The 132,445-nt window shown below is 59.7% G+C and overlaps 12 protein-coding genes and 3 long non-coding RNA genes across 19 annotated transcripts; 7 read left to right on the forward strand and 8 right to left on the reverse strand.

Annotated features, from left to right (window-relative positions):
• Positions 1-11,929: 11,929 nt before the first annotated feature.
• Positions 11,930-14,279, reverse strand: LOC122463734. Its single transcript, XR_006287338.1, has 2 exons — positions 13,553-14,279; positions 11,930-13,384 (listed from the first exon to the last, which is right to left on the reverse strand). It is a non-coding gene; the product is annotated as an uncharacterized LOC122463734 (long non-coding RNA).
• Positions 14,280-14,394: 115 nt separating this feature from the next.
• On the forward strand, positions 14,395-35,928 carry USF2 (upstream transcription factor 2, c-fos interacting). Its single transcript, XM_037882962.2, has 10 exons — positions 14,395-15,274; positions 22,046-22,092; positions 22,400-22,515; positions 22,848-22,967; positions 25,682-25,835; positions 27,188-27,275; positions 28,032-28,090; positions 29,570-29,664; positions 32,592-32,720; positions 34,000-35,928. Exons 1-10 carry the CDS (start codon positions 15,222-15,224, stop codon positions 34,087-34,089), a joined length of 951 nt encoding a protein of 316 aa, XP_037738890.1. The 5' UTR covers positions 14,395-15,221; the 3' UTR covers positions 34,090-35,928.
• Positions 35,929-48,224: 12,296 nt separating this feature from the next.
• LOC122463735 lies at positions 48,225-51,906 on the reverse strand. Its single transcript, XR_006287341.1, has 2 exons — positions 51,809-51,906; positions 48,225-49,655 (listed from the first exon to the last, which is right to left on the reverse strand). It is a non-coding gene; the product is annotated as an uncharacterized LOC122463735 (long non-coding RNA).
• LOC119564264 (hepcidin) lies at positions 49,563-51,993 on the forward strand. Its single transcript, XM_037883609.2, has 3 exons — positions 49,563-49,799; positions 50,833-50,898; positions 51,826-51,993. Exons 1-3 carry the CDS (start codon positions 49,722-49,724, stop codon positions 51,928-51,930), a joined length of 249 nt encoding a protein of 82 aa, XP_037739537.1. The 5' UTR covers positions 49,563-49,721; the 3' UTR covers positions 51,931-51,993.
• A 7,332-nt stretch (positions 51,994-59,325) lies between these two features.
• LOC122463737 lies at positions 59,326-62,968 on the reverse strand. The gene is made up of 3 exons (XR_006287343.1): positions 62,897-62,968; positions 60,729-60,838; positions 59,326-60,122 (listed from the first exon to the last, which is right to left on the reverse strand). It is a non-coding gene; the product is annotated as an uncharacterized LOC122463737 (long non-coding RNA).
• LOC119564125 (hepcidin-like) lies at positions 60,629-63,018 on the forward strand. Its single transcript, XM_037882960.2, has 3 exons — positions 60,629-60,982; positions 62,049-62,114; positions 62,914-63,018. The coding sequence occupies exons 1-3, from the start codon at positions 60,902-60,904 to the stop codon at positions 63,016-63,018; spliced, it is 252 nt and encodes an 83-aa protein (XP_037738888.1). The 5' UTR covers positions 60,629-60,901.
• Positions 63,019-64,148: 1,130 nt separating this feature from the next.
• LOC122463794 (sialic acid-binding Ig-like lectin 13) lies at positions 64,149-69,355 on the reverse strand. Its single transcript, XM_043535597.1, has 7 exons — positions 69,232-69,355; positions 68,734-68,737; positions 66,339-66,708; positions 65,843-66,143; positions 65,318-65,603; positions 64,953-65,066; positions 64,149-64,497 (listed from the first exon to the last, which is right to left on the reverse strand). Exons 1-7 carry the CDS (start codon positions 69,353-69,355, stop codon positions 64,149-64,151), a joined length of 1,548 nt encoding a protein of 515 aa, XP_043391532.1.
• LOC102945691 (protein NKG7) lies at positions 69,263-76,624 on the reverse strand. Of its 4 annotated transcripts, XM_037883007.2 has the most exons (7): positions 76,506-76,624; positions 73,396-73,448; positions 72,499-72,707; positions 72,161-72,307; positions 71,819-71,953; positions 70,337-70,473; positions 69,263-69,394 (listed from the first exon to the last, which is right to left on the reverse strand). In XM_037883007.2, the coding sequence occupies exons 3-6, from the start codon at positions 72,671-72,673 to the stop codon at positions 70,352-70,354; spliced, it is 579 nt and encodes a 192-aa protein (XP_037738935.1). In that variant the 5' UTR covers positions 72,674-72,707; positions 73,396-73,448; positions 76,506-76,624; the 3' UTR covers positions 69,263-69,394; positions 70,337-70,351. The 4 variants fall into 4 exon arrangements, with proteins under 4 accessions (XP_037738935.1, XP_037738936.1, XP_043391122.1 ...); XM_037883008.2 differs by lacking the exon at positions 73,396-73,448 and having other exon boundaries at positions 76,506-76,600; XM_043535187.1 differs by lacking the exon at positions 76,506-76,624 and having other exon boundaries at positions 73,396-73,604.
• Positions 76,625-79,906: 3,282 nt separating this feature from the next.
• LOC102944799 (lens fiber membrane intrinsic protein) lies at positions 79,907-82,408 on the reverse strand. The gene is made up of 4 exons (XM_007072469.3): positions 82,192-82,408; positions 81,438-81,587; positions 80,922-81,056; positions 79,907-80,609 (listed from the first exon to the last, which is right to left on the reverse strand). The coding sequence occupies exons 1-4, from the start codon at positions 82,364-82,366 to the stop codon at positions 80,548-80,550; spliced, it is 522 nt and encodes a 173-aa protein (XP_007072531.2). The 5' UTR covers positions 82,367-82,408; the 3' UTR covers positions 79,907-80,547.
• A 1,261-nt stretch (positions 82,409-83,669) lies between these two features.
• C24H19orf84 (chromosome 24 C19orf84 homolog) lies at positions 83,670-89,045 on the reverse strand. 2 transcript variants are annotated; one of them, XR_006287327.1, is made up of 3 exons: positions 88,948-89,045; positions 86,137-87,475; positions 83,670-85,469 (listed from the first exon to the last, which is right to left on the reverse strand). XR_006287327.1 is itself a non-coding variant. In XM_043535176.1 (2 exons), the coding sequence occupies exons 1-2, from the start codon at positions 88,980-88,982 to the stop codon at positions 86,278-86,280; spliced, it is 1,233 nt and encodes a 410-aa protein (XP_043391111.1). In that variant the 5' UTR covers positions 88,983-89,045; the 3' UTR covers positions 83,672-86,277. The 2 variants fall into 2 exon arrangements, 1 of the variants encoding a protein (XP_043391111.1); XM_043535176.1 differs by having other exon boundaries at positions 83,672-87,475.
• A 1,180-nt stretch (positions 89,046-90,225) lies between these two features.
• Positions 90,226-100,104, reverse strand: LOC122463795 (NLR family CARD domain-containing protein 3-like). The gene is made up of 8 exons (XM_043535598.1): positions 100,014-100,104; positions 98,690-99,020; positions 95,635-95,727; positions 95,291-95,347; positions 93,094-94,852; positions 92,536-92,622; positions 91,977-92,144; positions 90,226-91,287 (listed from the first exon to the last, which is right to left on the reverse strand). The coding sequence occupies exons 2-8, from the start codon at positions 99,015-99,017 to the stop codon at positions 90,981-90,983; spliced, it is 2,799 nt and encodes a 932-aa protein (XP_043391533.1). The 5' UTR covers positions 99,018-99,020; positions 100,014-100,104; the 3' UTR covers positions 90,226-90,980.
• LOC119564222 (sialic acid-binding Ig-like lectin 10) lies at positions 97,467-113,186 on the forward strand. Its single transcript, XM_043535175.1, has 9 exons — positions 97,467-97,964; positions 104,759-104,916; positions 105,076-105,456; positions 106,152-106,445; positions 107,313-107,585; positions 108,282-108,578; positions 110,544-110,643; positions 111,251-111,392; positions 112,030-113,186. Exons 2-9 carry the CDS (start codon positions 104,844-104,846, stop codon positions 112,168-112,170), a joined length of 1,701 nt encoding a protein of 566 aa, XP_043391110.1. The 5' UTR covers positions 97,467-97,964; positions 104,759-104,843; the 3' UTR covers positions 112,171-113,186.
• Positions 113,187-116,450: 3,264 nt separating this feature from the next.
• Positions 116,451-117,725, forward strand: LOC119564223 (protein NKG7-like). Its single transcript, XM_037883502.2, has 4 exons — positions 116,451-116,625; positions 117,025-117,171; positions 117,376-117,510; positions 117,691-117,725. The coding sequence occupies exons 1-4, from the start codon at positions 116,451-116,453 to the stop codon at positions 117,723-117,725; spliced, it is 492 nt and encodes a 163-aa protein (XP_037739430.2).
• A 4,207-nt stretch (positions 117,726-121,932) lies between these two features.
• On the forward strand, positions 121,933-124,974 carry LOC122463796 (protein NKG7-like). The gene is made up of 4 exons (XM_043535599.1): positions 121,933-122,107; positions 122,804-122,950; positions 123,968-124,102; positions 124,934-124,974. The coding sequence occupies exons 1-4, from the start codon at positions 121,933-121,935 to the stop codon at positions 124,972-124,974; spliced, it is 498 nt and encodes a 165-aa protein (XP_043391534.1).
• A 3,016-nt stretch (positions 124,975-127,990) lies between these two features.
• On the forward strand, positions 127,991-129,869 carry LOC122463733 (protein NKG7-like). Its single transcript, XM_043535191.1, has 4 exons — positions 127,991-128,165; positions 128,737-128,883; positions 129,020-129,154; positions 129,829-129,869. Exons 1-4 carry the CDS (start codon positions 127,991-127,993, stop codon positions 129,867-129,869), a joined length of 498 nt encoding a protein of 165 aa, XP_043391126.1.
• Positions 129,870-132,445: the final 2,576 nt, after the last annotated feature.

Raw genomic sequence — 132,445 nt, forward strand, 5'->3', positions numbered from 1 at the left:
TCCCACCGGGGTTTATCTGAGCGACCCATTCTAGTCCCTTGCCAGGAGCCTGTCGGACCCAGCCCGTCCAGGAGCTGCTGAAGGTGAACCCGGAGGCTTTGCAGGAGAGGTGGAGAGAGTCTCTGGGCTTTTTCACACACCCCTCCGGACTCCACCAGCTGGACCTGGGACCGGACTCCTGAGAATAAGTCACATCCCTGGAGATGTAAGGGCTGAACTACTGTCTGTTGAAGGGAATGTAAAGACCCACTCTTGGCTTTAGCGGACTGTGGGTCAGGCCGTTAGACAGAAGAGTAGCCGGCTAGTGACCAGGGCACCATCATGGGAAAATCTGTGTTTGTATGGATGGCAGAGGTGTCTGGGACCTGGTGTCTCCTTTCAAGAGAACGTTAGAACTATTGTTAAAAGAAAAGGAGTACTTGTGGCAGCTTAGAGACTAACCAATTTATTTGAGCATAAGTTTTCGTGAGCTACAGCTCACTTCGTCGGATGCTGTAGCTCACGAAAGCTTATGCTCAAATAAATTGGTTAGTCTCTCAGGTGCCACAAGTCCTCCTTTTCTTTTTGCGAATACAGACTAACACGGCTGTTACTCTGAAACCTGTCAGAACTATCGTTGCATTTTGTTATTTTTCAAAGGAAGCTGAGAGCATTTGTACCTATTTCCCAACAAACTGCAATAGGATTTTAGGCACCTTTGAAATCCAAGTCCTAGTTATGACGCCTTGAACAATCGATTCCCCAAATATTCCTCTTCTGCAGTGTGCATTTTTATTCTACTGACAGATAGGTTCCACATTCAAATATGTGAATATTCAAGACTCCCCAGTTTTTATGGACACATGATCGTAGACGGAGAGACAGATCTGATATCCGATGACAGATATTTTTGCCCTGTCTCTAGATCCTGTTCTGGTGCCTTGTGCTGGATTGTTTGGGGGAGTGCTTCCCCCAAGCGGCGCACAAGAGAAGCACAATTCTGCAGCTTGCGGTTTTGTATTAGCAGTATCTGCATTCCCCTTACTATGGGCCCATGTGACGAAGTGGGACTGTTCTTAATGTTTCCTCTGAATAGTGTAGGGGTGCCTCAGTTTCCCCTATGCAGTTCTTAAATATCTAGGTGGTGGGATAAGGGTGTATGATCATTGCAGAGCCCTAGAGGGCAGGTGTGTGCAGGGGTCTGGACACAGACAGTGGCCGACACCCTGTTTCCTGGCAACTGATGGCCTGGGCCCTTCCCCCCTGCGAGGTGAGAGTTAAAAGGTTGGAGAACAAAGGAATCCGGTGACCTCCTGGCCCGGGAAAGGGACAAAGCCCAGACGAGGAGGGGCTGGAGGGAGTTTCAGTTTGGGGCTGGCTGGAGACATGGAGTGAAGGGCAGACGTGGTTGTCTGGCTCACTGCCCCCCAAAATGGACGCAGCTGAGGGGTCCTGTTCTCTGCACCTACAAGCTCTGTTTTAGACCATGTCCCTGTCGTCTAATAAAGCTCTGTTTTCCTGGCTGGCTGAGAGTCCCGTCTGACTGCGGAGTTGGGGGGCAGGACCCTCTGGCTTCCCCAGGAGCCCCGCCTGAGCGGACTCGCTGTGGGAAGCGCACGGAGGGGCAGAGGAGGCTGAATGCTCCGAGGTCAGACCCAGGAAGGTGGAAGCCGGGTGAGCTGTGTGTCCTGAAGACAGGCTGCTCACAGGAAGGCGACTGCCCCAGAGTCCTGACCGGCTTCATGGGAAGCAGTTCCAGAGCATCGCCCAGGGACTCCGTTACAACTGGTGGGAGCGGTGGGATGTACTGCACCCCGTGGATGGCACTTCCTGCAGTAAGTGACTGGGGAGCAGTAAAACAAAGGGGGACTGAGGAGGACCAGGCGTGCTGAAGGCTCAGAGAGGAGCGGTTTCGGGGGGCGGTTAACCCCTGGGAGTGTGTGACCAGCAAGAAGGACTGTGCAGTAATGGGGTCCCCCTGGGGACTGTGGTGAGCAGTTTCAGGGGCGGAGGAGCCTGCGGCTTGGCCCTGGGAGAGAGAAGGACTTTTGCAGTAACAGGGTCCCCCGGGGGATTGCAGCGAGCAGTCCTGGGGGGAGGAGTCTGCAGCTCGACCCTGGCAAAGAGGTGGTGACCTCGAGAAGGGCTGGCACACTAGGGGTTCTCCCTGGAAACTGTGGGAAGCTGAGAGCACACAGGCCTGTGAGAGTCCACAACAACTTGGGAAGAGCGGAGTGATGGCCTGTCACCGTCTCCTTAAGAAGGACATTGTAACCCTGTGCAGAAAGAGAGGGTTGAGCATTGGAAAGTTCACCAAGGCACCGTTCATCATGCAGCTGGAGGATGACGGCTCTAAGAAACAGATTCCTGACCCCAAATGGGGCTATAGCAGGATCTGGGAGCAGCTGGAGTAGTAGCCAGGCATCCCCAAGACTTCTGTCCCCGACCAGACGAGGGTCTTGACGATCGGGTTCCCCATCCGGGGATCGGAGATGGATGGGACTGGAGCTGAGTCCGAGAGAGCAAGAGGACGGTGAGAGACAGCGAGAGCCCGAGAAAGAGCTGCAGCAGCAGCATGAACTGGCGATGGTGGGGCGGAGAGGCCTAGGGGACCTCCCAGGGGTGAGCGGGGATAGACCCCGGGGGGCCAGTTCCGCAGGGAACCTCGAGACTAAATTGCTGCCCCTGGTTAAGGAGGGGGGGATGTGGATGCCACCTCACTGCCTTTGAGCAGGCTGGCGATTTGAACCAGGGGGACCCTGCGGAAAAGCCCCGAAGTCTAGCTCCCTTGCTGGGTCCCAAGGCCATAGACTCCGTCAGCCAGATGGGTGGGGAGGTGGACAGGCTCCCACTCCTGACCCCAACCTATCTGTCTGTGTGGAGTTTCCTGGGGCCAGGCCCCTCGGACCCCCAGTGGGAGCGGAAGGTGATGGTCAATGGGGAGACATTCCTGGGGTGGCGAGATCCTGGGACAGAGAGAACTGTTGTCAGGCCCTGGGTGGTGCAGCCTGAGATGCTGAGGGGCTGTGTGAGCTGGGTGAGGGTCCCAGGGACGAAGCCCCTCGCCCTGCCTATGGCCCAGATCCCTGTGCAGACCCAGGACGGGTGGGGCTGGCTGGTCATTGGGGTCTCCAGGATACCGGCTGCGAGACCCTGTTGTGGGGTGACTGTGTCTCTTTGGGGCAGGATCCAGACCATGCTCCTGTAACGGCCGAGGGTTTGAATTTGAATCCAGGGAACCAATCGGCGGAGAGGGAAATGGTCAGTGAAAAGGCAGATGACCTGGCTGGCAGCAGGGAGGAGCGGCTAGGCTCAGGCTACCTGCCTGCCTGTAAGCAGAGCCCTGGGGTTGGGTGGGACAGAGAGATGCTCCCTGCCCCTTTGTACACTGGAGAGGGGGCTCAGGCTGGCTCTGATGCACTGAGGAAAGCAGCGAGCTCGCTGCCTGCCCCCACTGGGACAGCAAGGGCAGCGCTGAGCACTGGGGGAGCTGAGACCCCAGCTGCGTGGGGGGAGACACAGCCAGGGCAGGGGATCTGTGGGGAGTGGCAAGGTGCTTGGTAAGGAAAGTCTGGAAGAGCCTAGGCAGCCTTGTGAGCTGATGGCTGTGTCTAGTCAGCAGGGTGGGAAGGCGAGGAGAGTGGCAGATGAGTGTCCCTGGACCTTATCTGTTAGCTGGGTGGAGAATTGGGACAGTGAAGGAAACGTGCCTGTGTCTGTCAGGGGTATTGACTTGCCTATGGAGGGAGCTACCCTGATCTCCAAGCAGTTGTCTGTGACCAGCCTTGTGTGCTGGGACAAGGGGAATGAGATCCCAAGCTGGGTGTCTGGGAAAGGAGAAAGTGTGTCTGGCTCTTCTTTGTCTGTGGAGCAGACAGAAGGGGCCTTTCAGCCTGTGATGGTTGAGGGTCGTGCAGTTGTCTCAGAGTTTGTTCTGGATTCAACTAAAGCCCAGGAAGGGAATGGTCCTAAGTTTGGGTCTGCTCGGGAGAATGGCCCTGTAAATAGGTCGCATCCAGTTAGTGTCTATGTAAAATCCCAGAGAGCAGACAATTCTGGTGCTTGTATTTTGCCTGTTGCTAGTGTCTTGTTGGGAAAGGGTGGAGCAACTCTGTCTAATCAGGTTGAGATCCTAGCCAGGGCACAAGGAGAGCATGAAGGTGATGTGATTGTGTTACCTACTGAGGGTGTGGAAACCTGTAGCAAGAAGGAAAAGATTCCTGAACTTGTGGGTGGCAAAGGGAAGGAGAATGTTTCTGACCTTTTCTCTAGGAAGTCTGTGAGTTTGCCTGAAAGGGGATTGTGTAGGAATCCGCCGGATGGGCCAGAGGTAATTCTGGATGTAAGGGAGACCCAGAAAGAGTCTGTTGTTGCTCAGGAAAGTGTTCTTCTAGAGCAAGCCCTCGGTGAAGAGGGTAAGAGCAGAATTTCTGTGAGGGGTGAATTGTTGCCTAGAAAAGCCCTAGGGAAAGGAATCCTCATGGAGTCTTTGCAAGCAGTTTACTGCAACTGAAGGGTGTGAAAGTGATTTAATCAAGAAAGTTTCAGTTCCTAAGAGCCAGAAATTTTCTGTTGTGAATGGATCCACTGACTTTCCTGTTGAAAGATCCAGTGTGGAGAGCTTTGAGAAGGTCTCAGATGAAGTGAAAGCTGTTAAGAAAGTTAAACAGCCTGATAACCAAGTGGCTGTGTTTGGCCAGCTTGTTGGGGAGAAGACCCAATCCCAGTTTGACCCCCTGGGGTTTTGGGGTGGCCAAAGGGCACGGGCCGCATAAACCTTCCCACATGCGGCCTGCGAGTGCTATCGACCACCCCTGACCTAAGGGAAGGCGTGAAACTGGAAGGGCCTGGTGTAACTCCTACCAAGGAATGGGAGAGATGCTGGGGCATCCATGGGAATGTTGGTGGCTTCGAACTTCCCCAGGTCACCGGCTAAAGTGACCCCACTCAGTTCGATCTCGAAGGGGGGACAGATGTGACCAAGTGGGACTGTTCTTAATGTTTCCTCTGAATAGTGTGGGGGTGTCATGGAGTGTGGGGGAGTCCAGGCCCTGCACCCCTCGTCCTGGGATTCACTGAGACTCTCAGCCAGCCAGTAAAACAGAAGGTTTATTGGACAACAGGAACACAGTCCAAAACAGAGCTTGTGGGTACAACCAGGACCCCTCAGTCAAGTCCTTCTGGGGGAGCAGGGAGCTTAGGCCCCAGCCCTGGGGTTCCCTGCATTCCTCCACCCAGCCCCAAACTGAAAACTAAACCCCCCAAGCAGGTTCCCTTCTGCAGCCTCTGTCCACATTCCTGGGCAGAGGTGTTACCTCCCCCTCCCCCTCCTGGCTCAGGTGACAGGCTCTCAGGTCTCCCATCCCCAGGGCACATTCCCAGGTCAACACTCCCCCCTCCCTGCTGCGTCACATCGTCAGAGGGGGTGCCTCAGTTTCCCCTGTGCAGTTCTTAAGTATCTAGGGGGTGGGGTAAGGGTGTATGATCATTGCAGAGCGCTAGAGGGCAGGTGTGTGCAGGGGTCTGGACACAGACAGTGGCCGACATCCTGTTTCCTGGCCACTGATGGCCTGGGCCCTTTCCCCCTGCGAGGTGAGAGCTAAAGGGTTGGAGAACAAAGGAATCCGGTGACCTCCTGGCCCCGGGAAAGGGACAAAGCCCAGACGAGGAGGGGCTGGAGGGAGTTTCAGTTTGGGGCTGGCTGGAGACATGGAGTGAAGGGCAGACATGGTTGTCTGGCTCACTGCCCCCCAGAATGGACCCAGCTGAGGGGTCCTGTTCTCTGCCCCTACAAGCTCTGTTTTAGACCATGTTCCTGTCGTCTAATAAACCTTTGTTTTCCTGGCTGGCTGAGAGTCACGTCTGACTGCGGAGTTGGGGGGCAGGACCCTCTGGCTTCCCCAGGACCCCGCCTGGGCGGACTCGCTGTGGGAAGCACAGGGAGGGGCAGAGGAGGCTGAATGCTCCGAGGTCAGACCCAGGAAGGTGGAAGCCGGGTGAGCTGTGTGTCCTGCAGACAGGCTGCTCCCAGAGAGGAGGCTTCCCAGAGTCCTGCCTGGCTTCATGGGAAGCCGTTCCAGAGCATCGCCCGGGGACCCCGTGACACCCCGTCCTCACTGGCAATGTCTGCGCAGTAAGGCAGCTTTGAGCACTGTCGCTCCCGAGGTGCACACACGGCCAAGCCACTTCGTGCGCAGAACCTGCACCGTTGTAGTGCTTTAAAAAAGCCACCCTGACGAGAGGCGTCGAGCTTCCTGCGCCGGGGCTACAGCGCCGCGGTGCCAGCGTAGACACCCTGGTCGATGACAGCGCTGCGACTGGCCTCCGGGAGGCGTCCCACGATGCCTGTTCTCACCTCTCTGGGGTCAGCGGTTTGAAATCTACTGCCCTGCCCCCAGGTGACCAACCGTCAGCCCCAGCCCGTACGTTCCTTTGCAAATTCGAAAGTCCCCTTCCTATTGCTCGGTGACGCGTGCACTGGTCTCAGTGCATCTGTCCAGGTGGCCCTGCCTGCTCCAGGCACCAGGCGAGGCCCCGCTTGCAGCAATGCCGAGCTGCTGGACCTCGTCGGCATTTGGGGAGAGGAGGCTGTGCAGTCCCAGCTGCGCTCCAGCCGTAGGAGTTATGATACCCAGGGACAGATTTCACGCTGCATGAGAGAAAGGGGCCATGGCCGGGACACACTGCAGTGCAGGGTCACAGTGAAGGAGCTGCGGAACGCCCACCACAGGGCGCGGGAGACAAACCACCAGTCCGGTGCTGCGCCCACCAGCTGCCGGTTCTACAAAGAGCTGGACGCGATGCTTGGCGGCGACCCCACCTCCACTGCGAAGGCCCCTGTGGATACTTCGTTGGCTCACGTGCCAGTCGAGAGTGGACTGAGCCAGGAGGAGGAAATCTTGGACGAAGACGGGGAGAGAAGCAGGCAGTCAGGAGCTATTTTCTACCCCGGAGCAGCCTAGCCGGTCACAGCAGTCAGAGCTTGGCAAAGAGCAAACAGGAGAGGAGGCCTCTGGTAAGTGGACCTGATTTGGGGAATTGCTGAAGCGAGTTGCTGGGGCAGGAGGGTTGCAGAACGCAGGCTTGTCTCCCATTGCAGACGTGCACCACGATGTGATTCCACCACCCAGTGCTAGTTTCCCGAGCCCCACAGCGGCGTTCCACTGTGGTCAGCTCCTCCGTGAACGCCGCAAGCAATCTCCTGTCGTAGCTCCTACACGTGGCGAGATCCGTGTCGCACTCCTCTTGCCTTGGTAGTTTCAGGAATCACGCCACTGCCTCTCGTGACGCGTTGGTCAGTGTGAACAGCATTCTTGTCAGCAGCTCGGGATCCACGTCTGCAGCCCGAAGAGGCAGGGCGTGCAGTACACAAACTGGTGAAAATTGGCGCCAAATGCGGATGGAAGCACAGGGATTGCTGGGATGCGAAGCAATGCATCATGGGGCATTGGGACAGGGCCCAGGACGCGCCGGGACCCCTTCCGCCTTCCCACAAGTCTTAGCGGCAGAAGAGAAAGAGGTGCTCTGTGGGATAGCTGCCCAGAGTGCACCGCTCCGAATAGCGCCGCAAGCGTGAACACGCTATTGTGCAGGCAGCTGTCAGTGTGAACACACAACAGCGGCTTTCCTCTGAGCGGCACTGTAACTGTGGATGCTGTAACTTTGCCAGTGTAGACGTGCCCTTAGAAACTCTCGGAGTACAAGGTCAAGTAGGTTTAGCTTTTTGTAGCCTTGGGAGACCTGACAGTGACAATTGGCTGATCGCTAATGTAGGATGGGAGTGTCACACAAGACTTTGGGAAGTCCTGGGCCAAAGCTCATTCAGTCACAGCCACCAACTCCACCAGCCCTTTAGAGGCAACTTAAACGTGGCACGGAGAGTCTGTTTCCTACAGCTCAGTTTAGATCAATTCATAGACTCTTAAGGCCAGAAGGGACCATTGTGATCATCTCATCTGACCTCCTGGATCGCACAGGCCGGAGAACTGCCCCAAAACTGCCCCTAGTGGAGAGCTGTTGGAAAACCAACCAATCTGGATTTAAATATTGCCAGTGTGGGTAAACTGTCCCGATTACTCTCATGGTTCAAAATTACGCTCCATTTCCAGTCTGAGTTTGTTTAACTTCAACTTCCAGCCACTGGAGCTTGTTAGACCTTCCTGTGGTAGATCAAAGAGCCCACAATTAAATATTTTGTCTGCCATATAGGTACTTATAGATTAGGATTAAGTCACCCCTTAACCTTCTCTTAGTTAAGCTAAACAACCAAGCTTGAGCTCCTGGAGTCTCTCACTATAAGGCAGGTTTTCTAACTCTTTAATCATTCTTGTGGCTCTTCTCTGTCCCCTCTGCAATTTACCAACATCCTTCTTGAACTGTGGACACCAGAACTGGACACAGGATTTCAGCACGGGTCGCACCAGCGGCAAATAAAGAGGTAAAATAATCCGAAGAGCTCTGTGTAAGCTTGAAAGCTTGCCTCTCTCCCCAGCAGAAGTTAGTCCAGTAAAAGATACTGTGACGATGTGACGCAGCAGGGAGGGGGGAGTGTTGACCTGGGAATGTGCCCTGGGGATGGGAGACCTGAGAGCCTGTCACCTGAGCCAGGACGGGGAGGGGAGGTGACACCTCTGCCCAGGAATGTGAAGACAGGCTGCAGCAGGGAACCTGCTGGGTGGGTTTAGTTTCAGTTTGGGGCTGGGTGGAGGAATGCAGGGCTGGGGTCTAAGCTCCCTGCTCCCCCAGAAGGACTTGACTGAGGGGTCCTGGTTGTACCCACAAGCTCTGTTTTGTACTGTGTTCCTGTTGTCCAATAAACCTTCTGTTTTACTGGCTGGCTGAGAGTCTCAGTGAATCCCAGGAAAAGGGGTGCAGGGCCTGGACTCCCCCACACTCCGTAACAGATACTACCTCACCCGCCTTGTCATAGCTGGATGGATTCAGTTCAAGGGGAAGGAGCTTTTGTTTTAATAGGGCTGTGATTGCTGGGAGAACTGCCTGCTGCTCAGAATTTTCCCCAGGTGAAAAGTGGCGACCACACTTCTCAAAGAGAAAAGTGCTCCTGTCCCTCTCCAGGGCTTTGCATTCGAGCAAGGTGGAACACGCGTGTGTCCCCGTCCCGGCTGGATCCCTGCTCTGTGTCCCCCTGCATGCGTGTCCCTGCTGGAGGGGATGAGGCCTGCTCTGTCGGGGAGGCACTGCCCTCTGCTGCATGAAATATGTCCATGTCAGTTCACCGAATCAGACTTCATTGGAGCGACAAGTTCTGCGAGTGGTGCCACAGGGTAACAGATACACAGATCCTCAGGTCTCTGTGAGAGACAGGTGTGAGCCCAGGTGGGGCTACGCACTGGATCCTTGGATGCATTTATCAGCAGCATCTCTCCAAACCGCTGTGTGTATAAAACGTCTCACCAGCTCTGTGTGTGTGTGTGTGTGTGTGTGTGTGTGTGTGAGAATGCCCTCTGCTGAGTGGAACACGTCAGATCGGCTTTGTGTGCAAGCTTGCGTTTACTCGCACGCTTAGCAGTCAGAGTCCAGTGATCTGAGCACACAGACAGAAAGCTGAGCTGACAGTTTGGTTTCTTCATAGTTATTGCCTTGCACCGGACACACGGTCTCTGGTCAGGAACAGCCGTTTAGCAGCTGCACAGGGCTGATTCAGCCGATGCAGAAATGCCACCACTGCTCAGGTGGGGCCCAACTGGTGTTTGCCAGCTGTACATCGCTGGCGCGCAGGGCTCAGTCATCCAGTCCCGTGTAGGAATGCAGCTGCCTCTCGGGTGGGACATGGCTGCTATGTCACAGCTGCAGAGCAAAGCTTACCCCAGTGCTTACAAAAACACCGTGAGCTTTTCAGTGTGAACACAGAACAGAGGACTGGGTGGCTTTTTAAGGCCCCACATGGTACTCAGTCAAGTAAGTCCCCATTAAACCTTTCAATCCATTGTGATTTTTTATTCTCACTTCTACAATTTCTGTTGCATTTTTCCTACATTGAATCATTTTGTTCCTTCTATTTAAGCAAAGAAAATAATTCCAAGGAATATTTTTGTATTAAAGTAGCAACAGAGTCTGAGACCCCCTTGTGCCGGGTGCTGCCCCGACACAGCAAGAGACAGTCCCTGCGCCAGCGGGGATCAGGGCCCCATTGTGCTGTTTGCTGCACAACCAGTGTCAGTCTGCGTCCCATGTTAAAGATGGGAAACTGAGGCACCGAGCGATGCAGTGGCTTGCTGAGGGCAACACGGATTCTGTGGCACAGGAATGCCTTGAACTCAGCTCTTCTGAGTCCTCATTTAGGCACAGGCCAGCCTTGCTCTCCAGGTGACTGAATGGAACATCGATCTCCTCCGGGCCCTGCCCTAGTCTCCCCAAAACAGCTCTCTCTAGAAGCACCCCGCTCTGTCCTGGCCCCAGGCCAACACACTGGGCCGCTTTTGTTTTTTACACTCAGCTGTCTCGCCACCTAGTGGCAAAATGTAGGAAAAGCGAGAATTTTTTTTCAAAACAAATCTATTTTTTCTTTCAACTGCAATAGCAAGACCAGGCTTGGAAGCCAGGCCCCACTATGGGAGGAGACTGGGGCCTAGTGACTAGAGCATGGGAGGCTGCAGGTCAGGACGCCTGGGTTCAATTCCAGCTCTGGGAGGGGAGTAGGATCTGGCTGAGGGTTGGGAGTCAGGACTCCTGGGTTCTCTTCCCAGCTGTGGGAAGGGAGCAGAGTGTAGGGGGTTAGTGCAGCAAGACGATGTTACTGAGACCCAAGATTCCTGGGTTCTCGCCACCTCAGCGTGTACTTTAGCTTTTGCCTTCCCTCCGAGGCTGGTTGGGTCACTGATGCTCAGGGGCCAACCACACAAGCCCAGGCAGGAGGCAATTCCACCTCCAGCTAATGCCACAAACCCAGCACAAACCAGCAAATACAGAGGGATTTAGACAGCTTAACGAAAAACCTCTAATGCCAGGGCTGGAGGAGAGCAGATGGCTTGACAGCTCCGTGAGGAGGGGAGGGTCCACACCGGCAACCACCCCCACTGTCCTCCTTTGCCAGGATACCTTCAAAACCTTGCCATGCGTGGGCAGCTGAGACCACGGCTCGTCATGCCCATTGCTCCCATCCGTCCCCAGCGGTTGTCCTGGATTGGAAGCTTTTGCAGGCAGGGACTGCCTTTTGGGTGGTTATGTATCACTGTGCAATGGGGCTCGAGCCTGTGATCAGGACTTGTGTGGGTATGAGGGTCTCGTGGTTTGAGCAGCGGGGCGTGGAGTCAGGATTCCAGGTATCTAGTGGACAACATTGGGGGCTGCTGGAATCAGGACTCCTGGGTTCTCTTGGCAGCAGAGGGCGCTCCAGTGGTTACAATGGCAAGGCTGTGACAGAGTGGCACTGTTTGGGCTTTTTGAGTCGGTGGGTGCCCCCAGAGCTCCCCTTAAAAATGGATCCCTGGCACAGAAGCATGGTGTATAAGCTGAGCTGTTGGTCCGATCCAGGTTGGCAGGGAGGATACCAGGGCAGATGGGCCCATTGGTCTGATCTGATGCAGCAGGGAGCTGGGACACAGGCGCGAGGGGCTCATTGTTCTGATCCAGGCAGGCAGGAACTGGACTCGATGGGCCCATGGCTCTGATCTGATGTATGGGAAAGCAGGGCATGGCGCTAGACTGGCCCACTGTTCTGCAGCTAACTCCTGGGTAGGCAGGTGGGGAAACACCCCACTCCATGCTGATCCCCAGAGCGCCCTCTGCAGGGGGAACCGTGCCACTGATCTCTCAGTTCAAAGGGCCATGATAGTCTGACCTCCTGAAGGGCTGAGACCCAGATCCCCAGTGCCTTAGCCCCCTGCCCTCAGCCCCGGACCTGGCAGAGTTGTTGAAAAGCACATTGAGTACAGTGATCACCGCATTGCAGCACATCAAGTATAAATAGCCACGTTTATCACCCTGGGCGAACAGGAAACAATTGCTCCACAGAGATATTTTATTTCTTCTGTTTTCTTTTAAATGAGCAAATGTAGCGGCTGTTGGAAAGTATCAGTATGACATACTGCAAACAGGGAAATATACTAGTTGATCAGAAGTACTGGGGTTAAGAGCCCAGGACAGCATCTTTAACACAGGACCAGCACAGGACAAAACTGTTACTGTTTATATATTGCTGGAAACCCCAAGTCAGGATTCTGTTGTACCAGGCGCTGCCCAGACAGACAGAGACTGGCCCTGCCCCAGCTGCGATCGGGGCCCTGTTGTTCCAGGTGCTGCCCAGACACACAGTGAGAGACCATCTCCAAAGAACTTACCATCTGTCTAGACAAAGGCAAAATTATTCTCATTTTAGAGAAGGGGAAACTAAGGCACAAATGAGGTGACTTGCCAATGTCTCTAGCAGAGCTGGGAATCAAACCCAGAACGCCTAAGTCCCAGTCACATGGCCATCTTCCCCTGTAATTGCCTCATGCCTGACCTGGGATGAGACATGTCATCAGTCTCTGCCTCTTCAATCATTGGCCTCTCAGCTGAGCGTGATCACAAGGGGTCAGTGGGGAAAGCTGGCCTGGTGGCAGAAGTGGGGCTCAGGAGCTGTGGGTTCAATTCCTGGCTCTACGACTCCCTGGGTGAGCCTCTCTTTTTGCCTCCGTTTCCCCACCTATAAAAGTGGGCTAGTATTTCCCCACTTCAGAGGAGGCAGGATAAATTCAGGAAATGTTTCGATGATGCAGCCATGAAAATTGTGAATCACCTGCATTTTCAAAATTCAACTTCAGCCAGTCCAACGGCAGAAGGGACCATTACATCATTTAGTCTGACCTCCTTTGTAACCCAGAGCAGTGAGTTCACCCTGGTCCCCCTGCCCTGAGTCCAGTAACATCTCAAAAGGCATCCAGCCTTGACTGGAAGCCATGGAGAGGATTAACCAACACTTCCCCAGGCAGTTTGTTTCAATGGTTAATCCCTCTCAGGGAGAAAAACCAGTGCCTTATTTCCAGCTGGAATTTGTCTGTCTCTAATGTCCAGCCACTGGTTCTTGTTATGCCGTGGTTTGCAGCCACGTAAGTTGTTAGATCATCTTCTTTGTTTCCAAAGGGATTTGAAAAGCAGGACGGGAACGAGAATCAGTTGGGAGCGGGTTTGGAGATATGTCCTGGAAGAATCAAACCACTTGAGCTGGGTGGTTTGCTTGGAAATGTAGCAAGGGCTGGGAGCTCCCGTGGGTAAATCTGTGATAGGGCGCAAAGTGAAAGAGACACGGCCGTTTAGGACAGGAAGTGAAGACAGCTTTATCTAGGAGGCTTTGGAGAAGTCGGATGGAGTAATTCATGCTGAAGTTTAGCTGGAGAGGTAGAGCTAAGAGAAAAAGGTATCCCAAAGCGTGGATTCACAACACTGCCACAGCACACTGGGGCACCTAGTGCCCCGCTGGAGCGCTGGGTCCAACCCTGACTGCCTGGGGAGCTCCCACCCCTTGCAGCACAGCACCCCCTAGTGCCCCGCTGGAGCGCTGGGTCCAACCCTGACTGCCTGGGGAGCTCCCACCGCTTGCAGCACAGCACCCCCTAGTGCCCTGCTGGATCACTGGGTCCAGCCCTGATTGCCAGGGGAGCTCCCACCCCTTGCAGCACAGCGCTCCCTAGTGCCGCGCTGGAGCACTGGGTCCAGCCCTGACTGCCAGGGAATTGCTTCCCCCCCTGCAGCACAGCGCTCCCTAGCGCTGATGCATTGGGGCCACTGACTGCCCTGGGAGAGCACCCCCACTCCACTCCCTGCAGCACAGTACCCCCTATCACTGCCCTGGGGCATTGGGGCCAGTCCTGGGCACCCCCGTGTCGCTGTCTGCAGCACAGCGCCCCCTAGCGCCGCGCTGGGACATTGGGCTCAGATCTGACAACCAGGGGACAGCCGCTCTGCCAACTGCATCGGGACAGGCCCAGGGCCTGGGTGCTGCCTGCAGGAGTGGGGGCAAAGCCCGGTGAAAGACGCACCGATCCCGTCCCCATCCTGTTTCGCGGGCGGGGCACTCTCCCAGCACAGCTGCCGCCCGCTTGAGAGATCGCGCAGGTGGGGGGGGGGGGGGAGTTCTGAGCCCCAGATCACGCGTGGGTCTGTCCCGCCGCCATGTTGCAAGGTTCCACCCCCCCCCCGTCCCGACACCACCAGGCCGTCACAGCGTTGCACTGGGGGGGCTCCCAACGTCGCCCCCCGCCCCGCTTCTGCCACGGATCGTCGCAACCTTCTGTCTCCTCCTTCCTCCCTAGCTGGTTGTCACGTTCGACGGGGGCAATATTCCACCCCCACGTTCCTTCCGCCCCCCCCCCCCAGCCCCCGGATCGTCGCAATGTTCTATTCCCGCCACCGCCCAGACTGTCTCAACGTTCCATCGGGGTTCCCGACGTTCCGCCCCCCACCCCCGGCGACTTCCCAACGTCCCCAGCCCCCCTCCCCCCACCGCGTACATTGCCGCCACGTTCCAGCAGGGGGTTCCCAACCCTTCACCCCCCGGCCCCCCCCCACATCCACCCCGGCCGGCGGCAGCGTTCGATCCGGCGCTCCCCGGCCACGTTCCATCCCGCCCGCCGCAACGTTCTGTCCCCTCCCTCGAGACAGTGGCAACGTTCCATCTGCTGGGGAGAGCGGGGGGGGGTCCCCAAACTTCCTTCCGCCCCCCTCCTCCTCCTCCTCCTCCTCCTCCTCCCTGCCGGCCGCTCGCAGCGCTCGGCCCGGGGGCTCCCCAAGTTTCCATCCGCTCGCAACGTTCCACCCCTCCCCCCTCGCTCTCCTTCCCTCCCCACCCCCCCCCGCGATCGTCGCAACGTTCTATCCCCTCCCCCACCCTCCCTCCTCCCCGGATTGTTGCAACGTTCCATCCGCTGCCGCCGCCGCCGCCCGCGACGCTTCCCCGGGGCCCAGGCCGCGCTCGATCGGCGGCTCCGCCGGCTCCCCCCTCACGTGTCCCGGGCTCCCAGCTGGGGAAGAAGGGAGGGGAAGAGGGGGAAGGGGCGGGGGGGAGAGGATCGCTCTCGCTCTCCTCCTCACATGACCCGAGTGTTTGTCCCCGTGATCAGCGCCTCGGCTCCCGTGTCTCCTCCGCGTCCCCTCTGCCTCCATCCGGCGTGAGATTTAAACTCACCCGCCCCCCTTCCTCTCCCTCTTCTCCTTCCCTCCCCCCCCCGCCCCGGCCTGGTGCTGAGGGGCCTCCCCACCCCTCTCCTTCCCCCCTTCCCCTCCCCCCTCCCCCCTCTCCCCCCATGGACATGCTGGATCCCGGCCTGGACACAGCCACCGCCTCCGCTGCTCCCAGGTAAGGGGACGAAGGGAGGAAATTCCCCACCCCTCTTCTGGGGGGCCCGATTGCTTCCCACCCCCTCGCTGGGCCTGCGGAGGGGCAGGGTGGGGGAGGGGAGGGAGCCAGCCATGATCCTCCTGCCGCGGCGCGGAGAGGGGGAGAACAAAATGGAGGACGAGGCAGAGAGAGAGAGAGAAAGGGGGGAAGGAGGGGAAAGGGGGTGGGGGGCTGGGAGCCCAGTCGGGTGGAGGAGGGGCCTTGAGTGTCTGTTGGGGAGGGATGGGGGCAGAGTTGGAGGGGGCTGTGACCTGGGGGGAGGGGAAGGGTTGGGGCAGGGAGTTGGGGGGTGGGGCTGTGATCTGGGGGGCAGGGAGTGTTTGGGAAGCAAATAGGTGAAGGGGCTGTGACATGGGGGGGGGGCAGGGAGTGTGTGCCGAGGGGCGGGAGGCGAGGAAGGGGTCCGGTGATCTGTGTGGCTTGTGCCTGGAGTTGGGGGGTGGGGGAGACAGACAAAGGGGGCCACGGGTCAGAGTGAGCTGGTGTCAGGAGTGGGGGCCGTATGGGAGGGAGATAGGGAGGGCTGTGATCTGAGTGGATTTGTGTTGGGGGGGCAGACACAGGAGTGAGGGCTGGGCTGGGGTGAGCTGGTGACAGGACTGAAAGGGGTGCAGACAGAGCCTGGGATCTGGGGCGCCGGGGTGAGACAGGAAGAGGGGAGCACCTGGGGCCTGAGTGAGCTGGTGGGGGAGGAGGGAGCTCAGGGGGTCTGTGAGCTAAGCGAATTGGTGTCATGGGTCCGGGGGTGGGGGGGGAACAGAAGTGGTAGTTGGGGTCTTAGTGGCTCAGTGTCGGGGGCCGGAGTGTGAGGAATGAAGAAATGGGGTGGGAGGGGGCAGAGGAGAGGACTGGGTAAGTGGGTCAGGAAGGGGGAGGGCTCTTGTTAGCGTTGGGGGCCAGAGCAGGTAGAAGGGTCCTGTGACCTGTGCGCGGTGGGGATGGGATGGCAGGGGAGCTGAGCAGGGGGAGTTCACCCCACCAAGTAATTAGTTCCCAGGATCCCCCTCCACCCCCCACGCTCTAGGTGACTTGGGGTGGGATCAGCACTGTGGCGGGGAGTGGGGCGCGAATGTAGATGAGATGGGTCCATAGACGGTGGAGTGTCCGAAAAAGACTGCAGTAGCCTATGGGTACTTGATGCCCAGGAGAAAGAGGTGGGGGGTAGAGAGAGGTGAGGGGAGAGGAGGCCGCTGTGCTGGAAGTGGGAGAGGGTGCGGTTAGGGAGCATCTTCTGGTGATCCTCTGTGTCAAGGGGAGTGAGGTGGGAGCTGTTGCGGGGGGGGGGGGGGGGAGCAGAGATAGAAGGGGGTGGGCTGAGGGGAGGGGGGCGGGAAGGATTCTAGGATCCGCCTGAGTTGGGGGATGTGGGAGGTCGGGGGGGCCAGACGGAGGTCGCCATGGGGGGGAGGGAGTTGGGAGGCTCGATCCGTGTCCTGCATTTGGGGGCAGCCCAGGGACGGGAGGGTGTCGCTGTAAGTGTGCGGGGGGCAGGGTGCACACTCTGGACCAGCTCATTGGGCTCCGGGGAAGCTGCGGCCCCTTGACCCCAGCTGGGATCGGGCCCCGGTGGCTCCGGGGGAGCTGCGGCCCCTTGACCCCAGCTGGGATCGGGCCCCGGTGGCTCCGGGGGAGCTGTGACTGACCAGCTAGGGGTCTGGCCCTGTATATGCAGACTGTGAAGAGGTCATTCGCACTTTTAGGGGTCTGTGGGGGATGAGACAGGGACTGCGTTGCCTGTGATCTGTGTCCACGTCTGAGACACACTCTGGGGATGAAGGGCAGAGCGGCTCCCCCCCGTCCCCCCTCCCACCCCCCCAGCTGCTCTCCCCTCCTTCCTGGCAGTATAAGGCAGCTGACAAAATTCTCCAGCCCTTACCCTCCTCCATAGGCTTAGCAAGAGTATCAGGACGAGCCAGGAATTGACGGGCATCTGGAAGGAAACTTGGGTTAATATTCTCCAGAGCCAGGGACATTATTGGTCCTGTGGGAGTGGGTGCCCCACGTTGGCTCGGCTCCCTTGCCTGAGGCTCCACCCCCATTCCACCTCTTCCCACCCCCACTGCTCCCCTGAGAGCCTCCCACCCTCGCTCTTTTCTGCCCCCTCCTGCCTTGGGGGCCATGAGGGGGCAGCGAGGAGCCAGTGGCGGGGGCAGCCCCACTCAACAGCTGGAAGGGGGGCAGGGCCAGAGCTGAACAGCTGATTGGTGGCCAGCCCCAGGGCCCCCAGAGCAGCAGCCCTGTGGGTGCTGAGACCCCCTGTTTGTTCTCCAGGGGTGCTGGAGCCCCTAAGCGCTCAAGGAGTCAGCGCCTGTGAAGGGAGCTGGGCTGTAGGTCAAAGCGTGGCCCTCGTAATAATCCCTACCTCTCGTCTAGCGCTTCCCAGCTGTGATCTCAAAGCACTTTGCAAAGGAGGTCGGAGTCCTCCCCATTTCACAGATGGAAAAACCAAGGCCCAGGGAGGTGAATGGAGACGCCCTGGGGCTGGATCGTCTTTTGGTGGAAAGGCGAGGCTGCGGTGCGTCCATTGCGTTGCCCCAGCGGGCGACTCTGCCCTTGTGATCGCTGGCAAGGCGAGAACTCCGGGCGGGGGCCTGGGCGCTGTTAAAGCCATTGAGTGTCTCGCAAAGGTTTTGGTGCTGCAGATTCTGGTCGTCTTGGAGGACTTAGGGGAAAAGATTTCACGTTGGGAAGCGAAATGACGTAGAGTTGAATGGTGCTGACCCCCCATGTGCCAGCGCGGCACCAGGGCGCACTGTGGGGGGCGCTCCCCACAGACAGTCAGGACTGGCCCCAATGCTCCAGAGTGGCGCTAGGGGGCGCTGTGCTGCAGGGGGTGGGATGGGTACTCGTCCCATGGACAGTCAGGACTGGCCCCAATGCCCCAGGGTGGCACTAGGGGGCACTGTGCTGCCGGGGGCGGGCCGGGGGCGATCCCCACGGACAGTCAGGACTGGCCCCAATGCCCCAGGGTGGCGCTAGGGGTCACTGTGCTGCAGGGGGCGGGCCGGGGGCGCTCCCCACAGACAGTCAGGACTGGCCCCAATGCCCCAGGGTGGCGCTAGGGGATGCTGTGCTGCGGGGGGTGGGATGGGTACTCGTCCCGTGGACGATCAGGACTGGCCCCAATGCCCTAGGGTGGCACTAGGGGGCGCTGTGCTGCAGGGTGCGAGAGGCTGACACATCTGGCTATTGTCAGAGTAGATGGGTCGCTGCGGCTGGAACTAATGCGCCCACGGGGACTGAAGTGAATAGGTCCCAGAGCCGCTCCCGGCTACAGCTGGCAACACTGGATGCTGTGGAGATCTGGGGGGCTCTCCCTGCCACGGCAGCTTTAATTAACCCTGCTAGTGGTCAAGTTCCGTGGTTACTGAAGCAGCCAGTCCCTGCCCCAGCTGAGATCAGGGCCCCGTTGTGCCAGGCGCTGCCCAGACCCGGCGAGAGACAGGCCCTGCCCCGGCTGAGATCCGGGCCCTGTCGTGCCGGGCGCTGCCCAGACCCAGCGAGAGACAGGCCCTGCCCCAGCTGAGATCAGGACCCCGTTGTGCCAGGCGCTGCCCAGACACACAGGGAGAGACAGGCCCTGCCCCGGCTGAGATCAGGGCCCCGTTGTGCCAGGCGCTGCCCAGACACACAGGGAGAGACAGGCCCTGCCCCGGCTGAGATCAGGGCCCCGTCGTGCCAGGCGCTGCCCAGACCTGGTGAGAGACAGGTCCTGCCCAGAGAGCTTCTAATCTAAGGAGGGAAGCCTGGTGCATGATGGGAGATGTAGTCTAGTCTATCCTGGAGAATGTGGTTCCTGAACTACAACTCCTGGGGGGCACTGCAGTAGCATTTTCAAATAACCCTGTTTCAGGGTCCCCAACACAGGGACTTTTGGGGGTGGGGGGCAGCCCCCTCTCTGGGACTTGATCCTCCTTTAGTCCCTAGTATTTGAGCTACTCCCAAATTTATCCTTCCACGCCTGGAAGGTGGGTTCCCCATTCTGCCGATGGGGGAAACTGAGGCACAAAGGTCCAAGGGAACAGGTGGGAGGCCTGGGAATAGAACCCAAGCACGTGGGGTCTTAGCCCAGCACCTTCGCCCTGAAATCACCCTGAAAGACCACCCAGGGGTCTGCACTAAGTCACCAGTGGATGAGAGAGGTGGGCGTGTCTCACGGGCCCTGCCAGGACAGCTGGGCCGGAGGAGCAGGCCTGTCTGCCCTGTGGACTCTCTTAAGGGAAAAAGTTTCCAGGGGCAGCCTTAGCCGCGCTTCTTAGCAGTTCCTGGGATGTCCAGGCTGCTCGGAGAGGCCTGTGTGAGCGATCATTACTCCCTCAGGGAAGGGATCTGTTGGCGGGAGGGCATTAGAGGGGGGCTTGTAGTGTCCCTTAGTCCTGTGTGTCTGTGAAATAGCTCCCATTGGGCGTATATTCCAGAATAACTCCTCTGATTTCACCATGGCTTTTCACCAATTTCAAGGCCGGGCAGGGCCATCTGATCATCTGTTCTGAGCTCCTGGGTAGCCCAGGCCAGGGAATATTGCCCAGGTCCCCCTGCACTGAGCCTCATACTCGCCCAACTTCCCCCTGAACTGCATAAGATCAGAATCATACGCTGAGCCAGTCTGTTCCTGAATCGGAGCCGGTGGCAGGCACGTCCCGTTCGGGGCCCTTTTGCATGCATTTCATAACGGGATACATTTCACAAGGGCGTTAATCGGTGTGTAACGTCCACCCCCACCCATCCTCCACTTTGATCCTCTGCAGGGATACAACCGGGGGATCTAAAAGCGTAAACGCCTTCCGAGTGACCGGAACAACCAGATCCAGTGGTGCAGAGGAATTAACTGACTCAAACTGCTGTGCCTGATCTAGCCACTAGGGAGTGACAGTCGCCCTCCTTTGCCAGGCTTACCAGGGCAAGAAATGTGGTTGTTACTTACTGCGGGGGGAACCCAGGGTCACGGAGTCAGGACAGACCCTACGAAAACAAAGCTTTAAGTGCAGGGTGCACAAATTGTGGGCCCACACTAGCACCAGGCAGCCACGTCACCGAGCGCCCTCCCACCCGTTGCCTTCATCTGATCATCCTGGCCCTGTGTTGGAAGGGGAATGGTCAGTGCAGGTGGCTAGCAGGCACACACGAAACTGACCGGGTGGAAAGGAAATTGAGGGATGGTGTCAGTGGCTGTGTGAGTCTCCCTGCAGCCTGTGCCCCGCTCATCCAGGCGGGAGCGTCTCTGGGCGGTTGCATACCATGCTGGCATCCAGATAGGGCTTGGGCATTATCTCTCCCTGCCAGCGGGAAGGATTAGATTTCAACCCCCGTTCTAATACCTCCCGGCATGAAACCCTGTTTCGGAAAGCAGCTGTCTGAGCCTTCATCTGCGGGAAAGGAGAGTAAGTCGCTGCATGCATTGTAGCTAGAAGCTTCTAAGAAATATCTGGGTTGGATTTCAGGATCCTTTGTTTGCGTTTATGGTAGGACCGACAGGCACTGTTGTCAATCACTGCACAGACCCACCGTGAGAGACCATCCCTGCCCCAGCTAACCACTAGACCCCCCCCTCCTCTCCCAGCGCTGGGGGTAGAACCCAGGAGTCCTGGCTCCCAGCCCTGCCCTGCTCTAACCCACTAGACCCCACTCCCTTCCCAGCGCTGGGGATAGAACCCAGGAGTCCTGGCTCCCAGCCCTGCCCTGCTCTAACCCACTAGACCCCACTCCCTTCCCAGCGCTGGGGATAGAACCCAGGAGTCCTGGCTCCCAGCCCTGCCCTGCTCTAACTCATTAGACCCCACTCCCTTCCCAGCGCTGGGGATAGAATCCAGGTGTCCTGGTTTCCAGGAGTCCAGTTCTGGGTCCGTCTCATCTCTCCCTCGTTTTCCCCAGTCTCAGCTGGGACAGGAAGTCTGGTAGAGCCAGGATTCAAACCCAGCTCCCACTCTAGTTCCTCAAACACTAGATCATCTTCCTGCTCTCTACCGGTAGCAAGTGCTGGCAAAAGAGATCAAGAGAAACTGATCCGGCCAGAAATGCAGCTGCTTCTGGGGTGAGGTGCTTCAACAGCGCACAACAACGCTGCAGAGTGTAGGACAGGAGACCAGGGGAATCCTGTAGCAGATTAAAATTTAAGGGTGAGGATGTGGGGGGGAATTAATAGCTCTTTCCAGTTAGTCCTTGTGTCCTTGGAGAATGAGGGTCTTCTCCAACAGTGAACTGGGTGCAGGGAAAGAGGTTAAAATATTGTCAGCTGGGTCCTGGGCGGTGTTTGGTTTCTATGAAATCCGGTAGCTTGGTGGCATTGGTTGTTGGGTGTGTGTTACCCCATGGCAGAGTTCTGCCTGGTCTTCGCTGGCTGAGGGGCTGAGATCCATGTTGCATGGCAAACGGTCACAAAGCGAATTACAGCCTCTTCTAGCAAGAGTGGCTACATGGGGGTTCTCCTCCATCTGGCGTCTTCTTGGAGAGCAGGGAAAGGGGAGTGGGGTCTGGTGGGTTAGAGCTGGGGGGCTGGGAGCCAGGACGCCTGGGTTCTCTCTTCAGCTCTGGGCGGGGAGTGGGGTCTAGTGGGTTAGAGCTGGGAGCCAGGACTCCTGGGTTCTCTCCTCAGCTCTGGGAGGGGAGTGGGGTCTAGTGGTTAGAACAGGGGGAGCTGGGAGCCAGGACGCCTGGGTTCTATCCCCAGCTCTGGGAGCAAAGCACCGGCTAAAGCGGCTCATGCTGGTGTTGTCTCCTTCTGTCTTCCAGCCACGAGAAAGGACAAGAAGTTGAAGAAGGAGTCGAGCTGCAGGAAGGTGAGGCGAGGCCAGGGAGCCCTGTCGCCGTCCAGGTGCTGCGTCAGTGGGAGCTTGGAGCTCCTGCTTGGGCCAGTTAAACCAGCGGGGTGGGACTCATGCAACCCTGACAGCCTCCCCCTGCTCTAGCCATTAGACCCCACTCCCCTCCCAGAGCTGGGGATAGAACCCAGGAGTCCTGACTCCCAGCCTCCCCCGCCCCGCTTTGACTCCATAGGTCATGCTGCCTCCCCAGAGCCGGGGTGTGAACCCTTCCCCCTCCCTCGGTGGGGTCCTGTGTGAGTGACTGGTCTCTCCTGGCTCCCAGGGGACGTCACGAACGCCGAGGAGCAGACAGCAGTGGCCATTGCTAGTGTCCAGCAAGCAGCCTTCACAGACCACAATATCCAGTACCAGTTCCGCACAGAGAACAATGGAGGACAGGTGAGAGACGCTAGGGGGCGCTGCGCTACAGGGGGCAGGGTGAGGCTCTCCCCTGGCAGTGAGGGCAGGCCTCGATGCCCCAGCATGGCGCTAGGGGGCGCTGTGCTGCAAGGAGTGGGGCAGGGGCTCTCACCTGCCGGTCAGGGCTGGCCCCGATGCCCCAGCATGGCACTAGGGGGCGCTGTGCTGCAGGGAGTGGGGTGGGGGCTGGCCCCTGGTGGTCAGGGCTGGCCCCGATGCCCCAGCACGGCACTAAGGGGCCCTGTGCCGTCTGTGGGTTCTGTTCACATTTCTCTATCCCAAATGATCTTTCCTGTCTCCCTCTCTCCCAGGTGACATACAGAGTGGTCCAGGTGACAGACAGTCAGCTGGATGGACAGACGGACGCAACGGGAGCCGTCAGCGTGGTCTCGACAGCCGCCTTCGCCGGGGGCCAGCAGGCTGTCGCTCAGGTGGGGGGCGGGCTGCGCCTGGTTTCTAACCAGGGCTTAGTAAAAGGGACTGGGGAACGAGCAATAGCTGGCCCCTCTAGTGCATTCTTCCTCCATAGGTCTCCAAGCGCTTTGAAAAGGAGCCCAGTATCACTGGCCCTGTTGGAGAGATTGGGGAAACTGAGGCACGGAACGGTGAAGTGACGTGCCCAGGGGTCACCCAGCAGGGCCAGAGATGGAGCTCTGGAGTCCTGAGACTCAGGCCAGTGGCCTCCCCCGTGGGGAAGCTCAGATTAGTTCTGAAAAACGGGCTCAGCAGATAGCTCGCGTGGAGTTAATTATAAATCACGCTGCAAGAGTGGGCTGTATTAGGTGTATTATCCCAGCTGGGGTCAGGGCCCCGATGTGCCAGGCGCTGCCCAGACACACAGCGAGCGACAAGCCCTGCCCTGGAGAGCTCAGTCCCCATCTGAAAGATGCAGCAGAGCTGGGAATGGAACCCAGGTGTCCCTGTGTCCCCACCATCCTTTCCCTGTCTCGGGAAGCTGGGGGTGCTCTTGGGTTAACCCCCACACCCCCCCCCCCCGCCCCAGTGCTTCGCGGTTTATTTTTAGCCTGACGTTGCGGGGACCTCTTTGTTCTCCGCGAACGTGCACTCGCTCGGATGTGGCCAGGTCAGGATGTGATGCAGCTGTGGCTGTTGGCTGCACCTGGCAGCTCGGGGCACAAGCCCCAAGGAGCGAAGCACATGCCTTTCGCATGCAGCCGAATGCGGGCTCCGCCGTCTGAATGGTCGGCCACTTGGGACAGGGGCCAGCGCCTGGCACCGGGGGGCGGTTCTGGGCCAGCACTGGGGCTGATGATAATCCTGCCCTTCGCCCCTGACTTATCTGCACAGGGCAATGGCAGAGTAGTTCCCCGGGAGGTTGTGGAGTGAAAGCGGTTTGAGTCCAGAACAGTGTTTACACGGGACCCTCTTCTGGACTAGCTTTCGGGGTCTAATCCCTGCTTCTCAGGTCCAGCTGTGCAGATGGCCAGAGGACAGCCGGCCGGAGCCCCTCCGCTGTGGGTGGGAAGGGAGGGCTAGTCACTGCCTCGCTCCATAGTGTCTCCAGCAGCCTCTCCTCTTGGGCAAACCCCCCCCCGGCTCTGTGGCCAGCTTCTCCTTTTTAATCTGCCCTTCGCTGGGGAGCCCAGGCTCTGCCGCCGCACCTAATTGGTGTGGGTGGGATGGGGCGCATCCCTTCACAAGGCTGTAAAAGGCAGTCTGGCCTGCTGGGTAGAGCACTAGTTCATTCCCAGCTTGGTCTGCCGGGTAACGGTAGCCAAATCGTGTGGCTCCGTGCCTCAGTTTCCCCATCTGAGCCATGACGATAGTGGTGCTGGCTGCGTGCAGGAAGCGTTTCCACCCGAAGAGCTCAAGCGCTAGAGAAGAGCTCGGGGGTCCGATGATGCTGGTTATTCATTCTCTAACCATGAAATGGCCCCAGAATTTTTCTTTTTTCTTTTCTTTTTTCTTTTCTTTTTTCTTTTCTTTTTTCTTTTCTTTTTTCTTTTCTTTTTTCTTTTCTTTTTTCTTTTCTTTTTTCTTTTCTGAAAAGCCTTAAAAAGTTGGGTCTTGGCCTACGTAAGCAATGTCATGTGGGGGTCACGCTCACAGGCTGCAGAGCAGCTGCTCTGGGAAGGACCCAGGAGTCCTGGGGCACCAACAGCCCATGAGCTCCCCGGCGTTTCTGTGGCTAAGAGGGCGAGCACCCCGCTGGGCTGGAGAAGAGCGAGTGGGAGCTGGGAAGTGGGGTCCCCTCTGGATACAGCATGGGGGACGCCATGACTGGAGACTGCGCCCAGCTCTGGGGGGATGCACGTCAAACAGGACATCAAGAAGTCGGGGAGGGCTCAGAGAAGAGCGACGGGGACGATCTGAGAGCTGGAAAACCTGCTGAAGGAGCTCGATCTGTGGAGTTTCTCCAGAGACGGCTCAGAGGGGACTAGATCCCGGTCTATCAGAGTCTCCCTGGGGAGGAGATTTTGGGGAACAGAGGGCTGGTTAGCTCAGCCGGGACAGGCAAAGCGGGAGGTGGCGGATTAATTTAGGCTGGAAATAAGGGGCAGATTTTTAACCGGGAGAGAATTAACCCCTTGACTGTTCCAAGGGACCTGGTGGAATCTTTATCACCTGGATGTCCTGAAATCTAGATCTCTTTCTACAAGACCCTTTGCTTCAGTTCTTTGGGCCAGCCCTGACAGCCAGTGGAGAGCTTGCACCCTGCAGGGCAGCGCCCCCTAGCGCCGTGCTGGGGCATTGGGGCCAGCCCTGGCTGCCAGGGGAGAGCCTGCCCCCTGCAGCATAGCGCCCCTCCTGGCTTCCCCACGTCTCGCCGGCTAGATCTTCCCCGTCCTCTTACTGACCACACTGAGGCAGAAGAGGGTGATTGAACTGTAGATCTGGGCTTCAGGGCAGCGATCTCCAGCTGGTGGTGGGGTCAGGAGGAAGTCTCTCAGGGGCAGGTCATTCCATCATTGACCACTAGGGGGTGCCTTTGCCTGAAGCAGCTGGTCCTGGCCAGTGCTGGAGACAGGACACCAGGCTAGATGGGCTAGTTGGTCTGATCAGAGGGTGGGGAAGGATATCAGGCTAGGCCCCGCTCCCCTCCGAGAGCCGGGGATAGAACCCAGGAGTCCTGACTCGCTCCCCTCACCCGCTCTAACAGGTGCCCTCTTCTCCTCTTCCTCAGGCTGTGATCCAGAACCCGTTCAGCAATGGCGGAAGCCCGGCCGCAGACGCAGTCAGCGGGGAGGCCCGCTTCGCGTATTTCCCTGCCTCCACGGTGGGGGACGCCACGGCCGTGTCAGTTCAGACCACAGATCAGTCACTGGCACAGGCTGGAGGTGAGAGGACCCCACCAGTTTCACCGGGGCTGGAAAGACTTGGGGGGGGGGGGGGGGGGCAGGAAGGGTGGCTGGGTCTGTTTGCTTCTAAGACTCAGGACTTCTCTACTCTGCAGCTGGGCACAAGGCGGAGTAGTTCCTATTTCCGGGGTGGGTAAAGACGCCTCGCCGGTGAAGGTTTGGCCGCTCTGGTTCACGGCTGGCGCGGCGTCATCCGCAAAGCATGCTGGGAGGATGGCGTGGCTGACCTGGAATATCTCAGCCCTGCTTTATTTAAAGGGAAGGTCTAGAAAGGGTTAGCAGAAGTGGGGAAGCGTTTTGGGAGACGGAGGGGGGCTCTCTGGAGACCCAGTCAGTGTCGGCGCGTCAGCCGCATCCGAGGCAGCTCCCTCCTCCCCCAGCGACGGGCTCAGGCTCTCGGCAGACTCAGGCAGCGTTGCGGTGTCGGTCACACTCAGAGCAGCTCCCCCCCTCCCAGCGATGGGCTCAGGCTCTCGGCAGACTCAGGCAGCGTTGCGGTGTCGGTCACACTCAGAGCAGCTCCCCCCCTCCCAGCGACGGGCTCAGGCTCTCGGCAGGCTCAGGCAGGTGTAAGTTTCGCTCACTCATGCTTTGGAGCTTTCTCCCCGCCCCCGAGGAACAGAAACCCCTTTTACTGAACACTGAGGTTCTGCAAAGTCACATGAGTCCAGGAGCCCAATCCTGAACACGTGGCTAGAGCGTCTCGCCCTAAATCCTTAATATGAATTGCGCCAGGTATTTGTAGTGGGGGATGGGGCAGAACCACTTCCGGGCTGTATTCCCAGGTCCGCAAAGAACCACCCCGAAACAGGCTCACGCCCCAATGGCTTCCTCTTCCCCTTTAAATCCTCCTCAGCCTGACCCAGAGCTAGTGAATCTCCGGGATTGAAATTTGGGCACGAGTGGCTGTTCCTGATTAAATGACCAGCATCCCAGCAGAATTGCGTCGTCATCAGGCTGTTAATTGCCCCCTCATTACGGCCGTTTCTGGGGTCTGAGAACGAGACCCCAAGGCATCTAATCTGTCCGCGGCGCCAACCTTCCCCTTCTGTAACCTGGAGGGCAGCTCAAGCTGAGCTGTTCAGATCGAACGTAGGCGGAGTCGTTCAGAATGGAACCCAGGAGTCCTGGCTCCCAGACCCCCCCCGAGTCTAACCCACTAGACCCCACTCGCCTCCCAGTGCTGCGGATAGGACCCAGGAGTCCTGGCTCCCAGACCCCCCTGCTCTAACGCCCACTCCCTTCCCAGCGCTGCGGATAGAACCCAGGGGTCCTCATTTCCAGGAGTCCAGTTCTGAGTCTCTCACCTTTCCCTCTGTCTCCCCCAACAGGCCAGTTCTACGTGATGATGACCCCCCAAGACGTGTTGCAGACAGGGACGCAACGCACCATCGCTCCTCGCACCCACCCGTACTCCCCGTATGTAGCCCGTGAAGTTGGAGTGCGGGGTGGCCCCAAAAATCTCCCATCTGCCTGCAACTTGCCCAGCTTCAGCTATGTGGGGAGGGGGTCCCCCATGGGGCTGGGATCTGCTTGCTGGGGGAGGGGTAGTGGATCTGGGGGATCGCCCAGCTCCTCTCTCGGCCCTTGGGATCCTGCCCAGCTTCCCCCCTCCCCCAGCTCCTGCTCTAACCACCTCTCCCCAGCCTCCGGGGTTTCCTGGCTCCTCGCTGGGTGCAGCCCTGTACCAGCACCTGCTGCCTAGGTGTGCCCAGCAGATCCTTCCCCTCTCCACCAGCTACGCCGAGCAGCACCTCGCCAGGAGCCAGCCAGCCACAGGCAAACCCACCTGGGCCTGGCATCACCCATACAGGGCGTCCGCCTCGCAGGGGATTAGAACCCCCCTGCAAAGGAGCCAGCCTGTGACCAGGGGGGTTAGGTCCCAGGACAGAGTGTGCGACTGGGGGCGGGCTCTCAGGAAGGGGGGCTTGGAAAGGAGTTTAGACACTGAGAGAGAGACCGCTGCCCCCTGCTGGATGGAACTGGACTGTGTGTGTGTGCCTCCTGCCCCCTGCTGGATCTGGATCTGCACTCCCTGAGTGAGTGAGAGGAGGGAGAGCGAAAGGTCAGTAGCTCAGGATGGCCTGGACTCCGCATGGGGGTTCGGTGTCAGTTCAGATATTTTTTTTGCCCCTCTTGTAACTCCCTCCTCTCTCTCTCTCTGTGCCACCCTAGGAAGATGGATGGGACGCGGACGCCCCGTGATGAGAGGCGGCGAGCCCAGCACAATGAAGGTGGGTGGCGGGCTGAGATCCCGCTGGTCTCATGCCCCGTGGCCCCGTTTAACCCCACTGATCCTGGGGCTTCCCCATCCCAAACATGGCCCTTTGTGCCCTTGAGATCCTTGAAAGGCAGATTGTATCTGGCTGTCCCACCCCCTCAGCCAAGTGTGAGAAATGTCTCTTCTTTTTTTAGTATAATCTCCTGGCCCTCCACAGGGCCCTGAGATCTCTGGCCAACTGCTTTTAATACCCCAATGCAGCCTGTCCTGGGCAGTACATCTGGGTTTGGGAATCTCCATCCATCCTGGAAGTGCAAATGATGAGGGGGAATGTGTGTGCGGATGGAGAAGAAAACAAGGGGAAAATTCTCTCTGCGCAGATCATCTCCGGGCTGGGATATCGGGGTTCTGAAAGGCTCTTAGAGGGGTGCGCTCAACCTGTATCTAACAGGGGGATCCAAGTCTGAACAGTCACGACTGGGGCCGGCAGAATGTTTTCTATTGGAATGGGATTTTGATGGAAAATCGGGTTTTCGGCACAACAGAACTTACGGCGAAAATTTTCTTCCTGTGGAAAATTTTTGATTTTTTTTTCCCCCACAAATTGCTGAGAGTCTGAAAATTACCATGGTTTGGCTGAAATATTGAATGTCTAGATTCTGAAATGTGGATCTGGTCTGAAAACCGACTTTCCATCCAGCAAAATGTGTTGAGACGTTAACATATTCATCCCCAGTCTGGCCAGAAAGCCAAACCATTCATGGTTTTTGCCATACAAATTTTTAAACTGCCATTTGGGGGTCAGTATGAACCGTTTTCTGTTTTAAACATTTTTTAATATAAAAAAATTCAAAAGGAACCATTTAAACTCTTCCATTGGAAAGATTTTTGTTTTCTAAAATTTTTTAAACAAAATTTTGTCCAAATCAGTACGATTTCACAAAACGTTTTGGGTTTGTTCAGAAAGGAAGTATCCGGTTGTCTTTTTATCTACCAGTTGTACTAAAATTCCACCACATGGCCTCATGCCTGCTGGCCTCTAAATTGAGCTCTTTGGTCAAACTACATCTCCCATGATGCACTGTGGTGCCTCATGCATTTTTCTCACAGAGTTGATCCCTCTGGTAATACTACATTTCCCAGGATGCACTGCGGCCACGCAACTGCCATGATATATCTTCTGACCAAGAGGGCAGACCGTGGTGCATCATGAGAGATGTAGTTCAGCCAGGGAGATGGGTCTGTGGGGTGGTTTGGAGCAGGATGCACCCGGACTACAACTCCCAGAAGGCCCTAAGCAGCTTTTCAGAATTTTGGCCAAAAACTCAATTTTTATTTTTTCATTTTCATCAACATTTTCTGCCCCCCCTCCCCCCCCACCCCCGTTTTCCGATCAGCTCCAGTCCTGCTGCAACCTGCCCTGTGGCTGGGCCGAGGCGCCAGGTGGGGGCGCTGTGCGTTAACCATGTGTGTTTCTCTTCACCCCCCGTAGTGGAGAGGAGGAGGCGGGACAAAATTAACAACTGGATTGTCCAGCTATCGAAAATCATTCCAGACTGCAACACTGACAACAGCAAGACGGGCGCGGTGAGGGGCAGGGGCTGGGCTGGGCTGGGCCGGGAGGGGAGCATGGGGGGATGATATTGGAGGGAGGGGGCAGCTGAGACTGGAGCGGGGAGCTCCCTGCATTGGGGGAGGGGCATATACTGGAACAGACTTCATGGGGCAGCTCCCACCAGGCCATGAGGAGGCGAGGAGGTGATATTTTGAGTCTGCTTACTGGTTTGTTTATTGTAGGGGGGACTCGGAACCCTTGGGGATTTCCACGCCCTGGCTTGGTGGTGGTGTGGGGTGGCTTGGTGGGTGCTCGGGTTATTGTAGGGTCTCGGGGTCAGGGCTCTGTGCGTGGTTTCTTATTGTAGGGTCTCCTGAAGGCGCTGGGTCTCCAAAAACACTGGGTTTGTTGTTGTGTAGGATGACTGGCAAAAGGCTAATGTAGTGCCCATCTTTAAAAAAGGGAAGGAGGAGGATCCGGGGAACTACAGGCCAGTCAGCCTCACCTCAGTCCCTGGAAAAATCATGGAGCAGGTCCTCAAGGAATCCATTTTCAAGCACTTAGAGGAGAGGAAAGTGATAAGGAACAGTCAGCATGGATTCAGCAAGGGCAAGTCATGCCTGACTAACCTAATTGCCTTCTATGAGGAGATGACTGGCTCTGTGGATGAGGGGAAAGCAGTGGATGTGTTCTTCCTTGAGTTTAGCCAAGCTTTTGGCACTGTCTCCCACAGTATTCTTGCCAGCAAGTTAAAGAAGTATGGGTTGGATGAATGGACTACAAGGTGGATAGAAAGCTGGCTAGATTGTCGGGCTCAACGGGTAGTGATCAATGGCTCCATGTCTAGTTGGCAGCCAGTATCTAGTGGAGTGCCCCAAAGGTCAGTCCTGGGGCCGGGTTTGTTCAATATCTTCATTGATGATCTGGAGGATGGCGTGGATTGCACCCTCAGCAGATTTGCAGATGACACTAAACTGGGAGGAGAGGTAGATACGCTGGAGGGTAGGGATAGGATACAGAGGGACCTAGACAAATAGGAGGATTGGGCCAAAAGAAATCTGATGAGGTTCAATAAGGACAAGTGCAGGGTCCTGCACTTAGGACGGAACAATCCCAATGCACCGCTACAGACTAGGGACCGAATGGCTCGGCAGCAGTTCTGCAGAAAAGGACCTAGGGGTTGCAGTGGACGAGAAGCTGGATATGAGTCAACAGTGTGCCCTTGTTGCCAAGAAGGCCAATGGCATTTTGGGGTGTATAAGTAGGGGCATTACCAGCAGATCGAGGGACGTGATCATTCCCCTCTGTTGGGCACTGATGAGGCCCCATGTGGAGTACTGTGTCCAGATTTGGGCCCCACACTACAAGAAGGATGTGGAAAAATTGGAAAGGGTCCAGTGGAGGGCAACAAAAATTATTAGGGAGCTGGAGCACATGACTTCCGAGGAGAGGCTGAGGGAACTGGGCTTGTTTAGTCTGCAGAAGAGAAGAGTGAGGGGAGATTTGATAGCAGCCTTCAACGACCTGAAGAGGGGGTTCCACAGAGGATGGAGCTCGGCTGTTCTCATTGATGGCAGAGGACAGAACAAGGAGCAATGGTCTCAAGTTGCAGTGGGGGGGGTCTAGGTTGGATATTAGGAAACACTGTTTCACCAGGAGGGTGGTGAAGCACTGGACTGGGTTCCCTGGGGAGGTGGTGGAATCTCCTTCCTTAGAGGTTTTTAAGGCCCGGCTTGACAAAGCCCTGGCTGGGATGATTAACTGGGGATTGGTCCTGCTTTGAGCAGAGGGTTGGACTAGATACCGCCTGAGGTCCCCTCCGACCCTGTGATTCTGTGTCTCTTGGAGGATGCCACGCTCTCTGTGGTGGCGCGGGGCCAAGGCTGTGCACTGATTTTGTTTTTGTAGGGTCTCCCAGGAGTGCGGAGGGCGGGATGAAGGATTACAGCCTGCCCCTTCCCAGCTGTACTGGTGCCCGGGTGGAGATCCTGGGAAAACTCACTGCGGACAGTATCAGCAATCCGCTCAGCAAATCCATCTCCCTGCCAAGGGGTCCTGGGGCATGTGAGAGACCCAACAATAACAAACCGGTGCATTTGGCGCCCCACTGCTTCCAAGAGGCCCTACAATAACGAGTGGAAACGGAGTGATCACCAGGAGACCCTTCAATAACATACTTGCCCAGCGCTCCCACAAGACCTTATAGTGAGACACTGGGGCCTGACAGGACCCTACGATAACAAACCCAGGGTTCGCAGAGCCCCGAGTCCCCTGGCCAGACCCTGCTGATGTGTTTTGAAGGCGGGAGGCAGTGGAGGGGGGAGAAAGCAGATAAAAACCCCCGTGTGGGTCGTTCCTGGAGACCCCCAGAGCTCTCTGGCTTTGTTGCTCCTCTTGGCCAGGGGATGGCGGGTCCCCTTTGGCAGGGAGGCTGATGTGTATTGGGGGGAGATGGGTGAGGAGGCTGTTGGGTGGGGAGGGACATTTGGTGGGAGGGAGTTCATGGTGGTGGTGAGGTCCTGGGGATCTTGCTGGGGGGGGGGGGGGCGCGCAGTGGGGAGGTGTTCCAAAGATGTGGAGGGTGATTGGAGGTGAGGGGGAAGTTACTGGGGGGGTTCCAGGGAGGTGGGTTTGGTGGAGGGGGATTCGGTGGAAGGGGTCTTGGGGGGCGAGTGGGAGGGGGGAATTCAGTGGGGAAGTGTTCTGAGGTTGTGGGGGGGAATTCGGGGGGTAGGACTGGGGGGATTATGGGGGCGATTGGGCGTGTGTGTGTGTGTGGGGGGGTGTTGTTGGAGGGTGCTCCGGGGTCCTGGTGGGATTTCCAGGGGCCCTGGGGCAGGTGGTGGGTTTTGGGGGTGAGCGGGGGGCCCAACTGGGGTGGTGGGTTGGGGGTTCGGTGACCGGGGCGGGGGGTTCCAGTGCATTTTGTGCTGAAGGCTTCCCCTGTCCGTCCGTGCAGAGCAAAGGGGGCATCCTGTCCAAGGCCTGCGACTACATCCGGGAGCTGCGCCAGACCAATCAGCGCATGCAGGAGACCTTCAAGGAGGCCGAGCGGCTGCAGATGGACAACGAGCTGCTTCGGCAACAGGTAGCCGGGGCGATGCCCCCTCCCTCCCCCGTCTGTCTGTCCATCCCTTTATATTCCCCCCCCATCCGTTCCCCCCACGTGTACCTTTCCATGCCAAAGCATCCCGACGTGCTGTTAACACAGCGATTGTGCGGCTGCTTCTGGAGTGGGGAACAGCCGCACGTAACACCGCACAGGCTGGATCGCCTGGCGCCGAGATGCAGCCACCTCTGGGGCGAGGCAGCTGGGGAACAGCCGCACATCGCGCCACGCAGCAGTTTGGGCCACGGTCAGGGAGAATGTCGAACCCAGTTGAAGCTGGAGCAGAAAGTTTTCGAGTCGGCGTGATGGGAGTTTGACCAGGAAACCAATATTCACATCTCTGATGCCGAGGATGTTTAATGCATCGAGGCCGGCCCTGACTGCCGGGGAGAGCCCCCATCCCCACCCCCTGCAGCACAGCGCCCCCTAACACCGCATTGGGGCAGCCCGGCCTGCCAGGGGAGAATGCCCCCTGCCCAGCTCCAAGGTCTCACTCGTTCATTTCTGTCACGGCGTCCCTGGGCGATGCTTTGGAACTGCTCCATACGAAGCCAGGCAGGACTCTGGGGGAGTCTCCTCTCGGGGAGCAGCCTGTCTGCAGGACACACAGCTCCCCCGGCTCCACCTTCCTGGGTCTGACCTTGGAGCATTCAGCATCCTCTGCCCCTCCGTGAGCTTCCCACAGCGAGTCCACTCAGGCGGGGTCCTGGGGAAGGCAGAGGGTCCTGCCCCCCAGCTTCGCAGTCAGATGTGACTCTCAGCCAGCCAGTAACACAGAAGGTTTATTAGACGACAGGAACATGGTCTAACACAGAGCTTGCAGGTGCAGAGAACAGGACCCCTCAGCTGGGTCCATTTTGGGGGGCAGTGAGCCAGACAACCCCGTCTGCCCTTCACTCCATGTCCCCAGCCAGCCCCAAACTGAAACTCCCTCCAGCCCCTCCTCCTCTGGGCTTTGTTCCTTTCCCGGGCCAGGAGGTCACCAGATTCCTTTGTTCTCCAACCCTTTAGCTCTCACCTTGCAGGGGGGAAGGGCCCAGGCCATCAGTTGCCAGGAAACAGGGTGTCAGCCCTTCTCTGTGTCCAGACCCCTGCACACACCTGCCCTCTAGGGCTCTGCAATGATCATACACCCTTATCCCACCCCCTAGATACTTAAGAACTGCATAGGGGAAACTGAGGCACCCCCACAATATTCAGAGGAAACATTAAGAACAGTCCCGCTTCGTCACAATTTCCCTCTCTCTCTCCTGCCCAGATCGAGGAGCTGAAGAACGAGAACGCCCTCCTCCGAGCGCAGCTTCAGCAGCACGGCATCGAAACTGTGGGCGACACCCCGGGGCAGTAACCGCTTCTTCCCCACCACCACGTCGCCCTCCTCCTCCTCGGCACCGGATCTCCGCCCTTCCCCCGCCTCCTTCCCTCCCTTCTGCCCTCTGTCTGGTGCAAAGAGAGCTCCCCGTGTTCACTCGCGCGGCCAAACTCGACCCGGGGGGGGGCGCTGAGGTGGCAGCCGCACGGCCGGCCCCCGCTTTGCCGTGCCCCCCTCCTCTGAGCCCCACCGGCCCCCTCCCTCCCACGTAGGAAATATTAAGATTAAAGCAAACAAACTGCGTTTTTTATAGTAGGTTTTTAACACAGGATAGCAGCCCTGAGACGTCCATTTCCCTCCCCCAGCCCAGCCATGGGTTCAAATCCTCCCCCTTCCGGCTTAAAGTTGTCCCATCACAGTGGCCCTTCCCCGTCCGATCCTTCCGTTCAAGCCGCGGTGTGTGTCTCGCTCGGCGAGGAGGCTGCCGCCATGTGGCTCCAGCTGCCCGTGTCTCTCTCAAGGCAGGTAGCTACATGGCCAAAGTCAGCACTGGGGGTGGGGTTCTGTGGCTGCCTCCCCCCCCCCCGCCTCCCATTTTGGACACCCGGGGGGGTTATTTTTCCTCTGCAGGCAGCGAACCTCTGAAAACTCACACCCCTTTGAAAATGTAGCAACTCAGGGGGGCAGGAATGGGGCCATCCCAAATCACTAGCCCAGTTCAGCGAGTTCTAGCCAGCTGGCGTGGCTCCGATTGGCTCGAATCCACTCATGTCTCTCCAGCTGAGCAATTCAGTTAAAACCCTTGCGGCCACCAGACCTTCCAAAGGTGGCTAGCGAGTTTGTAGCTCTTATTTTATTTTATTTTTTCCCCTGCCTGTCAAATCGCAGCTACCGTTTCTAAGAGGTCTGACTTCTGCGGGGCGGGGGGGCTTTCCGAAAACCCCCCCACGGCATCTCATGTCGGGCAGCTGGGAAAAAGTAGAGACCACACAGCATTGCTAGCCCGTTCTCTTCCTAAACCTGTGGCTGTCCCGTGTGCCCACTCGTCTGATCTGTTCCTCATCCCTCTTTCTCTTGTAATTATGTTTTGAACAGAGGGAAGTCGGAGTGAAAACGCTAACAGCGTCCCTCTTTTATTTTTATTTTTATTTTTTTTTTTGTAATTAATCTGTATTTTATTTTTTAGTTCCAAATGCGTTTGTATAGAGGTACGTCGCCTGTATCATAACTTGAACCCGGAAAGTTTAATATTTACCACGGTCGACTAAATGCTTGTTTTCTGTGGAGGGGTTTTGGCAGATATATACCGATACCTAATTTTTTTAAAAAAAATTATAAATTCAGCGGTCGATCGCACAACCTTTGGCTCGGAATCAGGAGATCTCTTCAATCCCCTTTTCTCGCGATCTTCAATTTGGCTTTATTTCTCTTCTCGAAGCACGAGATTTTTTTTTTATTTTTTATTTTATTTTATTTTATTTTTTTTGGCTTTTTGGGTTGGTTGATTGTTTTTAAATAAGCATGGCTCTAAAAAATCCGAAAATTCGCAAAACCCACCAAAAAAAAAAAATTTATAATAGCGAGCTTTTAGCTTTGGGGTTTTTTTTATATACCGGCAAAACAAAAAAAAAACAAAAAAAAGAGAGAAGCAAGGCTTTCCGATGGAGTTGGAAATATTGTGTATCCTTTTTGTCCTGGTCCCCGCGGAACGTAAGAATGAATGAATCAAGGAAAGAAAAAAAGGCAAATCAGATTTAAGGAAAAGAAAAGGAAGGGAAAAAAAAACGTGGATTGAGTTGAATTGCAGCGTTTGAATGTTGGAAAGTAGGAAATTAATTCTGTTTATATATAAAAGAGGAAAAAACTGCACAGACATAATATTGTATCAGGTCATTTCCTTGTGGTTTTACGGTGTGGGGAGGGGAAGGGATGGGGGTTGAGTGGGGTGACCCCAGATCTGACCGGGGTGGGGGGCAGATGCGCAGAAGGATAGCGGTGTCTGGCTGGGGGGGGGGGGGTGTCTGCAGAGCGATGGGGTATCGCTGGAGAGGTGGAGTTGTATGGAGGGGGGGACGGTGCACAGGCAGGCGGAAGGATGGAGGGGTTGGGGTGCGCGCCCCCGGCTGGAGAAAATGGCTCTCGGATCTGGGTGCGCACCAGTGTCCCCTCCTGGGAGGACTCGGACCTGCCTCTGTTGAGGGTTTTCGGGGTTTGTGTGTTGCCCCTGGCTACGAGGCATGGAAAGGCTCAGGACGTGAATGTGGGGTGTGTGCGTAGGGGGACAGACTGCCGCCCCCTGCTGGTGGGTGTGAGACTTGCACTGGGTCTGTCCCACTGCCGCCCGCCCCCCGTGCCGGATGTGGTGTCTCGGGTGCATGCGAGACCCCTGCTGGATTGTCCCTGCCCTGCTGCGCGGCCCCCGCCTCCCCTGCCTTGTCGAGTTCTCCCTAGGAGACATGCTGGGAAGAGCAGAGGAGCAGAGACAACCTCTAGGAACTCCCTGGTGCATCCCCCGCTCTGTGCTGCCTGGGCAAGGGGGGGTCCCCCAGATCTCAACCCCGTCCCCTTCTGATCCGGAGCTGTGGAGAATTCGCCCAACACACACTGGGAGGCGCCTGATCATCACCCACTTCTCCCTTGCTAAGATTTTTCTCCCTCCCCAGTGAGCTTGCTCAGGACTGTTTGCAAGGGGGCTGACCGGCTGTCGGCAGAGATGGCAGGATTCACGGGTTCCCTTTTCAGAGCTGCAGCTTCTGGGCCCGGCTCCCTTCACTGGGAGCAGGGCACCAGGTCCCGTCACAAGGGTGAGGCAGAGAGAGCCCCGCGAGCCCACCTGGAAATGCGCTTTCCATCCCAAGACCAGGGTTTAGATTTTGAACATTTATTTCCCATCTGGAATTGGGACCAAAAAAGTCAAAATCTGAAATTTTCACCAAGCGGAAATGGAAAGATGCTTCCGAGCGGGTCGATGGGGACGTCTCGCTTCGGCTGTTTGGACGCATTTTGTTTCTAGTTAGACAGTAAAAATTATGTTTAGGTCCGTTACCTCAAAATTGTGAAACCAAGGGTCATTTTGACCCAAGAAAAGGAACTTCTTTGGTTTTAGAAAACGTCGACAACTCTGCAACTTCTCTTTTTTTAACCAAGAAATTCATCGAAACAGATTCTTTCCTGCAAACACTCTTGGTTTCAACTAACTTGCATTTTCTGATCCAAGAAACCATTTCATTAAATAAAAAATCCCCGGATCTACTGCGGGTTACGTCCACCTAGTGCCAGGGGAGTCAATCGGCAGATTGCGGGCCAAACCTGGACCGCCAGGCGCTTTTGAACAGACCCGGAAATCTTTTTATTTACTTATTGTGGTGAATTTTTTATTTATTTTTTCTGGAGTCTGGGCCTTGACACAAAACAATTGACTACCCCTGATCCAGAAGGTGGAACGCCAAAGATTGGAGGGGCCATTAAGTTACTTAGCTGCCCCTTCCACTCCTGCCTCCTCCATCCCATTCAGGGATCTCTCTCCCGCGAGCTTGCCCCAGGAATCCTGGAGGGGGTGTCCTGCCTGGGGTGTTGGTTTGCATTGGGGGGCATGTGGGGTCTCTAAGGCGATGGGGTTGTTTGCGGAGCTGGGAGCGATTTCAAGGCTGCCTCTGTTCCACAATGCAAGCTGGGCTGCCCTCTTGGCTCGGAGGCCTGGGAACGAGCCCCGGATCCCGCTGGTTGGCTGTGAAGTCAGAGTAAGCTCGGTGGAGTTACTCTGGATTTACACAGCGGCGTAGGTGAGGGGTGGGGAGGCGACTTTGGATTTATGCCGTGGGGGTGTCTGCAGAGTAACTCACTGGCGTTGGTGGGGTTACTCCGCCTTTCCGCCCGGGGCGACTGAGGTGGGGGTTACTCTGGATTTACAGCAGGGGTGACTGGAGTAACACTGTTAACCTAGAAGGAGGGTGACTCTGGATTTACTCAAGGGTGGAACTCAGCTGGCGTTACGGTGGGTGTGCAGAGGGAATTCCTGAGTTTACATTGGGGTCTAAGGGCTAACTGCTGTGTAAATCCAGGCGATAGCCCACTAACATGAGAGTCGGTCTAGGTTTAAGCTGACCTGAGTGACTCCCTTGATTGCGGTGGGGCAGTTACTCTGGTTTCACAGTGTGGCGGCCCCTCCAGCCGTCTAGCAACGTGTGCCTCCGTGGATTAGCCGCTGCATTAACTCAATCAGCAGAGCTAGGACAGCAGCCGATCAACTTTGCTTTGCTTCCAGCGTCCCACTACAGAGCCTGGAGCTGGGCCAGGGCCGGCGTTCTGTTTCCCCGGGAATTCCCTGACTTGTACATTTGTTTGTATCCCAAGTAGGAACGACACCTCGGATTTCACAATTTCCCCTGAAATTGACTCACTGACTTTCTAAATCTTACAAGGCAGCGTAAAATGAAATGACTGTTAGAAACTAACGAGGAGGCAAAGTGTTCCTCTTGCACGAGGGCTGGTTGCTTTCTATCTTTTTTCCCCCAAAATGAAATTTCGGCAAAATCGACAGAGTCCCGCGGCCCTTTTCCATTCCGACGAGTCGGCATTGAAGGGCCCAGTCCCCGGCTGCTGTCAAGTGGCCACAGCTCCGCTGGAGTGAATTTCTTTCTCTTAAGAGAATGACTAGAAGGTGAAGAATGGTTCGGAAACACATTTTGTGTGTGCAATGTAAAGAAGTAAATAAAATCCAGCGTGTGGCAACTCACCCGAGTTAGGTGGGTGCACCCATTGTTGCTGATCGGGGTGATCAGGAGTAATGTGGGGGAGCCGATGGGACCGATTCCCCTTTTGCTAACCCGGGTGTAAATCAGGAGTCGTTCACTGAAATAATGCACTTCGCATCGGTTTTGACAAGGGAGAGGAAATGAAGCTGATTTCTCTTGATAATGACGCCTTTGGGTTTTAAAAATGACTTTTTTTTGGTTTTAAAAACGTTTTTGTTTTTCCCGCTTTTGGTGATTTCTGTCAATGGGGTTATTTATTTAATGTTTTTGTTCGTTTGCCTTTTTTCTAATAGGCGAGGGCGGAGTGGGGAGCATTTAAAATGGCAATAAAACAAAAATGGAAACGTCTGAAAGATTCTTCCTTTGTATCTATCCAGTCGCTGTCTGTCTGTCCCAAGCAGTCAGTCGTCACTCATCCAGCTCTCCAGATTCATGCTCCTCCATCCGTCCAACAGCTCCTCCTTTATCGGCAGAGCCCCCGTATTCTGCAGCAACATGGCACCAAATCCTGCACCCGTGCTAAGGTGCTGCATCTCCAGGAAGTAGCCTTTGTTTCCCTCCCTCACGCTTCCAAATACATGCCCCCTTGGGACTTCTAGTTCACACCTCTCCGAGGTGCTGTTTCAGGCTCTCTGCAAACTCAGTCATGGTATCAGTTACTCTTGGCTCACCTTTTATGAAGTTGCAGCTGAAGAAGTGGGGTTTTTACCCAAAGAAAGCTTATGCTCAAATAAATCTGTTAGTCTTTAAGGTGCCACCGGACTCCTCGTTGTTTTTGTGGATACAAACTAACACGGCTACCCCCTGACACTCTATGAAGTTCTTTCCCACCACGCGGCCAAGCATCTTGATTATTTTTTTTCCCACTCGAAGCGGAGGTGGTGCAATGCGATTCTCTGGAATATCTCCTCAAGATTCACCGCTGCCATGCTGGTTCCGGATCCCCGAGGGAATGAACCGAACAGGTAATCATCAAGTGATCCATCCCCTGTCGCCTATTCCCAGCCCATCCCCTGTCGCCTATTCCAAGCTCCCTCTGCAAGCTAGTTAGGTTGTTTGCCCCACGCCTGGTCAGGGCAGATTAGTCCACAAACTGCCTTCGGTCTCATTTCTAGGCTCAATTGAGTCCAAGCCAAATTGTTCCCCTACCTCTCCCAATGATCCCAGGTCAATATACAGATTAGATCTTACCCACAAATCACACTCTTGCTAATCCTTTAGAATCTAAAATCTAAAGGTTTATTCATAAAAGGAAAAAGATACAGGTGAGAGGCAGAATTGGTTCAATGGAATCAAATGCAGACAGTCATGGCAACGTTCTTGGTTCAGGCTTGTAGCCGTGATGGAATAACCTGCAGGTTCAAATCAAGTCTCTGGAGAACACCCACAGCTGGGATGGGCCGTTCAGTCCTTGGTTCAAAGCTTCGGGTTTGTAGCAAGGTCCCTCCAGAGGCAAGAAGCAGGATTGAAGACCAGCTGGAGGAGCTGCAGCCGTGTTTTACAGTCTCTTGCCATGTGGTCTTTCTTTCTTTGTCCCAAGGACAAGCTGCCCATCACACGGCCTGGAAACCCCTCGGAGTTCAGGCCATAGGCCGGTCCCCGCATGCCTTGCTGAGTGCCAAGGCGTGGCTGCCGTCTCTCAAGGGGCCAGTTGTGTAGCTGATGGTCCTTAATGGGCCGCCAAGCAGGCGAGGCAGAGCTGACGCCAAGTGGGCTGGGGTGTCCCCCAGAAGCAGAGCACACGCTTGAAATACAGACAGTATAGAGCCAATATTCATAACTTCAACTACAAAAATGATTCACACTTCCAGGTAGCACCATCCTAACCAGCAAACCCTAACCTTCCCCTCGCCCCCTCAAATACAGAACCGTGGTCGCAGCAGTGAGCGGTACGGTCACAGATTCTGTCAATAACGGCCCAGCGGTAAAGAGCCGGCCGTAGAGTTAGGGACAGAGCCACACCCCTCACCCAGGAAGCCCCCTGCCCTGCACTAACCACTGCACCCCACTCCCCTCCCAGAGCCGGGGAGAGAACCCAGGAGTCCTGGCTCCCACCCTCCCCCCCCCCCCCCCCGCTCTAACCACTGGACCCCACTCCCCTCCCAGAGCTGGGGAGAGCGCTCAGGAGTCCTGGCTCCCACCCCCCCCCGCTCTAACCACTGGACCCCACTCCCCTCCCAGAGCCGGGGACAGCGCTCAGGCATCCTGGCTCCCACTGCCCCCCCCGCTCTAACCGCTAGACCCCACTCCCCTCCCAGAGCTGGGGAGAGCGCTCAGGCGTCCTGGCTCCCACTGCCCCCCCCGCTCTAACCGCTAGACCCCACTCCCCTCCCAGAGCTGGGGAGAGCGCTCAGGCATCCTGGCTCCCACTGCCCCCCCCTGCTCTAACCACTGGACCCCACTCCCCTCCCAGAGCCGGGGACAGCGCTCAGGCATCCTGGCTCCCACCCCACACCCCGCTCTAACCACTGCACCCCACTCCCCTCCCAGAGCCGGGGACAGCGCTCAGGCATCCTGGCTCCCACCCCACACCCCGCTCTAACCACTGCACCCCACTCCCCTCCCAGAGCTGGGGAGAGCGCTCAGGCGTCCTGGCTCCCACTGCCCCCCCCCGCTCTAACCACTGGACCCCACTCCCCTCCCAGAGCCGGGGAGAGAACCCAGGAGTCCTGGCTCCCCCCCCCCCCCCCCCCGCTCTAACCACTGGACCCCACTCCCCTCCCAGAGCCGGGGAGAGAACCCAGGAGTCCCAGCTGGATTTGGGTGCATCAGGGCTCCATTTCCCCACCCCCCACCCCCAATCTCCACTTGGACACACAAGCTCCCCCCCCAGTGGGTAGTGAAGTGTCCTTGAGGTGTTTTGACAGCACTGGAGCACAGACCCCCGGGGGAGGGAAGTGGGGCAGGGCAGCAGCTCTGGCAGGCGGCTTGGCCAGCCTGGCTGTCGCCCGGAGCCGGCGCCACTCGTGACTGGCCCCGGTGCTGGTGTTGCAAGCCCCAGCCGCTGTTTGCGGAGTTTGCGCCTGGCCTTCGGGGACAGCAAAACCCCGCACGACCTGAGTCCACCCACCCCCCTGAGCCAGCCCGGCCCCTGCCCTGGGGCCGGATCAGAGCCCCCCAGAGGGGACAGGCCCCATGTCCCCTCTGCCCCCCTGAGCCAGCCCATCCCCTGCCCTGGGGCCAGATCAGAGCCCCCCAGAGGGGACAGGCCCCTTGTCCCCGTCCGCCCCCCTGAGCCAGCCCGGCCCCTGCCCTGGGGCCGGATCAGAGCCCCCCAGAGGGGACAGGCCCCTTGTCCCCGTCCGCCCCCCCTGAGCCGGCCTGTCCCCTGCCCTGGGGCTGGATCAGAGCCCCCCAGAGGGGACAGGCCCCATGTCCCCGTCTGCCCCCCTGAGCCAACCTGGCCCTGGATCTGAGCCCCCCAGAGAGGACAGGCCCTATGTCCCCTCTGCCCCCCTGAGCCGGCCCGTCCCCTGCTCTGGGGCTGGATCAGAGCCCCCCAGAGAAGACAGACCCCATGTCCCCTCTGCCCCCCTGAGCCAGCCCATCCCCTGCCCTGGTGGCGGATCTGAGCACCTCCCCCGCTCCAGAGGGGAAAGGCCCCATGTCCCTCTCCCGCCCCCCTGAGCTGGCCTGTCCCTTGCCCTCGGCCGGATCAGAGCCCCCCCAGAGAGGACAGGCCCCGTGTCCCCCCCGATCCAGCCTGTCCCCTGCCCTGGGGCCAGATCAGAGCCCCCCTGATCCTGCCTGTCCCCTGCCCTGGGGCTGGATCTGAGCCCCCCAGAAGGGACAGGCCCCGTATCCTGCCCCCCAGAGCCAGCCCATCCCCTGCCCTGGGACCGGATCAGAGCCCCCCCAAAGGGGACAGGCCCCGTGTCCCCTCTGCCCCCCTGATCCAGCCTGTCCCCTGCCCTGGGTCTGGATCTGAGCCCCCCAGAGGGGACAGGCCCCGTATCCTGCCCCCCCTGAGCCAGCCCATCCCCTGCCCTGGGGCCGAATCAGAGTCCCCCAAAGGGGACAGGCCCCGTGTCCCCTCTGCCCCCCTGATCCAGCCTGTGCCCTCCCCTAGGGCCAGATCTGAGCTCCCATAGAGAGGACACGCCCCATGTCCCCTCTGCCCCCGTGAGCCGGCCTGTCCCCTGCCCTGGGGCCGGATCTGAGCCCCCCAAAGGGGACAGGCCCCATATCCTGCCGCCCTGAGCCAGCCCATCCCCTGCCCTGGGGCCGGATCTGAGCCCCCACCCCGGCCACCAGAGGGGAGAGGCCCCGTGTCCCTCTCCCGCCCCCCTGAGCCGGCCTGTCCCCTGCCCTGGGGCCGGATCAGAGCCCCCCAGAGGGGACAGGCCGCCTCACAGGTGCAGAGGGGCATCGGGCCTGTCCCCTGCCCTGGGGCCAGATCAGAGCCCCCCTGAGCCGGCCTGTCCCCCCGGATCAGAGCCCCCCCAGAGAGGACAGGCCCCATGTCCCCCCCGAGCCGGCCTGTCCCCTGCCCTGGGGCCAGATCTGAGGCCTCCCAAAGGGGACAGACCCCATGTCCCCGCTGCCCCCCTGAGCCAGCCCGTCCCTTGCCCTGGGGCGGGATCTGAGCCCCCCCCCGGCCACCAGAGGGGAGAGGCCCCGTGTCCCTCTCCCGCCCCCCTGTGCCAGCCTGTCCTCTGCCCTGGGGCTGGGTCAGAGCCCCCCAGAGGGGACAGGCCGGCTCACGGGTGCAGAGGGGCATCGGGCCTGTCCCCTGCCCTGGGGCCAGATCAGAGCCCCCCTGAGCCGGCCTGTCCTCCCGGATCAGAGCCCCCCCAGAGAGGACAGGCCCCATGTCCCCCCTGAGCCGGCCTGTCCTCTGTCCTGGGGCCGGGTCAGAGCCCCCCAGAGGGGACAGGCAGGCTCACGGGTGCAGAGGGGCATGGGGCCTGTCCCCTGCTCTGGGGCCAGATCACAGCCCCCCTGAGCCGGCCTGTCCCCCCGGATCAGAGCCCCCCCAGAGAGGACAGGCCCCATGTCCCCCCCAAGCCGGCCTGTCCCCTGCGCTGGGGCCGGATCTGAGGCCCCCCAGAGGGGACAGGCCCTGTGTCCCATTTCCTGCACCCGTCTGTTGTGCATTGTGCTGTTGTCTCTCCCCCCTTCCTCATGCAGTGGGGTGTCAAGGCCGCTGGCCCTGGGCGGGGCGCGTAGACGGGAAGGTGTGTCGGCTGGCGCCTTCGGGTCTGCCGTGGGGCGCCGGAGCGGAGCCGGGCTTGGCGAGGGCTCGGCCGTGTCCGGGCAGCCAGCAGGCGATGAGCTGACCTCGTGGAGGGACAGCAAACAAAGTGTGCGATAGGGCTCTGAGCAAACAGCCCCGTGGAGCCAGGCACTGCCCCGTGATGCCAGAGCATCGTAACGGTGCCTTCGCCGGGTCTGGGCAGCGCCTGGCACATCAGGGCCCTGATCTGAGCCGGGGCAGGGCCTGTCTCTCGCTGGGTCCGGGCAGCACCTGGCACGACGGGGCCCTGATCTGAGCCGGGGCAGGGCCTGTCTCTCGCTGGGTCCGGGCAGCACCTGGCACATCAGGGCCCTGATCTGAGCCGGGGCAGGGCCTGTCTCTCGCTGGGTCCGGGCAGCACCTGGCACGACGGGGCCCTGATCCCAGCTGGGGCAGGGCCTGTCTCTCACTGGGTCTGGGCAGCACCTGGCACAATGGGGCCCTGATCTCAGCCGGGGCAGGGCCTGTCTCTCGCTGGGTCTGGGCAGCACCTGGCACAATGGGGCCCTGATCTCAGCCGGGGCAGGGCCTGTCTCTCGCTGTGTGTCTGGGCAGCGCCTGGCACATCAGGGCCCTGATCTCAGCTGGGGCAGGGCCTGTCTCTCGCTGGGTCTGGGCAGCACCTGGCACATCAGGGCCCTGATCCCAGCCGGGGCAGGGTCTGTCTCTCCCTGGGTCTGGGCAGCACCTGGCACAATGGGGCCCTGATCTCAGCCGGGGCAGGGCCTGTCTCTCGCTGGGTCTGGGCAGCACCTGGCACATCAGGGCCCTGATCCCAGCTGGGGCAGGGTCTGTCTCTCCCTGGGTCTGGGCAGCACCTGGCACAATGGGGCCCTGATCCCAGCTGGGGCAGGGTCTGTCTCTCGCTGGGTCTGGGCAGCACCTGGCACATCAGGGCCCTGATCCCAGCTGGGACAGGGTCTGTCTCTCCCTGGGTCTGGGCAGCACCTGGCACAAGGGGGCCCTGATCTCAGCCGGGGTGGGCCTGTCTCTCGCTATGTGTCTGGGCAGCACCTGGCACGACGGGACCCTGATCTCAGCCAGGGCAGGGTCTGTCTCTGGCTGTGTCTGGGCAGCGCCCGGCCCAATTGGGCCATGATCCCCTGATTTTATGGTGGCACCTAGAGGGTGGCGCAGAGGCTCAGGGGTAACCTAGTGTCTGAAACACCCCAGTTCGGGTCCCTCCGGCCTGGCTCCTCCATGCTGTGTAGATCGAACTCAGTGGGAGTTAGGTGCTAAAAGCCCCTTCTGTGGTATTGGGAGATTAAATATTGGGAGGTGCCCAGATGCTATGGGGTGTGGGGGGGGGGGGCAGGTCTGGGACCCTCCAAACTGTTTGTCTGATGTCCTGTGGGGATCGCAGTTATGGAAAAGCGGCACGAGGCGAAGGCTAGAGTACAAGTTACTCCGTCTCTCCCGCCCAGCGAGGCCAGCCGCTGAAATCCCACCGAAAAGTGCCCCTGGTGGCAATAAATCCGAAGCAATGCAACGGCAAACAGCCCACGGGACTGTCCCGCCTCATTGGCACCGGCGTAAAGCCGCATTGGGGTTTTTCTACCCATGTCACAGCCTGATTCCCTGGGAGAGCCCCAGCAAACCTCTGGTGAACTGAGCTAAGCAATCACAGGGGAACCATCGCTACTGAAAGCCAGAAAAACTGGCATTTAGTTCTATGAATATGTTAACTCAGCTGCAGGTTAATTACTAGTCTAGTTAATGAATAGATCAGTTAGTAATTACTCTTTGAATTAATGTTAACTGTGTTATATACTAGTCAATTAGTGGAGAGGTTAATAATGTATTACTATCTTAATCGATATGTTAGCAGGGAAACAAATACAGTCACTAGGTTAGCTAATAAATAGATTGCTATCAAGGTGATAAACATATTAGCAATTAATAGAGTAGTTATATTTTAATATGTTTATTTTATTATGTATTGTATTTAATGTGCCAAATAATTTAATTAAATAAAATAATTTTAAAATAAAATTAAATAGTCCAGTAGGTGATTAATAGATTATTTAATATATTGTTTAATTAGTTTAATAAATACACTAGCCAATTAATGGCAGAAGTTAGCCAGTCTTGTTTAATATGTTAGCTAATTAATGCACTAGCCTATATGTATTATTAATCAATTGATTAACTTAATCAAAATAGTATGTGATTAATTCATATAATATAGAATACACTTGTGAGTTTATTAGAATGGAAGTTACTATAGTAGCAAGTTAATTAGCATAAGTTAATTAATACACTAGGCAACTGATTACCATATTCACCAATTATTATTTCTTTGTTAGTTGAATAATTTCTTTTGAGAGTACTAGAAACAAATTATTGAAATCACTGAAATTTAAAAACCATTGAAATTTAAAAAGACACTTTCCGGAATCAGTAAAAATTCTCACTTTTTAAAACGAATGTTTATTTGTTATGAAACTCACTAGAAAAAATCTGACCTCAGAGTAGCAGCCGAGTTAGTCTGGATCCGCAAAAGAACAGGAGGACTTGTGGGACCTTAGAGACTAACACATTTATTTGAGCAGAAGCTTTCGTGAGCTGAAGTGAGCTGTAGCTCACAAACGCTTCTGCTCACATAAATCTGTTAGTCTCTAAGGTCCCACAAGTCCTCCTGTTCTTATGTAGAAAAAAATCTATGTAAGTATTTTAATTAATTCAATTTGAAAAATCCCGACTTCGCCATAAAAGTTGCAAAATGAAACTGCTTCCTAAAGAAAATTCAAATGCTTGTCAGTTCTGTTCATTAACTACTTTAATAATTGATATTGAAGGTTCTAGAAATTTGTATTTATTGTTTCTGTTATGTAACACTGATTATTTTTGAAAATACTAGAAAAATGCAATTGAAATCATGTCAATTTCCACTGCCTATCGATTCAAATGATCCCCTGGGTATAATCAATGCACGTGCACTAATTAGTTAGCGATTAAACTATGGGAATCGTGGAATACATTCCATTTCCCATCATTTTTTTCCAAAATATTTAAAACTTTTCCTTTTCTCAGGCCAATAAAAATAATCATGTTTAACTAATTAATGAAACAAACAACTGAAAGACTTTGGGAATGGAAGTTTTTATTTAATTTCTTAAAGACAATAAAATAAACCTCTTCATCGAATGTGAATACTTTAGGCATAAGAACCCTAGAATCAAATAACTGAAAACCCTTTGCTACATTTGCCTTTTAAAAAGTCACAGGCAAAAGGTACAGCGTGCCTATTAACTGAATTAGTTCATTTGCTTCTGGCAAATACAAGAAACAAACAAAGTAATTTAACCCATTGAAATTTAAATAAATTAAATCATTTTATTATTTTTTGAAACAAGAAGTCATTTTATACAGGTAGCGAAATTTCTCTTTCATTTGATTGATGCATTCATAGTTTTGGCGATTACTAGAAGCAAATGATTGAAATAAGGGAATAAATCGACGTTTGGCTGTTGTGTCGGATATTGCTAATGTCCTCTCTGCCTTTTGTTTAACGAAGCTGTCGCTGTAACTTTGTGAAGTCAGGGAATTTTCTTTTTAAACATGATTATTAAAAATACCATTCAAATCCTCTGAGTTTAGAGGACAGCATTTCTTTCTTTCTTTCTCTTTCTCTTTCTCTTTTCTTTTTCTTTCTTTCTTTCTTTATATTGGGCGTTTGCAGAAACGTCTTGTTTAATCAATAAATCTTCAGGCTTCGCGGAACTGAGGCCATCGAAAGGAAATTTCCCTCGCTGGAAATTGTTTGTTGACAATAACCGGACAGAAAGGCAAGAGTTGCTCTTAGCAGTCGCGGTGACACACGCGCTTACCAAAGAACAAGCAACACACTTGCTTTGCACTTTGGCCCCGATCCTGCAAACATGTCCGCAACAATCATCTGAACCTGAGGTATGTGTACCCCTGCGGGTACGCAGAGATCTTCCAGGGGGTACCTCAACTCTTCCAGATATTTGCCTGGTTTCACACCAGGCTTCATAAAAGCACTCGTGAAGTCAGTACAAACTACAATTTCATACAGACACTGCCTTGTTTAAACTGCTCTATATACTGTCCTCTGAAATGCAAGTACAATTTTTATATTCCAAAATTTATTTTATAAAGTCTATGGTAAAAATGAGAAAGGCAGCAACTTCTCAGTACGAATGTGCTGTGACACTTTCGTGTTCTGATGTCTGATTTTGTAAGCAGGTCGTTTTTAAATGAGGGGAAACTTGCGGGTGCACAAGACAAAGCCGACTCCTGAAAGGGAAGCGGTCGTCTGGAAAGGCTGAGCGATTCTGTGCAGCTCCGCAGAGCTATGGCTGATTCACACCAGCTGGGAATTGGGCCGGGACCCGTTAATTCCAGTCGGGCTATGGACGATTGACACCAGCTGGGATCTGGCCCAGTGGGTCTAGTACCCATAAGTGTTTCCAAAGTCAGAGTGTAAGACACAGCAGAGTGACTCAGGTTACGTACAGCATGACCCCTCCCCCCAACAATGAAATCCTTTAGCCCTGCTATAAACAGTCTGATCCTTTTTTAGGGCAGGGTTTTGTGCGGGGGGTGGGGTGCTCTGAATGTCAGTGGGAAGTGGCAGCATGTCAGAGAAACTCTTCTGTGGAAATCACTAGCTTGATAATTGAGACTGAGTGAAGATTCCCCATTTAGCGCTTGACCGGAATCAAAATACCCACCTTGAAGAAATGTAGCCCCAAACTTGCCTGTTTAAAAGGCATCTAACCCAATGCTTTTTCCATCCAACGTGCCATTAACCTGTGGAACTCCTTGCCACATGATAGCCACTTAGGCCCACGTCTTAGCAGCACTGAAAACCATAAGGCTTGGCTGCTTACCTAGATAATACGAATCCCCATTTAGAATTACCAGGGCGAACTCGATCAAGGTGAGTTTGGGAAGAGAGAGAAACTGGGTTAGACGGGCCCTGGGTGGCTGTGCCTAGCTCATCACGGTTATGTTCAAATTCTGGGATGATGCGTGATTAGGATCAATCGATCGTTGCCCATTTAGGGCTCATTCGTAACAAGTGCTGTGATGGAAAACAGAATAAAGAGTTAATTTTTCCCCTTCAAAATGCTGCGGCCTAATTAGCTGGCCGGATCAATCCCCCATTTGATGCCAGGATCATCCTGGGGCTGGGAGAAAAGTTGCAAAACTTGGGAGATTTACAAGAAAACCTGAGGTCATTCCCATCCCAGCCCCTCTCCGATCTCGGCTGCGGTGTTGCGGGGACAGACACCCTGACCATGAAACTTACTGTAAGTGTTTTGAAATCTCATTGGGACAAAGGCCAGGAGGGATTAAAGTCAAAGGCCTGGGACAATTAATGTCGCTCCACTTTGAAAGAGCAGTGCTGACTGACACCTGCTGGGATCTGGCCCCACTGACACCGGCTGGGGAGCCGGCCAATGGTATGCTGGAACTTTGAGCCCAGCTGCGATAACTGTATTGACGGGCTGTTTACGGTTTCCCTCTCCTCACCTGTCCTTTCTTGGCACGCGGGGGATTGGCTGCTCCGGGACCGGGGTGGGGATGGCTGGGCTATAAACGCAGCCCTGGGTCGGGGACCCAACGCAGCCACCAGCTCCGCCCTTTGGAGACACGACAGAGGAGCGGGAAATAGGAGACAGAAAAACACAAGGCAGAGAAACATCACGATGAAGCTTCAAGTCGCCTGCGTGATTCTCATCCTCGTCATCACCTCCGCCAAAAACTCCTGCTGCTTCCCAGGCCAGGTAAACGCTTCCCAGGCTCTTTCTTTCCTTTGTACGATGGTTGTACCGAGACGTCCCAGCGGAGATCAGGGCCCCTTTGTGCCGGGCGCTGCCCGGATACACAGAGAGAGACCGTCCCTGCCCCAGCTGGGATCAGGGCCCTGTTGTGACAGGTCTTGCCCAGACACAGCCAGAGACCATCCCTCTCCCAGCTGAGATCAGTGCCCCGTTGCTGCAGGCAGGATTATCAGCCCCTTTTTCCAGGCATGGGGAAACTGAGGCACAGAGCCACCGAGTAAGTGGCTCAGGGTCACATGGGCTCGCTGCTACAGAGCCGGGAACGGAACCCAGGTGTCTGGACTCTGAGCTCGCGGCCTTGCCCAGCGCTGGATTTCTTTAGGATTCATCTGACATGACATATCGTCTTTGCACACACATCCCCTCCACCCCCTGAACTTTATACCAGTCCCTGGACCTGCGCCCATGAAAATCTCTGGGAAAGCTGCAGGGTCTGTCTGGAATCTCAGACAGATTTGTGGAAGGGGGAAACGGCTATTTCTCTTGCATCACAAATTGTCCAGATTGGTTTTTAACCAATATCTCCTGTTTTCACAATACGGATGAGTTTATTCTGGAACAAACTCAATGTTCCTATTGGGGCAAAGACTGGTGGGCTACACAAGGGGCACGAAATGTGACGAGGAATATTTCTCCCACTGCCTTTTGAAGGAAAACTCTTTTCTAAAACTTATTTGCTACTTTTTCACCAGCCCTTCCCATAGGTTTATGTTCTGAATCTGTGGCATTACATTGTGTCTACCAAAATGCAACGTAAATGTCCTGAGTTGCAGAAATGTGTGTGGCAAATTCGAGGAAGAACTGGGGATAGAACCCAGGAGTCCTGATTCCCAGCCCCCTCCCCCTCTCACCCACTAGACCCCACTCCCCTCCTAGAGCCAGGGATAAAACCAGCTGTCCCGGCTCCCAGCCCCCCCTGCTCTTACCCACTGCACCCAACATAACGCTCAGGTCTGTCTTCTCCCTGTCTCTGCAGACAGCAAATCCTGCTGGTTTGTTAAGGCAACAAATGGAGCCCATAGAAGAAACTCAGGGTCTGCAGGTAAGAACTGAACTGGGGGGCTCTCCCTTGGCAGGCAGGGCTGGCCCTCATGTCCCAGCGTGGCGCTAGGGGGCGCTGTGCTGCAGGAAGCGGGGCGGGGGCTCTCCCCTGGCAGGCAGGGCTGGCCCCGAAGGCTGCACGACCAGGAGCCCAGCCCCCGAGCCCACAGCCCCCCGGGACGGTTCTGGGCTAACTCAATGCCAGACACTAGGCCTATTAACGAGCCACCGCACTTCCCTTGTGGCAGGCCTGGGGCTAGAAACCCAGGAGTCCTGGCTCCCATCCCCCCACCTCCACAACCACTAGACCCCGCTCCCCACCCAGAGCTGCAGAGAGAACCCAGGAGTCCAGGCTCCCAGCCCCCCAATCACTAGACCCTGCTCCCCGCCCAGAGCCGCAGAGAGAACCCAGGAGTCCAGGCTCCCAGCCCCCCAACCACTAGACCCCGCTCCCCACCCAGAGCTGCAGAGAGAACCCAGGAGTCCTGGTCCCAGCCCCCCAATCATAGACCCCGCTCCCCACCCAGAGCCGCAGAGAGAACCCAGGAGTCCTGGCTCCCAGCCCCCCAACCACTAGACCCCGCTCCCCACCCACAGCCGCAGAGAGAACCCAGGAGTCCTGGCTCCCAGCCCCCCTTTCTCCAACCACTAGACCCCGCTCCCCGCCCAGAGCCGCAGAGAGAACCCAGGAGTCCTGGTCCCAGGCCCCCAATCACTAGACCCTGCTCCCCGCCCAGAGCCGCAGAGAGAACCCAGGAGTCCTGGCTCCCAGCCCCCCACGCCCCAACCACTAGACCCTGCTCCCCGCCCAGAGCCGCAGAGAGAACCCAGGAGTCCTGGCTCCCAGCCCCCCAACCACTACACCTCACTCCCCCCCGCCCTCGCTGGAGATTGAACCCAGGAGTCCTGACCTTCTTCTCCCCCGCAGGTCCCGCTCCGCCGCGCCAAGCGCTTCAACAGCCACTTCCCGATCTGCACCTACTGCTGCAAGTGCTGCCGGAACCGGGGCTGCGGCTTCTGCTGTCGCACCTGAGCCCGCCGCGCAGCGCTAGGGGGCGCCGTCACCCCCGCCCGGCTCCCGGCCCCGGCTCCCGGCCGCGCCGCATCTCCGCCCGGACCCCCCGCCCCGGACCCGCCTTATTTATTGCTTCCTTTGCTTCCGTCTCTGTTTGTTATTGGCCATTAAACGTGGGTTTTCAAGTCGGGAGCGTGTCGTCCTCGGTACTGAATTGGACCCAGGAGTCCTGGCTCCCAGCTCCCCCTGCTCTAAATCCCGAGACCCCACCCCCCTGCCAGAGCCAGGGACAGAACCCAGGAGTCCTGGCTCCCTCCCTTCCCCCCTCATTCTAACCAGGACTCTACAGAGGTGGCCGCAGCTCAGAGCCGGGCGAGCCGTGTGCCAGGGCTGGGGGGCTGGTCCCCAGGTGTCCCACCCCAGAGGTGGCTGCATCGCGGCACCGGCCGTTCTCTCTCATCACCCTCTTCCCAGTGCTTTGGTTCCCCTCGAGCCTGGGCGGTGAGTGTCCAGCCACAGCCGAGCGGCTCGAAGAGCGAGGGGAACCCCTGAGGGAAACCGAGGCAACCTCAAACTCTTCAGCCCGGGGAGAAGCTGGAAAAGGCTTTTATTTAGCTGCAGCAGCGAAAGGGTTAACACAGGCCGACCGGGTCGGCATAACTCTGTCTGGAGCAGTAGCTGCCTCCCAGGTGTATTAGCAGAGCCCAGAGTGGCCCCAGCTGGGGGGGGGGGGGGGGCACAGCCAGAGACAGGCCCTGCCCCAGCTGAGATCAGGGCCCGGTGGTGCCCAGGGCCGGTGAAACCACGAGGCGAACTAGGGGGTCACCTTGGGCGCCATGTGGCTGGGGGCGCCAGAAAGCCATGTCCTGGCTCGTCAGGGAGGAGCCGCCTTCCAGAGGCTCCGGAGGGCCAGAGCTCAGGCTTGCAGGGGCTGCGAGCCCCAGCCATGGACGAGCCGGCGCGGTGCAGGGGGGCAGCAGCCCTGCAAAGCCGGTGGGGCTGCTAGCTGGGAGCAGCTGTGCCCCGCCCCTGCTGCCCAGGCTGCGGCCCGGTGCCCCTTCCATCCCGCCTAGGGGGGCTCCTGCAGGCTGCATCAGATGCATGTGGGCGGCGGCCCCCGTGCACCCCCCGGCTTCCCCCCTCGCCGCGCTCCGGCTCTGAGGCTCCCGAGAGTGTGACCCGCTGCTGCCCCCCCGGATCAGGCTTGGGGTCCCTCGCCCCGGCGTCAGAGGCTCACACTCCAGGGAACCGCAGAGCCCACGCGTGGCGAGGTTAGCCAGGGGGTGCACGGGGGCCGGCGCATAAATGCATATTTGGGGTTCTTCAATAACTTGATATCCCATCACATTGCATTTTTGGCCTTTTGTGCTTTGTGGTTGAAAGGCAGATTCTGTGTCCCCCAGTGAAAAATCTTGGTTACCTTCCAGACCAATGGTACAGAATTCAGAAGAAGCCCTGCCTAGATTATAGTTTATCCTGCAAGGTGGGAATATTCTTCAGATTTCACATACGAAAAGACCAATGACCTGGTTGAGGAGTAAATATAAAGTATTTTCGTGTGTTTATCCAAAGTGAGTTTGTTTGTACTTGGACCAACACATCTTAAAAGAAGTCTTGTTTTACTAACTTTAAGATTGTTAAAAATTCACAAAGAAAGAAAATGATTTTGAAAGTTGCGGATGGAAAAACCACCATTTTTTTTTTTTTGGCCCTTTTCTGCCTTTGGAGGTTCTGTTGCTCAAATATTTGCAGAGCATATTTTGAAAGTCAAATGACAAACAAGGAACTCGTATCCTCTAAGCCGCCACGTAGTTCGGTTTTTAGAGGATGGGGAGAGAGAAATACATGTTTTCTAATCTCAGAGATAAAGAGCCTAGATTTTCATGAAAGTTGCTGAAAGTTAGATGAGCAATGAACTGAGTGGGATTTGTCAGCTGCAAAGTTGATCCTTGGTAGGCTATGCCAAGGGACTTTATTTATTAATTTGGATTCCATTCTAAAAGAAACACCCCACAGCCGTCCGCCCCGCTGACATCCTGCCCCGTTGTTTGCCTAGGCACCTCTTGTATCCTGGCTTTAGACTGTAAACACCTGGGACCATCATTTACTACGTATCAATTTAGTTCCTAGCACAACAGGGCCCCAACTTGGTGGACGCCTCTGGCAATATAAAAATACTAATCTTAAAGATTTAACACACGGCGCCCTAGGAATTGTGCTCCAGACCTCCACCCCGAGCAGCGGCGTTTCCCCAGCCCCCACACTCCAGGCACGGAAGCCTGAGAGTCACTTTCCACAGAGCAGGACGGCGCCCATGGTTGAAGTTACGCTTCGGTGCTGGATTGTCTAATGGTCAGTGCGTCGATGCAATGGCATGTGACGTGCTCTCGAACCACCAGCTGACAAGCTCGTGTTGTCCTGCACCCTAGGACACAGAGGACGTGGTTGCAAGTCGTCCTGCTTCAGGGACTCGGTCTGGGGATCCTTGATGCACAAATGCCCTCAGAAGGTGCCTGGCTGCAGACTTGGTCATGTTCCCCTCACACCTTTCTCCACATTGCTTGCAACTATGGCAGCGTGGCCTCTCGGGATGGTGAGCCCTGCCCACGCCCTACCCCTGCTCGCTGGACGTCTTGGGGGGCCATGTGCCTAGTCCATTGAAAATGAGGCATAGGGGTGTCATGTTGGCCCAAGGAGACGTCTGTTTCAGAGCTAGCTCTTCTAGATGTTCCTCTGAGGTGCCTTGCGAGGGAGAAGAATTTGTATGTTGCAGGAATTCGGAGGAAAAGCTGGGAATCGAACATGGATCGATGTGACACACACAAGACCTTCCTTCTTAGCAGCATGTGTGCTTTATATTATGAGAGGAAAAAGATTTATAACCCAAGAATACAATATCCCCTCTGCCCTTGTATTGTATGCTAGGATTCATTCCTGATCATTCAGAAATCTTTTTAATAATCAAGAGGTAACAGGTGCCGTTGGAGCCCCTGCTGCCCTGCCTGGGGTGAAACCAGCATCAACATCCCGGCTCTAGACCCATCCAGCCTGGTGTCCCGCCTGCTCCCTGCTGCCCCCATCAGCTAGCAGGGAGCTGTGGGTCAGGAGTGAGGGGCACCAGGAGAGCTGACGGGGGGAACCCACTGCTGGGCTAGCAGGAGGCAGCAGGGCAGGGTGAGGGGCCCCGGTAGAGCTGAGGGGGCCAGCCCAGGTCACAGGGGAAACTTGGGGTACCCCCAAGTGACTCCGGTGGTGTAATGGCCCACTGGCTGCGGAGCCGGCCAATGGTTTGTTAGAATTTTGAGCCCAGCTGCGATAACCGTACTGACGGGCTGTGTACGGTTTCCCTCTCCTCACCTGTCCTTTCTTGGCACGCGGGGGATTGGCTGCTCCGGGACCGGGGTGGGGATGGCTGGGCTATAAACGCAGCCCTGGGTCGGGGACCCAACGCAACCACCAGCTCCGCCCTTTGGAGACACGACAGAGGAGCGGGGAAGAGGAGACAGAAAAATACAAGGCAGAAAAACATCACGATGATGCTTCACGTGGCCTGCGTGATTCTCATCCTTGTCATCACCTCCGCCAAAAACTCCTGCTGCTTCCCAGGCCAGGTAAACGCTTCCCAGGCTCTTTCTTTCCTTTGTACGATGGTTGTACCAAGATGCCCCAGCTGAGATCAGGGCCCCACTGTGCCCAGCGCTGCCTGGATACACAGCGAGAGACCGTCCCTGCCCCAGCTGGGATCAGGGCCCTGTTGTGACAGGTCTTGCCCAGACACAGCCAGAGACCATCCCTCTCCCAGCTGAGATCAGTGCCCCGTTGCTGCAGGCAGGATTATCAGCCCCTTTTTCCAGGCATGGAGAAACTGAGGCACAGAGCCACCGAGTAAGTGGCTCAGGGTCACATGGGCTCGCTGCTTCAGAGCAGGGAACAGAACCCAGGTTTCTGGACTCCCAGTTCAGGGCGTTGCCCAGCACTGGATTTCTTTGTATGTCGTCTCAGATTAATCCTAGTCTCTGCACCCCCCCCCACCCCCGCCCCATGCATGTGATTCCAGTCCCTGGACCTGTGCCCGTGAAAAGCTCTGGGAAAGCTGCAGGGTCTGTCTGGAATCTCAGACAGATTTGTGGAAGGGGGAAACGGCCATTTCTTTACACCACAAATGGTCCAGATTGGTTTTTAACCAAAATCTCCTGTTTTCACAATATGAATGAGTTTATTCCGGAATTAACTCAATGTTCTTAGTGGGGCAAAGACTGGTGGGCTACACAAGGGGCACGAAATGTGACGAGGAATATTTCTCCCACTGCCTTTTGAAGGAAAACTCTTTTCTAAAACTTATTTGCTACTTTTTCACCAGCCCTTCCCATAGGTTTATGTTCTGAATCTGTGGCATTACATTGTGTCTACCAAAATGCAACGTAAATGTCCTGAGTTGCAGAAATGTGTGTGGCAAATTCGAGGAAGAACTGGGGATAGAACCCAGGAGTCCTGATTCCCAGCCCCCTCCCCCTCTCACCCACTAGACCCCACTCCCCTCCTAGAGCCAGGGATAAAACCAGCTGTCCCGGCTCCCAGCCCCCCCTGCTCTAACCCACTGCACCCAACATAACGCTCAGGTCTGTCTTCTCCCTGTCTCTGCAGACAGCAAATCCTGCTGGTTTGTTAAGGCAACAAATGGAGCTCATAGAAGAAACTCAGGATCTGCAGGTAAGAACTGAACTGGGGGGCTCTCCCTTGGCAGGCAGGGCTGGCCCTCATGTCCCAGCGCGGCGCTAGGGGGCGCTGTGCTGCAGGGAGGGGGGCGAGGGCTCTCCCCTGGCAGGCAGGGCTGGCCCCGAAGGCTGCACGACCAGGAGCCCAGCCCCCGAGCCCACAGCCCCCCGGGACGGTTCTGGGCTAACTCAATGCCAGACACTAGGCCTATTAACGAGCCACCGCACCTCCCTTGTGGCAGGCCTGGGGCTAGAAACCCAGGAGTCCTGGCTCCCATCCTCCCACTCCCCAACCACTAGACCCCGCTCCCCGCCCAGAGCAGCAGAGAGAACCCAGGAGTCCTGGCTCCCAGACCCCCTGCACTAACCACTAGACCCCGCTCCCCGCCCAGAGCCGCGGAGAGAACCCAGGAGTCCTGGCTCCCAGCCCCCCTGCCCTAACCACTAGACCCCGCTCCCCACCCAGAGCTGCAGAGAGAACCCAGGAGTCCTGGCTCCCAGCCCCCCACTCCCCAACCACTAGACCCCGCTCCCCGCCCAGAGCCGCAGAGAGAACCCAGGAGTCCTGGATCCCAGCCCCCCCTGCACTAACCATTAGACCCCGCTCCCCCCTAGCTGGAGATTGAACCCAGGAGTCCTGACCTTCTTCTCCCCCCAGGCCCCGCTCCGCTGCGCCAAGCGCTTGAAGATCTGCTTCCCGAACCGCAGGTTCTGCTTCAAAATACCTGCTGCCGGAACCGGGGCTGCGGCCTCTGCTGTCGCACCTGAGCCCGCCGCGCAGCGCTAGGGGGCGCCATCACCCCCGCCCGGCTCCCGGCCCCGGCTCCCGGCCGCGCCGCGTCTCCGCCCGGACCCCCAGCCCCGGACCCGCCTTATTTATTGCTTCCTTTGCTTCCGTCTCTGTTTGTTATTGGCCATTAAACGTGGGTTTTCAAGTCGGGAGCGTGTCGTCCTCGGTACTGAATTGGACCCAGGAGTCCTGGCTCCCAGCTCCCCCTGCTCTAAATCCCGAGACCCCACCCCCCTGCCAGAGCCAGGGACAGAACCCAGGAGTCCTGGCTCCCTCCCTTCCCCCCTCATTCTAACCAGGACGCTACAGAGGTGGCCGCAGCTCAGAGCCGGGCGAGCCGTGTGCCAGGGCTGGGCGACTGGTCCCCAGGTGTCCCACCCCAGAGGTGGCTGCATCGCGGCACCGGCCGTTCTCTCTCATCACCCTCTTCCCAGTGCTTTGGTTCCCCTCGGGCCTGGGCGGTGAGTGTCCAGCCACAGCCGAGCGGCTCGAAGAGCGAGGGGAACCCCTGAGGGAAACGGAGGCAACCTCAAACTCTTCAGCCCGGGGAGAAGCTGGAAATGGCTTTTATTTAGCTGCAGCAGCGAAAGGGTTAACACAGGCCGACCGGGTCGGCATAACTCTGTCTGGAGCAGTAGCTGCCTCCCAGGTGTATTAGCAGAGCCCAGAGTGGCCCCAGCTGGGGGGGGGGGGGGGGGCACGGCCAGAGACAGGCCCTGCCCCAGCTGAGATCAGGGCCCGGTGGTGCCCAGGGCCGGTGAAACCACGAGGCGAACTAGGGGGTCACCTCGGGCGCCATGTGGCTGGGGGCGCCAGAAAGCCATGTCCTGGCTCGTCAGGGAGGAGCCGCCTTCCAGAGGCTCCGCAGGGCCAGAGCTCAGGCTTGCAGGGGCTGCGAGCCCCAGCCATGGACGAGCCGGCGCGGTGCAGGGGGGCAGCAGCCCTGCAAAGCCGGTGGGGCTGCTAGCTGGGAGCAGCTGTGCCCCGCCCCTGCTGCCCAGGCTGCGGCCCGGTGCCCCTTCCATCCCGCCTAGGGGGGCTCCTGCAGGCTGCATCAGATGCATGTGGGCGGTGGCCCCCCGTGCACCCCCCGGCTTCCCCCCTCGCCGCGCTCGGGCTCTGCGGCTCCCGAGAGCGTGACCTGCTGCTGCCCCCCCCGGATCAGGCTCGGGGTCCCTCGCCCCGGCGTCAGTGGCTCACACTCCAGGGAACCGCAGAGCCCGCGTGTGGCGAGGTTAGCCAGGGGGTGCACGGGGGCCGGCGCACAAATGCATATTTGGGGTTCTTCAATAACTTGATATCCCATCACATTGCATTTTTGGCCTTTTGTGCTTTGTGGTTGAAAGGCAGATTCTGTGTCCCCCAGTGAAAAATCTTGGTTACCTTCCAGACCAATGGTACAGAATTCAGAAGAAGCCCTGCCTAGATTATAGTTTATCCTGCAAGGTGGGAATATTCTTCAGATTTCACATAAGAAAAGACCAATGACCTGGTTGAGGAGTAAATATAAAGTATTTTCGTGTGTTTATCCAAAGTGAGTTTGTTTGTACTTGGACCAACACATCTTAAAAGAAGTCTTGTTTTACTAACTTTAAGATTGTTAAAAATTCACAAAGAAAGAAAATGATTTTGAAAGTTGCGGATGGAAAAACCACCATTTTTTTTTTTTTGGCCCTTTTCTGCCTTTGGAGGTTCTGTTGCTCAAATATTTGCACAGCATATTTTGAAAGTCAAATGAAAAACAAGGAACTCGTATCCACTAAGCCGCCACGTAGTTCGGTTTTTAGAGGATGGGGAGAGAGAAATACATGTTTTCTAATCTCAGAGATAAAGAGCCTAGATTTTCATGAAAGTTGCTGAAAGTTAGATGAGCAATGAACTGAGTGGGATTTGTCAGCTGCAAAGTTGATCCTTGGTAGGCTATGCCAAGGGACTTTATTTATTAATTTGGACTCCATTCTAAAAGAAACACCCCACAGCCGTCCGCCCCGCTGACATCCTGCCCCGTTGTTTGCCTAAGCACCTCTTGTATCCTGGCTTTAGACTGTAAACACCTGGGACCATCATTTACTACGTATCAATTTAGTTCCTAGCACAACAGGGCCCCAACTTGGTGGACGCCTCTGGCAATATAAAAATACTAATCTTAAAGATTTAACACACGGCGCCCTAGGAATTGTGCTCCAGACCTCCACCCCGAGCAGCGGCGTTTCCCCAGCCCCCACACTCCAGGCACGGAAGCCTGAGAGTCACTTTCCACAGAGCAGGACGGCGCCCATGGTTGAAGTTACGCTTCGGTGCTGGATTGTCTAATAGTCAGTGCGTCGATGCAATGGCACGTGACGTGCTCTCGAACCACCAGCTGACAAGCTCGTGTTGTCCTGCACCCTAGGACACAGAGGACGTGGTTGCAAGTCGTCCTGCTTCAGGGACTCGGTCTGGGGATCCTTGATGCACAAATGCCCTCAGAAGGTGCCTGGCTGCAGACTTGGTCATGTTCCCCTCACACCTTTCTCCACATTGCTTGCAACTATGGCAGCGTGGCCTCTCGGGATGGTGAGCCCTGCCCACGCCCTACCCCTGCTCGCTGGACGTCTTGGGGGGCCATGTGCCTAGTCCATTGAAAATGAGGCATAGGGGTGTCATGTTGGCCCAAGGAGACGTCTGTTTCAGAGCTAGCTCTTCTAGATGTTCCTCTGAGGTGCCTTGCGAGGGAGAAGAATTTGTATGTTGCAGGAATTCGGAGGAAAAGCTGGGAATCGAACATGGATCGATGTGACACACACAAGACCTTCCTTCTTAGCAGCATGTGTGCTTTATATTATGAGAGGAAAAAGATTTATAACCCAAGAATACAATATCCCCTCTGCCCTTGTATTGTATGCTAGGATTCATTCCTGATCATTCAGAAATCTTTTTAATAATCAAGAGGTAACAGGTGCCGTTGGAGCCCCTGCTGCCCTGCCTGGGGTGAAACCAGCATCAACATCCCGGCTCTAGACCCATCCAGCCTGGTGTCCCGCCTGCTCCCTGCTACCCCCATCAGCTAGCAGGGAGCTGTGGGTCAGGAGTGAGGGGCACCAGGAGAGCTGACGGGGGGAACCCACTGCTGGGCTAGCAGGAGGCAGCAGGGCAGGGTGAGGGGCCGCGGTAGAGCTGAGGGGGCCAGCCCAGGTCACAGGGGAAACCCCCAAGTGACTCCGGCGGTGTAATGGCCCACTGGCTGCGGAGCCGGCCAATGGTTTGTTAGAATTTTGAGCCCAGCTGCGATAACCGTATTGACGGGCTGTTTACGGTTTCCCTCTCCTCACCTGTCCTTTCTTGGCACGCGGGGGATTGGCTGCTCCGGGACCGGGGTGGGGATGGCTGGGCTATAAACGCAGCCCTGGGTCGGGGACCCAACACAGCCACCAGCTCCGCCCTTTGGAGACACGACAGAGGAGCGGGGAAGAGGAGACAGAAAAATACAAGGCAGAAAAACATCATGATGATGCTTCACGTGGCCTGCGTGATTCTCATCCTCGTCATCACCTCCGCCAAAAACTCCTGCTGCTTCCCAGGCCAGGTAAACGCTTCCCAGGGTCTTTCTTTCCTTTGTACGATGGTTGTACCAAGATGCCCCAGCTGAGATCAGGGCCCCGTTGTGCCCGGCGCTGCCCGGATACACAGAGAGAGACCGTCCCTGCCCCAGCTGGGATCAGGGCCCCGTTGCGACAGCTGTTGCCCAGACACAGCCAGAGACCATCCCTCTCCCAGCTGAGATCAGTGCCCCGTTGCTGCAGGCAGGATTATCAGCCCCTTTTTCCAGGCATGGGGAAACTGAGGCACAGAGCCACCGAGTAAGTGGCTCAGGGTCACATGGGCTCGCTGCTTCAGAGCAGGGAACAGAACCCAGGTTTCTGGACTCCCAGTTCAGGGTGTTGCCCAGCACTGGATTTCTTTGTATGTCGTCTCAGATTAATCCTAGTCTCTGCGCACACACACACACGCACACGCACACACACACACACACACACACACCCGCCCCATGCATGTGATTCCAGTCCCTGGACCTGTGCCCATGAAAAGCTCTGGGAAAGCTGCAGGGTCTGTCTGGAATCTCAGACAGATTTGTGGAAGGGGGAAACGGCCATTTCTTTACACCACAAATGGTCCAGATTGGTTTTTAACCAAAATCTCCTGTTTTCACAATATGAATGAGTTTATTCCGGAATTAACTCAATGTTCTTAGTGGGGCAAAGACTGGTGGGCTACACAAGGGGCACGAAATGTGACGAGGAATATTTCTCCCACTGCCTTTTGAAGGAAAACTCTTTTCTAAAACTTATTTGCTACTTTTTCACCAGCCTTTCCCATAGGTTTATGTTCTGAATCTGTGGCATTACATTGTGTCTACCAAAATGCAACGTAAATGTCCTGAGTTGCAGAAATGTGTGTGGCAAATTCGAGGAAGAACTGGGGATAGAACCCAGGAGTCCTGATTCCCAGCCCCCCTCCCCCTCTCACCCACTAGACCCCACTCCCCTCCTAGAGCCAGGGATAAAACCAGCTGTCCCGGCTCCCAGCCCCCCCTGCTCTAACCCACTGCACCCAACATAACGCTCAGGTCTGTCTTCTCCCTGTCTCTGCAGACAGCAAATCCTGCTGGTTTGTTAAGGCAACAAATGGAGCCCATAGAAGAAACTCAGGATCTGCAGGTAAGAACTGAACTGGGGGGCTCTCCCTTGGCAGGCAGGGCTGGCCCTCATGTCCCAGCGTGGCGCTAGGGGGCGCTGTGCTGCAGGGAGGGGGGCGGGGGCTCTCCCCTGGCAGGCAGGGCTGGCCCCGAAGGCTGCACGACCAGGAGCCCAGCCCCCGAGCCCACAGCCCCCCGGGACGGTTCTGGGCTAACTCAATGCCAGACACTAGGCCTATTAACGAGCCACCGCACTTCCCTTGTGGCAGGCCTGGGGCTAGAAACCCAGGAGTCCTGGCTCCCATCCCCCCACTCCCCAACCACTAGACCCCGCTCCCCGCCCAGAGCCGCAGAGAGAACCCAGGAGTCCTGGCTCCCAGCCCCCCACCTCCACAACCACTAGACCCCGCTCCCCACCCAGAGCTGCAGAGAGAACCCAGGAGTCCTGGTCCCAGGCCCCCAATCACTAGACCCTGCTCCCCGCCCAGAGCCGCAGAGAGAACCCAGGAGTCCTGGTCCCAGCCCCCCACTCTCCAACCACTAGACCCCGCTCCCTGCCCAGAGCTGCAGAGAGAACCCAGGAGTCCTGGTCCCAGCCCCCCAATCATAGACCCCGCTCCCCACCCACAGCCACAGAGAGAACCCAGGAGTCCTGGCTCCCAGCCCCCCTTTCTCCAACCACTAGACCCCGCTCCCCGCCCAGAGCCGCAGAGAGAACCCAGGAGTCCTGGCTCTCAGCCCTCCCTGCGCTAACGACTAGACCCCCCCCTCCCCTCGCTGGAGATTGAACCCAGGAGTCCTGACCTCCTTCTCCCCCGCAGGCCCCGCTCAGCCGCGCCAAGCGCTACACAAGCCCCTTAGCGATCTGCGCCTACTGCTGCAAGTGCTGCCGGAACCCGGGCTGCGGCTTCTGCTGTCACACCTGAGCCCGCCGCGCAGCGCTAGGGGGCGCCGTCACCCCCGCCCGGCTCCCGGCCCCGGCTCCTGGCCGCGCCGCGTCTCCGCCCGGACCCCCCGCCCCGGACCCGCCTTATTTATTGCTTCCTTTGCTTCCGTCTCTGTTTGTTATTGGCCATTAAACGTGGGTTTTCAAGTCGGGAGCGTGTCGTCCTCGGTACTGAATTGGACCCAGGAGTCCTGGCTCCCAGCTCCCCCTGCTCTAAATCCCGAGACCCCACCCCCCTGCCAGAGCCAGGGACAGAACCCAGGAGTCCTGGCTCCCTCCCATCCCCCCTCATTCTAACCAGGACTCTACAGAGGTGGCCGCAGCTCAGAGCCGGGCGAGCCGTGTGCCAGGGCTGGGCGACTGGTCCCCAGGTGTCCCACCCCAGAGGTGGCTGCATCGCGGCACCGGCCGTTCTCTCTCATCACCCTCTTCCCAGTGCTTTGGTTCCCCTCGAGCCTGGGCGGTGAGTGTCCAGCCACAGCCGAGCGGCTCGAAGAGCGAGGGGAACCCCTGAGGGAAACCGAGGCAACCTCAAACTCTTCAGCCCGGGGAGAAGCTGGAAAAGGCTTTTATTTAGCTGCAGCAGCGAAAGGGTTAACACAGGCCGACCGGGTCGGCATAACTCTGTCTGGAGCAGTAGCTGCCTCCCAGGTGTATTAGCAGAGCCCAGAGTGGCCCCAGCTGAGGGGGGCGGGGGGCACAGCCCAGACACAGCCAGAGACAGGCCCTGCCCCAGCTGAGAGCAGGGCCTGGTTCTGCCCACAGACAGCGAGAGACCATCTCCAACAAGCTCACAGCGCAAGTAGGCAAGTGGAATGTTATACTCCTCATGTTACAGCTGGGAAACTGAGGCACAGAAGGGGGTGCGGACTTGCCCAGGGTCACAGAGGCATTCTGGAGCAGAGCTGGGAGTAGGTCCTAGGTGTCCAGCGTCCCAGGCTAGCCACAAGGCAGGCCGGCTATCCCACCGCTGACCCCAGTCTCTCTTTAGCTCACTGCCTGCAATGACCCTGTCCCCTTGTCTGGGCTTAGACGTTGGCGTAGATGGTTTCCTGTGTGAATCGTTCCCTGTCGCCTCTTCCTGCTCCTCCTCCTCCCCTCCCTTTCTTCTCAGGGGCTCCCCTTTCCCCAGTGAAGTCCTGTGCGGGGAGAGACCGGGTTAGCTGGGAAGAGTGGGCGCCATGCCCAGGGGAAAGGATGGGTGGACGCCGGTGGGGAGCGCTGGAGTGGGGAAATCCCAGCAGAGGGGGATTCTGGGAGCAGGGGAGGGGGTCCCAGAGCCCATGTGGAGCGGGGGGAGGACTCCCAGCAGGGTGGGGGATGGGGCAGGGATGGGGACAGGGTCTGGGATAACCCACTGGAGGGCACCGTGGAAGCTGGATGCTCACAGGAGTGACAGACCTGCCCATCTCCGGTCCCTTGGCACCGTCCGGCCATGGCGGGGCCCCTGCCCCGCTGCCTGGGGTGAAATCATCATCAATATCCCGCCTCTAGGCCCATCCAGCCTGGTGTCAGGCCTCCTCCCTCCTACCCCAATGGGACCCGTGGTCCATCTATCCCAATATCTCTTCCCTGCCCCGACCGCCATCCCAGAGCAGCAGAGCTGCATGTCAGGGGACACCCAAGGGCTGGGCTAGCAGGGGGTGCGGGTCAGGAGCGAGGGGCACAAGGAGAGATAGGGGGAGCCCAGGGCTGAGCTAGCAGGGGGATGTGGGTCGGGAGTGAGGGCCCCTGGCAGAGCTGGGGGGGCAAGCTCAGGGCTGGCATAGCAGGGGGCTGTGGGTTGGGATTTAGGGCAGCAGGTGGAATTTCACACTTCCAAGAAGTGATAGTTGATCTTGGGGGATCTATTTATTCCCCTATTCCAGGCTACGGTTCCCACCAGATCCTTCTCCCATCCCGCCTGAGTTTTACCTTCTCTTCACGACTTTCCAGGCCACTGCAGCCCCAGCACCAACCAGCACAAGGCTTCCACAAGCCGTCAAGGCCACCATGTGTGTCAGGGAGAAGCCCGCTGCAAACCAACATCTGGTGTGAGTGGTGGGATCGGCTGGGCAGCAATGGGCCCTTCAGGGCTTGTAATGAACTTGTGGGTACGGCGTAGGGCAGGGTCCCCTGACGGGGAGAGCCGCTGAGGGCTGGCCTAGCCATGGGGACTGAGCCCCCTTCCCACCTCTCCAGGGAGGCATGGGGGGAAAGGGGGCAGCTGGGAACTGTGTGACTTATATCTGGGCTGCCATCTGTCTAAGTGGCTGGCGCATAGCACCGTATTTCCTCACATATACATCTCTGGCTGAAGACGAACAGGCCACTGCTTTTTGCTAATGGCAAAACTGGATCCCATGCCCAGCCCCCCGGCCGGGCCCCACAGCTCCCCGCTCACGACGGGGCCCCGCACCCACGAAGTCGCCTGCAGCTCTGGGCCCTCGAAGTCCCCGGGGAGGGTGCAGTTGGACTCGAGGTGGGGTGGGGGGTTCCCCTCGGCCGTGCAGTGACACGTGGCTGCCCCCCCGGGCCCGCTGCCCCGCACCGTGCAGTTCCCCCACGGCAGCAGCTTCAGCGGGTCTGCAACGGGACACGGGATGTGTGGGGGGCCGTGCCTCCTGGAACCCCACTGCCCTCCTATAGAACCCAGGAGTCCTGGCTCTCAGCCCAGCCCCCTGCCACTAGACCCCACGCCCCTCCCAGAGCCAGGGATAGAACCCAGGAATCCTTGCGGCCAACCACCCCACCCACCGCTGCACTGACCCACCTCTAACCACTACACCCTGCTCCCCTGCTGGAGCTGGATCAGCGTCACTGACAGTGGACGTGGAGCCGGACAGCTCTGCGGGTGGAGACCCCGACCACGGCGGGGTACATGATGGTGGAGACGAGCTCTTTGCCGTCATCCCCCAGGGCCGGCGTGAAACTGAGCACGGAGGTGTACGAGAAGCTGCCGTTCTCCAGGACGACCGAGACGTTCCTGGCTGTATTGTCGAACCCCACGGTCCAGGTGATTTGGGGAGGGGTCCCAGAGCAGGTCCCCGGAGCCTGGCAGGTCACATTCACCAGCTGTCCGGACAGCAGCACCTTGGGGACCCCCAGCACCGGCTGCTCCATCAGCTCGAAGCAGACCACACCATTAAAATTCAACTCAGTGGGGAATTACTGGGGTTAATCCCCGGAACTCATTGCCACTGGGTATTAGTGGGCTTAACCAGTGGGACTCCCTGCCACTGGATGTTGTTAATCTCCAGAACTCCCTGCCACTGGCTGTAAGCAGAGTTAATACTGCTGAGCTCTCCAGGACCCGCCGGCCTCACCTGTCACGTCCACCGGCGATTGGGCCTCCAAGTAGCTGTACTGAAAGTCTCCCTTCATGAAGCGGAAGTAGTAGTGGGCCCTGTCTCGGGCCCTCATGTTGCTGATGCTCAGGGAGCAGTTGTCCGGGGTGGCCCCCACCATGCGGATCCGGCCCCCAGGCTCCCGAAGGGCCCTGCCAGGATCTGTGGTGGCCACGGCCGGCCCGGTGTCCCTGTTGTCATCCTTGAGGAACCAGTATTTGTAGGCGACTCCGGAGGACTCGAACTTGGCTGTGAAATTACAGGGGAGCAGGACGCAGAGACCCTGCTGGGCCGTGACACGGGACGGGACGTGGATCCGATAGACGGGCTCCTGGCAGAGCCGACTTGCCGGGGAAACAGACCAGCTTTGCCGGTGCCCCTCAGGCCCGACCCGCGCCCCCGATCCACCCCCACCCCCACACAGAGCTCTGCCAGTGCCTCTCAGTCCCCACCCGCGCCCCCCTGATCCACCCCAGCCCCCACAGAGCTCTGCCGGTGCCCCTCAGGCCCCAACCGCGCCCCCCGATCCATCCCAGCCCCACACAGAGCTCTGCCAGTGCCTCTCAGTCCCCACCTGCGCCCCCCTGATCCACCCCAGCCCCACACAGAGCTCTGCCAGTGCCCCTCAGGCCCGACCCGCGCCCCCCTGATCCACCCCCAGCCCCACACAGAGCTCTGCCAGTGCCCCTCAGGCCCGACCCGCGCCCCCGATCCACCCCCAGCCCCACACAGAGCTCTGCCAGTGCCTCTCAGTCCCCACCTGCGCCCCCCTGATCCACCCCAGCCCCACACAGAGCTCTGCCGGTGCCCCTCAGGCCCGACCCGCGCCCCCGATCCACCCCCAGCCCCACACAGAGCTCTGCCAGTGCCTCTCAGTCCCCACCTGCGCCCCCCTGATCCACCCCAGCCCCACACAGAGCTCTGCCAGTGCCCCTCAGGCCCGACCCGTGCCCCCCTGATCCACCCCAGCCCCACACAGAGCTCTGCCGGTGCCCCTCAGGACCCAACCGCGCCCCCCGATCCATCCCAGCCCCACACAGAGCTCTGCCAGTGCCTCTCAGTCCCCACCCGCGCCCCCCTGATCCACCCCAGCCCCACACAGAGCTCTGCCGGTGCCCCTCAGGCCCGACCCGCGCCCCCGATCCACCCCCAGCCCCACACAGAGCTCTGCCGGTGCCCCTCAGGCCCGACCCACGGCCCCCCCAATCCACCCCACCCCCACACAGAGCTCTGCCGGTGCCCCTCAGGCCCGACCCACGCCCCCGATCCACCCCCACACAGAGCTCTGCCAGTGCCCCTCAGGCCCGACCCGCGCCCCCCGATCCACCCCAGCCCCACACAGAGCTCTGCCGGTGCCCCTCAGGCCTGACCCAGTTCTGCAGAGAAGGACCTAGGGGTGACAGTGGACGAGAAGCTGGATATGAGTCAGCAGTGTGCCCTTGTTGCCAAGAAGGCCAATGGCATTTTGGGATGTATAAGTAGGGGCATTGCCAGCAGATCGAGGGACGTGATCGTTCCCCTCTATTCGACACTGGTGAGGCCTCATCTGGAGTACTGTGTCCAGTTTTGGGCCCCACACTACAAGAAGGATGTGGAGAAATTGGAGAGAGTCCAGCGAAGGGCAACAAAAATGATTAGGGGACTGGAACACATGACTTATGAGGAGAGGCTGAGGGAACTGGGCTTGTTTAGTCTGCAGAAGAGAAGAGTGAGGGGGGATTTGATAGCTGCTTTCAACTACCTGAAAGGGGTTCCAAAGAGGATGGATCCAGACTGTTCTCAGTGGTAGCAGATGACAGAACAAGGAGTAATGGTCTCAAGTTGCCGTGGGGGGGGTCTAGGTTGGATATTAGGAAAAACTTTTTCACTAGGAGGGTGGTGAGGCACTGGAATGCGTTACCTAGGGAGGTGGTGGAATCTCAATACTTAGATATTTTTAAGGTCAGGCTTGACAAAGCCCTGGCTGGGATGATTTAACTGGGAATTGGTCCTGCTTTGAGCAGGGGGTGGGACTAGATGACCTCCTGAGGTCCCTTCCAACCCTGATATTCTAGGATTCTATGACCCGCGCCCCCCGATCCACCCCAGCCCCACACAGAGCTCTGCTGGTGCCCCTCAGCCCCGACCCACGGCCCCCCCGATCCACCCCCGCCCCACACAGAGCTCTGCCAGTGCCCCTCAGCCCCAACCCACAGCCCCCCCCCGATCCACCCCCGCCCCACGCAGAGCTCTGCCGGTGCCCCTCAGTCCCGAACCACAGCCCCCTGCTAGCCCAGCCCTGGGTTCCCCCCACCCCACAGCACTGCCAGAGCCCCTGTAATTCCCCAAACCATAATTTATTTGTCCAGTATCAGGGATTTCCCTGCCACCCCCCTGAAATCCCCCGTCACCCCCCAGTGTTGAAGCCAAACAAGGGGAGGAACATCCCAGGAACCAAGATGGCACCAACCCGCCAGCGGCAGGTTCAAGTGGGGCAACGACGTCCGAACGGCCCAAAGCACAAACCAAGCCGCCGACTGAAGAAACCGCAACCTAAGGGCAGTTCTCCATGTTTGTGGCTCAAACGTTTCCCATTTAGTGACCTTACACAAGAAGCCCCTGGGGCACCTCTTGCCGCAAAGCTTACGCGGAAGGAAAGCGTCTCACTGACAGAGCGCGGAAAAGCGGAGAGCGGAGTGGGGTCCAGTGGGTTAGAGGAGGGGGGGCTGGGACCAGGACTCCTGGGTTCTATCCCTGGCTATGGGAGGGAATGGAAGGGGATTGGAGTCTAGTAGAGAGGGGGAGACTGGGAGCCAGGACTCCTGGGTTCCATCCCCAGCTCTGGGGGATTCCTGCCAGGCCAGCTGTCTCTGCTATTGTTCTCTTACCCTGGCAGAGCGGTGCGAGGATGATTTCAATGCAGAGCTTGGTGGAAGGGGGCATCTGGCTGGCTCCTTGCACCCACACCCTCCCGCTCAGCAGCTCCGGGGGGCTGCCAGCGCCTGGACTCATGGGCTCCGCGATTTGCTCCTCTCAGCGGGTCCCAGATTGCTGCATGGTGGGAAAGAGGGAGGGGAAATGACTTTGCAGAGCAGGGGAGTGGGGTCTAGCGGTTAGCGCTGAGGGGGCTGGGAGCCAGGACTCCTGGGTTCTAGCCCTGGCTCGGGGAGCGGACTGGGGACGAGTGGTTAGAGTGGACCGGGGCTGGGACTCACACACAGGGTCTGTCTGTACTTACCCAGGGCCCGGGTGATTCTGCACCCAGCCCAGAACTGAGCGGGTGCCGAACCGCAGACACTGCAACTCCCACCTCCCAGAGGGAAACCACTTCCTGCCAAAACCGCCCAGCCCCACACAGCACTGACCCACGGGCCCCTGTAGGCCAGCGTCCCGCCTGCCCCCATCCATGTGCACACAGAGCTGGGGGCAGTGCCCTCTCCCTGAGTCCCTCCCCCACCGCCGTGCGCTCAGCCCCTGGGCCTCTCCCACACCCCGGCCCTGGTTTTCACACCCGCTGCTGGAAATGTGCCCGGCTGACTGGGGTGAGGTTTTCCGGGGTGCGAGCTTGGCTGGTGAGCAGCCGTGTCCCCTCCATCTTCCAGCCCAAGATGCTGCGTTGCTGGCAAACTGCCCCCGGCTCCCTGCCCCTGCCCACACCCGGCCTCCAGCCTGTGGCTGGCTTCACTACCCGGCTACTCCCGAATTAAACTGCAGAGCAACCCCAGCAAGTGCTCGATCCCGCCCCGCTCCCTGCTGGAGATCTGCGGCGTGCACGGCCCAGTCCGCGCCCGGTGCTGTACGGGTCCGTCAGCTCAGCAAAGGCCAGTGTCCTGCCCCAGCGCCGTAGTCCCCAGCCCCGGTTCCCACACACGCCGGCGTCGAGGGAACGCGAACGCGACCGGATTCACTCCGGCACGGCAGCTGCTCAGTGACGAGGCCTGAAAGTCAGCGTTGGGTACAGAGGAAATCAAAAGGCCAACTGGGCAAACTCACAGCTAAGGTCACTGGCTAAATCAACAGCAAAGCGACCGATTTGTCACACCCGAAGCTGTGGTACGTTTCACAGGCTGGCTGTCCTTGCAGCCGGGGGCCCCCTCCTCCCGTCAAATAACACGCGAACCAGGGGGCACCTGGCAAAATGAACAGATGGCAGGTTTAATGCAAACTACACAAAGAACAGTTTCTCACCCCCCGCACCGCCACGCCGTTAACCTGTGGAACTCCTTGCCAGGGGCTGTTGTGAGGACCAAACCTAGAACTGGCTTCAAAAAAGGATGACAAGTTCCTGGAGGATCCGTCCAATAGCAGCTGTTCGCCAAGATGGGCAGGTGGCAGAGGGAAGTGTGGGGACTCACAGAGCCTGTGGCTGTAGTGGGGGGCAGGCAGGGTTCCCACCTGCAGACAGCAGGGGGCAGCAAATCCCCCCCAGACGCCAGTGGGAAGCCCCCCAAAAGTGTCACCTCCCTCCTCGAACTTCTGTCAGGTGGGCGGCTTATAATGGAGCGGGCGATCGTATGCCAGTCAATATGGTAGCGACTGGGACACGGCCCGTGGGTAGGTTAGAATTGAGCCTGCGTGTGTGTGTGAGAGTAGATACGACAACAATGGGCGCTGTGGAGTGTATGTGTGGTGGGGGGGCACAGAGCTACATTAGATGGGCGGCTTATTGGGGGGTTGCACGTCTCTGTGAGTAATTATGGTAACTAGGCCATTCCTCGCCCCAGAGCCAGCCAGATTCTGCCCCCACCCCCACACACACTTCCTGGAGGGGAGCTGGTGCCCCCTAGAGGGGAAAGACCTCGTGTCCCATTCCCTGACCAGCAGCCGTCCTGGCTCCTAGACCCCCTGCTTTAAGCCCCAGACCCCACTCCCCTCCTACAGCCAGGGAGAGAACCCAGGAGTCCTGACTCCCAGCCCCCCCGCTCTAATTATCAGACCCCACTCCCCTCCTACTGCCAGGGAGAGAACCCAGAAGACCTTTGATGGACATGGGAGGGGAGTCTGGGGGTCATGGGGGGGGGGATTAAACCACCAGAGAGGAGTCTTAGAGAACAGGATCTTTAATCTCCATGGAACGGGGGGGGCTCATTGCTGGGGGGTCCAGCAGGGTGCAGTAGGGACCCTCTCTCTCTCACACACGCACACACTGCCCCCTTCTCGCGGCTGTTGGGGGAATAGGTCCCAGGACACTGCAGGCTCCATCCGGCCCACTAGGCTCCCGGCCCCATCCTTGGGGCCACCGCGGGCCCCACACTCGGCTCTAGGAGGATTGGTGGGCGACCAGCGTCACCACACCTGGGGGGAGAGAAGAGAAATGGGCTCAGAGCAGCAATGGGAGCATCATCTACTGGTACGCAGCACCCCACCCCAGAGGTGGCTGCATCTCAGCGCCGGGCGAGGGGTCCCTGTATCACCAGCCCCTGCGCCCCACCCCAGAGGCAGCTGCCTTTCGACACTCCCCTATGTTGCACTCACCAGTGATGAGGAAGAGGGGGAAGGAGGCCCAGCCGAGGCCGAAGGACCAGCCGAAGGTGGCTTGGCGCTGGGCGGCATTCACGGCCCCAGCGAACTCCCCTGTGTACACGGCCAGGGCGATCATGGCACAGAGCCCTGGGGCAAAGGGAAGAGGACGGACACCCCTTAGTGCGGCCCACGCACAGTCCCAGCCCCTGCCCCGTCCCACCACCAGGGGGGTGGGGGGGCTGCCAGAGCCCAGGGCAGGATTCTGGGAGGGGGGCAGCTGGGGCTCAGTTCCCCTCCTCTGGCTGTGGGCGGGGGAAGATGAGTTCCCGCGGGAGGGCGGAAGGGGGGACGTACCCGCACTGAAGCTGCCCAGGAAGGAGACCAAGGTCAGGGACACGGAGCCGGGGTGGGAGTGCAGGAACGAGGCGAGGAGAGCGAACGAGGAGACCGACCCAGCGATCACGCCCAGCACTGTGAAAACCCTGGTGACCTTTAAAGAGACTGTAGCAAAGGACCAGGTTAAATAAACAACACTGCACTGAACTGGTTAGAGAACCCAGGAGTCCTGCCACCCAACCCCCCCTGCTCTAACCACTAGCCCCCATTCCCCTCCCACAGCCAGGGACAGACCTGCCTGAAGGTGCTGGTTGGTGGCAGAGGTGGGCTCCCTGGCGGAGCCGGGCTGCCCTTACCTGATGCTGAAGAAATTTGTCCACACACCGAATTCAGGCAGCTCTTCCACAGCCCCTCATGGAGGGACCCGAGGATGGCGTCGTCCACCAGCCAGTGGTCGGAGCCCAGGGCCACCAGCAGCAGCAGGAGGCTGAGCAGGGCCAGGACGGTGCTGAGGATCCGGGGAGACGCCATTGCCTGGGGGGCAGCGCTGGGATCCGGGAAGCAGCTGGGGGTGGGGAACGAGTCAGACGCAAATCCCGGCCCAGAGCAGCTGGGCTGAACCAGAGCCTTGGGGCCTGGACCTCAGGCCGCTCCACAGATGGATCCAGGTCGATGGGTGCGTGTGGGACGGATGGAGGGATGGGGCGGGGCATGTGGGGAGAGGTGGATGGAGGAGTGGGGATGGACAGAGGGATGGATGGGGTGTGGGGAGGGGTAGAGGGTGTGTGTATGGAGAAGGAGGGATGGGGTGGGGCGTGTGGGGAGGGAGGGATGGACAGAGGGATGTGTATGGGGAGGGATGGGGGTGTGTGGGGAGGGATGGAGGATGGGGTGTGGGTGGGGGACGAGGGATGGATATGTGGGGAGAGATGGGGCAGTGTGTGTGGGGAGGGTGGATGGTAGGTGGGGAGAGGGATGGGAAGGGGGTGGGTGGGGAGGGAGGGAGGGAGGGAGGGGGCAGGGCATGTGGGGAGGGTGGAGGGAGGGTGGGGAGAGGGATGGGATCAGGGCATGTGGGGAGGGCTGGAGGTGTGGGGGAGGGCTGGAGGGATGGATGGGGTGTGTGTGGGGAGGGATGGAGGGAGGGGGCGGGGCGTGTGGGGAGGGCTGGAGGTGTGGGGGAGGGATGGAGGGATGGATGGGGTGTGTGATAAATAACGGGGTGGGGGTAGCTCCCTTTGATGGACACCCACCCAGCCGGTTAGCTGTCAAATCCCTCTTGGTAGCTGTCCTCGACTTGCTTTACCTGTAAAGGAGCAAAAAGTCCCCCAGGTCAAGAAGGGAAAGGGGGCGCCTGGCCCACAGGGCCAAGGGGAAGGTAGAACTTTTTTAAAATTGGGAAAGAAACTTTCCCTTTGTCTGTTCTCTGGGGCTGGAGGGACGGAGCAGCCCTGCCATGAGCCGCGAAGCCAGGTATGAGCCGATCACGCCCAGATCGACTTCTCTGGACGCCACGCATGCCAGTGGATCACAAGGTTTAGCTAGACGGGATCAGGGTGATTTCTTTTATTTGGGTTTGGCTCGCGGACTCCTCTGTGCTAACCCCAGTTGCTTTTATTGGCTTGTAACCTTTACGCTGAACCCCCAAGGACGCTCCTTTGGGTGCTTGGGTTTGGAACGGCTCTTTTAAAATCGAGCAAAAGCCTAAAATCCAGGTGTTTGGGGGTTTTTTTAAATAAGATTTACCTTTTTTCAGAACAGGATCCGATTTTTTGGTGTCCCTAAGAGGTTTGGGCCCATGTTGCTTAATTAGCTGATAGCCCCTGCTAATCGCCTTTGTTTTCTGTCTCAGCTCTTCCCTGGAGGGGGGTGAAAGGGCTCGAGGGCGCCCCACAGGGAGGGATTCCCCAGGGCGCCTTCCTGGGTCCAAGGGGGGTTTCTTGCATTTGGGTGCTGGCAGTGTTCAGCGAGCCTAGGTCAGAGAGAGAAGCTGCAACCCCGGGGGTTTAATGCCAGCCTGGGGGGTGGCCACTATTAACTTTTAAAATCCTTGCAGGGCCCCCACTTCTGCACTCAGAGTGACAGAGTGGGGATTCAGCCCTGACAGGGTGTGTGTGGGGAGGGATGGGATGGGATGGGATGGGGTGATATGTTTGTGGGGTGGGAGATATGGGGAGGGATGGGATGCGGTGGATGGGGGGGTGGGGAAGGATGGAGGAATGGGGTGAGATGTGTGTGGGGTGGGGCGTGTGGGGAGGGATGGAGGGATGGGGGGAGGTGTGGGGGGAGTGGGGGGGGCGGGGAGGGAGGCCTGGAGTGTGTGGGGAGGGAGGGCTGGAGGGATGGATGGGGTGGGGCGTGTGGGGAGGGATGGGATGCGGTGGATGGGGTGGTGGGGAAGGATGGAGGAATGGGGTGAGATGTGTGGGGGGTGGGGCGTGTGGGGAGGGATGGAGGGATGGGGTGAGGGAGGCCTGGATAGGGTGGGGTGTGTGGGGAGGAATGGACGGATGGGGTGAGGTGTGTGTGGGGAGGGGGGAGGCATGGGGTGGGGTGGGGCATGTGGGGAGGGATGGAGGGATGGATGGATGGGTTGGGGGGTGGGACAGGTTGAGGTTCCCAAAGGGGGTGCTCTAGGTGGGCTGGGCACCTGCCATTCAGGGGTCTCAGTGCCGGGCGAGGGGTCCCTGTATAACCAGGGGGTCTCTGTGAGGGGCGGGGGAGGGGGAGGGGGAGGGGCGGAAAGCTGGGCCGGGCCCCGGGGTCCCTGTGCCCGCTCGTCCCAGTGAGGGGGAAAGACGAACCGAAGGGGGAGGAAGAGGAAACCCGACACCCACTAACCCTGTGCTATGGGGCGGGGTGGGGGGCAGGACCACACCCAAATCACAGCCCGAGAGATGGAGGGTGAGACCCGCAGCTTAGAGAGAGGGGTGTGTACGGGGACGGACAGAGCGGTGTGTGAGGGGACGGACGGACAGAGGGGCGTACGAGGGGATGGCTGGACGGACGAAGAGCTGTGAGAGGGGATGGACAGAGGGTGGGTGTGTGAGGGGATGGCCGGATGGAGGCAGGGGTTTGGGGATGGCTGGACAGGGAGGTGTATGAGGGGATGGGTGGATGGATGATGGAGGGGTGTGAGGTGATGGATGGACAGACGTACAGAGGGATGTTTGGGGATGGATGGATGGATGGACAGAGGGGTGTGTGGGGGTGGACAGTTGTATGGATGGGGGGTGAGGGGATGGCTGGACGGAGGTTGGGTATGTTTGCGGGTGGAGGTGTGGGTTTGGGGATGGACGGACGGACAGAGGGGTGTATGGGAAGGGATGGAGGGTGGGTATGTTTGGAGCTGGCTGGACGGGGGTGCGTGTGAGGGGAAGGACAGATGGACGGAGCAGTGTGTGTATGGGGATGGATGGAGGGGTTTGGGGCTGGCTGGACAGAGGGGTGTTTGAGGGGGGATGGATGGAGATGTTTGCAGATGGAGGTAGGGGTTTGGGGCTGGCTGAACGGAGATGGATGTGTGAGGGGAAGGACAGATGGACAGAGGGGTGTGTGAGGGGATGGCTGGACAGACGGGATGTATGTGAGGGGATGCATGGATGGATGGAGTGGTGTCGGGGGGATGGCCAGTGGGTGGGTATATTTGTGGACAGAGGTGGAGGTTGGTTGGACAGAGGGGTGTGTGCGGGGATGGACAGACAGAGGGGTGGGGGGGATGGCTGGAGGGTGGGTATGTTTGTGGATGGAGGTGGGGGTTTGGGGCTGGCTGGACAGAGGGGCAGAGGGGTGTGTGGGGGGATGGACGGACAGAGAGGTGGGGGGGTGGCTGGAGGGTGGGTACGTTTGCAGATGGAGGTGGGGCTTTGGGGCTGGCTGGACAGAGGGGCAGAGGGGTGTGCGAGGGGATGGATGGACAGACGGACAGAGGGGTTGGGGGGATGGCTGGAGGGTGGGTACGTTTGCGGATGGAGGTGGGGTTTTGGGGCTGGCTGGACAGAGGGGCAGAGGGGTGGGGGGGGGTGGCTGGAGGGTGGGTACGTTTGCGGATGGAGGTGGGGTTTGGGGGCTGGCTGGACAGAGGGGCAGAGGGGTGTGTGTGGGGGGGGTGGCTGGAGGGTGGGTACGTTTGCGGATGGAGGTGGGGCTTTGGGGCTGGCTGGACAGAGGGGCAGAGGGGTGTGCGAGGGGATGGATGGACAGACGGACAGAGGGGTTGGGGGGATGGCTGGAGGGTGGGTACGTTTGCGGATGGAGGTGGGGGTTTAGGGCTGGCCGGACGGGGGCGGGGTTGGGGCTGGCCCGAAGGGGTTGTGAGGCCAGACAGATACTCGAACCCCCCCATCCCGAGCGCCCCCTTCACCTGCTCTGCGTGGCCTGCTCCCTCTCAGGGTTGGCTCCGGCTCCAGCCCTGACCCCCCCATGGGGCCTCTTGCTCCCGGGTGGCTTCCTGGGAGGGGCAGGGATGCAGCAAGGGCCCATTGCACCATCCCCACATCCTCTGTGTCATTTCCTCCCTGCAGCCCGCAAACCCCCTCCCTCGCCAGCGCCCTCAGCTGCCCCCGGGGTCTCCCATCCGAGCCCCACCCACCCCCCAGCCTGTTAGCAAGGGAAACCCCTGAGTATAGACCCCAGAAGTCCTGCCCCCACCCATCTGCTCTCCCACTCCCCTCCCAGAGCCGGGCAGAGAACCCAGGAGTCCGGGCTCCCAGCCCCCCCCCCCCCCGCTCTAACCAGTAGCCCCCACTCTCCTCCCAGAGCTGGGGATTGAACCCAGGAGTCCTTTGATGCACACTTGAGGGGAGTGTGGGGATAGGGGGCCCTCTGGGGGGGGGAATAAGTCACCAGACAGGAGGCTCTGAGAACAGGCCCTTCAATCTCCATGGAACAAGGGGGGGTTGGCAGGTTTTTTTCCCAGGGGAGGGGTAGTAAGAGGAAGAGGGGAGGGGATCACTGCTTGGGTCTGTGGGAGCCCAGGGTAACACACACACAGAGCAGGGCCCAGCCCCTCCAGCAGGGACACACACACACACACACACACACACACACACAGCAGGGCCCAGCCCCTCCAGCAGGGGGCAGCAGGGCACACACACACACACACACAGAGCAGGGCCCAGCCCCTCCAGCAGGGGGCAGCAGGGACACACACACACACACACACACACACACACACACACAGAGCAGGGCCTAGCCCCTCCAGCAGGGGGCAGCAGGGACACACACACACAGCAGGGCCCAGCCCCTCCAGCAGGGGGCAGCAGGGACACACACACACACAGAGCAGGGCCCAGCCCCTCCAGCAGGGGGCAGCAGGGACACACACACACACACACACACGCACAGAGCAGGGCCCAGCCCCTCCAGCAGGGGGCAGCAGGGCACACACACACACACACACACACGCACAGAGCAGGGCCCAGCCCCTCCAGCAGGGGGCAGCAGGGCACACACACACACACACACACAGAGCAGGGCCCAGCCCCTCCAGCAGGGGGCAGCAGGGACACACACACACACACACACACACACACAGCAGGGCCCAGCCCCTCCAGCAGGGGGCAGCAGGGCACACACACACAAACACACACACACAGAGCAGGGCCCAGCCCCTCCAGCAGGGGGCAGCAGGGACACACACACACACACAGCAGGGCCCAGCCCCTCCAGCAGGGGGCAGCACACACACACACGCACACGGTTGGCCCTTCGGCACTCCCACAGCAAGCCGGATTACCCACAGGCACGTGTCGAGCCACTGGCCCGGGGGCTACATGGCCAAGGTCTAGTCTGGTGCCTGGTGAAGCCGCTTACACTCCTGGGCACGACCATAATGTGCACCCGCCTGGAGGGTGGCACCGTGGCGGGACCGCTGGGCGGGAGGGGGCACGTCCTATGAAACACTAGTAAGGCCGGGTGGGGGTTCCGTGGCTGGAGCATGGCCAGGGGACGTGACCCCGCTTCCCCCGGGGCGTCACCAGGTAACGTGGGTGCACCCGGCCCAGCAAGCTCGTTAGCCAAGCGTGCCGCTGACGGTGAGTCTCGAGACGCCGCCACGTTGTCCGTCTCTGTGCTGCCAGGTCTCTTCGCAGGGAGCTCTCGCAAGCAGGCAGGGGCGTTTGCTCTCCGCTGTCACGGGGCCCAGTTGCGTCCTGGGCCCCGGGCATTGGTGGCAGGACTGAGATTCCTGACTGGGGTTTGGCTGCCTGCTTTGGCCACCTCTGGTCCAGGCCTGACGTATACGGCGCAGATAACCAACTTGCAATAAGCAACCCTGCTGGCTCTGCCACGCCGATTCGAACTCTGATGCGAAAGCGACCAAGAAAGGGCCAGACATTGGCTACTGCTCGGCAGAGGACGATCGGCTTTAAACCAGCTTCTCTCTCTGCCCTGTTTTCGACGCAGCTTCATTCGCTTCACAGATCTGGGATACAATTTTCCAAAGAATCTAAATGGCTGAGGCATCTAATTCTCATGGGACTGAGGACCCCACAGCTTAGATCCCCAAAGGTATGCACGCTCCTAACTCCCATTGGCTCTTCATAGGTATTTTGGCACATGTGTCTACATATGCACCTTTGAGGAAATGGGCATATGTGACTTAGGAGCTTTTGAAAAATTCTCCCCTTCCTTCGCTTTTATTTGTATTTTTATATACACATCTAAAAACCTAGGAAATTCAGTGCAAAAAACTTTGTGATTATTTCAACATAAGTTAACACACAGGGCTGGTCAGCAGCCTGAATTTCTATTCTGTGGGACATTCTGACATTTTGAATTTTGCTCGTTCCAAATGGGAACAAAAAGTCCAAATCTGAACATTGCCCACAAAAGGAAAATTCCAAAAAATTTCTGCGTGGGACCATCCAAATGTTTCGATTTGTTTCATTTAGGCTTTTAATAGTCTATTAAAATATTCAAGGTCCTATACATTATATTCATGCAGGCTTAAATATTATGTCATACTAAAAGTCATATTTGGAATGTAAAAGTCAAAACGAAACACTTCCACATGACCCAAAGGAAAAGATAGGTTTCAGAGTAACAGCCGTGTTAGTCTGTATTCGCAAAAAGAAAAGGAGGACTTGTGGCACCTTAGAGACTAACCAATTTATTTGAGCATAAGCTTTCGTGAGCTACAGCTCACTTCATTGGATGAAGTGAGCTGTAGCTCACGAAAGCTTATGCTCAAATAAAAAGGAAATGATGTGACTTGTCCCTGTTAAAACCCACAAATTCCTGCAAAACATTTTGGTAGCTAGATAGATTTATGCACAAATATGTAATATCGCTTTGGCTTTAGAGCCAGCTTAATTGCCTTAAAAACTTGTTATTAAAAAGAAAGGAAATTTAACGTGAGCAAATGTTTGTAAGGGCCTCGCTTGACAGGGGCTTGGTCCACGACTAGAGCTGTCAGATGCTATGAACATATAAATTAATAATAATTTATTTCCAAATATTTAAACCAGTTTAATACCGCTCTGGCACTTGAGACAGTGTAAGTTGCTTTCAAGGATCTTTCCTGCCTTTGACCAAAAAACAAGGAAATTAAAAAATTGTTTAAAAAACATTGCTGGGATTTCAGAGGTTTGAACTACAAACGCTGCCAAGTGGTTTAAAACCGCTTTAGGGTTTGAGGCCCTTCAAACAAAGGGTTTCCAAGCATGACTAGTGCTTTTGTGGGTAGAAATCAACGCAGGAACAAACCGTTTTAAGGACCTTTATTCTTTGTCTTTAAAAAAAGAAAAGAAAAACCAGGGAAATTCAATGCATAAAACTTTGTTAAAGGCAAACATCAGAGCTGCCTGGCCAAAGACACAAAACTTTAAAACTACACTTCCTGCTGCTATGTAGTCTTAGCTCGCGCTACTCAGGAGGGGCATGGAGGTAGGGAGAAATTTCTGAGCAGTTGTAACTCCAGGGGCCAATTTAATTTCACAGCCCGTCTGCTTATCAATCAAAGCTACAGCACAAGTTCACTCCGCACAGGTGCTTGATATTTTAAGTCCGGTTCTAAAGGAAGGATGGTCCTGCCGGGAACTCAGGACACCTGGGTTCCAATTCCCAGCACTGCTGCTGTGTTCCTGTGTGACACTGGGCAGGTCAGTCCCTCTCGCCGTGCCTCAGTTTCCCCTAGGCTGTAAAATGTGGGGTAATCGATGCTTCCCTTTGTCTGATTTGATTCTAACACAATTGGGGGCAGGGGGCTGGCTCTGGTTACATCCGGCACCGAGTGCCAAAGGAGGAAGCTGGCCTGGAATCCGATGAAACGAACGAAGGGCGTTTTCTATGGGGATGTCCCATTGCGGCAGGTTGCTGGAAGGCTGGGGGTGGGAAATGGCGAGGTATCACTCGCCCCAGGAGTCAGGTGTCTATCGATTCACTGCGGCGCCATCACGCAGGGTTTAACGCGTCTCAGCCACGCGCTGGCATCCGTGCATCCGATACGCGCACATGTAAAATATCCCTGCGAGGGGGAGAGAGGGGCTGTTTAACAGCACTGAAGAGTCAGGACTCCTGGGTTCTCTGGGAGGGGAGTGGGGTCTAGTGGTTAGAGGAGGGGGGCTGGGAGCCAGGACTCCTGGGTTCTATCCCTGGCTATGAGAGGGGGCTACTGGTCAGAGCCAGGGCATTCCTGGACAGTGAGTGTGGAACAAGGGATTGGATGAGGAGAAAGGTCTCCTATTGCCACCCCCAGAGGGGAGAGGCCCCATTGCCCCCCACCCCCACCCCGGGGCTGGATGGGAGCTGGCGCCCCCTAGAGGAGAAGGGCCTGTACCTGCGAAGAAGGTCATGAGCAGGGCGACCCAGCCCAGGATGTAAGACCAGGAGAAGCGCCAGTCCCCGAACCGCTTGCCCAGGAAGTTGACGGTAACGCCGGTGTAGACAGCCATGGCCAGCAGGACGAAGAGCGCTGGAGGGGTTGGGGCAGAGAGACTGATGGCAGGACAAGAGGCCAGAGAAACCTCTACACGCGTGGGAAGTGGAACTAGACCACATGCCCCTCCCAGAGCCGGGAGAGAACCCAGGTGTCCGGGCTCCCAGCCCCTCCCCCCCCGCTCTAACCACTAGACCCCATTCCCCTCCCAGAGCTGAGATAGAACCCAGGCGTCCTGGCTCCCAGCCCCTCCCCTCCCGCTCTAACCACTAGACCCCATTCCCCTCCCAGAGCTGAGATAGAACCCAGGCGTCCTGGCTCCCAGCCCCTCCCCCCCGCTCTAACCACTAGACTCTGCTTCCCTCCTTGTGTCTTGGTGGCCAGCTGGGGTCCCCGCGGCAGTGGGAAGACACTTACTGGAGACGAAGAACGTTATCCCGGCAGCGAACGACCGGTTGAATCTCTCGAAGGTGGATGGGTGGGCGAAGGACACGATCCCCGTGATGATTCCAGCGAAACACGACAGGGCAGAGAGGATCATGAAGGCCCGGGTGGCGTTCCAGTAGGCTAGAGTGGCGAGGAGAAAACACTCAAAACCGCTCCTGTTTAGAAGGGGACGGCTCGCCCGGCACACAGATGCAGCCACCTCTGGGCAGGGCAGCTGGGCAACAGCCACATGTAACTCTGCATGGGGCTGGCTCTGCTGGCACAGAGATGAGGCTGCCCCTGGGGCAGGACAGCTGGGTAACAGCCACACATAACACTGCACAGGGCTGGTTCGCCCGCTGCGGAGATGCAGCCACCTCTGGGGCAGGGCAGTTGTGGAACAGCCGCACATAACACCACCCGGGGCTGGTTCGCCGGGTGCTGAGATGCAGCCACCTCTGGGGCAGGGCACAGTGGCTGGTTAATTCACAACAATTCAGTACAGTTGAAGAGGGGAAGGAAATGAAAGTCTCAGCTGGAGGGAGGATTTAGGGAAGCCGAATGGAATCGCCCCAGCTGGGGTTTGGCCCAGATCCAGGGGTTCAAGTCCTGCCTCTTGGAGGAAATGCTAGGACCTCTGGGAGGGCCCCCGAGTGCCACCCTGGGGCATCAGGGCCAGCCGTGCCTGCCAGGGGAGAGCCCCCACCCCGCTCCCTGCAGCACAGCGCCCCCTAGTGGTCCTTACCAATGTTCTCCGTCTGCATGTAGCACTTGCCCATCAGACAGTAGCGCCAGAGGCCCTGGTTGGCCAAGGCCCCCTGGAGCCGGTACTGCACCCAATAGTCAGTGGCCGTGCAAACCACCAGCAGGATGTTCCCGACCGAGGCGCAGAAAAGACCCCCTGCCATGAAGCTGTACATCCTGCCTGAGCCTGCAGACAGCACGAAGCCGGTTAGAGTTGGGGGCTGGGAGCCAGGACTCCTGGGTTCTGTCCCTGGCTCTGGGAGGGGAGTGGGGTCTCGTGGGTTAGGGCAGTGGGGGCTGGGAGCCAGGATGCCTGGGTTCTGTCCCCGGCTCTGGGAGGGGAGTGGGGTCTCGTGGGTTAGAGCAGTGGGGGCTGGGAGCCAGGACGCCTGGGTTCTGTCCCCGGCTCTGGGAGGGGAGTGGGGTCTCGTGGGTTAGGGCAGTGGGGGCTGGCAGCCAGGACGCCTGGGTTCTGTCCCCGGCTCTGGGAGGGGAGTGGGGTCTCGTGGGTTAGGGCAGTGGGGGCTGGCAGCCAGGACGCCTGGGTTCTGTCCCCAGCTCTGGGGGGGGAGTGGGGTCTCGTGGGTTAGGGCAGTGGGGGCTGGCAGCCAGGACGCCTGGGTTCTGTCCCCGGCTCTGGGAGGGGAGTGGGTCGATAAGTATTGTAGCGGCATAACTGTGTGGGTGTCTGTCGATGTGTGAGTGGCAGGGGGTGTTTTTCAGGGCCTGTGCAGGTGCGTTTGTGTATTAGTGTAGCCAGGCCAGCGTGTGCGCGTGGTGTGGGATGGTCAGTTGGTTTGTGTCCCTGCGTATCAGTCTCTCTCTGCTCCCAGGTCACTGTGTGTGCAGGTCAGAGGGGGAGCCCCTCGGTGGGTCCCTGTGCCCCCTCTCCCCCCCCCCCCGTTGGTGCCCCCTACCTGTGCCGACCCCAGCGCCCGGCTCTCTGCTCCGCACAGCCCAGAGGCACTCACCCCTCTCCTCACCCAGCCGCCGGCAGCGATTTTGCAGAGGCCGGCAAATCCCTTAATGCCAGTGACGAGCCGGGGGGGCCACGGCAGCGACAGGTGGTTCCAGAAGGCCGGGATGTGCAGGCCCAGCACGCCCGCCCTCGGGGAGGCTCAATACAACCTGATGAGTCGGTCAGTTCCATTGAGCCTGCAGCGGCCAGGCAGGGGCCTCCCGGGGCAGCGCGGGGGAGAAGGGATCCGCGTGCCCAGGTTTCACACAGGGTCCCCTCGCCAGGTGCTGAGATCCAGGGATCCCTCGCCCAGGGCTCAAATGCAGCCACCTCTGGGGTGAGGCCCCTCCTGATACCCCTCAATTTTCTCCCTACAGGGCTAAGTGGATGCCAACCCTCCTCCTCCCCCCCGTTCCTCTCCCTGCAGTGTGGAGACACCAGCCCAGGGACGGGCTGAGTTCCTCCTGTCCCCCAAAGCAGGGAGCCAGCGGCAAAAGGAAGCCCACTGCTGCGTCTAGAGGAACTGGCCCACTGAAAGCAGGGGCAGATTTTCCTTTCATTCCTGGCACCTCTGAAGCCAGTCCCCCGGCCTGGGGCCAGATGAGAGCCGGCACCCCCTAGAAGGGAAAGGCCCCGTGTCCCATTCCCTGATCCTCTAACTTTCCAAGCAAAGTTCAGCAATATCGACTCACTGAAAACCCAACACAGCCCAAACACAAACAACACCTTTATTCACAACCGCAGAGAACTCAGCCGACGCCAGCGTGTCCTAGGCTGCATTAAATGACAGTTATTCTGAAGCCGCCCGGGGGGCCGCTCTCCGGGGTCCAATTCGAGTCCCGGCCACCGCACCCGCTGGGGGGCCCTGGCTTCCGGTCCTAGACTCCCGTCCTGAGGGATCCCATCTCGGTCCCCTTTCAAGACACAACACCCCAGAAGATCGGGGGCTATTTCTTGAGGTAAAACACACGGACCGTGCTAATGATCCCTTAAAAAAAAAAAAATAAACCAGGGACTTAATGACCCCCAAGCCCCATAACCAAAGGGGAACACTTTGCCTCTCGGATTCTAAGGATGAATGTGAAAGCATCTTCTGCTCTTAACATCCCCCCCACACACACACACCACGTGATTATCCCACAATAACGCTCACTGGTGCTCAGACACAGGCCTGTCTCATGCATCATCCGTCGGGGTCAGAAGCCGCTGCTGGAATAGACGTCACATACGCGATATCATTTCTCTCCACGATACGGAGATGCAGAGCGCCCTTGTCTTCTTGCTAAGTACAGTGTAATTTCTCTGTGCTTTATAGTAAAATGGCAAAGTTGCCCAATTGCATATCTGCACTCCCATGGACCATGCAACAAATACGTGCAATCAGCCAAATTCCCCTTTTTAACCTCTCCACAGCATACAAAGTACAGAGCCTGTCAGAGATCACAACAGCATCATTTCTGTGCAACATACATCAGATAACGCGATACAATGGACATGCAATATAGATTAAAGCGCTGAATTTCTATTAATGCACCTCTATGTCACATGTGCAACAAGTTGCATGGAAATTAAACCTCTCGATAGCAAGAGAGAGTTCTCTGGGCACTATAATTTCTCTGGGATACCGATGCAATCATCCCAATTCACTATTTTAATCTCTACACATGGCAGACACATTATTTTGGGGAGAATTATTTTGCATGTAGATCATGACAATATAATTTTGGGGGGCTCTCTATCATATATGCATGGGCTATATACATTAAACAGGCAAATGTATATGTCTTAGATGCAACAAATCAGATTGAAATTTTGTATAAACCCGTGTATAAATCTCTAGCACAAAGACAGAATTCTAGGTGCAATACGATTCCTCTGGGATACACAGCGGTGAAAATGGGGGATTCGAATGATTGCTCGATCATCAATGCAGGAAGTCAAATTCACCATTTTTTCCTTTGTATTGCACAGAAGTTATACGGCAGATATGACACATGCAACATATGCAACAAGTGAAATTCACTTTTTCAATCTCTACACAGCCGAGAGAAATTCGATTGCATATCTAACATCTAGATTTTAGCAATCAATCGACTGTACTCCGAGTTCTGGTGTAGTCAGCACAGCGACTGGCTCACCCATGTAATCAATACAGACTTCCACAGAGAGCTGAGTTCAAACTCAATCTCCCCAGAGAAACGCTTCAACGTGTTCAAATAATTCACAATCCAACTCTCTTTGCAAACACAATTTAACGCTGTCAGGGGGGGTCAACTCTAACGAGACTTCCAAACAGCCTGGCTCTTGGGGTGGCTTTAAACCTAGAAAGAAAACCACAAATCTTGAGAAATTCCAAACGTGATGATACAAAGTAAGAGCTCGGGGGCGTGTGTGTAAAAATGCACGGAATATAGATATATTTTTAAACCCAAGACTAATCTCCAGACCTTTGACATCACAAATTTAGGCCCTGACCTTGTGAAGCGAGGCAGGTCATGGCAGATCCCTGCGTGTACGCATCCACTCAATGCTAAGAACTTGACACAAACCACAGCGTTCATTTGCAGAATACGGGGGGGCTAATTTTGAGCTTCGGTTTCTAACCCGGACATACAAGCAAAGGTTCAAGTTAGTTACAAAATGATACCAAACCCCCGTGACCTGGCACTCTGGGGTAGAAGATAGGGGATTTGGGTTTGTTTCATAACCAAATCTTGGAAAGTAACAAATTCAAAGAGACAAACGCAACAGAAATCTGGCTCCATCTGTTGCTTTTTAGGCAAGCCCCCATTTCTGATCATATTTAAACCTAAATCAACATCAAAACCTTTGGACAGAGAAAGACAGGAGCTTTGGAATGGAGGATCTTGGTTAGAAGGCTTGTTGGGGCAGGTTAGGAATGGAGGATCTTGGGTAGAGGGCTAGGAATGGAGGAGGACGGATAGACCGCTGGAGGATGAAAAAGAACGGGGTTATTAACAAACCAACCCTTGGCAGAACTTGCCCCGCCCAGGGCTGCGGCCTTCGGGCTGAGCCCGGTGGGCTGGTGGCGTCAGCAATGGGTGGCCAGTTTCATGGGAGACCCGTGAGGCCCCAGCCCCCGCGGGGGGTCTTTCCGCGGCACCGGGCTCACGCACTGTCCTTGTTCTCCGGGGCGGCTCTGGAGACGTCAACGCATCCGGCCACGAAATTGCCGAGCTCAGCAGGCCTCTGGCCACTCGGGCCTCCTCCTCCTTCCGGGGGCCGTGTCCCACGTTCGGCGGCGCCTCCAGGGGGCCCTCTCCCCCGGCGCGGCTCCGAGACGGCGCTGGACCCCTCCCGCAGGTCGGAGAAGAGGTTCTGGAGATAGCTGGAGAAGAAGCTATCCTTGCTCGCTGGGCGGGGCGTTGTCCTCTCCTGGAGGGAGGCCGGTTGAACCTTCGAAGCCACTTGTGGACAAGGGGAAACCCCTGGGGCCGATTTGGGGGACTCCTCATACTCCTTTTCCCAGTCTTCTCCTTCCTGGGAAGCTGGGAGGTTGGGCTGGGAAGACCTGGCTTTCTCCAAGATGCCCCCTCGGGCGCCGGATACCCCGTAATCTGCCTCCCAGTCTTCCCTGGTGGCTTTGGCTGCCTCGGTTTCCCCTGCGCCGGACCCCCATCTCTTCGCCCCCCCATCAGACCATCTCTTCGCCCCAGCGGCATCCCACGAGCAGCCATCTTGGCTCCGCTTCCTGGCTGCATAATCCGAGCCCTGGGCTCTCCCTGGGCCCCACTGCCCCGCCTTCCGCGGGGCGGAGTCCGCCTCGCCCCACGGCCTCTGCCCCCCCCAGGGGCGAATGAAATCTTTCTGCCTCCTTGCTCGCCAGTTCTCCCCCCAGCCCCTCGGCAACGGGGGCTCTCGCCGGTCCCGTCTCGCAGAGGAGTCCTGCCAACCGCCGTGGCCCCCGGGTATCTCTTGGGAGCAGCCGGCACTGCTCTGCCCCATGGCGCCAGACCCACAGCACCCCACCCGAGCCGGCTGGGGGCCGCAGCAGTAACGTGGCTGGCACCCGCAGCCCGGGGCATGCTGGGGAGGCCCGCCCTGGCCCGTGGCCAACGCCCCGCGACCGCTGGAGAGGGGCGCCTGTGGCAAGGCTGAGTAGGCCCCCAGGAGGGCGCTGTTGAGCAGGCAGGCGAGGGCGTCCAGCCGGACGGGCACGGTGATGGAGGAGAGGGCCCCGGCCGAGGGGCGACCCAGGACCCAAGGCGTGGCAGAGACGGGGGTAGGGCAGGAGGGCATCTTCTCCAGCGCGGTCTGGTCCGAGGTGGGCGGCTCCGTGGGGCTGGGCTCGGTGGGCCTGGGGGAGCTGCGGGGGGAACGGAAAAGGGGGTCAGAGAGAGAGACACCCCACCCCCTCCAACAGGAGATGGGAATTCTGTGGAGGGGGGGGTGTTGGCCCGTGGGGGGGGGGTTGTAGGCATGTGAATTTGGGGGGCCGTGTTTGTGGGGTGACCCTGGGTGTGTGTAGGATTTGGGGGGCTGGTGGAATCCCTGTTGGGATGGGGTTCCCTGTGGGGATGGAGGGGGGCTCCTCATGGGGGGCAGTGGATGGGGTGTTTGTGGGAGGAGGTGCCCTGGCTGGGTGGGGCTGGAGGAAGGGAGACTCTTAAACTGGAAGGGGGGTTCTCATGTGGGGCAGTATCCCCTGGCTGGGGGCTGTAAGGGGGTTGGATGAGAGGCATGGAGGTCTTTGGTTGGGGGGGGATCTATGGGGCTGGAGTGGGGGTTCCCGTGGATGGAGTCTCTGGGGCTGGATGGGGGTTCCCATGGGAAACAGGTGGTCTGTGGTTGGGGGCGGGTTATGGGATGGAGGGCTGTGGATCCTTGGCTGGAGGGCCCCACTGGAAGTCTATGGGACAGAGGGGGGTCCCATGGAGGGCTGGGGGGGTCCTGCGGGGGGCTGGGGAAGTCAGGCATCTCGGGGGGGCGGTTACTGTCTGGGGGCTCCTGTTGGAGGCTGTGGGGTGTAGGAGGGGTTCCTGCCTGGGGGATCCCGTGGGGAGCTAGAAGTCCTTGGGTGGGGTGCCCCATTGGAAGTCTATGGGGCAGAGAGGGATCCCATGGAGGGCTGGGGGTCCTGTGGGGTCAGGCACCCATAGGGGGTGGGGGTTACTGTCTGGGGGGGGTCTCATGGGAGGCTGTGGGTTGGAGGGGAGGTCCCTGGCTGGGGGATCCCGTGGGGAGCTGGAGGTCCTTGGGTGGGGGGCCCCATGGAGAGACTATGGGGCAGGGGGGTCCCATTGAGGACTGGGGTATCCTGTGCAGGGCTGAGGTTAGGTATCTTGTGGGGGTTCCTGGCTGGGGGGTCCTGTGGGAGGCTGGGCATCTGTGGAGCAGAGGGGGGTCCCCTGGGGGACTGGGAGCCTATGGGGTGGAGGGGTCCCTCTGGAGGGTTCCCTGGCTGCGGAGTCATGGGGGGCTGCAGGGGTCAATGGAGGGGCTGGGAAGGATCTATGGGGTGGAGGGAGGTCCTGGCTGGAGGGGTCCCATGGGGAGTCTATGGGCTGGGGGGGGGGGTCCCATGGTGGGCTGGTGAGGTCAGGCATCGCATGGGGGGTGGGGGTTCCTGGCTGGGGCCTATGGAGCAGAGGGAGAGGCTGGGGGGGGGTTCCCTAGCTGAGGGTCCCATGGAGGGTTCGGGGGGGTCTATGGGGTGGAGGGGGGTTCCTGGGGGGGTCAATGGTGGGGAGGAGGGGTCCCTGGCTGCGGGGGCTATGCAGTGGAGGGGAGTTCCGGGGGGGGGGGCTATGGGAGAGGGAGCGGGGCCCCGCCCCTCACCCCGCGCTCCGGGCGGCCCCGCTCGGCCCCTCCATGGTCCCGGCTCCGTGGGCGGCACGAACCGCGCAGCGCCACGCGGTGGGGCGTGGCCTAGAAGGGGGAAGGGCGGAGCTTGCGGCGAGATGGGGCGGGGCCTGGAGAAAGGCTGCAGGAGCTAGGGCGGAGCTTCTTAGGAGAGGGGCGTGGCCTTGGAGCGCGAGGGGCGGGACCGGAAAATGACTGGGGGAGGGGGGGCGGTGACATAGATGGTAGGGAACCATAGTTCCCTGGGGAGGGGCTTATTGGGATGTGGGTGGGGCCTATGCCTATTTGGGGCGGGGCTTAGCGAGATGGGGCGAGAGGCTCTGCAGCTTCTCTTGCCAGCTGGGTCCCCCTGGAGTAGCTCAGACCCGCACAAAATGCGCATAGGAGATGGGGGGTGGGCTCTGCCCCACCGGCAGCTGCTCCTGGCCTGGCCACCCTGGGCTGGGGGAGGTGGCCCAGCAGCCAGGTGCTGCCTATCAGGATTAGTGGGGGGCTGGGCTAATCTGGTGGGGGGGGGGCAGCCCACTGTGGGGGAGGGAAAGGCCTGGATCAGGCCCCCAGCATGTGGAGAAAAGGATCAGGACCCCCGAGGAGGGGATCAAGCTCTGGTCAGGGGTTCGACCCTTAACACACAGCAGTGGGGGGTGGGGGGGTCCAGCGTGCAGCAAAAAGTGGGGGCAGTTCCCCACATGGGAATCTCACCTGGAACCCCCCTTTCCATCCACACACCCCCAGCCTGAGGTCTCTGGGTCAGCAGAGAGGGAAGGGGCGCCAGGCTGTCCGGGAAGGGGGTGCCAGGTGTTTGGGGGTGAACTGGGATTGGACTCCCCAAATATGGGGAACGGTGTGGGGAGAATGGTTCAAGAGGATGTGGGGTATCGGGGAAGGGAAGAGGGCATTGGGGGAGTTTGAAGGGTCTTCCTAGGGAGTATGGGGGACAGTAGGGGGGCCAGGCTAGACTGGGTCAACCCCAGGATTTAGGGGTGGGATGACCTGTCACCCTCCACCCCATCCATCCAGAGACTCCCTAAGCTATCTGGGACGATATTTCACCATAGCACCACCTAATAAGCCGCCGAGGGGCATCGGAGCCAGCCCTGACTGACAGGGGAGAGCCCCCTCCCCGCCCTGCTCCCTGCAGCACAGCACCCCCTAGCGCCATGGTGGGGCATCGGCGTCAGCCCCCAGGCCTCGAGCTCTGAGGGGCAACAGCAGTACATACAATGACTAGTAATACACATTTATTTATTTCCAATATTTACCAATATCTCCCTTTTTTAAGGGGGATTTATATAAAAACGTTCCCATCCTGGAGCCAGTTTATACTGAAATTACCAGAGGAGCATGGATCTGATGATGTACTCACTACTGCCCCCTTTGGCAGGGAAGTAGATATGTTCTAGTGTGTGTCATGTCCCCTGTAGTGCTCAGAATGAGAGGGATTCTCCGTAACTCCCAGGCGCTGGCAGCTGGGATCTGTCCCAGTTCTTGCTGTGAAATTCCCAGGCAGACCCTTCCTATCCCACCCCACACCCTCTGCCAGTTTATCTCCATGCCCTGCAGATGAGGGAGAAGGGGGTTCAGATTCCACGGTGTATCTACCCCTCAACCTCTCTGCTGGGGCTAGCGGCAATGGGGATGCTTAATGTCCGTGGGGTGGGGAGTGTGATGGGGCTGCCTGCCCTACTGGGAACGGAGCTGAGAACCTCGCCGTTCATTACACACAGCCATTCAGATGGGAATAATCTGGGTTCGGATAGGAGCTGGCGCCCCCGAGAGGGGAAAGTCCCGTTCCCCACCCTCCTGAGCCAGCCAGTCCCCTGACGTGGGGCTGGGATGGGCGCCGGCACCCCCTAGAGAGGAAACACCCCGTGTCCTGTTTCCAGCTCCCCCAAACACCTTAGTTACCCTAGAGCTTTACCCAGATGGCATCACGGGGGATCTCAATGGGTGTCTCCCCCCGGTGCCGGAAGGAGCCTTGCAGCGAGACTTGCAGCTCCGAGCACCTTTCACTCCTTCTCCCCCAGGAGGGCGCTGATCTCTCTCCTCAGCTCTCGGATGCGGGCCTGGGCCTCCGGGCTGGCCCTGGCTTCGTCCAAGTCCCGGAGGACGGAGACGATGCAGCGCAAGGCATCGGCGTTCTTCACGGCGTCCATCTGGTCAGGGTCGGCCTTGATCTCTTCCACCCAGTCCAGGTAGGCCTGGAGCAGGCCCATGTCGCTCTCAAACGTGCTGATCACCTTCAGGCCTGGCTTGCGACGGCTCAGCTCCGACAGCATCTGCTGCCCGGCCTCGCTCAGCCGGTTCCCCACGACGCTGCCCAGGGGCGGGGGACAATAGTCAGGGGATCGCAGAGATGCAGCTGCATCTGGGGTGCAGTGGCCGATTTTTATTGGGGTTGCTCGCCAGGGGCTGGCAGGGGTGGAGCCGTTGTATATACTGGGCGCTGAGATTCGGCTGCCGCTGGGGTGGGGCACGAGGGATGGTTGTACAGGGATCCCTCACTCAACTCTGAAATGCGGCCACCTCTGGGGTGGGGCGTGCAGGCTGTTGATACAAGGACCCTCACCCGGGGCTGAGATGCAATATTAAGGTCAGAACTGATGGCCAGGGGAGATTCCCCATCCCACCCCCTGAAATCATAGAATATCAGGGTTGGAAGGGACCTCAGGAGGTCATCTAGTTCAACCCCCTGCTCAAAGCAGGACCAATCCCCAATTTTTGCCCCAGATCCCTAATTGGCCCCCTCAAGGATTGAACTCACAACCCTGGGTTTAGCAGGCCAATGCTCAAACCACTGAGCTATCCCCCCCCGCAGCACAGCGCCCCCTAGCGCCACCCAGGGGCATTGGGCCCAGCCCTGACTGCGAGGGGAGATTCCCCATCCCACCCCCTGCAGCACAGCGCCCCCTAGCGCCGCCCAGGGGCATCGGGGCCAGTCCGGACCACCAGGGGAGAGCCCCCCGCAGCACAGCGCCCCCTGCAGGGCAGCGGCAGGCACTCACGTCAGGAGCCGGAGGGTGCTGTTGGCCAGGAGGCAGGGTAGCATGTTGTCCAGGCCGCTGTCAGTGATGCTGGTGATGTCCAGGTACAGCTCCTCCAGGGTGCGATTCTCCCTCAGGGCCTCCCACAGCCGCCTCGCCCCCTCCGAGCCCAGACAGTTCCCACACAGGCTGCGGGGAAGCAGAGTGACGGGATCCACCCGAGGGCTCAGAAATCCCCCCCAGCCCAACGACTCTGGGTGCGTCCCGCCCCCTGCCCCAGAGATGGGGGCTCGCTCCCTGTAGCCCAGCCAGCCCTTGGCATCTCTTTTGGGGCTGCCAGCAAAGGGGTCGGTTAGTATCAGAGGTGGGAAGATGGTCCCTGTTCCTGCTGGGAACTGGGCTGAGACCTGGCAAACTCAATTCCCATATGGAGCTAGAGGGGCCCAAAGCCCATTTCCTGCCCCCCTGAGCCAGCCAGTCCCCACGCTGGGGCTGGATCAGAGCTGGCACCCCCTAGGGGGGAAAGGTCCCATGCCCCATTGCCCCCGAGCCCGCCCGCCCTCCACCCTGGGTCACTCACAGCAGCCGTTTCACTTGGCACTGTGGGGATCTCAGCACCTCGGCCTCGATGACGGCTGCCTCCTTGTCCAGAGAATTATAGCGCAGCCTGCGGAGGAGGGGACAGCGTGAGAGGGGACCGGAGCACTGGGTAACCCCTGCTCCCGGAGTCTGGGGCAGAACCCAGGAGTCCTGGCTCCCACTCTAGCCACTAGGCCCCCTCCCCTCCCAGGGCTGGGGATAGAACCCAGGAGTCCTGACTCCCAGCCCCCCTGCTCTAACCACTAGGCCCCCTCCCCTCCCAGGGCTGGGGAAAGAACCCAGGAGTCCTGACTCCCAGCCCCTTGTTCTAACCACTAGCCCCACTCCACTCCCAGAGCCAAGGATAGAACCCAGGCATCCTGGCTTCCAGCCACCCCCCACTCTAACCATTAGACCCCCACACCCCTCCCACAGCCAGGGAGAGAACCCAGGAGTCCTGACTCCCAGCCCCCCCGCTCTAACCAGTAGGCCCCCTCCCAGAGCTGAGGATAGAACCCAGGAGTCCTGGGTGGCACATGCACCCCCACCCCACACTCACTGCAGCGTCTCGCAGCGGTGCAGCAGCCCCCGGATCCTGCGCAGCCCGGCCATGCCCATGTTGCTGTAGCTCAGGTTGAGGTTCTTCACCCGCCCGGGCTCCGAGGCCCCCAGCACGTAGGCCAGGGCGGCGCAGTCGGCTGGGTTGAGGGTCACCTTGAAGAGGTTGACGTCCTCCAGCTCGCGGGCCACCCGGCTCGTCACCCCCTCCTGGCGCAGCTCAGCCACGCAGTGCAGGAGCGAGAGCAGGCGCCGCTCGGTGTCTCCTCTGAGCTTCCTCCCCAGCCAGTCGGCCACGGGCCCCAGCACGTCTCCGGAGAAGCCTCCGGCCAACCCCTCCAGCCTCCCCTCCAGCCTGGAGGTCAGCAGCCCCATGAAGAACCTGGCGAACATCTGGAGATTGTCCCACCGGGACTGGTGGCCCCTCAGGAGCTGCCGGGTGGAGTTGAGGAGACTGGATTCGCCTGGTGACGTCCCGGAGGGCTCCGGGTCCCCGTCCCGCTGGGCTGATCCCTCCCACCAGAGATCCAGGCAGGGCATGAGGTCCTCAGCGCCAGGATCCAGGGCAGCCACGCAGTACAGCGCGGCCAGGAACTCCTGCACTGTCAGGTGGAAGAAGCAATAGACCTGCTGGTCTTCCCCGGAGAAGATGGGGTTGAAGAAAGTGCCCGGAAGGTCTTGGGGGTCGAATCCGAATTCCCGCAGCTCAGCCGGGGTGAAGAGGATCTTCCCGGCCAACAGGGTGGCGTACGCCAGGTGCCCCAGACGCAGGACCAGCTGCCCGGCGCCCGGCTCCGGAGACCAGCTGTGCCCCAGGATGGTGGTCAAATAGCAGCAGTAGACCTCAGTGATGGTGGTGGGTGGAGAGGGGTCAGCCGCCCGGCGAGCAGGGAAGAACTCCCCCAGGGCGGTGCACAAAATGAAGCAATAGAGGGGGATGAAACACAGCCCGGCTAAGCCTTGGTGGCCGGAGATGTAGCCCTGCACGGCAGCAGCTCGCTCGGCATCCCGGAAGAACCGGCGGAAGTAGTCCTCCATCTGGTCCTCGTCAAAGCCGAGGATCAGCAAGTGGCGATCAAAGGGGATGCCGGAGAGGGCCGGGCACGGCCGGGACGTCACCACGATGGCTGCCCCGGGCAGCAGAGTCCCGTCGATGAGTCCCCGCACCAGCTCCTTGACGTGGGCCGGGTGGCCGGGCCGGTGGCAGGCAGTTCCGCCGTCCAACGGGTGCCGGAATTCATCCAAGCCATCCACGAGGACGAGGAGGTCCCCGGGCCGCGCCAGCAGCTCGGGTAGCACCTCCTGGAGGTGGGGGCGCTTGGCGCAGATCAGCCCCTCCAGGGTGACAGGGCTGGGCACCAGGCTGAGCTCCCGGCAGGAGAAATCCAAGGCACAGAGCGGGCCCTGGAAAGCCGCGCCCAGAGCCCAGTCGTGCAGGATCTTCTGCACGGTCACGCTCTTGCCGATGCCGGCGGCGCCGCTCAGGGCCACCCGGCGGGGGGCCTGGGTCTCGGTGGGCAGCGGGGCCAGGAGGTGGCGCAGGGGGAGCCGGCGGGGGGCATGGAGCGGGAGGAGGCGGGTGCGGCGGGCGGCCAGGGCCAGGTGCTCGTGCCCGGGGGGCGCGGCGGGGCCGGGGTGGTCCAGCAGCAGCAGTGGGGTGTAGCGGATCTCGATGGGGCTGCAGGAGCTGGCGTCACAGGTGTTAGTGCACAGCTGCTGGGTGTGCAGCAGCAGGGAGGCCCGGTGGCGCTGCAGGACAGCTGGGAAGAAGCAGGGGGCGGGGTCATGGACCTGCCTCTCACGCCTCGATCTGCCCCCCATCTCCTCCAGCCCTCCCAGCCCCTGGTCCTTCTGCAACTCCCACATCTCTCCCCCCCAATCCCCACTCCCCCAGGCCTCCCTCAACCCCCATCTTTGCCCCCAATCCCTCTGCAACTCCCCCATCTCTGCCCCCAAAGCCTCCCCTCAACCCCCATCTCTGCCCCTGCCTTGCCCCCAACCCCAAGATCCTCTCCCAACTCCCCTAACCCGACCCACCAGCCCTGGCCCTGCCCCCAACCCTCTCTCCAACCCCTCTGTCCCTTCCCCCCCAACTTTCCCTCCCTTCCCCTGGCCCCTCTGCCACCCCAACTCTCTCCCCTCCTCCCAACACCCTGACCCTCCCTCTGACCTCCCTCCCCAGCGCCCTCACTCCATACCTTTCAGTGGGGCGCTCGGAGCCTTTCGGAAGTTCAGGTTCCCGGTGCGCTCCCCACCTGTCGGACAAGGGACAAGTGTCCTTCTTGCTTGGGGGGAGGACCCAGATCCGGGCCCCAGAGCTGGGCTGTGCCAAGCCTCTCCCTGCCCACACCTCCTCCATGACATCCTGCTGTGGCCTCAGAACTGGGGAGAGACCCCAGGAGTCCTGGCTCCCAGCCCCCCCTGCTCTAATCCACTAGACCCCACTCCCATCCCAGCCTATGTCTTGGGCTGATGATCCCTCACTGATAAGGTGTTGTTCCTGAGGTTGGTTGGTGGGGTGGGGGTGGTGGGGGAGTCTCACCTGGCGGCTCTGGGGTTGGCTCATATTTCTTGGTGTTTTTCCGCAGGATTTTCCGCAGGAATGTGTGGTTGGATTTTGGAGGTTTGGGATTGTCTGCGAAAGAGAGATGGATGGGGATCAAAATAGTGGTTGGTTGGGTGGATGGCTATAAAAAGAGAGAGTTGGCTGTGTGAATATTAAAGAAAGGTGGCTGGATGTGTGGCTGGATGGATATCAAAAGGAGAGTCAGATGGATGAATAGATACAAGAGAAAGATGGACAGATGGAAGGCTGGAGGTGCGGGTGGATGGACGTAAAGAAGACGGATGGATGGGTGGAAGGTTGGATGAATGGAAGGCTGGATGGGTAGATGGATGGAAGGTTGGATGTGTGGAGGAATGGCTATAAAGAAGATGGATGGATGGGTGGAAGGTTGCATGGGTGGAAGGCTGGATGGGTAGATGGATGGAAGGTTGGATGTATGGTTGGAGGGATATAAAAGGGATGGATGGATATAAAAAGGGTGGTTAGCTGGGGGAAAGGTTGGATGTGTGGAGGGATGGCTATAAAAAAGATGGATGGATGGGTGGAAGGTTGGATGTGTGGAGGGATGGCTATAAAGAAGATGGATGGATGGGTGGAAGGTTGGATGTGTGGAGGGATGGCTATAAAGAAGATGGATGGATGGGTGGAAGGTTGGATGTGTGGAGGGATGGCTATAAAAAAGATGGATGGATGGGTGGAAGATTGGATGTGTGGAGGGATGGCTATAAAGAAGATGGGATGAGGCTGAGAAGGGGCCAGGTAACCGGGTAGGCCACAGCTGAGGGGAACTGGGTGCCAAAGTAACCCCTGACTGGTGACGGAGCCTGGTGAGGGGGAACAGGCGGGGTGGGATAAAGCCAGGAAGCTGGCAGCAGAAGGGTGTTAGGATATAGATATTCAGGCCTGTCTGTAGAGGCCGATACTCTAAGAATTCAGGTGTATTCTTATCACTTGGCTAGTTCTAGAGGTATAAAAGAGAGAATCAAAATCACTGGCTGCCGGTGTAAGGGCCTTTTCCTACGGTGACAGTCTGAGGCCCTGTGCTTAGGCTAAGGCCTTTGGCTAAGCAGCAGAGGCAGCCCCAAGCTGGGAAGCGACCGGTCACATCCTCACATCCCAAACTAGTCACATTGAAAGAAGGTGCCATGGGGCTGTTAGGAATACAATCCTGTCCAGATAGTGCCTATCTCCTCCAGAGAAAGGGAAGTGCGTAGAAAATGTAAAAGGAAACTTAGTTTGAGAGCATCCTGTCTGGCAAGAACTCACTTCTCAATAGCTGGGATGTAAAATCCTCACTTCTGTATTGTTTTGTCATTATAGTTCCCACTTTGCTATTGTTTGTCTGTATAATCTCTGTCTGGTTCTGTGATTGTTCCTGTCTGCTGTATAATTAATTTTGCTGGGTGTAAACTAATTAAGGTGGTGGGATATAATTGGTTACATAATCATGTTACAATATGTTAGGATTGGTTCGTTAAATTTCAGGAAAATGACTGGTTAAGGTATAGCTAAGCGGAACTCAAGTTTTACTGTATAATCTGCAGTCAATCAGGAAGTGGGTGGGTGTGTGGGTGGGGGAGATGGGAACAGGGAATGGGGGTAGGGAAATTGGAATCGTGTTTTGCTAAGGGGGGGGGAATGGGAACAGGGAATGGGGGTGAGGAAATTGGAATCATGTTTTGCTAAAGGGGGAAATGGGAACAGGGACACAGGTGTAAGGCTCTGTGGTGTCAGAGCTGGGAAGGGGGACACTAAGGAAGGAAACTGGAATCATGCTTGCTGGAAGTTCACCCCAATAAACATCGAATTGTTTGCACCTTTGGACTTTGGGTATTGTTGCTCTCTGTTCATGCAAGAAGGACCAGGGAAGTAAGCAGATGAAGGAATAAGCCCCCTAACAAAGGGGGCTGCAGGGAAGGCGCCTGCAGTCGCTGTCTGGACATTAGCAAGGGAAGGAAGGAAGCTGGGGAGAGGGGCAGGGAAAGGGCAGCGAGGTTTAAGATGGTGCAGACCTTGGCTGTGGATCAGAAGGTTGCTGGGCTGGAACGGGAATAGAGGCCGGGCCCGGGGAAGTGGTGCCACCTCGGCGGTGACTGAGAAGACAGCTGGAGACAGCTACTGTGGAAAGATTTTGATGCCCTGGAAGGGGGAAACCCCCGAGTGACCTGGCCAGAGGGCCGAGCCGTGCAGGGAGAGCACCTGGAGTCTGAGAGAGAGAGACAGCAGGGTGCGCTACCCACGGCAGAAGGGGCATCGGACCTGGAAAGTGCTAATCCTCCAAGCGGCCAGGAGGAGGCGCTCCAGGGGTGAGTAGAGAACCCTGTGACGGATGGATAGCTGGGTGCAAGGTTGCATGGGTGGATGGATGGATATAAAGATGGATAATTGGATGTATGTATGGGTAGCTGTAAAAGAAGGATGGATGGAAAGTTGGATGGGTGGAAGATTGGATGGGTGGGTGGGTGAGTGGAAATAGAGATGGATGGGTGGAAGGATGGGTGGGTGGAAATAGAGACAGATGGGTGGATTGAAACAGAGAAGGGTGGGTGGATGGATGGATGGGGGGTTGGATGGGTGCAAGGGCTGGGTGGATGGCAAGGCTGGCTGGGCACAGAAGGATGGAAGAATGATGGATATCAAACAGGCTGTAGGGACGGCAGGTTGGAGGGACATAAAAACACGGCTGGCCAGGTGGATGGCTATAAAAGAAAGCCGGGTAGACAGAGGGTTGGTTGAAGGCAGAAGCTGGAGGAAGGGACGGGAAAGACACCAGGACACAGCGATGGAATCCGTGCCCCTGTCAAGGCTGACATGAGGCGGAACCTTTCGGCGTTCCTGTGATTTCCCCCAAATTTCAGATCCAGCCCCCCGTGCCTCCCCCGCCCCCCCCGAGCCAGGCAGTGCCCCGCCCCGGGCTGGGTGGGATCTGGCACCCCCTGGGGGGGACAGGCCCCGTGTGTCCCCCGAGCCAGGCAGCACCCCGCCCTGGACTGGGTGGGAACTGGCACCCCCTGGGGGGGGGGGGCCGTACCTGGCTGCAGTGGAGGCCACGGTCTCCTTTTCTCCGGGTACTTCTCCTCCAGCCATTGCTGGAGCTCGGCACCGTATTCCTCCTGCAGCTCCCACAGCGCCTCCAGGAAGCACCGGCTCCGCTCGGCCCCCTGGCTGACCCACTCGAGCAGCGCAATGACCTGGTTGGCCTGGGGGGCCGTCTCCAGCAAGGCGAAGTACTCCGCCTGGCTCAGCGCCTCCCTGTCGTGGAGCCGACGCAGCAGGGGCTGGGGGCTCCCCTGGAGCCAGCGGAGCAGGGGCTCCCGTTGCTGCTGGATCAGCTGGGGGTAATGCTGGGGGGCAGGCATCTGCTGGGGAGAGATGGAGAGAGAACCCAGGGGTCGTGGCTCCCAGCCGCCCCTGCTCTGACCACTAGCCCCCACTCCCCTCCCAGAGCCAGGGAGAGAACCCAGGACTCCTGGCTCCCAGCCCCCCTGCTCTGACCACTAGCCCCCACTCCCCTCCCAGAGCCAGGGAGAGAACCCAGGACTCCTGGCTCCCAGTCCCCCCGGCTCTGACCACTAGCCCCCACTCCCCTCCCAGAGCCAGGAAAATGCTATTCATAGTCTAAATTGGAGGGGCGAGCGCCCCGTCCTGAGCCCCACCCTGCAGCACAGTGCCCCCTAGCACCATTGGGGCCAGCCCTGACCGCTGGGGGAGAGCCCCCGACCCTGCAGCTGGTCTCCCATCCAGTCACCCCCCCAGCTGATCCCGGCTTGGCAGCTCAGCTGGCCTGTGACCCTTAGTCAGTGAGCAGGGAATAGGGCAGTGAAGGGGTGGATGCGGCGGGGGGGGGCATGGTGATGTGGGGAGGGCGGGGCGTCTTATCTCCACTCCTCCAAGGAGCTGACAACTTGACCTTCATTCCACTAATACAGCCCTCCAGTAACTGAGATGGGGGTGGGGTGGCTGCTGGGCGGGGGGGCAGGGAATGGGGCACGGGGCCTTTTGCCTCTCAGGGGCGCCAGCTCTAATCCAGCCCCAGTGGGGGATTCTCTCTGGGCTCCTTCAGTGTCGTGGCCCGGCCTGTGAACTGAGTGTGTCCAGTCTCAGCCCTGTCCCAGGGAGAGGGACCCCCCCCACACACACACATGGGAGCTAACCGCCCCCTCGCCAGCAGACAAGGTGAGGGCTGGATCTGGGCCATGGGGCCTGAACTCCCAGTCCCACCCCCCGTTCTAACCCACTAGACCCCCACTTTCCCCTGAGCTGGGATAGAACCCAGGAGTCCAGGCTCCCTCCCAACCCCCTCTGCTCTAACCACTAGACCCCATCCCACATCCGGGCAGTGGTGTGGGTCCTACCTGGGTCCAGCTGTTGCCTAGCTGGGCCTGCACAGCCCCTGAGCCCTGCTGTTCCCCGGCGGAGGGGATGTCACCTCTCTCCTGAGCAACCTTTGACTCAATCATTAACCACAATCAGCAAAGGCCTTGCTGGGTAATAGCCCCTCCCTCCCTGGGTGAGAGCAGGGGGCTGGGAGCCAGGACTCCTGGGTTCTCTCCCCAGCTCTGGGATGGGAGTGGGGTCTAGTGGTTAGAGTGGGGGGGGAGGGTCTCGGAGCCAGGACTCCTGGGTTCTCCCCCTGGCTCTGGGAGGGGAGTGGGGTCTAGTGGTTAGAGCAGGGAGCGTTGCTGAGGTCTGTGCTTTTAATGGCTGGTAACAGAGGAAGCAGTTTGAGGGGGAAGGGCTGGGCCCAGCCTGGGGCAGCGGGAGGAAGTGGGGTTCTGGGGGGCTGTGCAGGGAGCTCTGTGTTTTTCCTTGGTGTGGTGTCTGCTCTGGTCCCCACTAGCCACCTGGCAACGAGCCCTCCCCCAGCCCTGCCGGTGCCCCTCCCTCCCGACCCGCAGCCCCCTGCCAGCCCAGCCCTGGGCTCCCCCCAGCTCTGCTGGTGCCCCTCACTCCCGACCCGCAGCCCCTGCCAGCCCAGCCCTGGGTCCACCCCCCAGCTCTGCCAGTGCCCCTCCCTCCCGACCCGCAGCCCCCTGCCAGCCCAGCCCTGGATCCACCCCCCAGCTCTGCCAGTGCCCCTCACTCCCGACCCGCAGCCCCCTGCCAGCCCAGCCCTGGGTCCACCCCCCAGCTCTGCCAGTGCCCCTCCCTCCCGACCCGCAGCCCCTGCCAGCCCAGCCCTGGGTCCACCCCCCAGCTCTGCCAGTGCCCCTCACTCCCGACCCGCAGCCCCCTGCCAGCCCAGCCCTGGCTCCACCCCCCAGCCCTGTCGGTGCCCCTCACTCCCGACCCGCAGCCCCCTGCCAGCCCAGCCCTGGCTCCACCCCCCAGCTCTGCCAGTGCCCCTCACTCCCTACCCGCAGCCCCCTGCCAGCCCAGCTCTGGGTCCACCCCCCAGCCCTGTCGGTGCCCCTCACTCCCGACCCGCAGCCCCCTGCCAGCCCAGCCCCGGGTCCACCCCGCAGCTCTGCCGGTGCCCCTCACTCCCGACCCGCAGCCCCCTGCCAGCCCAGCCCTGGATCCACCCCCCAGCTCTGCCAGTGCCCCTCACTCCCGACCCGCAGCCCCCTGCCAGCCCAGCCCTGGCTCCACCCCCCAGCTCTGCCAGTGCCCCTCACTCCCGACCCGCAGCCCCCTGCCAGCCCAGCTCTGGGTCCACCCCCCAGCCCTGTCGGTGCCCCTCACTCCCGACCCGCAGCCCCCTGCCAGCCCAGCCCCGGGTCCACCCCGCAGCTCTGCCGGTGCCCCTCACTCCCGACCCGCAGCCCCCTGCCAGCCCAGCCCTGGATCCACCCCCCAGCTCTGCCAGTGCCCCTCACTCCCGACCCGCAGCCCCCTGCCAGCCCAGCCCTGGCTCCACCCCCCAGCGCTGCCAGTGCCCCTCACTCCCGACCCGCAGCCCCCTGCCAGCCCAGCTCTGGGTCCACCCCCCAGCCCTGTCGGTGCCCCTCACTCCCGACCCGCAGCCCCCTGCCAGCCCAGCCCCGGGTCCACCCCGCAGCTCTGCCGGTGCCCCTCACTCCCGACCCGCAGCCCCCTGCCAGCGCAGCCCTGGGCTCCCCCCAGCTCTGCCGGTGCCCCTCACTCCCGACCCGCAGCCCCCTGCCAGCCCAGCCCCGGGTCCACCCCCCAGCTCTGCCGGTGCCCCTCACTCCCGACCCGCAGCCCCCTGCCAGCCCAGCCCTGGCTCCACCCCCCAGCTCTGCCAGTGCCCCTCACTCCCGACCCGCAGCCCCCTGCCAGCCCAGCTCTGGGTCCACCCCCCAGCGCTGCCGGTGCCCCTCACTCCCGACCCGCAGCCCCCTGCCAGCCCAGCCCTGGGTCCACCCCCCAGCCCTGCCGGTGCCGCTCACTCCCGACCCGCAGCCCCCTGCCAGCCCAGCCCTGGGTCCACCCCCCAGCTCTGCCGGTGCCCCTCACTCCCGACCCGCAGCCCCCTGCCAGCCCAGCCCCGGGTCCACCCCCCAGCTCTGCCGGTGCCCCTCACTCCCGACCCGCAGCCCCCTGCCAGCCCAGCCCTGGCTCCACCCCCCAGCTCTGCCAGTGCCCCTCTCTCCCGAACTCTTCCCGCTCTCTGTTCCGTCTGTAGCTCTAACTCTTCAGCCTAATTTGCGTGGGCGTTAATCTGTCGCCTTATCGGTGCCTGGGGACCGTTCCAAGTGGAGGCCTTTGCCCTATGAATGGTTTCAGAGGAGCAGCCGTGTTAGTCTGTATCCGCAAAAAGAACAGGAGTGCTTGTGGCACCTTAGAGACTAACCAATTTATTTGAGCATGAGCTTTCGTGAGCTACAGCTCACTTCATCGGATGCATCCTGTGGAAACTGCAGAAGACATTATTATATACACAGACACCATGAAACAAAACCTCCTCCCACCCCACTCTCCTGCTGGCAATAGCTTATCTAAAGCGATCATCAAGTTGGGCCATTTCCAGCACAAATCCAGGTTTTCTCACCCCCCAACCCCCCTCCAAAAACCACACACACAAACTCACTCTCCTGCTGTTTCATGGTCTCTGTGTATATAATGTCTTCTGCAGTTTCCACACTATGCATCCGATGAAGTGAGCTGTAGCTCACGAAAGCTCATGCTCAAATAAATTGGTTAGTCTCTAAGGTGCCACAAGTCCTCCTTTTCTTTTTGCCCTATGAATGTGTCCTTGTGTGACCCCCCCCCCCCACGGTGTCACACCCACCCAGTGTCATAAACACACCCGCAGCATGTCTCTCTCTCACACACACACACACACGCTCTGCCTGGCCTGCTGGGGCAGGGAAGGGGACACAGACATGGACACACACTCACACTCTGTCTCTCTCCTGCTCCATTCCAGCAATGCCGGCCCAAAGGTCACCCAGGGGCTAGTGGGCTGTGTATGGGGTGGGTGCCCCGAGTGTGCCCCCCACCCCCCAATGCCCCTCCACGGCATGTCCCAGGGCAGATGTGGGGAAGGGGCGGGGGTGGAAGCTGCGGCTTCACAGATTCAGCCGGGCCCCAGGGCGACAGAGAAGTAATTATTTATAGTTGGCCGGAGCGCAGAGCGGACGGAGAGAAAACGAGGGCAAGAGGAAGACAGCGAGAGCCAGGCTTGGGCCAGCTCCAGGGGCGCTGGGATCCGGCCGGACGCCGTCCCTGCTTGGTGAGGGGGTCTCGGGAATTCCCAGGGCAGCAAGTTGGGGGTGAAGGGGGGATATGGGGGTGAAGGGAAGAGAAATGGAAGGAAGCGTGGGCTGTGCCCAGAGCCAGGGGTAGAACCCAGGAGTCCTGGGTCCCAACCTCCCTGCACTAACTCCTGGATCCCTCTTCCCTCCCCCAGAACCAGGGCAAGAACCCAGGAGTCCTGGCTATCCCCCTCCCCTGGGTTTGGCTGAGACCCTGAAGGACTGAGCCCCCGCCATCACTCCCCTTCACAGCATCAGCCCCCCTGAGCCGGCGGACAGGGGACGGGGGGCGGGAAATCCGGCCGGAGGGGGTAAGGGGAGGCCAAGGGGGCGAGAGTGAAACTGACCAGAAATTGCTACAGGAAAGTGAAACTGACCAGGAGCCTGTGACTGGGCCCTGAGAGAGGTATGGGAGTCCAGAGCAGCGGGGGTGGGGTGGGGGGTCGGGGGGGATAGATAGCTAGATGGGGGTGAGGGGGATGGATAGTGGTAGATAATTAGAGGTGTGGATGGATAGACAGAGGGATGTATGGGGATACATGTGGGGGTGTATTGGGATGGATAGATAGAGGGGTGTATGGGGGATGGAGGAATAGATGGGGGGGTGGGGGTAGGGAGACGGGGTGGGTGGGGATAGATGGGTGAGGGGAGGGAGATGGGGTGCATGGGGGAGGGAGGCCTGGGTCCGTGCAGAGGCCGGGAGCTCCCCAGAGCCAGGCCTGGGCAAGCGGCCAGCAGCTGGGGGTGGGGGACGGGGACTGTGCTGGGTCATGTGACCTCCGTCTGTGTCCGCTCAGCCCCTGCCCAGCTGCTGATGACCCCCCCCCGCCCCAGCCCTGGCCTCAGCACCAGAGACCACTCCTCTCCCAGAGCCAGGGAGAGAACCCAGGAGTCCTGGCTCCCAGCCCCCACCCCCACCCCTGCTCTAACCACTAGACCCCACTCCCCTCCTAAAGCCAGGGAGAGAACCCAGGAGTCCTGGCTCTATTTTGAGCTCTGCTGCTGCCTCAGTTTCCCTGCTGTAGATGGGGGGGGCGGGGGATGGAGGGGAGTGAGCAGCTCCCTGGGGTGGGGGCGGGGTCTCTCCTAGGGGAGGAGCTGGGACGGGTGATGGGGGGCGGGGTGACCCCCTACCCCAGTTTCCCAGCCAGGATTGGCTCCAGCAACATGAGCTGTGGGTTTTCCTAAGGAAGCCAAAGGGCTTTGGGCTGCGACTGCCCCGGGCGGAGAGACAGCAAAGGGGGAGCGAGTCCTGGGGTGAGTGAGATACGGGGCCCCCGTAGGCGGCACAGCCCCAATCTGGCCCCAGGTGGGGACTGGCTGGCTCGGGGGTGGAGAATGGGGCCTGGGACCTTTCCCAGTTGGGGGACCGGGGGGGGGGCGCTGGCCTCGATCCAGGCTAGATCAGTTCCACTTATAACCCACGGCTCTCTCTCCAGCCCCAGCTTTCACAACTGACCTCGCATTGCAGAGCAGAGAGGGGGAGGGGACGGACACTTGGGGTCCGAATTGAATCCCCCCGACATGGCTGGATCCCCCCAGGCCCGTCACGCTGTGAGCCTCACGTGGCAGCACCTCCTGCTGGCCCTGCTGGAAGGTAAGTCGCGGCCATCCCTGTTCCCCAGCTGCCCCGCCCCAGAGGTGGCTGCATCTCGGCCCCAGGAGAGCTATACCTGCGTGGCGTTATGTGTGGCTGTTCCCCAGCTGCCCCACCCCAGAGGTGGCTGCACCTCAGCGCTACATTCTGTCTTTCCAGCTTTGTATTACAGCCATGTCTCTGGCTCTTGGAGATCCTCACTCCCTGGGACCATCCGGGCTCTGAAGGATTCCTGTGTGGTCATCCCCTGCTCGTTCACCTACCCCGGCTCCCGTGAGTCCCTGGGCGGTCCATTCAGCGTGGTCTGGTACCAGTACCGGAGCCGGGGCTACCCGGAGATCTATAACAGCCAGGATATGGCCAGCGTGCTGGCCGAGTACCAGGCCCGGACTCAGCTGCTGGGGGATCCGGAGATGGGGAACTGCACCCTGAGCATAAGCCCCGTGCGGAGTGAGGATGCCATGAGCTACTACGTCTGGATCAACCCCGACTCCGTCAGGCATCGCTTCTACGACGTCACAGTCCGGGTGGAGGTGGCAGGTAACTGGACACCCCCCACCTCGCACAGGGCAGCCCCCCTGGGCACAAAGATGCTGCCAAAGGGAGGCTGGCAGCAGAGGGTTCCACCCCAGAGACAGTCGCATTGCAGGATGCCTGTATAAAGAGCTGCCCCTCCCCATATCTCAATGCTGGGTGAGGGGCACCGGCAGAGCTGGGGGGAGCCCAGGGCTGGGCTAGCAGGGGGGCTGCGGGTCGGGACGGAGGGGCACCGGCAGAGCTGGGGGAGGGCTCGTTGCCAGGTGGCTAGTGGGGACCAGAGCAGACACCCCACCAAGGAAAAACACAGAGCTCCCTGCACAGCCCCCCAGAACCCCACTTTCTCCCCCTGCCCCAGGCTGGGCCCAGCCCTTCCCCCTCAAACTGCTTCCTCTGTTACCAGCCATGAAAAGCACAGACCTCAGCAACGCTCCCTGCTCTAACCACTAGACCCCACTCCCCTCCCAGAGCCAGGGGGAGAACCCAGTCCCTGCACCCCCACCCCAGAGGCAGCTGCATCTCAGCACTGGTGAGGGATCCTTGTATAAACAGCTGCCCCACCCCAGAGACGGCTGCATCTTGGTGCCGGGCCAGGCGCCCCTGTAGAAACAGCCCCTGTGACCCACCCCAGAGGTGGCTGAATCCGAGGGCGATCGCTCGCTGCCGTCTGTAACACCCTCCCCGTCTGTCTCCCCCAGACACTCCAGACCCGCTGATGCTGAGCGACCCCGGGGTGCTGATCGAGGGTGACCAAACCACCATCACCTGCTCCGTCCGCCACACCTGCCCCTCGGCCCCTCCCAGCCTGGGCTGGAGCCCCGGGGGGGGCAAAGCCGCCACCAGGCACGAGCGGCTGGCGGGGGGCGGCTGGCGGGCGGAGTCGGAGCTGAGCTACACCCCCTCGTACGAGGACCACGGGCGGCTCCTGCAGTGCACGGCCACCTTCCCCAACCAGCAGCAGGCCCGCAGCGGCCTGTACCTGCAGGTCAAGTGTGAGTGAGAGGCGCTAGGGGGCGCCGTGCTGCAGGGGGCGGTGCGGGCGGGGGGTCAGCAGGGGGCGCTGTGGTGCAGGGCAGGGGGTCAGCAGGGGGCGCCGTGGTGCAGGGGGCAGGGCGGGGGGTTAGTAGGGGGCACCGTGGTGCAGGGGGCAGGGCAGGGGGTCAGCAGGGGGCGCCGTGGTGCAGGGGGCAGGGCAGGGGGTCAGCAGGGGGCGCTGTGGTGCAGGGGGCAGGGCGGGGGGTCAGCAGGGGGCGCCGTGGTGCAGGGGGCAGGGCAGGGGGTCAGCAGGGGGCGCCGTGGTGCAGGGGGCAGGAGGGGGCGCCGTGGTGCAGGGGGCAGGGCGGGGGATCAGCAGAGGGCGCCGTGCTGCATGGGGCAGGGTGGGGGGTTCGGGGTGGGGGGTTTGTAGGGGGCACCGTGGTGCAGGGGGCAGGGCGGGGGGTCAGCAGGGGGCGCCGTGCTACAGGGGGCAGGGCGGGGGGTCAGCAGGGGGCGCCGTGGTGCAGAGGGCAGGGCGGGGGGTTTGTAGGGGGCGCTGTGGTGCAGGGGGCAGGGCGGGGGGTCAGCAGGGGGCGTCGTGGTGCAGAGGGCAGGGCGGGGGGTTAGCAGGGGGCACCGTGGTGCAGGGGCCAGGAGGGGGTGCCGTGCTACAGGGGGCAGGGCAGGGGGCAGGAGGGGGTGCTGTGCTGCAGGGGGCGGGGTGGGGGCTCTCCCCTCGCGGTGGGGGCTGGCCCCAGAGGGGGCGGGGCTGGCCCAGAGGACTGGTGGGGTGCTGCGGGGAAGGCCGGAGGCGGGAGGAGCTCCGGGCTCTCGGGGTGGCTGGTGGGGGCAGGCTCCCCCAATGTGCCCCCTCCCCCCAGATCGCCCGCGGGGCGCGGCGGTGGCCGTGGTGGGGCCGGCCCGGCTGAAGGAAGGCGACAGCGTCACCCTGCGATGCACCAGCCAGAGCCACCCTCCGGCCACCGAGTACCGCTGGTTCCAGGGGCCGCGCCGGGCCCTGCTGCCCGGGCTGGGCCGGGGCCCCGAGGTGACGGTGCCGGCCGTGGGGCGCCACTCGGGGCCCTACCGCTGTGCTGCCGAGAACGAGATCGGCCTGGGGGAGGACTCGCCCGCCGCGCACCTCGACGTGGAGTGTGAGGGGGCAGCGGGACGCGGGGCCCTGCCCCCTAGGGGCGCCGGCCCCGATCCGGGCACAGGGCGGGGGCGGGCTCAGCGGGGTGGGGAATGAGGCACGGGTCCTTTCCCCTCTAGGGGGCGCCGGCCCCGATCCGGGCACAGGGCGGGGGCGGGCTCAGCGGGGTGGGGAATGAGGCACGGGTCCTTTCCCCTCTAGGGGGCGCCGGCCCCGATCCGGGCACAGGGCGGGGGCGGGCTCAGTGGGGTGGGGAATGAGGCACGGGTCCTTTCCCCTCTAGGGGGCACCAGCCCCGATCCGGGCACAGGGCGGGGGCGGGCTCAGCGGGGTGGGGAATGAGGCACGGGTCCTTTCCATTCTAGGGGGCGCAGGACCGGATCCATTCCTGGGACAGGGGACTGGCTGGATCGGGGGGTGCGGAAGGGGCTTCGGGGTCTTTCCCCTCTAGCCAGTGCCGGCCCCAGGTTGGGGGGCTGGCTCAGGGTTGCAGGAAATGCGGCATGGGGCTTTTCCCCTCTGGAAGGTGCTGGCCCCCGATCAACCCCAAGGCTTGGGTGGCAGGGAATGGGGCACAGGGCTGTTCCTCTCTAGGGGGCGCTAGCCCCGATCCAGGCCCTGGGCGAGGCACTGGCTGGCTCAGGGGTGGCCGGGGGATCTGGGCTCGGTGCCCCACACGTCCCGTGTCCCGTTGCAGACCCGCCGGAGCTGCTGCCGTGGGGGAACTGCACGGTGCAGGGCAGCGGGCCCGGGGGCGCGGCCACGTGTCACTGCGCGGCCGAGGGGAACCCCCCGCCCCGCCTCGAGTGGCGCCTGCCCAACCGCACCCTCCCCGGGGACTTCGAGGGCCCAGAGCTGCGGGCGACTTCGTGGGCGCGGGGCCCGGTCGTGAGCGGGGAGCTGCGGGGCCTGCCCGGGGCCCTGGCCAACGTGTCCTGCGCTGCCAAAAACGCCCATGGGCAGAGCCAGGCCGCGCTGCCCATTGTGCCCGCAGGTACTGGGGGCTGGCGGGGGGCTGGGCATGGGGCCCCCTGGTACCGTAACTGCTCGTGTACACGCCCCGACCCGGCTGCCGGCCGCACGTCGGGTTGCCAGCCGGAGTTCCCTCTACGCTGCGCGCCGGGCAGGTGCTCAGGGCCGCTGCAGCCTCGGGGCAGCCTGCCCCCCAAGCCCCTCATCCCTGGCCCCACCCCAGAGCCCTCACCCCCCAACCCTCTGCCCCAGCCCTGAGCCCCACCCACACGCCGAACCCCTCAGCCCCGCCCCCGCCAGATGACTTTGGCCCCGATATGGAGGTGACGGGGCACACGGGGTCGTGTCACACGTCTCCTCCATATTGGTGCACGTCACAACATTCACTCCGCACGCGGGTGGGGAAAACGAGAGGGAACATTGTTATGCCAACCGTCCCGCTTTGGCCGGGCGTCTCCGGGAATCAGGCTCCATCTCCCGGAGGCTGCTGCAGCCAAACCGGGAGAGTGTAGGCACTAAAAGTCCAGCGGTGCAGCGGGGCTAAGGCAGGCTCCTTGCCTGCCCTGGCCCCACGCCGCTCCCAGTGGTGGCCCACACGCCCCTGCGGTTCCTGGCGGGGGGGTGTCTCTGAGCACTGCTCCCTCCCCAAGCGCCGACTACACAGCTCCCATTGGCCGGGAACTGGGGCCAATGGGAGCTGCGGGGGCAGTGCTTGCGGGCACGGGAAGCGCATGGAGCCCCCCACCTGCCCCCCAGGGGCTGCAGGGACGTGCCGGCCATTTCCAGGAGCGGCGCAGAGCCAGCCCTGCCTTAGCCCTGGTGCACCACTGTCTGGGAGCCAGCCGAGGTAAGCGCCTCCCAGCCGAGCCCTCACCCACCTCCTGCACCTGGAGCCCTTCCCCAGCCCTGAGCCCCCTCCTACACCCCTCACCCCCTCCCGCACCCCTACCTCCTGCCCCAGTCTTGACCCCCCTCCCGCACCCAAACTCCCTCCCAGAGCCAGCACCCTGCACCCCAACCCCCTACTCCAGCCTGGAGCCTCCTCCTGCCTCCAAACTCCCCCCCAGAGCCCACATCCCTCACCCTGTCCCGCACCCCAATCCCCTGCCCCAGCAATCCCCTAAACCCCCTCCTGCACCCAAACTCCCTCCCAGAGCTTGCACCCTGCACCCCTTCCTGCAGCCCAACCCCTTCCCAAAGCTCAGCCCAGAGCCCCCTCCCACACTCCGAACCCCTCGGCCCCAGCCCAGAGCCCGCACCCCAACCCCCTGCCCCAGCCCCCTGAAAGTGAGTGAGGGTTGGGGAGAGCAAGCGACGGTGGGTAGGGGGGATGGAGTGAGCAAGGCGGGGCCTCGGAGAAGGGGCAGGGCAGGGGCGGGGCAGGGGACAGGGCAAGGGGGTTTGGGTTTGTGTGATTAGACAGTTGGCAACCCGAGCCGCATGTCTGGGGTAGCTCTGGGGGGGCTGGGCTTGGGGCTCTCTGTTACCTTAATTACTCACGTATACACCCTGACCGAGTATCTGCCCCATGTCTGGGTAGCTCGGGGGGCTGGGCATAGGGTGGCCTGCTGCTGTAATTACTCACATACACATCCAGGTCTGGTATTACCATAATTACCCTTTTACACGGGTTGTCCCTCGTATAAATCTGCCGTTTATTGAATATAGCCTGAGTGTGGGTGTGGGGTTACTGTATATACTCACACCCAAATATAAGCCACCCCTCTAATTTACCCCCGGGCCAGAGTAACCGAGGAACCGCTGAGCGGGTAGTGCACCCTTCCCATATTTGCTTATATATACGCACGATGAGTACAAGCTGCCTGCCTAATTTAGCTCAGGAGAGGGGACGATAGCACCCTCCCACCCATGCATGGGCATGCTGTTACTGTAATTACCCATATATAGATGCTGCCCCCCCCTTTATGCACTGCTTGACACCATTAATCCCACTGCTCACACCAGCTGTCTGCCTGTCTCTCTGCAGGGGACGATAATTTGCTGCTCATGGTCTCCAGTGGAGTGATTGGCGGCGTTCTGCTCCTCTCGGTGCTGGCGATCGTGGTCTACAAGGTAGCCAGAGCCAGGTGAGGGCACCAGGCCACGAGCTTGGAGGTCTGGTGGCTTAGCCACAAAGGAACTGCAAGGTCAGCAGGCCCCACTCAACGCCAGGGGGCGTGGCAGCAGGCACAGAAGAGGAAGGGGCATGAGCGGAGGGCAGATATAGAGAGGCCCAGAGAACTGGACCAGGAGGATTGAGGGGGGTGGGTTCATTGGGACATAGGGAGACACCTATGAAAAGCAGGCAGGTAGGAGGGGATTGGACAGAACCTGGCTGGTCTCCTTGGTATGAGGCTCCTCTAAGAAATAATTAACCCGTGGGACTCCCTGCAACTGGATATTTGCAGGGTTAAGCCATGGGACTCCCTGTCACTGGGGATTAGCATGGTTAACCCACAGGGCTCCCTTGCCACTGGATAGTTGCAGAGTTAACCTGTGGGACTCCCTGCCACTAGATATTATCAGAGTTAACCCAGAGGAATCCCAGTCACTAAATATTGGACGGTTTAACCCATGGGACTCCCTGCCACTGGGGATTAGTTGTGTTAATCCCTGGGACTGGCTGCTGCAGGGTGGGCTCGTCGGCAGCTCCAGGGCTGCGGGAAACGAGCTAAAGCCTGCTCTCTCCTGCAGGAAAGACGAAGAAGAGGGTCCCTCGATCTTCGACAACGAAGGCAACGGGGAACAGAGCCAGTCCCTCAAGGGGGGGAAGCCGAGCAAGGCGAAGAAAGAGGAGCAGTTCAACCTATACAACAAGGCAAAGGCCGGGGGAGAGGTGGGAAAGGCCAGGGTCACACGCTCCCCCCGCCAGCTAAGCTGGGAGGGACCTGATTCTTCCCAGGATGGGAGACCTGCAGGGTGGGGGCTCTCCCGTGGCAATCAGGGCTGGCCCCAATGCCCCAGTGCAGCACGAGGGGGTGCCATGCTGCAGTGATTAGCACTGAGGCATTGGTCAGTGCGCCCGAGTGCCGAGTAACCAGACCTCTCCGCTGTGTGTGAGACCAAGGAGGGCGGGATGTGGCCCCCGGCATCCTGGCCAGATTCCCAGATAGTTAATTACATTGGCGTCCCTAAAATCCATTCTGTCGCTGTAGATACATTAGTCTTTGTTAACTGCCCTTGGCTGCGTCTCGGTGCCGGGCGAGCCGTCCCCATGCGGCGTTGTGTGCGGCTGTTCCGCAGCTGCCCCGCCCCAGAGGTGGCTGCATCTTGGAGCCCGGCAAGCCGTCCCCATGCGGCGTTGTGTGCGGCTGTTCCCCAGCTGTCCCACCCCAGAGGTGGCTGCGTCTCAGTGCCGGGCGAGCCGTCCCCATACAGCGTTGTGTGCGGCTGTTCCCCAGCTGCCCCGCCCCAGAGGCGGCTGCATCTCGGCGACCTCTGTGTGAGTCAATCCTTCCTCTTTGCATCCTCAGGAGCTGGGCATTGATGACTACGAGGCCATGGAGAGAGTGGAAGACTATGAGAATTTAGCAGCAGGAGGAGCCGGACATTACGGGAACGTTGGCACTTGGCAGCCACATTTGCTGTCTGAGCAGATCTACTCCAATGTCTAACCCTAGAGTGGGAGCGGACGGGCCGCAAATGCTTCTGAATATCTCTTCTATTTAAACAAGTGCTTGTATAGCTAGAAGTAATAATAGCTAGATCCGTGGGGGTGAGTGGTGGGACGGCTGGTGACGACCTGGTGGGGGCAGTGGGATACGCCTAGAGCCAACCCATGTCGGGGACTGAGGTAGTAAGTTGAATCACTGGGAGCAACATGGTGCTAGAGGTGTGATATAGAGAGGGGAAAACTGGTGTGAGCGGTGGGATTTAGCTAGAGTGAACTGGTGCTAGACGCGGGATTGCTGGAAAACTAACCAAACCACCCATCCCTGCCCGTAGCCATCTGCCCCCGCCAGGGATGGTTTAGTCACCACGTGTACCTGTAAAAGACCCCCATGCGCCCACCAGTCCCGGGCCACATGCCAGCTTCCCCGGGCATACGCTGATGTCCACATGCGCCTCCCCCCGTCCCCCAGAGATGCCCAATCAGATTTGGTACCCCTTGATGACATAAGACATCCAATGGGATGGCGCCCCCCGTATCACCTGGTCCCTGTGCCAAGTCCCATTAACCCCCTAGGGGCTAGAGCAGAGTGAAATGCATGTAGGATCGTGCAAGGTTAAGAAGAGAGGATTTTTCTACCTTCTCCGATTTCCTAAGGGTTAAAAAAATCCCCCTAAAATCCTGGAAGGGGAGAATCTCAGGGTCTTGAAAGGTTCAAAGACCCCATAGGGGCAGGGTGAAAGGGGGTGACTTGAAACCCTGTTGATTGTGAAGGAACTGATCACATCTGCCCCTGGGTGCAATTTTACTGCTGGGTTTAATATTATTAACCCCTGGGACTCCCTGCCACTGGATATTAGTTAAGCCCTGCAAATCACGGTTATAGAGCTTTGAAAGGCTATATTTCACCCCGCTGTTCTTTTCTAACTCTGAGATCCACCCCGGCTGCTTTGCCCCAAACCAGTGGTGGATTTTACTGTAAGATTTTCAAAATATACGTCTCTATTTTTGTACTTTCAATGTGTCCACAGTGGTTTGATTACATTATAATACTGAGGTTAACCTGCGGGACTCCTTGCCACTGGGTATTAGTGGGCTAACCAGTGGGACTCCCTGCCACTAGGTCTTAGCGGGGTAAGCTTGCAGGACTGCCTGCCACTGGGTGTTAGCAGGGTTAACCCCTGGAACTCCCTGACACTGGCTATTAATAGAGTTAACCTGTGGGACTTCCTACTATTGGGTACTAATAGGGCTAACCTGCATTCCTCCCTGCCCCTGGGAAGTAGTGGGGTTAACCCGTGGGACTCCCTGCATCTTGCTATTAGTAGGGTTAGCCTGCAGGACTGCCTGCCATGGGGGATTAGTGGATTTATTGCATGTGGGGGTGGGGGGTGTCGTATCAGTGTTAACGCAGGGAACTCACTGCTGCAGGGTGATTATTATAGTTAAATTACATGCAAATCTCATGAGGGGCTGGGGAATGGGACATGGGGCCTTTCCCCTTTGGGAGGCACCGGCTCTGATCCGGCCCCAGGGCGGGGGACTGGCAGGCTCAGGGGCTGTGGAATTGGGTCTGCCAGGGGGGCAGACCTGTTGGGTGGAGATGTGCGGGGCGGGGGGATGCAATGGGACCTTTCCTCCTCCTACCCCCACGTGGCCCCACCCCAGAACAAGAGGCACTGTCTGGGCCTGGGAGGGGTTAACCCTTCAAGGGAGGGGGCGGCGCAGAGAACAGGTGTCGGGGGGATCTGGCGGGGCTTGGGGGAGCGGCTAATAGAAACCCAGCCGCCCTGGCCCGTGCTGATGGTCCCCCCCCACGCCCGCTCTGGGCCGCACCCCCTCGTAAATCCAGACTGGGGGGCGGGTGGGAGGTCGTGTGTCAGCCCCCCCGCCGTGGAGATGAGCCATCGGCCCCCGGGCCGGGCCAGAGGCTGAGGGACCAGCCGAGCTGCGGGGCCGATGGCCGGAGGGCAGGTCCTGCCCCGTGGGGTCCGAGCCTTTCCCGGGGGGGCGGCTGTCTGGAGGGCGGCGTGGGCCTGGCCTTGGCATGGCTAGCGCTGTGGGCCCCGCTCTGGCGCTTCTCCTCGGCTTCTCTGCTACCCTGGGCCTGGGCCACCGCGGTGCTGTCCCTGCAGCCCCGGACACGGCCCCCTCCCTCGCTCTACCCACTCCTCCCTCCCTCCGTCCATCCCTCCATCCATCTGTCCCCCTACACCTCCCTCCATCCATCCATCCCTCCCTCCCTCCCCCTCCGTCCATCCCTCCATTCATCCGTCCCCCTACACCTCCCTCCATCCCCCCCTCCCTCCATCCATCCTTCCCTCCCTCTCCCTACACCTCCCTCCATCCCCCCTCCCTCCATCCATCCTTCCCTCCCTCCCTCCCCCTACACCTCCCTCCATCCCTCCCTCCCTCCATCCCCCTACACCTCCCTCCATCCCTCCCTCTACACGCCCCTCCATCCCTCCCTCCCTCCATCCATCCTTCCCTCTACACCTCCCTCCCTCCATCCACCCCTCTACACACCCCTACACCCCTCCCTCCATTCAGCCCCATATAAACTCATCCATCCCTCCCTCCCCTCACTCCCTCCATCCCCCCCATCCTCCACCCGCCCCGGGAGCTGCCCCGCCGGGGGCTGGGCCGGGGTCACCCCAGGCTGGGGGGGGGGAAGGTTCCATGGCAGTTGGCAACGCAGAGAGGCTGGTGTCGGGGTAAGGGCCACCCCCATCCCCTCATTCCCCCCATTCCCCCATCCCCCCCATCCCCCCATCTTCGTCCATCCCCATCTCTCCACCCCCACCTCCCTAACATCCCGCCTTACCCATCCCCCCACCCCTCCGTCCCCACACCCATCCCTTGCACTTCCCCTCCATCCGTCCTCACCCCCCACCTCGCCAACCTCCCCATCCCCCCCCACCTCCCCAACCCCTCCATCCACCCCCACCCTTCCCCGTCCCTCCTCACACCCATCCCTCGGCCCTCCATCCACCCCCGATCCCCACCCCCCAGCCCTCCAGCCCTCCAGCCCTCCAGCCCCACCCCCACCTCCCCAACCTCCCCATCCCTCCTCCCCATCCCCACCCCCACATCCCCAACCCCTCCATCGGTCCTCACCCCCCACCTCCCCAACCTCCCCATCCCCCCACCCCTCCATCCCCATCCCCATCCCCCCACCCCACCTCCCCAGCCCCTCCATCCACCCCCACCCTTCCCCTCTCCCTCCTCACACCCATCCCTCTGCCCTCCATCCACCCCTGATCCCCACCCCCCATCCCTCCATCCCTCCACCCCTCCATCCCCACCCCCACCTCCCCAACCTCCCCATCCCTCCTCCCCATCCCCACCCCCACCTCCTCAACCTCCCCATCCCGCCACCCCTCCATCCCCACCCCCACCTCCCCATCCCTCCTCCCCATCCCCCCACCCCACCTCCCCAACCCCTCCATCCACCCCACCCTTCCCCTGTCCCTCCTCACACCCTTCCCTCGGCCCTCCATCCACCCCCGATCCCCACCCCCCAGCCCTCCAGCCCTCCAGCCCTCCATCCCCACCCCCACCTCCCCATCCCTCCTCCCCATCCCCACCCCCACATCCCCAACCCCTCCATCGGTCCTCACCCCCCACCTCCCCAACCTCCCCATCCCACCACCCCTCCATCCCCATCCCCATCCCCCCACCCCACCTCCCCAGCCCCTCCATCCACCCCCACCCTTCCCCTCTCCCTCCTCACACCCATCCCTCTGCCCTCCATCCACCCCTGATCCCCACCCCCCATCCCACCAGCCCTCCAGCCCTCCATCCCCACCCCCACCTCCCCAACCTCCCCATCCCTCCTCCCCATCCCCACCCCCACCTCCCCAACCCCTCCATCGGTCCTCACCCCCCACCTCCCCAACCTCCCCATCCCACCACCCCTCCATCCCCATCCCCATCCCCACCCCCGCCTCCCCAACCCCTCCATCTGTCCTCACCCCCCACCTCCCCAACCTCCCCATCCCTCCTCCCCATCCCCCCACCCCACCTCCCCAACCCCTCCATCCACCCCCACCCTTTCCCGTCCCTCCTCACACCCATCCCTCGGCCCTCCATCCACCCCCGATACCCACCCCCCCGTCCCTCCAGCCCCCCCCCTCCCCCCCCCAGCTCGGGAGCTGCCTGAGGTCCAGGCCCCAGGGCTCCGGCTCAGCCCAGCTGCTCTGGGCCAGGATTTGCCTCTGATTCATTCCCCGCCCCCAGGTGCACCCCAGATCCTGCCTTCCGCGGCCCCGAGCTCCCCCCGCGATGGTGTCGCTCCGGATCCCCAGCACCGCCCTGGCCCTGCTCAGCCTCCTGCTGCTGCTGGCCGCCCTGGGCTCCGACCACTGGCTGGTGGCCGACGGCCACCTCGTCACGTCCTACTCGGGGCTGTGGAAAGTCTGCGTGAATTCGGGGTGTTGGACGTTTGCTTCAGTGCCAGGTGGGGGCAGCCCGGCTCCGCCAGCAAACCGCACTGCTGCTGGGGGCCAGGACGCCTGGGTTCTGGCTCTGGGAGGGGAGCGGGGTCGAGTGGTTACAGCAGGGGAGTATGGGAGCCAGGACGCCTGGGTTCTAGCTCTGGGAGGGGAGTGGGGTGGAGTGGTTACAGCAGGGGAGGTTGGGAGCCAGGACTCCTGGGTTCTGGCTCTGGGAGGGGAGCAGGGTCGAGTGGCTAGAGCAGAGAGGGTTGGGAGCCAGGACTCCTGGGTTCTGGCTCTGGGAGGGGAGTGGGGTCTAGTGGTTACAGCAGGGGAGGTTGGGAGCCAGGACTCCTGGGTTCTATTTTAGTCTGCTGCAGGGTTATTCTCCATTTAGCCTCTGGTCTCTCTTGGCTCCTCAGGTTACATTGAATCCACCAGGGCTTTCCTGTTCCTGGCCATGATCGCCGGGTTTCTCTCCTTCTTCGCCCTCCTCGCTTCGTTCTTCCGCTCCCACCTCGGCTCCGTGTCTCTGACCCTGGTCTCTGCTGTGGGCAGCTTCAGCGCAGGTACCGCCCCCTTGGGGCCTCCTCCCCCCGGCTACTCCCAGCCCCCCAAACCGTGCACCCCCCCCCCAGCCAGCCCTGGGGAGCCCCCCATCCAGGGACCCTGCCCTGGGCTCTGGCAGCTCCCCCCGGTGGTGGGACGGGGCAGGGGCTGGGACTGTGCGTGGGCCGCACTAAGGGGTGTCCGTCCTGTTCCCTTTGCCCCAGGGCTCTGTGCCATGATCGCGCTGGCCGTGTACACAGGGGAGTTCGCTGGGGCCGTGAATGTCGCGCCGGGCCAAGTCACCTTCGGCTGGTCCTACGGCCTCGGCTGGGCCTCCTTCCCCCTCTTCCTCATCACTGGTGAGTGCAACATAGGGGAGTGTCGAAAGGCAGCTGCCTCTGGGGTGGGGCGCAGGGGCTGGTGATACAGGGACCCCTCGCCCGGCGCTGAGATGCAGCCACCTCTGGGGTGGGGTGCTGCGTACCAGTAGATGATGCTCCCATTGCTGCTCTGAGCCCATTTCTCTTCTCTCCCCCCAGGTGTGGTGACGCTTCGTATCCTGAGAGTCTCCTAGAGCCGAGTGTGGGGCCCGCACTGCCCCATAGGGGCCGGACCGAGCCTGCGGGATCCTGGGACTGATTGCCCCGACACCCCCGAGCAGGGGGCAGTGTGTGTGTGTGTGTGTGTGTGTGTTACCCTGGGATCCCACAGACCCGTGATTTCCCCCCCCCCCCCCACAAGCTCCTCTTTCTGTTCCCTTCCTTTCCCCACAACTGCTGCTAGACCCACTTGTTCCATGGAGATTAAAGGGCCTGTTCTCAGAGCCTCCTGTCTGGTGATTTATTCCCCCTCGGAGACGGATGTGTATTGAAGACGGCCAGGACTCCTGGGTTCTATCCCCAGCTTTGGGAGGGGAGTGGGGTCCAGTGGATTAGAGCTGGGGGAGGGGGCTGGAGGGAATCAGGACTCCTGGGTTCTCTCCCTGGCTTTGGGAGGGGAGTGGGGTCTAGTGGTCACAGCAAGGGGGTTGGGTCTGGGAGCCAGGACTCCGGGGTTCCATCCTCCCATTGGCTCTTTGCTAAGCATGGGTGCGGCTGGCTGGGGCTTGGAAGGGAGACCCCCCGGGGAGCAGAGAAGGGGGGAGCAGGGGTCTCCCCCAGGAGGGGAAGGTCATGCGGGGGTGGGGGGACGGGTCCCCACAGCCCTGGCTATCTGGGGAACGCAGTCCTGACCCCGTCCGTCCGTCCGTCCCCAGACACCCTGTGATAAATGGGGGCGGAGGGGGGGCTCCCTTTGATGGACACCCAGCCAGCCCGTAGCTATAAAATCCCTCTTAGTAGCTGTTCTCCACTTGCTCTCCCTGTAAAGGCTTCCAAAGTCCCCCAGGTAAAGGAAAGGGAGCGGGCACCTGGCCAAGAGAGCCCACGGGAAGGTTCAAGCTTTTAAAGATTGACCAGAGAGCCCCCTCACATTGTCTGACTGTGTCGATCTCCCGGGAGAGGGGCCAGGGCAGCGCGATCCTGCGAGAAGCCCGGGGCCGGGTCTGAGAAGCTCCTCAGGATCATACCCAGAAGCCGCTCGTGTGAACCCCCCGCGACGCCCGTCGGCCGGGGACCGTCCAGGGAGACGCGATTAGGGTTGGCCCTCTGAGTTCGGGACGGCCCGGGGCCTCCCCTGCGCTCGCCCCGGGGGCTTCTGTTTTGCTCGCCACCTTGAAGCGGGCCCTCGAGAGAGCGCTTCTCGGCGCGGGACCCTCCTAGCTGCTCTTTTCAGATCTAGCAGGCGCCCGAGTTCCCAGGTGCATCTTCTCGAACCCGTAACATCGAGCTTTTTGTAAGAACAGGAGTTGGATTTTGGCGGCTAAGAGGTTTGGGCCCATGTTGCTTAATTAGCTGATAGCCCCTGCTAATCGCCTTTGTTTTCTGTCTCAGCTCTTCCCCGGAGGGGGGTGAAAGGGCTCGAGGGCGCCCCACGGGGAGGGAGTCCCCAGGGCGCCTTCCTGGGTCCAAGGGGGGTTTCTTGCATTTGGGTGCTGGCAGCGTTCAGCGAGCCAAGGTCAGAGAGAAGCTGCAACCCCGGGGGTTTGATGCCAGCCTGGGGGGTGGCCACTCTTAGCTTTTAAAATCCTTGCGGGGCCCCCACTTCCTGCACCCGAAGTGCCGGAGTGGGGAATCTGCCTCGGCAGCCCCCAGCCCCAAACACGGCCACGCCTCGCTCCATCCGCAGGCCCAGCCGCCCCCAGCCAGCCTGGGAGCTGCCCCGGCGGGGGCTGGGCTGGGGTCCCGGGGGGGGGGGGGGGGGGAAGGTTCCATGGCAGTTGGCGACGCAGAGAGGCTGGTGTCGGGATAAGGGCCACCCCCCATCCCCCCATTTCCCCCATCTTCGTCCGTCCCCATCCCTCCATCCCTCCATCCCGCCTTACCCATCCCCCCATCCCCCCAGCCCTTCGTCTTCGTCCGTCCCCACCCCCACCCCACCCGTTCCTCCCTACATCCCCCACCCAGCCCTCCCCCATCCCCTCTGTCCGTCCTCATCCCACCTCCCCCCCCCCTCCCCATTCCCCAGCCCTCCGTCCCCCCACCCAGCCCTCCCCCATCCCTCTGTCCGTCCTCATCCCACCTCCCCCCCCTCCTCTCCCCATTCCCCAGCCCTCCGTCCCCCCACCCAGCCCTCCCCATCCCCTCTGTCCGTCCTCATCCCACCTCCCCCACCCCTCCTCTCCCCATTCCCCAGCCCTCCGTCCCCCCACCCAGCCCTCCCCCATCCCTCTGTCCGTCCTCATCCCACCTCCCCCACCCCTCCTCTCCCCATTCCCCAGCCCTCCGTCCCCCCACCCAGCCCTCCCCCATCCCTCTGTCCGTCCTCATCCCACCTCCCCCACCCCTCCTCTCCCCATTCCCCAGCCCTCCGTCCCCCCACCCAGCCCTCCCCCATCCCTCTGTCCGTCCTCATCCCACCTCCCCCACCCCTCCTCTCCCCATTCCCCAGCCCTCCGTCCCCCCACCCAGCCCTCCCCCATCCCCTCTGTCCGTCCTCATCCCACCTCCCCCACCCCTCCTCTCCCCATTCCCCAGCCCTCCGTCCCCCCACCCACCCCTCCTCTCCCCATTCCCCAGCCCTCCGTCCCCCCACCCAGCCCTCCCCCATCCCTCTGTCCGTCCTCATCCCACCTCCCCCACCCCTCCTCTCCCCATTCCCCAGCCCTCCGTCCTCCCACCCAGCCCTCCTCTCCCCATTCCCCAGCCCTCCGTCCCCCCACCCAGCCCTCCCCCATCCCTCTGTCCGTCCTCATCCCACCTCCCCCACCCCTCCTCTCCCCATTTCCCAGCCCTCCATCCCCCCCACCCAGCCCTCCCCCATCCCTCTGTCCGTCCTCATCCCACCTCCCCCACCCCTCCTCTCCCCATTCCCCAGCCCTCCGTCCCCCCACCAACCCCTCCCCTTCCCCTCTGTCCGTCCTCATCCCACCTCCCGTCCTTCCATCCCCACCTCCACCCACCCCTGCGCCCACACATGGATCCCTCCCTCCATCCACCCCCCTCCATCCCTCTGCCCCCCCCCACGTCCCACTCACCTGTTCCTGCACCCATCGGCCCATCCCCACTCCTCCATCCACCCCATCCCCCGTATTCCTCCCCCATACGCACCCCTCCATCCCCCATATCCCCCCCATCCCCACCCCTCCGGTCCACCCACCTCCATCCCAATGTCCCTCCCATTCCCCACCCATCTGTTCCTGCACCCATCAATCCTTCCCTCTGTCCCCCCTTCATCCCCTCCATACCCCCATACACACACCTCCATCCATCCATCCATCCATCCCTCCCCACACCCACCCCTCCATCCCCGTCCCCCCATATCCCTCCCCCATAGACACCCCTCCATCCCGCCATACACACACCTCCATCCATCCATCCCTCCCCACACCCACCCCTCCATCCCCGTCCCCCCATATCCCTCCCCCATACACACCCCTCCATCCCCCCATATCCCTCCCCCATAGACACCCCTCCATCCCCCAATACACACACCTCCATCCAGCCATCCCTCCCCACACCCACCCCTCCATCCCCGTCCCCCCATATCCCTCCCACATAGACACCCCTCCATCCCCCCATATCCCTCCCCCTTCCCCTCCCCTCCATCCACCCCCTTCCATCCCTCTATCGTCCCCACGCCCCATCCATCTGTTCCTGCACCCATCAATCCATCCCTCTGTCCCCCCTTCATCCCCTCCATACCCCCATACACACACCTCCATCCATCCATCCATCCATCCCTCCCCACACCCACCCCTCCATCCCCGTCCCCCCATATCCCTCCCCCATAGACACCCCTCCATCCCCCCATACACACACCTCCATCCATCCATCCCTCCCCACACCCACCCCTCCATCCCCGTCCCCCCATATCCCTCCCCCATACACACCCCTCCATCCCCCCATATCCCTCCCCCATAGACACCCCTCCATCCCCCAATACACACACCTCCATCCAGCCATCCCTCCCCACACCCACCCCTCCATCCCCGTCCCCCCATATCCCTCCCCCATACACACCCCTCCATCCCCCCATATCCCTCCCCCCATCCCCACCCCTCCATGCACCCCCATATCCCTCCCCCCTGCCATCCCCCTCCATCCATCCACCCGTCCAGACAACCGAGGGCTTGGCTCAGATCAGCCGGTCTAGGCTGGGGTTTCCATCTAACTCTCGTCCCTCCCTGCCCCTCCTGCAGGTGCTCCCCAGATCCCAGCCTGCCCCCGGGCCCCCACCCCACGATGCTGCATCTCCAAGTCGCCAGCCCCACCCTGGCCCTGCTCAGCCTCTTGGTGCTGCTGGTGGCTCTGGGCTCTGACCACTGGCTGCTGTTAAAGGAAAACCAGGTCGTGATGCATTCGGGCCTGTGGAAGCTCTGCATGAATCTGGGGTGTCTGATACCTTTGCAAGTACCAGGTGAGGGCAGCCCGGCTCTGCCAGGGATCCCACTGCTCCCACCAGCCACCTCCAGGACTCCCGGGTTCTAGCCCCAGCTCTGGGAGGGGAGTGGGGTCTATGGGTTAGAGCAGGGGTGGGGGCGGCTGGGAGCCGGGACTCCTGGGTTCCAGCCCCAGCTCTGGGAGGGGAGTGGGGTCTATGGGTTAGAGCAGGGGTGGGGGCGGCTGGGAGCCGGGACTCCTGGGTTCCAGCCCCAGCTCTGGGAGGGGAGTGGGGTCTATGGGTTTAGAGCAGGGGTGGGGGTGGCTGGGAGCCAGGACTCCTGGGTTCCAGCCCCAGCTCTGGGAGGGGAGTGGGGTCTATGGGTTAGAGCAGGGGTGGGGGTGGCTGGGAGCCAGGACTCCTGGGTTCCAGCCCCAGCTCTGGGAGGGGAGTGGGGTCTATGGGTTAGAGCAGGGGTGGGGGTGGCTGGGAGCCGGGACTCCTGGGTTGTAGCCCCAGCTCTGGGAGGGGAGTGGGGTCTACGGGTTAGAGCAGGGGTGGGGGTGGCTGGGAGCCAGGACTCCTGGGTTGTAGCCCCAGCTCTGGGAGGGGAGTGGGGTCTATGGGTTAGAGCAGGGGTGGGGGTGGCTGGGAGCCAGGACTCCTGGGTTCTGCGGTAGTTTGTTGCCATGTTAGTCTCCATTTCAGCCCTGGTCTCTCTTGTCTCCTCAGATCTCATTAATGCCAGCAGGGCTTTCCTGATCCTGGCCGTGATCGCCGGGTTGCTCTCCTGCTTGGCTCTCCTCGCCTCGTTCTTCTGCTCCCACCTCGGCTCCGTGTCCCTGACCCTGGTCTCCGCCGTGGGCAGCTTCAGCGCCGGTAGCACCCCCTCGGGGCCCCCTTCCCCCAGCGACTCCTACGGATACGTGGTCCCTCCCACACCAGGGACCTGGCTGTCACATTGGGGGCTCTCCCCAGCCCAGAGAGGGGCGTGTTTTCGCCTGCCCTATAACTCCGGGTGCCTTAAAATGTTCTGCTCACAGCCCGGGCCCCCCCCAGCCAGCGGGCAAGGCTGTGTCCCCCGAGCATCCCTGGGCCGCGCCACCCGGGGTCACCCCCAGCAGCCTGCCCCACGTCCTGGTCCCCGCAGCCTTGGGTCCTCCTTGCTGGTGGGAGGTTTGAAGCCTGTTCTGGGGCCCGGGTACAAAGGCAAATTCGCATCCTCGTGGCTAAGATTTACGCTACGCACTCGGGGCCCGGGAGATTTCTTAGCCAGCTGCCTCTCCCAGGCCGCTGCTAGGGTGACCAGATGTCCCGATTTTATAGGGACAGTCCCAATTTGGGGGTCTTTTTCTTACATAGGCTCCTATTACCCCCCACCCCCGTCCCCATTTTTCACACTTGCTGTCTGGTCACCCTAGCCGCGGTGGGCTTTCTCTCCGTCCCGACCGGCCGCGGATGACCAAGGGGCTGGTTTCCTTTGCCGCCCCAGATCTTTGCCTCACCAGGTTTCTCAGCTAGATCCGGTGCCCGGGGACTTCGGCCCCCTTGGACTCTCGGCTGGCCCCTTGCGTGGTGCCGATCGTCCCCGCCTCACTGCTTCGACGCCCCGCGCTCCTTCCCCGCCGGCGGCTGCCCCGATCGCTCCGGAATCGGCGCAGCCTTGTTTGAGCGCGTCGGAGGCTGGGAGGTCGCTGCCTTTCCGCCCGCCGGGGAGAAAACCCGGTTTCTCCCCCTTCATCTGGTCACGTAATGCCCAATGTGACCGAGTGGCCGGAGCTGCCCCCGCGGGGTTCACACTCACACGCCCCGACGCTCCGTCGCCAGCCTCTCCGGACCCGACCGCGCTCTGGCCGCGGCGACCGGCTGACTCCGCGCTGTTCCCTTTGGCCCCAGGTCTCTGTGCCACCGTCACCATGGCCGTGTTCACATCCCAGAGCACGAAGACCATAATGATCCCCTCAGCTCAGGTCAGCTTCGGCTGGTCCTTCTACGTCGGCTGGGCCGCCTGCCCACTCTCCCTCCTAGCCAGTGAGTGCAGCCGAGTGTGCGGGGGGAGGGGTATTGAAATGCAGCCACCTCTGGGGTGGGGCCGCGGGGACTGTTCATACGGGGACCCCTCAGCCAGCACTGAGATGCAGCCGCCTCTGGGGTGGGGCCGCGGGGACCGTTTATACAGGGACCCCTCACCCAGCACTGAGATGCTGCCACCTCTGGGGTGGCACCGCGGGGACTGTTTATATGGGGACCCCTCAGCCAGCACTGAGATGCAGCCGCCTCTGGGGTGGGGCCGTGGGGACTCTTTATACGGGGACCCCTCACCCAGCACTGAGATGCAGCCGCCTCTGTGGTGGGGCCCCGGGGACAGTTTATACGGGGACCCCTCACCAGCACTGAGATGCTGCCACCTCTGGGGTGGGGCCGCGGGGACTGTTTATACAGGGACCCCTCACCCAGCACTGAGATGCAGCCGCCTCTGGGGTGGGGCCGCGGGGACCGTTTATACAGGGACCCCTCACCCAGCACTGAGATGCTGCCACCTCTGGGGTGGCACCGCGGGGACTGTTTATACGGGGACCCCTCAGCCAGCACTGAGATGCAGCCGCCTCTGTGGTGGGGCCCCGGGGACTGTTTATACGGGGACCCCTCACCAGCACTGAGATGCTGCCACCTCTGGGGTGGGGCCGCGGGGACCGTTTATACGGGGACCCCTCACCCAGCACTGAGATGCAGCCGCCTCTGGGGTGGGGCCACGGGGTAGCAGCCGCACAGCGACGCAGCATGGGGCTGGCTTACCCAGCGCTGAGACGTCCCCATGGGTCCCATCACTGCCCTGAGTCTGGTTTTCTCCTCTCCTCCCAGGTGTGGTGACACATTGTTCCCAAGGATCCTCGTCGCGCTGAGTGTGGGGCCCGCGCTGCCCCCCGGGGGACTGAGCCGGGGGCTGGACGGAGCCTGCAGCCTCGCCGGGCCGATTCCCCCGGCCGCCCTGCGTGTGCGTGTGCATGTGTGTCCCTGCGGGTTCCCACAGACCCGTGATTCCCCCCCACTACAGAGTCCCCCCCTTTCTGTTCCCTTCCTTTCCCCATAGCCGCTGATAGACCCACTTGTTCCTTGGAGATTAAAGGGCCTGTTCTCAGAGCCTCCTGTCTGGTGACTTATTCCCCCTCGGAGACTGGGAGGGGAGTGGGGTCTAGTGGGTTAGAGGAGGGGGGGCTGGGAGCCAGGACTCCTGGGTTCTATCCCCTGCTCTGGGAGGGGAGTGGAGTGGAGTCTAGTGGGTTAGAGGAGGGGGGCTGGGAGCCAGGACTCCTGGGTTCTATCCCCCGCTCTAGGGGAGTCCTGCCAGGCCAGCTGTCTCTGCTATTGTTCTCTTACCCTGGCAGAGCAGTGCGAGGATGATTTCAATGCAGAGCTTGGTGGAAGGGGGCATCTGGCTGGCTCCTAGCACCCACACCCTCCCGCTCCTGGACTCACGGCTCCGCAATTTGCTCCTCTCAGTGGGTCCCAGGTCGCTGCATGGGGAGGTGCTGGTGGGAAAGAGGGAGGGGAAATGACGGAGCAGAGCAGGGGAGTGGGGTCTAGTGGTTAGCGCTGGGGGGGCGGGGAGCCAGGACTCCTGGGTTCTCTCCCTGGCTCTGGGACGGGAGTGGGGTCTACTGGTCAGAACGGGGCGGGGAGCCAGGACTCCTGGGTTCTCTCCCTGGCTCTGGGACGGGAGTGGGGTCTACTGGTCAGAACGGGGCGGGGAGCCAGGACTCCTGGGTTCTGTCTCTCACTGGGCTCTCTTGCTAAGCAGGGTTGGGGCTGGGCTGGGAGGCCCCCCCGGAGAGCAGAGGAGAAAGATCTGCCACCTCCTGGAAGGTCTTCTCCTCTCAAGGGCCAAGCTCGGAACAGACGTGTCCGATTTAAGGGCCAGCGAAGACACTGAGGAATTTCTGTCCCTGTTGGAAAGGCTCGGGGACATTCATCGACGGCCGGCTCCCCGCCATGCTCCCGGCTGACTGCGGGGCATTCGGCGACGCTTTCAATTATGGAAAGTTTAAAGAAAGTGTCTTGCAAAGATTGACCGTTCCTGTCGAGCCCGAGAGGCTGAAGGCGACCGGATCACGTGCCCTGCCTGGAGACGGGGCAGGAACGGCGGGCGGACTGAAACCTTGGAGTCGGGGGGCAAAGGCTTCCGAGCGTTTTGTTGAAGGGATGTGTGGAGCGGCTTCTCCGTAACCGGTGGGGTGGGGGGGTCAGGAGCACAGCGTGGGGCTGGCTGGTGAATCTAACGACTGTGGTAACCACCGGTTTGGGGAAAATCTGCTCCCCCTTTTCGCAGCCTGGCAAGCCCTTGGCCTTCCCCGTGTGGGCTGCTGTCACGGCGTCCCCGGGCGATGCTCTGGACCTGCTCCCCATGAAGCCAGGCAGGACTCTGGGGGAGTCTCCTCTCTGGGAGCAGCCTGTCTTCAGGACACACAGCTCACCCGGCTCCACCTTCCTGGGTCTGACCTCGGAGCATTCAGCCTCCTCTGCCCCTCCGGGCGCTTCCCCCAGCGAGTCCGCCCAGGTGGGGTCCTGGGGAAGCCAGAGGGTCCTGCCCCCCAACTCCGCAGTCAGACGTGACTCTCAGCCAGCCAGTAACACAGAAGGTTTATTAGACGACAGGAACATGGTCTAACACAGAGCTTGCAGGTGCAGAGAACAGGACCCCTCAGCCGGGTCCATTTTGGGGGGCAGTGAGCCAGACAACCCCGTCTGCCCTTCACTCCATGTCTCCAGCCAGCCCCAAACTGAAACTCCCTCCAGCCCCCCCCTCCTCTGGGCTTTGTCCCTTTCCCCGGCCAGGAGGTCACCTGAAAAAAAAGGTTTTCTCTCCCCCCACCCCACTCTCCTGCTGGTAATAGCTCATCGTAAGTGATCACTCTCCTTACAATGTATATTTTTTCATGTGTATATAAAATCTCCTCACTGTACTTTCCACTTTATGCATCTGATGAAGTGAGTTGTAGCTCACGAAAGCTCATGCTCAAATAAATTGGTTAGTCTCTAAGGTGCCACAAGTCCTCCTTTTCTTTTTGCAAATACAGACTAACACGGCTGTTACTCTGAAACCTGATTCCTTTCTTCTCCAACCCTTTAGCTCTCACCTTGCAGCGGGGGAAGGGCCCAGGCCATCAGTCCCCAGGAAACAGGGTGTCGGCCATTCTCTGTGTCCAGCCCCCTGCACACACCTGCCCTCTAGGGCTCTGCAATGATCATACACCCTACCCCACCCCCTAGATACTTAAGAACTGCCTAGGGGAAACTGAGGCACCCCCACACTATTCAGAGGAAACATTAAGAACAGTCCCACTTCATCACAGCCGCCCTGGGCAGCCCAGGGCACAGTGGCAGGGATAGGTCAGTGGTTTGAGCATTGGCCTGCTAAACCCAGGGTTGTGAGTTCAATCCCTGAGGGGGCCATTTAGGGATCTGGAGGAAAAACTGGGGATTGATCCTGCTTTGAGCAGGGGGTTGAACTAGATACCTCCGGAGGTCCCTTCCAGCCCTGGTATTCTATGATTTCAGCAGAGTCCCCTGGACAGCCCGGCATGCACGGGGAACCCAAGGGTCCGTCTGGCCCCACAGCCCTGTCCAGCCAGCCGCAAACACACCCACCCTGCCGTCCCCCCTCCCTCCATCCATCCACCCCCTGGGCTGGGCTGGGGTCTCCCCAGGCTCCGCGCTGGGGTCCCGGGGGGGAAGGTTCCATGGCAGTTGATGACCCAGAGAGGCTGGTGTCTGGGTAAGGGCCACCCCCCGACCCCTCCATCCACCCCCCCTCCACCCACCACCCCCAGATCTGTCTGTCTATCCTGCTCTGGGCCGGGATTTCCATCTGACTCTCATCCCCGCCCCAGATGCTCCCCGGACCCCCGCGCTGCCCCCACAATGCTGCCGCTCCAGGTCCCCAGCACAGCCCTGGCCCTGCTCAGCCTCCTGCTCCTGGTGGTGGCCCTGAGCTCCGACCACTGGCTGGAGGCGAGACGAAACGGCGTCTTTGTCCACTCGGGGCTCTGGAAGATCTGTGTGAATTCAGTGTGCGGCATGCCTTCGAAACTACCAGGTGAGGGCAGCCGGCACCGGCAACCCACCGCTGCCCCCAGCCAGCTCCAGGGGGGCGGGGAGCCAGGACTCCTGGGTTCTATCCCTGGCTCGGGGAGGGGCATGGGGGTCTAGTGGTTAGCGCGAGGGGTGGGGGCTGGGAGCCAGGAGTCCTGGATTCTGAGGGGCATGGGGTCTAGTGGTTAGCGCGGGGGGGCTGGGAGCCAGGAGTCCTGGATTCTCTCCCCGGCTCGGGGAGGGGCATGGGGTCTATTGATTAGAGCCGGGGGGGGGGGGGGGGCTGAGAGCCAGGACTCCTGGGTTCTGGCTCTGGGAGGGGAGTGGGGTCTAGTGGTTAGAGCAGTGGGGGCTGAGAGCCAGGACTCCTGGGTTCTCTCCCCGGCTCGGGGAGGGGCATGGGGTCTATTGATTAGAGCGGGGGGGGGGGCGCTGAGAGCCAGGACTCCTGGGTTCTGGCTCTGGGAGGGGAGTGGGGTCTAGTGGTTAGAGCAGCACGGGTAGGACTCCTGGGTTCTATTTTAGTTTACTGCAGGGTTATTCTCCATTTACCCCCGGTCTCTCTGGTTCCTCAGATTACATCGAGGCCACCAAGATGTTCTTGATGCTGGGCCTGCTTGCGGGGCTGCTCTCAGCCTTCTCCCTCCTCGCCTTGCTCAGAGGCTCCAGCTTTGACACCGTGTCCCCCTTCGTGGTCTCTGCCATGGGCAGCTTCAGTGCGGGTACCGCCCCCCTCCCCCTGCAGAGACCCTGCTCTGGGCTCTGGCAGCCCTCCCTGGTGGTGGGATGGGGCAGGGGTCCTGGGACTTGCCTGGGGGGTGCTAAGGGGCGTCTGTGCTGTGTTCCCTTTGGCCGTAGGTTTCTGCATCCTGATTGCACTGACCGTGTTCACCAGCGAGTTTGCTGAAGTCATAAAGGTCACCTGGCTCCATGTCTCCTTTGGCTGGTCCTGGGGCCTCGGCTGGGCCTCCATCCCCCTCTTCCTGCTGACTGGTGAGCGTGCCGGAAGGGAAATTCAAAATGCAGTCACCTCTGGGGTGAGGCTGGTTTACACATGGGGATGGCTCACCCAGCGCTGAGATGCAGCCACCTCTGGGGCAGGGCAGCTGGGGAACGGCTGCAGACAACGTCGCACCGGGACGGCTCTCCCGGCGCTGAGATGCAGCCACCTCTGGGGCAGGGCAGCTGGGGAACGGCTGCAGACAATGTCGCACAGGGACGGCTCGCCCGGCGCTGAGATGCAGCCACCTCTGGGGCGGGGCAGCTGGGGAATGGCTGCAGACAACGTCGCACAGGGACGGCTCGCCCGGCGCTGAGATGCAGCCACCTCTGGGGAGGGGCAGCTGCAGGGGTGCTGGAACTAATGGTGGTTTCCATCATATACAGAATTTATGTAAATGGCTCTTGGCACCCTACTATGCAGCTTGTTCCTGGACAGCTGGAGAACAGCCACACACAACGCTGCATGGCGACAGCTTGCCCAGCACTGAGATGCAGCCACCTCTGGGGTGGGGCAGCTGGGGAACAGCCGCACATAACGCCACACAAGGACAGCTCGCCCGATGCTGATGCAGCCAGTGCTGGGGTGGGGCAGCTGGTTTCTAGTGGATGCTGATCCCGTCAGTCCCATTGCTGCCATAAGCTCATTTTTCAAATCTTTCCCTCAGGTGGGGTAACGTTGTTGGCCCAGGAATCCAACTCCATCTGAGCGCGGGGCCTGAGCTGCACCCTGGGGACGGCGCCGGGAGCCGCCGGGGCCAGGTGGAGCCTGCAGTGTTGTGGGGAAGATTCCCCCAGCACCCCAGAGCAGGGGTGTGTGTCCCTGCTGCCCCCTGCTGGAGGGGCTGAACCCTGCGCTGTGTGTGTGTGTGTGTGTGTCCGTGTCCCTGCTGCCCCCTGCTGGAGGGGCTGAGCCCTGCACTGTGTGTGTGTGTGTGTGTGTGTGTGTGTCCGTGTCCCTGCTGCCCCCTGCTGGAGGGGTTGAGCCCTGCGCTCTGTGTGTGTGTGTGTGTGTGTGTGTGTGTGTGTGTGTCCGTGTCCCTGCTGCCCCCTGCTGGAGAGGCTGAGCCCTGCGCTGTGTGTGTGTTTGTGTGTGTGTCCCTCCTTGATGCCCCCTGCTGGAGGGGATGGGCCCTGCTCTGTGTGTGTGTGTGTGTATGTGTGTGTGTGTGTCTCTCTCTCTCTCTCAACCAGGCAGCGCCTCCTCCCCCAACCCCTACTGCTCTGGCTGTGACACCCCCCCACATCCCTGCCCCATCCTTTGGGGCCCCGCAAACGTTTTTTGTACAAACATTAAAGAATCCGTCCCCAAAGCATCATGTCTGGCGATTTATTTCAGTCTTTCTTGTGTTTTGAAAGGGGGTCTGGACTCCTGGGTTCCCTCCCTGGTTTTGGGAGGGGAATGGGGTCTAGCAGTTAGAGTAGGTGGGGTTGGAAGCCAGGACTCCTGGGTTCTCTCTCTGGCTGTGGGAGAGGAGTGGGGTCTAGTGGTTAGAGTGGGGAGAGGGGCTGGGAGCCAGGACTCTGGCCTCTCTCCCATAGCTGGTTCTCTTGCTGGGCTGGTTAGTACTTGTGGGCGCCTGGGTGTACTCCCAGCTCTGCCACTGACTTCCTGGGTGATCTTGGGCAAGTCACTTTGCCACTCTGTGCCTCGGTTTCCCCTGCTGTACTGTGAGGATAATAGCCCTGTCCTGCCTGCCCTGATCATGCCGTTAGAAGCTCGTGGCGTGCTCGGGGATCTGCTGAGGCACAGCCCTGCTGGAGAGCGAGGGGGGGTTGTTCGTCTTGTGGCTTCATTATTCTTCCTGGCCACCAGCCCTGGACCAGCCGGGGGAGTCAGAGTGACTCCGCTGGCCTGAAGGAGCCCTCTCCTGCCCCCTATTGACGAGTGGGGGGGAAACAGCTCGGGGTCAGGCTATATTTGCATAGACACGCCCGCTTTTCCAGAGTGCTCAGTTTGGCCTGTTTGGGGCCAAAATTCACCTGGGTCTTGGTTGCCGACTGTTGCTTTATTGTCTAACTCAATGGGGCAGCACAACGGGGTGTAATGCTCCAACGAAAGGGGGTCACCGTAACTTTAACCTTTCTGGCTGAGAAATGGGTAGTGGCACCAAGACGGCTTGTAACTGGGGTGTACTGGCATAGGTTGGAGCTGGTCTCTCCACATGGCGTAGTGGGGGAAGCCAGTAGGATACACCTGAAAGTCCTCATTTCTTGGTGGCGATAGGACGAGCAGGTCTGTGGTGCCGAGCCTAAGGTGTGGCACGTGGATGCCGGGGTGGCGAAAGACATGGCAGAGGATGCTCTCGCACAAGGGAGTTTCTCCGCTCCCTGGGGAAATTGCTATGAATGGGGTGACCCCTTGTAAGCTCCTCCCTGAATTCTGGGGGGAACCGATTTGACCATTGGGAGCCCTCTAAGGTACATAGTTTTTCCGACATATAGATATAAATTGACACCATTCGTTCAGGGAATAAACTTAATACTGCACCCCGGGTGTGTTCGTTAATCCTCCCCAAATTTGGTATACTGCCACCTGGGGCCGAGATCCTACTGCTCCGAGGATCAGGGCCGGATTAACCGTTTGTGGACTCTGGCGCCCGGACTATGGTCCCACCCCCCGACTCTGCCCATGCTCCGCCCTGAGGGCCTGCCCCTGCTCAGCCTCTTCCCCTCAAGGTCCCACCCGCCCCGCGCACAGGGCGAAGGGGGCACAAAACCGATAATTAACAAGCAAACAAGAAATCCCAACAAACCAGCAAGCCATACCTCCAACAGATTAAACCTTGTTTGGAGCAGGTCTAGGAAACCCCAGGGTTGAAATAATCAATTGTCCTTGGTTTACACCTTGGTTTGCCTATAAAATAAGTGATAGGATTTAGTCAGGTGTTTTCTTGAGTCTCTGGAGCCTAGATTGAAACACAAGTGGGTTAAAGAGAAAAATTTTAACACATGCTGTGTTTTTTAGGAAATATAAAGGGAAAATTGCAAGAGATAAGAACATAAGAACGGCTCTACCTGGTCAGAGCAAAGGTCCATCTAGCCCAGTGTCCTGTCTTCTGACGGTGGCCAATGCCAGGTGCCCCAGAGGGAGTGAGCAGAATAGGGAATCATCAAATGATCCATCCTCTGCCGCCCATTCCCAGCTGTCGAGGGACACCTGGCTAACAGCCACTGATGAACCTATTTTCCATGAATTTATCCAGTTCTTTTTTTAGCCCTGTTATAGTCTTGGCCTGCACAACATCCTCTGGCAAGGAGTTCCACAGGTTGACTGTGCATTGT

This window comes from Chelonia mydas, chromosome 24 (assembly GCF_015237465.2).
Source record: "Chelonia mydas isolate rCheMyd1 chromosome 24, rCheMyd1.pri.v2, whole genome shotgun sequence".
NCBI lineage: Eukaryota > Metazoa > Chordata > Testudines > Cheloniidae > Chelonia > Chelonia mydas.

What these genes read in the sequence shown, in the direction of transcription:
- USF2 (XM_037882962.2), top strand. Translation starts at nt 15,222, where the DNA reads ATGGACATGCTGGATCCCGGCCTGGACACAGCCACCGCCTCCGCTGCT. An exon ending in GCCAGCAGGCTGTCGCTCAG is followed by an intron (nt 22,968 to 25,681) that starts GTGGGGGGCGGG and finishes CCTCTTCCTCAG; the next exon opens with GCTGTGATCCAGAACCCGTT. An exon ending in CGCACCCACCCGTACTCCCC is followed by an intron (nt 27,276 to 28,031) that starts GTATGTAGCCCG and finishes GTGCCACCCTAG; the next exon opens with GAAGATGGATGGGACGCGGA.
- LOC119564264 (XM_037883609.2), top strand. Translation starts at nt 49,722, where the DNA reads ATGAAGCTTCAAGTCGCCTGCGTGATTCTCATCCTCGTCATCACCTCC. An exon ending in CCTGCTGCTTCCCAGGCCAG is followed by an intron (nt 49,800 to 50,832) that starts GTAAACGCTTCC and finishes CTGTCTCTGCAG; the next exon opens with ACAGCAAATCCTGCTGGTTT. An exon ending in AAGAAACTCAGGGTCTGCAG is followed by an intron (nt 50,899 to 51,825) that starts GTAAGAACTGAA and finishes TCTCCCCCGCAG; the next exon opens with GTCCCGCTCCGCCGCGCCAA.
- LOC119564125 (XM_037882960.2), top strand. Translation starts at nt 60,902, where the DNA reads ATGATGATGCTTCACGTGGCCTGCGTGATTCTCATCCTCGTCATCACC. An exon ending in CCTGCTGCTTCCCAGGCCAG is followed by an intron (nt 60,983 to 62,048) that starts GTAAACGCTTCC and finishes CTGTCTCTGCAG; the next exon opens with ACAGCAAATCCTGCTGGTTT. An exon ending in AAGAAACTCAGGATCTGCAG is followed by an intron (nt 62,115 to 62,913) that starts GTAAGAACTGAA and finishes TCTCCCCCGCAG; the next exon opens with GCCCCGCTCAGCCGCGCCAA.
- LOC122463794 (XM_043535597.1), bottom strand. Translation starts at nt 69,355, where the DNA reads ATGAGTCCAGGCGCTGGCAGCCCCCCGGAGCTGCTGAGCGGGAGGGTG. An exon ending in TGTCCGGCTCCACGTCCACT is followed by an intron (nt 65,604 to 65,842) that starts GTCAGTGACGCT and finishes GTCCCGTTGCAG; the next exon opens with ACCCGCTGAAGCTGCTGCCG. An exon ending in TGGAAAGTCGTGAAGAGAAG is followed by an intron (nt 64,498 to 64,952) that starts GTAAAACTCAGG and finishes ATTTCACCCCAG; the next exon opens with GCAGCGGGGCAGGGGCCCCG.
- LOC102945691 (XM_037883007.2), bottom strand. Translation starts at nt 72,673, where the DNA reads ATGGCGTCTCCCCGGATCCTCAGCACCGTCCTGGCCCTGCTCAGCCTC. An exon ending in CCTGGGCAGCTTCAGTGCGG is followed by an intron (nt 71,954 to 72,160) that starts GTACGTCCCCCC and finishes CCTTTGCCCCAG; the next exon opens with GGCTCTGTGCCATGATCGCC. An exon ending in CCCCCTCTTCCTCATCACTG is followed by an intron (nt 70,474 to 71,818) that starts GTGAGTGCAACA and finishes TCATTTTGCCAG; the next exon opens with GTGCCCCCTGGTTCGCGTGT.
- LOC102944799 (XM_007072469.3), bottom strand. Translation starts at nt 82,366, where the DNA reads ATGTACAGCTTCATGGCAGGGGGTCTTTTCTGCGCCTCGGTCGGGAAC. An exon ending in CATGCAGACGGAGAACATTG is followed by an intron (nt 81,588 to 82,191) that starts GTAAGGACCACT and finishes TCGCCACTCTAG; the next exon opens with CCTACTGGAACGCCACCCGG. An exon ending in GCTCATGACCTTCTTCGCAG is followed by an intron (nt 80,610 to 80,921) that starts GTACAGGCCCTT and finishes TCCCCCTCGCAG; the next exon opens with GGATATTTTACATGTGCGCG.
- C24H19orf84 (XM_043535176.1), bottom strand. Translation starts at nt 88,982, where the DNA reads ATGGAGGGGCCGAGCGGGGCCGCCCGGAGCGCGGG. An exon ending in GGGGCCGCCCGGAGCGCGGG is followed by an intron (nt 87,476 to 88,947) that starts GTGAGGGGCGGG and finishes TTCCCCCCGCAG; the next exon opens with CTCCCCCAGGCCCACCGAGC.
- LOC122463795 (XM_043535598.1), bottom strand. Translation starts at nt 99,017, where the DNA reads ATGCCTGCCCCCCAGCATTACCCCCAGCTGATCCAGCAGCAACGGGAG. An exon ending in GTGGCCTCCACTGCAGCCAG is followed by an intron (nt 95,728 to 98,689) that starts GTACGGCCCCCC and finishes TCTCTTTCGCAG; the next exon opens with ACAATCCCAAACCTCCAAAA. An exon ending in AGCACCCTCCGGCTCCTGAC is followed by an intron (nt 91,288 to 91,976) that starts GTGAGTGCCTGC and finishes GCCCCTGGGCAG; the next exon opens with CGTCGTGGGGAACCGGCTGA.
- LOC119564222 (XM_043535175.1), top strand. Translation starts at nt 104,844, where the DNA reads ATGGCTGGATCCCCCCAGGCCCGTCACGCTGTGAGCCTCACGTGGCAG. An exon ending in CGCGCACCTCGACGTGGAGT is followed by an intron (nt 107,586 to 108,281) that starts GTGAGGGGGCAG and finishes GTCCCGTTGCAG; the next exon opens with ACCCGCCGGAGCTGCTGCCG. An exon ending in TACAAGGTAGCCAGAGCCAG is followed by an intron (nt 110,644 to 111,250) that starts GTGAGGGCACCA and finishes TCTCTCCTGCAG; the next exon opens with GAAAGACGAAGAAGAGGGTC.
- LOC119564223 (XM_037883502.2), top strand. Translation starts at nt 116,451, where the DNA reads ATGGTGTCGCTCCGGATCCCCAGCACCGCCCTGGCCCTGCTCAGCCTC. An exon ending in GACGTTTGCTTCAGTGCCAG is followed by an intron (nt 116,626 to 117,024) that starts GTGGGGGCAGCC and finishes TTGGCTCCTCAG; the next exon opens with GTTACATTGAATCCACCAGG. An exon ending in TGTGGGCAGCTTCAGCGCAG is followed by an intron (nt 117,172 to 117,375) that starts GTACCGCCCCCT and finishes CCTTTGCCCCAG; the next exon opens with GGCTCTGTGCCATGATCGCG.
- LOC122463796 (XM_043535599.1), top strand. Translation starts at nt 121,933, where the DNA reads ATGCTGCATCTCCAAGTCGCCAGCCCCACCCTGGCCCTGCTCAGCCTC. An exon ending in GATACCTTTGCAAGTACCAG is followed by an intron (nt 122,108 to 122,803) that starts GTGAGGGCAGCC and finishes TTGTCTCCTCAG; the next exon opens with ATCTCATTAATGCCAGCAGG. An exon ending in CGTGGGCAGCTTCAGCGCCG is followed by an intron (nt 122,951 to 123,967) that starts GTAGCACCCCCT and finishes CTTTGGCCCCAG; the next exon opens with GTCTCTGTGCCACCGTCACC.
- LOC122463733 (XM_043535191.1), top strand. Translation starts at nt 127,991, where the DNA reads ATGCTGCCGCTCCAGGTCCCCAGCACAGCCCTGGCCCTGCTCAGCCTC. An exon ending in CATGGGCAGCTTCAGTGCGG is followed by an intron (nt 128,884 to 129,019) that starts GTACCGCCCCCC and finishes CTTTGGCCGTAG; the next exon opens with GTTTCTGCATCCTGATTGCA. An exon ending in CCCCCTCTTCCTGCTGACTG is followed by an intron (nt 129,155 to 129,828) that starts GTGAGCGTGCCG and finishes TCTTTCCCTCAG; the next exon opens with GTGGGGTAACGTTGTTGGCC.